General features: G+C 31.5%; 1 protein-coding gene across 2 annotated transcripts; it reads right to left on the reverse strand.

The window, feature by feature from the left end:
* Nucleotides 1–4878: 4878 nt before the first annotated feature.
* On the reverse strand, nucleotides 4879–96768 carry LOC129231276 (gamma-aminobutyric acid receptor alpha-like). Of its 2 annotated transcripts, none has more exons than XM_054865561.1 (10): nucleotides 96610–96768; nucleotides 67533–67550; nucleotides 33848–34011; nucleotides 27192–27259; nucleotides 20893–21113; nucleotides 19484–19566; nucleotides 16642–16776; nucleotides 13248–13400; nucleotides 8102–8355; nucleotides 4879–5437 (listed from the first exon to the last, which is right to left on the reverse strand). In XM_054865561.1, the coding sequence occupies exons 1-10, from the start codon at nucleotides 96702–96704 to the stop codon at nucleotides 5138–5140; spliced, it is 1491 nt and encodes a 496-aa protein (XP_054721536.1). In that variant the 5' UTR covers nucleotides 96705–96768; the 3' UTR covers nucleotides 4879–5137. The 2 variants fall into 2 exon arrangements, with proteins under 2 accessions (XP_054721536.1, XP_054721534.1); XM_054865559.1 differs by having other exon boundaries at nucleotides 8084–8355.
* Between the last annotated feature and the right edge of the window lie 47411 nt (nucleotides 96769–144179).

Below are 144179 nucleotides of genomic sequence, written 5' to 3' on the forward strand. Positions count from 1 at the left end.
CAATACATCTGCAGTAAGTTTCTTATCATTTTCTCATCTTCATTCCCAATCACAAAGAAGATTAATTTTTGGAAATGAGAGCTTACGACTTTCCATTAATTCGGGAGATGTCTTTTTCTGTTTTTATTTTTCTAGATCGAACAAATAACTGTTTTCTTTTTAAATGACTGATGGCTAAAACGCTTTCAAACATTACCAATAGTTGACTTAAAATGATGCAAACTACAGTCAACTCTCGATAACACGAAGTAACAAGCGACCGCATAAACCTTCGAGTAATCGGTAGTTCGAGTTATCGGAAGTTGTTTTCAGTGCCTTTTCTAGAATAATTTTTATTTTCTTTTTCAAGAATAGTGCATAATAGACAGGCCAGACCGCTAACAGTTTAGATAAAATTAATTATTAGTATAACATAATGTAATATCTTTATAGAGAACTAGCAGTACCCGCACAGCGATGCCCGTGCTAAAAATATAATGTAAGTCCGTTGAATAAAAAAAACTGACACCCCCTCCCCTTCTGATGTGAAATGATCGTTTTTCTTTGCATAAAATGCGTGCACACCTTTTCAAAAAAAAAAAACTATTTAAGTTTCTTTGGAATTTAAAATTTTTCGTCAAATCATTAAATTAGATTTACAGTTGCTTTAAAACACTATTTAGCGAGTGAAGCGGTTGTTACTGCAATTTAAAATATTTCGCCAAATAAACAAAAAAAAAAAAAAAAAAAAGACATCAAATAATATCTTTCAAAATAATTCCGCGGCTCTATTGTTTATCGCCAAACTTGCCCAGCAACAACGCTATCGTAATCCATACTTCTAAAAAAAAAAAAAAAACATCGGAAAAAAAAAACATTCCGTGGAACATTCAAAAATCGTCGTCAGAAAAAAAGAAGAAAATATCGTACATTTCACTCGGATAAAAACAAATCAAAAGTTTCTTTTTTTTCAAAACAAATCGCCAAAACAATGAATTACATTAACGATTGCCTTAAAACAATAATCCTAGACTGAACCTGCTCCGCGCCTAACGTGCCAAGCGACCACGCTACCGGAACCCAGCCCTTTTGCGAGTGAAGCGGATGTTTTTTCTTTGGCAATAATAAATGTTTCTTCAAACAAACAAAAAGGTATAAAATCACATTAACAGTAGCTTTCAAATCTTTACACATTAAGAGCTGCGTTGCCCGGCTTTGCCCGGTCTACCTTGAGAACAAAAATTGTGTCAAGTGAAATATATTCAAAAATTAATTAAAAGAATAACTTAATAACTTAAAGAATAAATTAAATAAAAGAAAAAAAACACCATGCAAAATTACCCTTTCAAACAATGACGACAGATATAAATAAAATGCGAAAGATGGATTTTAAAAGCGTAACCATGGAAACATGAAATAAAATAAGTTTAAGAATTGAAAGTGAGAAAGATGGAAATAAACAATGGATTCAAAAAGCGTAACCATGGAAACGCGAAAATAAAATGGTTGAAAACCTGAATCAAAATGACGTATTTCGAAATTGATTTAAAAACGCTTGTAACTTTTTTTCCTTTGAAGATAGAAGCTAATTTCTTCGACCAAAGGTCGAGAGAGATCTGGAGTAAAAAATCTCGCTTTTTCCAATGCTGTCAAAAAGAAAACTGTGCTACAATTCCTTCACTTTTTTATTGATATATTTAATGAAGAAAGTAGTGCCTAAATTTCAGCTAAGCCTAAAAAAGTTCGAGCTAAAAACGCAAATTACTCCCGCCTTAATTAAGTTAGAGCATCGAAATAAATTGTTTAGAACGCATAAAATTGTACCCTTTTTGACGATGTATAATAATAATATGTACAAGTACTTTTTCACCCTTTTAATAGCCAATAATAGGCAATTTACGTGAAATTTGGGCCTAAATTTGAATAAAAAAAGAAGTTTTTATCGTATTTTTTCGAATTATAGCCTATGTTACTCAGTAAGAAAGCACCTTTCATATAGTAAAAGATATTTTCAAATAGGTGCAGTGGTTCCGGAGATTACCTCGAACATATAAACACACAAAAATCCGCCCTCTCTCTGAAAAAGAAGTTATTTTTGAGTGTTTATGTTTTTATCGCATCTTAAAATGCCATTAAATTTGTAACTATACAATTCGACTCTTCTTCGTTTTCGGGATTTTACGTACTGCAGTAAAATATTTCCAAAATCTGAGACTTGCTGATTTGTTGGGCATGATAAAGAATCTTCATCATTATCTTCATCAGAAACTGCTCTTCATCAAACTCTTTCCTTAATACTCAAGTAATCTTTCATTTCAGTCCAATCCACGTTAACAAAGATTTCAAAATTATCCCATTCACCAGTCACTGCAGCTTCGTAATCATTGCTGTTTTTGAAACCAGAGTTTTTACAGCAGCTTTTAATGCTGTTTCTGTTGTAGACCCAATTTCATCTCTTAATTTCAGTTCGCATTGATTTCAAATATCGTTTTGCCCTAAAAGCGAGATTATTTAAGTCATTTAGAAAATAAAGCTTCTTTTTTTTGCTAAAACTTTAAGTCTCACAAAAATTAATCAGCAATAAAATTTTAGGTCGTCAGCCACGGCAAAAAGTATCAAACTTGTCTACTTTTCACGTAATCTTGCAACACTGTTCCCATTAAGAAGCACTATTGTTAAATAAATTATTCCACTTGTACATGCTGACAAGCAAAACAAACTTTTTTTCCCTTATTTTAACTACATTTCTATACCTAAAATGAAACTTTCATAAAAACTTCGATTTAAAAGGAGTACCTTCCAGATATAGAGACAAATTTGTATTGAAAACAGTAAATTATTTCGAGTTCGAATGAAAAGTTCGAGAAAAATTAATATTCGAGTTATAAGGCTTCGACTTATCGATAGTCGACTGTATATCGAAATTTTCAATTGCTTGGACCATCACTAATGTTTTTGTGATCAATTTCTTCTTTAGCATTGAAATTTGAGTTTGATGAGGCGTGTTCTATGGCAACGAATGACGACAGTAAAAAAAAAAACTTTAGATACCTATCACATTTGAATCGTTTAATTTATTTCCTATTTCATTTTTATGTTGAACCACAGTTGAAGCTAGAAATATAGTTGTTGAACCTGAAAATTTACTGCATGAGATTGACTCATAGTTTACCATCATAAAACAGGCTCAGTAAGTATGAAAATGCTCATATTTCATTTAGAGTTAAAAATTAATCGTCTGAACTTTTCTTCTTGCTCCTCTAGATACTAATTTGTTTTTTTTTAATTATTACAACTTAGTACATATGAGGTAGTGAGAAGCACAGGGATGTAAATGGTAAAATTAAAAATTTAGAGATAACCAGTACAAATGGTAGGTGAAGCCCTCCTCTGTCTTGGGGCAAGTGATAGTACTAGTAGTCCTGGTAGGTGCTGCTGTATAGCATGATTTAAAAAAAAATCATTGAAAGCCTACCTAGAACGTAATCTTTATACGCGTTTTACACGAAACTTGAAAATGTCCACTTACATCCCTTTGCTTCTCACTGCCGCATATGGCATTTTTTGTTTTTAAGATTGCTAGTTTATTGTAGGTTACAACCAGTCAAACCCAGATTTTTACCAAACTATCTTTACTCATTTTTAATGCAAAGTGTCACCGCACGTAGAGTGTTTTTGCGTTTTGACACATTTTACAATAACAATCCACAATACTTTCTCGATTCACGCTTTTATTAGAATTAACAGTATTAAAGAAGCTTGTCATCGAAATGAACAAACATAAATTTTCCTGGTGACATAAATTAAGCTTATAGTCACCCAGAAAACTCCAAACTTGGTCGCGTTATTAAAATGCATAAAGGGAGATACAGAGTACGGGGTCGTATAGGCAACAGCCCGTAAAATTTGTCCTTTGGTATTGGCAGCGGTAGTTTTTGAAAGTAATTCTTTTTTTTATCGAAATGAAGCCAGCTGAAGGCAAAAATGGCCAAATGCAAAGGATGAGCGAATGATTTTGAGCCAGATCTAGACTTCTACAAATGCTCTCTATTTAACATTCTGCAGTTTCTTCTATACACCCTTGGTACTATCACTTAAATAACTACGGGGATACGTTCACAGCAGCCTTTAAGACGTTGCCCTCTATGTTGAAGGAGTCATCTGACGTGGAGTTAAAGCTGAGCATCACTGCTGCCAAACAAGCTGCAAATTGTAGACTTTAACGATGAATCGTGCATGATTTTGGACTAGATGGACATCATATGTCCATGGAGGGAGTAGGAAGAAAGTTCTGAATTGTTCTCATTTTTACAAAGGCATAAGTGCCTATTTCAAAGGGCAAGCAACTTACAAACTCATGTATACTACTTTGCAACTCAAGGATTGAGAGTGTGAGTTGCTCTCTTTTATGACAACTGGTTGCCTCAATTACTTTTGCGTACAGCCGTTACTATTATTGTGAGCAAATCCTGCAGCCTTAAATTTAATGGTACATCATCCAGGTGCCTGTTTCCAACATTTTACCTGGTCTCTTAAGGCTTGCATAGCTCTGGACTGTGTTTGCATTGTGATGTTCCTAGACAAGCTAAGTCACCTGACCTATCAAAAATCATATTTGTCTAGGGCTCGATAAACAGCCAGATTTGGGAATTCCGTAATATCACAAATCAGGAACAGAATTAATAAATTCCTTTTGTTCTGATAGCAGGATGATTGTCTTAGATCTGTTTATCACTCCTAACTTAAGAATATTTGTACAGTGACTTTGAATTTTGATTTATTTCATTGTGTGAATTAGTTCTCCCCACATTTTAATTCAATATTAAAACTAAAAACGTCACTTTCTTTATTTTTTTCCTCGCAAAAGCGAGTATATTTTTTTATTGTTTGAATTAAAATCCAAACGTGTTTCGAGCATGGTATGTTTTCTGTAAACACTTAGGAGGAAAAGTTTTAAATCAGAATAAATTTAACAATCTTATTCTTCTTACTTAAAAAGCGACTACAAATTATCACTACACAGCTTACAACCTTTAATGATAACATGCGACGTTAAAATACATGTTAACGCATGTACCGAAAAAAGCTTTATAAATTGCAGTAGATATGTTGATTTCTATTTTGAATCAATTGTAGAAGTAGGAAAATGTCCTTGGAGTCACATATTTTCCCATGTTGAAGACTGGTGTTTGGACCCATAGATGAACCAGTAGAAGAAGTTCAAAGCCAAAAAGCAGCAAGGGAATAAAATTCTGGAAATTTCATCAATTTTGCTAACGCTATTGACTGCGTCTGTTCTTCCAGCAACTCTACGCCGCATGGCAGCCTTGTATTTTTCACTGGCAAGAAAGCAGTTCCAAAACTGAATGCAACAGATTCTTAAATCCCGACAGTTTGGAATGTGAGTAGTTGACCTTTTCCTCCTGCAAGCTCTTGGAATTGGACTCGGATAGAGAACCTAAAGAAACATTAAATGACTAATGGTGCACTGAGTATTTGCAATAATATTAAGGAAAATCTTTAATTCGTTCAACTCACATACATACACATTTTAAAATATTTAGGTATAATAAATTAATTAATATTATTTTCGGCAAAATGCATTGATCATTATATGTTGTGCATTTCGCTTTCAGTTTTTATACAATAAGTTTGAGACAGCTAATCTTACAAGAAATTGAAATTTTGAAACCCGGACTACATTTTCATTCTTGAAAAGTGTTTCAGAGGAAGGGGAAAACCGGGTCTATTCCCGGGCATAAAAACTGGGCTCTTTGGGAAGAAGTATTTTTCAAGCATTGAAAGAAACGTAAATTTTACTTGTAATTTTAACTATCACGATTTCAATTTTTTGCCATTTTTGCTGCTGTAAATGTAAATTACTTAACTTTTTACTTCCTTTTACAAAAAAAGTATTGTATTCGCGAAAAAATTTTCACTCAAAAATCGACCTTAATTTCTATTTTACTATCTATTTTTCCTATTGAATCACATTAAAATTGACAGTAATGAGGAAATGACATTAAATTGGAGTAAAAGGAAGTCACGTGATGACATCAGTTCGTTTCCTTTTAGCTTTCTCATGAAATAAAATATGACAAACATAATGGCTTCGCTTGCAGTTACAATTAAATTGCAAAAATAGAAAACTTTTATTGGTTTGCGATTAAGTATTTAAATGGTAAATTTGAATAGTTTATATTTAAGTTACAGTACTAATCCAAGTCATAGCATTCATAGCAAAACACCTGATATGAGCAAGTATTCGTTAAGCACTTCATTTCAAGCAACAACGACAATTTTATTCTTCTTTGTTTTGATTAAAAAAAAGTGGTGGCTGTGGGGGTTATAAGCATAAGTCCTGCCTTTATTCAATTTCACTTAAGCAGCAGCTTGTAGTTGAGATCATTCAAGAATTTGTAACAAAAATATAAGAAAAATCTTGCATAATCATTTTTCAAACATAATGTGAAGGTTAAACATCAGCGAGTTCTTTTACTCTGTAAATTCCCAATGTTTCCCTAAGTATTACCGTGCAAATTCCCCGGGTTTTTTTTCCCGTTGCTCAAAATCTGTATGGGTTTTGCATCTCTATTCGTGCCACATCAGTCGGGGTATCATGTGAAAGTGTCATTGATGTATTGTCAGAAATATTTAAGTAAAATAGATAGCAATATCTGGTTCTATAAACATTAAAATAATATTTCTCTCAGAAATTTCACATGGAGTGAGTGGAACTTCCTTTACACACCTTTTAAACATATTTTGATAGCATTATTTTGGAATATACTACTGAATGAATCAGATTTCAAATTTATTGATGCAACTGATTTTGTTATTTGAAAATATTTTACTCTGTTACTTTTACTTGTTACATTCAATGAAGAACGTCAGTATATTTTAGCCAAGTGTTACTGTACGTACCATGTATTTTAAAAATATCCTTAGTACTATGCATTTCCAAAATATGATCGCGAAATGCTTAGCCTCGGAAAAAGAAAAAACAAAAACTGTATCAAGTAATTCTTTATTTTAAACCACAATTTGCCCCAAACCGTAGAATAGTGTCGATCCAATCTGCGCAGTTATGTATTTTTGCTTAGAAATTATTTTGATTGAGCAAGATTACATTATTCGCCACCACTTTATACAACTAACCCAGACTTTCTCAGTGTTGGGCTTGTACTTAAATACACAGAACCGATGACAGATTTGCACATATATCAATGCATTGATTTTAAAACACTTGCACATATAAATAACTACTGATTAAAAAATGCTCTTACTTTGCTTGAAACTTTCCTGACGTTTAAAAAACGCACAAAGTTGTAAAATTGTGTTTAAATGAAACTCATACCAGATTTTTTTAAAAGCATTTTGTCCATTATTTATTGCAACGTATGTTCAAATTTACTCTTTCTCCGACACATGACGTGTAAAATACGGACTCTAAATAATATTTATTTTAATGCATATTTTCTTAGATTAACTTTCAGCTGAAAACGTAAGCAAGACAATTATAATAATAATGGTAAAAAAGAATAAAAACTGCGTGACACTAATATCAGGCGTTGTAAAATTTAAAAGACTTTTCGTTTTAATTCTTGAGTGAACTTCTCTACTACAAATCAGTTATTGATGAGATATTGTAAAGGGGAATGAATATTACATGAGCATGTACTTTACTTATTATTTGTACACAATGGGAATGGATTTGTTCATTAAAAAAAATTTTTTAGTGGAAAGCATTCAGCATAAAACTTTTTTTTATTTAAATGGATATTAAAATTTCATGTGAGTAATTTCTACGTATCTAAGCAACACAATAATTTACCTAATCAAGGAAGGCGTGAGTTGCAATATTAATGAATAATGGTTACGTAAGTTTTTATCAAAAAAAAAAAAGGATAATTCCAGGAAAGCACGTCTTTACTTATCAAAACGGGCTTTCTTAGATAAAAGTTTTGTGCTTTAGCAATTTTTTCTAGCTTTGATTACATATCAGCTTAAAAAAGTTGTAAATATGTAGGAAATTGGAAGTGAGAAATACTAGAAAAGTTTTTCTGTTTCCAACAAAATATTCATGTTTATCATTATAACTTACAATGTCTCTCCCACTTACGGTCGTGGGACCCAAATGCCTGGTACTTGAAAATCCATCATCAGTATCGGATTCATCACCAGACTGGATGCAAGGATATTCCCCACTGCCGATCTTCGTAAAATAATGGACACCTGCGAACTCCAGTAGAGTCGCAATGACAAAGGTAAAGCACATGATAACGAACCAGTCCAAAGCTGTTGGATAAGAGACTTTTGGCAGATCGGTTTTTGTATCCAGACCAAAAGTTGACAAAGTGAGAACAGTAGTAATTCCTGCAAAAAACACATCCGAGAGAAAAAAATTTCAATTTCGAATTTCATAGTGACAACAAATAGATATTTCTGTAAGATTTGTATTTTTTAATGTGTCTTTAAAATGTAACTTCACTTTTAGTAACACTTAATATGCATGACTCATTGCAGTAAAATTATACATTTTCAGCCATATACAAATAAGCACGTATTTACTAAACGTAACGTAAGGTGGTGTTTCCAAGTTTGGAGCAGTAAAAGTCTTAAATTTCAAAAACAATCTTTTTTAAAAGTAAAATTGTATAGACGCCACATAGTTTGTATGTCGATTTGTCATACAAACATTGTCATACAAACAATGTCGTATGTCAAAAAATTTTTGAATTGACCTTTTAAGGTCAATTCAAAAATTTTTCTTCAACAGCCGCAATCATAAAATTTCCAATCTTAATAACATATTCCATAATCAAAAATCTTTATAAAGAAAATAAAAATACAACGTTAGAAGAAAAAAAAGATGTTGGAAATAACAGTGAAAAATACAATAATTACCTTTTTTACTGATTTAAGGAGTGATATGTTTATAACTTTGCCTACTAAATACTTGTACCAGGTAAATTATTAAAATTGCACTCTCGTTAATATATTAAAATATTATAGTTACATTTTTTATTGGACTTCAAAAGCATAATTATTTAATTCAGACTAATATATGCACTAAAATAAACAAAATGAAGCACCCAATTCAATAACATTTAAACATTTATTTTTCAATTTTGTTATAACAAAACGTCTATAAATCTTTAAAAAAATTACAAACACAAAGTGTAATTGGAATATGCCGCATTCAACGGTCATCGTTAATAAAATATCGAAAAAAAGTTTTCATGCTAGATGAATTAACTATATGAAAAGGATAACTAGCCTAGCAGATGGCGCTACTTTTAATTGCTTAACCAAATAAAGAAAATCCACACGAAAAATTATTTTAGAAAATTTCATAACTTTTTCATATAAAGTTAATTAAGAATAACGTAATAAAATTGATTCCGTTATGCTTTGCGTATTGCAAAAGTTTTACAGTTTATTTTTTCATAATAAGTGTAAAGCTGTACAGGTAGTTATCAAAATAACGGAAACACCCGAGAATAAAAGTGACATTTTTTAATGCGCTTTGTAAGTCTTAAAGAATAAAATTAAATATTTTTTTTTAAAATAAATAGCAATGTACATATTCTGGTACTATTTGGTGATTTAACGGAAGTTCTGGAAGTCTTGGATTTTTTTTCAAGCACGTGAAATGTCGGACCTTTCAAATTTTTAAAGAGGCCAAATTGTTGGAGCGCTTCTAGCTGAAGCAAGTGTAACTGAAACACTTCAACTTTTTGGCGCATCTAAAAGTACAGTATCTAAAGTCACGACAGCATACACACAGCGCGGTAAGACAAGCTCGGCAAAGCAAAATAGTGGGCGGAAAGAGAAGCTCAGTGAAATAAACCGACGTGTATTGAAGTAGAATGTAATGTCTAAAAAGCGAACAACAGCAGCAAAAGTGACCACAGAACTCAATCACCGTATAGAGTCACCAGTGTGAGCGATTAAAGTTAAAAGGGCATCTTTATAAACAGAACATTTACGGCAGAGTAGCGATTTCCAAAATTTTTTTCAAGTGTTTTCATTATTTTGATAACTACCTGTATATGTTAAAAGCTAAATTGAAATACAAATTCAAAACAAAAAAATAAATAAATAAATAAATGAATAGAATTCAAAAATGTTTTTATTAACTTAGCTTGGCGCTGGTATAAATGAAACTATGACTTATTGTAACGTTGAAGCTTAAAAAATAAACGAGTAGGATAAAAAAACACAATAGGGAGGGGGAGATTAAGATTTTATACGCAGCACCACATTTAACTGATGTATTCTACAATAATAAAGCATACGATAAATGTACGACGTTTTGTTTATTGGTTGGTTTTTATGTGCTAAATTAATAGCGCATAGTTATTTTATTTAATTTTTTTTAACTGCGAAATTTTGGATGCGTAACTTTTAAATATATCGCTACTTCTCGCATCTTATCACGCATAAGTTAGTATGAATTTGCTTTGTGCAAATATTGTATCTGCGCTGTATTCAGATTTTACACCAATAATTGATACATCTTTTCAAGTTTTTAAGGTGGGCCAACATACTCGCCGGACTGCTTTGGGCACTGGTTAGCATTAAAAAATAAATTACATCGTATGTTAGAATTAGTACTTCTAATACTATACTGATCCTTTAGAGATATAATAGATCGACAGTTCTAACACATTTGTTTAACAATTTCTATTGCGGTGTCAAAATTTTAAATTAATTTTTGCTTCATTTTCTTCAAAGATACATTTAGCGGAGGGAGAATACTAAGCACACTTTTAACCCAACTACTAAACGATTTCCATATTTCTAGAGCTTTATTATAAATAACTTATGTTGCAATATAAAAAAAATTATTTGTTTTTTGCAGAGCTTAGTCCACACTTAAGTCATTTCTATTTTCTTTAATTTTTTCGTTGGTAATATGCTTTACTAAAACCATACCAATTTTAACGATTGTAATTGCAATCTCTTAACTTGACTCCAAGTCTTAACTTGATTTAACTGAACTTAGTTCACAACTTCATCATTACTTTTTCCAGTTTTGGAGACTGATCTCAGAGCTATTTCTAAAACTCAAGTACCGCTTTTTTAACCTTAACGTTATAGGTGTAGTGTTCCAACATTATATTTTCTGCCCACTACACACAACTAACCAAATTATAGAAGGAACATTTCTAATGATTTTTGTGTTCTTTACTTAAAGTACAGCTGAAACAGTACCGTATAAAGTCATATATATATAAGCGTTACGAAACGTTTCAATACAAAAGTCAAAGTTTCCTGAAGTATAACTCACCCCACCTCTTGAGTTTAGGGAGAATTTTTTTTTTTTTTTTTTTTTGAAGTCTTTGTTTAAAAATTTGTTAAAAAAATTACAATTATCAGCAAAAATAAATTTTGTTGTCTCTGCTATTGTTTATTACCTAACGAATCTACATTAAATTGGGTGCTTTTATGGTTCTAGAACTCAAAAGTGCCCTTTACCCCCACATATCTAGTTAAATAGTGTAATCGTAAGTCTTGTCCCTACTCTCATTTTTTTTATAAGTATCTTTTTATTTATAACTCTTACAAAAATGCTCAAACAACATAGAAATGTCATTGAAAAACATTTAACATTACATCATTTTTTCAGAAGTAACAACGTAAAGTTAATTTGCATAACATTTCTGCAGGGTTCACCAAGAGGTGTTATTTTTCATTCTTCCCCAAGCTATTAAGGAAGACGGACATTATTCACTAAGAGGATCTGGAAACAAGGCCACTTTTGCTGTCTTCTTGAGATAGAGCTTTGCTCAAATATTATATTACTGGTAATTACTTTCTAGAAGGTTTTGTAGGTGTACAGCTTTACATACTCCAGAACATGGAGGAAAAATATATTACTCTTTACTAACTGCTTGCATTTTGGCCACTTAATCTTATAAATGCTTTGGTAGTGCGATTGCGATGTACGCAAGATATAAGTTGTTACCATACAAATATTAGTCATGGTAGAATGTTTTTGGTTTCTAAATAATCTAAACTGTTAGCTTAACAAACTAAACCACGTTGTTTTACATTTTAGTGTATTTTCTAAAGTAATTTAAAGTGTCAGAAAATGATCAACATTTCATCTTTTTATACCTTACATAATTTTTCAGATACATGTTCAGTAAAAATTTCATGAAAAATATTTCTTAGTTATTGAGTTATTATGCGTGTAATATCAAAAGCACACATTTTGCGATAAAAAGCTCATAGTTTTCTTAATAACAGAAACTTTTCAATGTGGTTTGTTTTAAATTTTTCAGGAAATACTGGTGAACAATATATATGTTTTTCAAAATCTCAAAAAAATTCGAGATTAAGAGTCGTATGTCCCTTTAAGACATGTTTTGAAAATTTCACTCAATTTAAACGCGCAATGATTTATTTAGTAGTGTGGACGTACTAATTGCATCATTGCGCTTTTGTATGTACGAAGTACTGTGTGTCGTTACATGAGAAACGATAACATACCTACTCATATTTGCAATACAAGGAACATATTATTGTTTTAAAAGTACCAGGTTTGTCAAAGTTGTTGACCCTTTTATAACAGGGGTTAGATTGTGCCAAATCATATTTTGAATGTCTTGGTCTAACTGTCAGCGGTAGGAGGCTGTTTTAAGGGGTTGGTTTGAAACGTGCTGCACGGCTGCCTTATCTTTCGTGAGAGTAAATTCACCCTCTTCTTATTAGTATAGTTCTTAATTATCTGTGATGGTAAAGCTGAAAAATTTCATGAATTGAATTTAACTTTTATTTCTGCTCAGGAAATGATGTAATATTATCTAAACCAGGTAATTAAATTTTACCATTTATATCAACTTAGCTTTCATATACTGTTTACTTGTGTCATTTAGAATCTACAACAACAAGTACTGTTAAGCATAACTTGATGACATCCTGTTCCAGGCCATATAGTCATACGTAAACGTTTAAACTTCAGCTGAATACTGTTTAAACGATTTTTGTACACATTAATTGTAGCTACCTAACACTACTATAAACTTCTGTTTTTGTTTAATAATAGTTCATAAGAGTTTGTTAAAGACTTTCTCAGTGTTTATGGGTGCAGTTAGCAGAATAAAAGATGACAAAGCACTGATTTTCTCTTACTTATAAAGCACGTCTTTTCTTTATTGCCAGAATTTTTTATGTCAAGATAGATAAACCTGAGATATTTTTTTTTCTTTCGTTACATAAACAAATATTAGAAAACTTTCTGCTTGAAGAACACTTACCTAGACCAACTCGATCAGCTGTGGCTTCTCGATTGATCCAAAATGAAACCCAAGACAATACAACTATGAGAATGCATGGAACATACACTTGAATTAAAAAATAACCCATGTGTCGTCTCAAGTTGAAGTTGATTTGAAGTACCGAAAACATCCCTAAGTAAAAAAAAAAGGACAATACAATATCAATCATGAAAAGTTTTTTCCTCTTCTTCAAAAAAGGGAATAAAATTTTACTTCTTCATAAACTAGAGTAAGACTTCATCAAAAAATGTTCGTTTGCAAAATTTTAACAAATGTTTAGGAATTATAATATTCTTGAGTTTCTATTTTTTTAAGCAATGTAATAAGGCTAGTTTAAAAAAAATCCAGTTAAGTCGATACTGCCCAACAAGGTTGCATGCCGAGAAACGTATTGGCATTAAGGCTTCTGCTGGGAAATCGGCAAATAACTGCGTTGTTGTTTTGATTAAAAATAAATTTCATGGATGAAGTGGACAACATTCAGAAAAATTAAATTAAAGTGACTTGTTTTTCCTAAAAATATTTCTTGCCCAAGTTAATTCCCGCCAAAGATTCAATTTCGGGTGACATTTCTCAATTGCGATTTTTGGAAGAAAAAAAAAAAAAAAGAAACTGCGAGATCTCAAAAACAAAACGCGAAGTTTTGATGCGGTTCTTTATGTAAAAATATTAATTTTTATCTAAAAGTGCATGCACCATTTGGAAATACGAATTTCTTTTCTTTTTTTCCTACAGCTTTAAAAAAAAATAATTAGTAAGTTTTGATTTTTTTTCGAAAATGACAATTTTAACGTAAGGAATCGTTGACAATTTTGTAATGCTTGGCTGCAATCGTTCAGTCTGAATCGTGATAAATATTGATTTATAAATTATCTCCTAAGATTAACCGCGCTTCCAAGAATCATTTAAAATGCAGCAGATTAGGGTAGACCGACCAGTGAGGGAACACCACCCAGTGAATGAACAGCGCGTCATTAAAAAAAATAATAATAAATAAGCTTCTAAAATTTTTTTTCTGAATAAATTCACTACAAAAGCGTTCTTTATTGATATTCTGAGCTATCTGACACCTGATTGTTTACTTTTGGATACGTATTTTTTTCCTGAAAAAAATTGGAAATTTTTACTGCCGTGAATCGTTCTTTCTCTCTTTCAAAATCATAAGGCTGGTTTCGTGCTAGCAAATATTTTGATACATATTATTTTTAGCGATAAATTTTATTTTTTAACTCTACGAAAGAAAAATTAAGTATACATATTTAGGCTATGGATTTAAATTGTTTCAGTCAATGCAGAATGCGTAGATTTTCAGGTAGAGGGATGTTCAGTCACTGGGTACGAAAAATTGCAAAAACCCAGTGAATGAACAATGGCAAAATTTCTTTTGATTTAAAAAGAAATTTGAAGTTTCTTTGAAATATTTTCATTTTCGTACTTTTTTGTAATGCATATAGTTTTATATGCTTATTTATTTATGTATTTCATTATATAGTCTAGAATTTCTTTATTTTTGTCTTTGCAAACAATGCACTTTTTACTGAGTTTTTATATTTTATCTATCTATATCTCTATCTGTATATTAACCTACCTACACCTATCTTTCTATATCTTTATCTCTCTTGATAGATAGACAGGTAGATTGAGTGATAGAGAAATAGAAATATATATGCAAAGAGAGAGAATAGATTGGTAGATATGTATGGTATGTTTGTATGTAGATAGATAGATAAATATATAGAGGAAGATATATAGATAGATATATAAAAAATAAGAGGTAAATAGATATATAGGTAGATAAATATAGAGATAGAATAGATAGGTAGATAGAGACTAATATAGAGATAGATAGTTAGGTAGAGAGACTGATATAGAGATAGATAGGTAGATAGACAGGTAAAAAAGCAGGTAGATAGATAAATAAATTGATTAGGATAATAGATTGGTAGATATCTAGATGTACAGACAGATAAATAGGTTGATAGTTAGGTAGATAGAGAGATAGATAGATAGCTAAGTATAGAGATAAATAGATAAGTAGATATATATATATATATATATATATATATAGATAAGTAGATAGATAAGTAGATAAGAGTAAATAAGTAGATAGGTATATAGATTAGTAGATAGATAGATAGATAGATTGATGTATAGATGGATAGATAAGTGGATAGATTGGTAGATAAGTAGATAGATAGATAGAAAAATAGATAAGTACATTGATAAATAGGTAAATAGACTTAGAGATAGATAGATAGATAAGATATATAAATAGACATGGAGATAGATAGATATATAAGTAGATAGACAGCTAGATAAGATATATAAATAAATATATAGATAGATAGATAGATATAGATAGTTATATAAATAGATAGATGAATAGATATAGATAGTTATATAGATAGATAGATAGATCTCAAAGAAACTTAATTTCTTTTTGAATCAAAATTTATCATGTTAATTCACTGGACCAATTTGTGTTCATTTACTGGTTCGAGGTGTTCATTCACTGGGTCGTTGTGCCATTTTTTCTTTAAACACCTAAAATAGTCGGAAGCAGTACCATTTAAGTTCCCGCGATTTTTTAGAGATATTTACATAGATCAATTAAAATGTTTTAACTATCACGATCTGTATAGTATAGAATTTAAAATTACTAGGATTTTTAAAAAATGAAATTGTGCTTAACTGTTCATTCACTGGTCGGTCTACCCTATATCGTCTGTATCTTTCTAAAGTGTTAAGATGTTGAACTGTTTTTTTTTAAATGAGTTAACACGCCTACTTGTGTTTTAAATAATTATGAAGTATAACTTTCTATCGTTCGCGCATGCACAGTAACAAAAATTTGCTTTAAACGTTAATATTTCATCAAATTTGAAAAGTTTACCTTTCACATTTTAGTAATATAATTATCTTGTATGCCGTCAAATTTTCTGAAAGTTGGGAATTAGTGAAGGTAATCTCTGCATGATTATGGGCCGCAAACTGTCAATAAACTTAGTATTTTTGAAAAAATAAATGCTTATATCTTCGTGAATATAAATGATACTTGCACGAAAATATAAAAAGTAGGTGTACATAGTATGTAATTTAATTTCTGAAAACTATAGTTTATTACCAGATATTTACAACTAAGGATACAACCCCTGTACTCATTGTAAAAAGTTAAAAAATGGAAAAGTTTGAAATGCAAAATAGATTTACTGGAGAATTGCCTTTGTATACAACAGTAAGAATAAAAACAATAATACCTAATTATTTTAAATGAGAGTTATTCCTATTGAAATGATAAAAATCAATTCATTTAATAGGTACTAGAATCAATCGGGCTTTTGATTTTACTAATGATTTCATACATTGGTGTTACCTGTCTTTGCTGTCACTGTTCCATTTTGTATTGGAAAATCAATCAAATCATACTGAGAAAGAACAAGACCTTCATTTAGGCTAACAGCTCCTTTTGGATCCCATTGATACCTTAAATGATCCACAGTGTACCCATCTAAAAATATTAATTATAGAAAAAACACTAAAAACATGAAAGAAAATGACAAAATTACCAATTTAAATAATCTAAACTCGCAATTTATATTTTATTTAATTATTTTTTAAATTTTCGAAAGTGTAAAGAAGCTTAAATGAAGCATTTAAAATAAAAACCAGTTGTATATATTTTTTAACTTTTACCAGAGAGACAAACAACACAATTAACGTTCTGTCTACTTTTTTTCCCGAATTTTTTTTTTTCACTTGTAAAACATTCAGTGCATAACTTTATTTTTGTCTCTTTTTTATAAATATGCAGTGTTCTCTAATTATTTACAAACAAAAATGTTTTGAAATGAGCTGGATTTAAAGTAAATTAGTAATTTTTAACTGTTTCACACTTTTACATTCAATGTCGAAATCTATTTATAAAATTTCCGACTTTTGTGCCATATAGAGGAACATGGGGCAAGGAAAAATAGCAGATCCAAGTAAAATGGCATATTTTCAGTTTTCAGAGTCAACTATCTAACAATATTTTACACAATTTCTAAAACAATGTTAATTTCATTCAAAAAAGAAATTGGTCTAATGATAAAGGTATACAGTTATTCCAGTCATTTTCAAAACTCTCTCTTGATACCTGTACTGTAGTACTATGTGGTTTTTGAAAAAAAACTTTTATTTTTATATAATGGTAAAAAGATTGTATCTAACATTTTTAGTATTATTTGAAATACACTGATGTCCAGAAAAGCATTAATTTAGCATTAGTCGTGTTTAGATTTTAATTATTTACTACAACTTTTTCATCATTTATTTATAATGAAAAACAAGGTGAAAAACTGGTTTCTACCAATTTAAGAACAATGACGTAATAAAAGTGACCAAAACGGGACCGTAATGATAGTTACGTAGTCGAGAAACGTAACTGGCAAGTCACCCACATAATGTCACATGTTAAAGAGAAAAAAAAATCGCTTTGACGTCCCGTAATGATATTTCGCTGACTGTCCATACTCAAGTTGTACATGTAACAGTAAAACGTTTTGAAATGGTTGTCACAAGGTTGACAAATATTTTTAAACGTTTTCAGTACGAAGCGTGCTACCTGGGTTGTGACAAAACGGGAGTTCTGGGCACTACCCATGACATTTTGTGAGTTTTGTAACTTCTGAGTTTGTAACTTCTATGAGTTTTGTAACTGACATTTTATGAGTTAACCACATTTTATGAGTTTTGTAACTTCACGACATAGGGTCATTTATCTTTGGAGGAAGTTTGAAACATACGTATTTGTGGAGCCTAAATTTTGGAAATTTTTAACTCCTTAAACATTCCGGACTTTTTCGCAGCAATGTCCATTGATATGAAAGTGTGCGCATTTAGTGATGATTATGTGAATTGTCAAAGCAGTCATTGCACCCTGTCCCTGCAGTTGTACATTTTAAGTTACTGCATGTGCATAGGCTTATGTATAATGATAAGCAAAAATGCTCTTTTAAAATGCTCAGCAATAATGAAGACAAAAAGTGATGTATCACGAATGAAAGACTTCAAGAATGTTTCTGTGAAATCAGGTGAAACTCAAAAATATGTAACTTATACGAGGTATCACGTTTTCGTCACTTTGACAGGAACCATTGTGAAACGCAATGCAGTAATTTTCTGCATATTTCACTCCGTCCACACAATGCTTACAAGTCATTCTCAAGTCCTCACGTGAAGTTACCACGGGATGACATTATACGAGTCTTAGTTACTCTTTTAGGACGTCTCAGTTACGTAAAGGAGATCGTAAATAAAACGGTCACAAAAGAGTCACATATTAATCACTGTGCTTTGGGAAAAGCTTTGATAGTGACAAAGTACCATGTTCATTGGTTTTAGTAAAAAGCAAATAAATAATCTATGTCAAACCACATTACTGTCAAAATCTAACCTTTTTACGCTAAAAAATGAGTTATTCCAAATAAGTAAAATGTGCGCCACATAACGTTTTTGAATGATAATGATACAATCACTTTGTGACTAGTACCATTACGACTCGCGGTGAAATCACTATGACTTTGCTTTAAAACGCAGTACTATAAGGGTAATTAAAGCCCTTAATCGTAGCTTAAGTAGCGACACGTCCACCATCTTGGGGCTAAATGCCACTTCCTTCCCATCCATGTCTGCTAAAATGAAATAGCGTGTTTTGCTTATTAACTGTGGTGTGTCTTGATTATGGATGAACATAAAGTTTTTAAGAAACCACAATCAAGAAGCAAAACACGCTACTTTACAATAACAGATATCGGAAGAAAGCATCGTTTAGCCTCAAGATGGAGGACGTGTCGCAACTTCATTCTACGATTCAGGGCATTCAATTAAGAAGTTTTCACTTCTACTAATGACTTCAACATATTTCATATAGTTCAACATTTTAAGCATTTATAATGTTTCGTTTCTGCTTTTACCACTGATAGCACTGTCGAATACTGTTACATTTGTAGGTGTTTAAAGTTAAATATATAAGGGATGACTTTGAAAAAAATACACATTATACATAATTCTACACATTATTCAAACTACAAATAGATATGCATACATTTCATATAGCTCTTCTAATTTATTATACGTAAAATCTTATGCAGTTATATGTGATATAAAAGAGAAACATTTTCTACAGAAAATTAAATTTCTATGTAATTCACTGCAGTAAAATATAGGTAACTTACAACTTCCGAAGACAAGTGGACAAGATTGCTTATCCATCGGGAAATTTTGTAACAGCATGGGGCAGGTAGCTTTAATGGTTAGCCTAAAAAGATTTTAAAACATGTGTTTAAAATCCCTACCATTTTTGTTTCATGTATATTACCTGATAATTTATCAAATAAATACATGTTAGAAAAAATTAAATGACATACTTTTCGCGCAGAAGCTTTGCGTAGTGGATTAATTTAATGCTTGCATTTACATTGCAGTTTATCCTAATGAATTGATCCAAATCTTTGAAGCATTTTACTGAGAATGATATTACCAATTTTACACACTATACTTACTGCGAGTAACTTAAATAGCACATTTAGTTCTGCTGTTTTCATTTCAGTATCATAACTAATAACAAATTCTAAATTAAAAAGGTTTTATCCTCAAAAACATTACTAGTGACAACTACAATTTTAATTCTCCAAATCTATAAGGATTAAAATATTAAATTCACAAAATTGAAATTGAATTTCTATCCGACCCATTTCAAAACAATTACTACTCAAAAACATTACTAGTGACAACTACAATTTTAATTCTCCAAATCTATAAGGATTAAAATATTAAATTCACAAAATTGAAATTGAATTTCTATCCGACCCATTTCTATTGTAGTTTGTGTTCTTTGGAAATTTATAAATGCATCTTAGTCAAAAGTACTTTTATCAGTGCTCTATATCTTTTCAACAATACATGTAAAACATTTTCCGTGAAACATGAAGTACGTTGCATAATGGGATCTGCAGTAGTTTTTAATTGTTGATATACATAGCGGTTAGTTTTATTGTCTTAGATATGACGTACGTAAATTGTATACAGTTGTACATATTGTATTTTTTATTTATGATCTTGAAGATGGAGATTACCATTTGAGCGGAGAATTAATTTGAACTTACAAGAAAATATATACATTCCTTAAAAATGTAAATAAACATATTTCATTGTTGTTTCTTCTCTCTGTCAAAGCAGATGATAAAGATCCTCTTAGATAATATTTCAGTTAATTAAATATCGCAGTCAATAACACCGCAGAAATCAAAAATGGCATTCATCCACAGCAAGGAACTAAACCCTCTGCTTTAGTCGGTACTCAGATCCATGCCAACGATACCACCGAAGCCTCACACTAATATTTTAATTGATCACGCATTTTCTTTTGCAATAGCTTAACCGCTTCAGTCCTGGCGTCCGTTATACCAGACCTGAACTTTAAACAGCTGCTAATTATTAAATAATTGATTAGATCATTTGTTTTTTGTCTTTTGTAGTTAACTCTTTATAATTTTAACAATATTTGGTAAAGTATTTCATAGTTCCGACTTGAGGGGTAAAAATACATACAGAAAGATCGTGCTTTAGAGGCAACGTAATTTACCTCATCGAATATAGAACTTCTCCATTTTGAAATATTCGCAACAGCTTATTCGGTAAGGTTATTGTATGCAGATACGAGCCTTTGCCATTATGAAAATAAGTGTCTGGCTTCCAAAGGCCTTCCAACATTTTTATACTTAAACTAAGGTTTTTAATTGGTCCTCCAAACATCAAGCGCCGATCTGTCCATTTCTGTCGAAAATAGCAATCCATAGAATATTCCTGAAAAATCAAATTTGTATATCAATAATGATTTTGTCTAAACAACATTTTTCTTTTAGTGAAAAACTCCGAAGTAGAAGTATTATTTTGTAAATACATTTCTTTCCAATAAAACGTTGTACAGTGATCTGAGGCTATTTAAGAAAGGAGGGATGGGGGGTAACCAGCTGTGTTATTTCAAATGTGTTGCAGATGACAGTTGAAAAAAAAACAGCTCTCTTTTATAAGGCCTTTATGTATTTATCTGGCATACATGCAAAGAATAGGTCACGCTTTTGGACAGATTGCATAAGTGTTTTACGGGTGACTGACAGCTATGTGAAATTATGTACAATCACCTGATCCTCAGTTTAATCAAATTTATAATATTTTAAATGTTCAGCAAATAATGTTGTGAGTTAATAAAGTTTTACATTTTACTTCCTTTCACATAATAAAGGAAGTATTGTATTCACGAAAAAGAATTCCCTCAAATTTCGGCCTAATTTTAAATTTTACTTATCCCCGAATAAATGTTGAGTAGTTTTTGCGACCCTTACGCACGTGCACATATGCCTAAGAACGTATGGGCTCCCGAAATACCCGTTTCGACCATCCCCGAGTAAATTACCACGAGTTTTCTTGTGACTTCTGTATGTGCATATGCATGTACGTATGTACGAATATCGCCAAAAGTTGAAATTTGGTATTTAAACTCTTAGTGGTGTCTAGTTGTGCGCCTCCTCTTTTGGTTGTATTCGGATGTTCCAAAAGGGGTCTTTTACACCTTTCTTGGGGAAAAGCAGTGTTAATATCAATGCAAACGCAAGAGATGTTATAGTTTGGGGAACATTCGGTTTATATCGCCAAAGATTTGGTCGCCAAGTTGGCAACAAGTTTGGCAAAAAAAGTTATTTTCAAATTTGGTTACAATTTGGGGCTATTGGCGATATTTGGAGAGTTATCCATTGACTCACGTTAAAATTGTCGATATTGGGGAAATAATCTCTGTAGAACGGTTTTTTTTGTATCGGTTTGTGACGAAAAACTGGTAAAAATATTTTAAATCTTTTCTTGCTACACCAAGGAACTTTAATATGGTGTGAAAGGAAGTCATGTGATACATCAGCTCATTTTCTATACGTTATCGCAGAGCATCTACGCTCTGAGCATAAACGGAGGGCCTTCATGTATGTATTTTTCATTTTTATATCAATTTTACCTTTTGTTTCTAATAATGGCATCTTGGCATCTTTATGTGCTCAATTTTTAAAGAAAACATTAATTACGTTTCTTATTTTTATGAAAAAAATATCAGTAATCAAACCAGTATTGTTGAAAAGCTTTAATGTAATCTTTATTTCTACTATCACATGCATAAGCGTATTTGTTCTTTGAAGTATGTTCCAAAGAAATAGTTCTCCATTTTTCAGACTATTTTCACTGTAATCAGAACTAAGAGACATTTTATTAGTACGCTACTATGTTTCAAGGATTTCATTTACCTTGTGCTTTTACTGGAAAAATGTTGAAGCAGCACCATTGAAGGACATGCCAGTAGAGCATTAAAATGTTACTCACATTACCTACAAAGGTAACTGTTCAATTATATTATAATACTGTTTATGTCTTACACGTGGAGTACTGACTGGTGTGAAAGTACTCCAAACGAAATTCGTCGTCAAATTGTCCAAAGTAAAGATACTGTGCCAAGAATGGGCACTGGACTAAAAAATTGTGTTACAAGATAAATGAAAAATTTTCTTTTGAAATTACGTGATTTTATTTTGATGCTTTAACTTTGTGGGTAGGTATACATATTTCAAAACTTTCGGCAAAATATGCGATTTTCAATCATGCACATTATATATTTTAACTTGTGCTGCCCTTGTTAACTGATAAATATTAGTTTTATTTTTTGGCGCACTTCTTCTCAGGTATGTAGTACTTCTGCACTACTTGTACACATTTGTTTTCGTTTAACTAATTCAGTTTAAATTATTTATTCATAAATTTGTTTACAAGGAATATTGAGTAGTTAAATTAGATAACTTCATTGAGAAAAATATTAGTTAGGTTGAAAAAAAAAACGAATATTCTGATAGTAATGAATGTGCCATACTACTACTGGAGATAATATTTGTCAAAGGTAAAAACATATTGAAACTTGTCAATGGACAAAGTAATTTTTGCCAACGTATTTCCTTGCGTAAGTAAATGTGTGTTCTAAGGACAAAAATAAGTCAGAAAGTATGGATGACACCAATTTATTTGTTGTTAATATCAAGCATAAGAATGGAACAAGATACAAGTGTGGAACATAGAGAGCTAAGACTTATCTGCATGAGGAATATTTTGGCTCACCTGATGCTTTTATACTTCCAAAAGCGGACGCGAACGCGGAAAAAATTACATTGAAAAAAATTAAGAAGGCTCGAGAGACAATCATTATTTTCAAGGACTAGTTATAGTGATAGTTCTAGGGCAAGATCTGTGAAAGTATACAACATTGTATTGCATTTAACTAATGACATGTTTTCCTGTTGTTAATTGAACTTCTTTAAAATGATAATAGGTGTCCCAAATTATTTCCTACTGCTGCACACGTGAAACGAAAATCAAAAAGTTAGGTGTTCCGAGTTTGGGAAATGGATCTCTAACTTAGAACAACACATATGTTTTTGCAATATATATATATCCATGTCTTTTCTGAAGTAAAGTAAAAAGGCTTTTCCATTAAAACATAACATTTTGTTATTTTGTTCAACTTAAATGCATGCGAATAATATGGTACTAAATGGTTGTAATGTATGGCAATATATGGTAAAAAATTCAAAACTGTTCAAAGTAAGGGTACTTGACTATCTTTTTTTAGACAGTCAAATTGTTAATGCATGCAACACCTTCCTTTACAACCAAAATCTAGAAATACTGATTGAAAAATTTGAATAAGTTATTTTCACAGCCCCTTAAAGAAGAATGTATTCGATTTGCTGATTGACCAGTGAAAATAAGAGAAATGTTTTAAAAGTTAGCAAAAAATACAACTTAATGTTCTTACCCTCGGTTAAGCGTCATATAATACGAAGTACTAAGCTAAGTTTAATGAAAAATAATCTATTTCTAAATATATGTGTTCAAACAATAGCGAAACCCTTTTTTTTTCCATTTACGGTGAAAAATGTCAGTTTATAAACTCTAATAGGAGAATTTGAATAGCGAATTGACATATTTTGTAGCTGACGCAATGAAAAATGTAAACTCACAAGGTAGCTTGAGATCTACGAAAACGTTACAATTGCCTTCATAGAAAAATATCACGAATCTACACATTCTCGATAGAAATGTCGATGCGGAAAATCTTTTATTATTTTCTTTCAATGTTGAATTCTCTCCCAGATAAAATATTTTGCAACTAGCGTTAATAGCTTCTATAAATCAATAAAGCTATTTCTTTTGATCTTCTTCCCCTTTTATTTTTAAATTATCTCACACCTTTTTACTGCTCAGAGAGGAGAATTTGAGACTTGTTTTAGTTTATATGTATTTTTAACTTGAACTTTACTTAAACAGAATGGAAATTGGGCGCAGTAAACTGCTTAATCTGGGAAAATATCTAATTTACATGTTTACAGGTACTTTCTGCTTAGTTAAAAATGAAACAAATAGAGATTTCTTCACCTAAACAACATAATTGAGAAATTCACCATTTGAGTTTAAATATTTTTAACAGGTTATTAAACTTTAGTGAACTGAATGTTAACTTTAGTAATTCACCCATAAAGATATTTTAATCCATCTGATCCAATTAGTCAAAATTTAATACATATATGCATGCAATGCATTTCGTATTTTGAGACAATGTTCCTGTAGTATGAATTAGGAAAAATGAAATGTTTCGGAGGGAAAAAGAAAGATTATGATAAAATATGTGCAAAGTTGGAATCATATACATCGATTATATTATATCGAAAGTATCTGAAAACTTCGGTGCAAGAAAGGGACGACTCCCCTTTTTGAATAGTTTCGGGAATCACAAATGCTCTTTTAAAAACTCATGGCTAAAGGTTTTGCCTTTATATTGAATATATTTGCTAGAATTGAATCGCCCTAAAACCTATTTCATTAAATATATTGTTACCTACATGAGGTCTATATAAGTGTTGCGTATTGTAGCTGTCCCATTCTTACGCCAAATGCATATAAAAATCAAAATAAATTTGATTTTTAATTCATTTGGAGTAAAAAAAAAAATCTTTAAAATCAAAATTTATTTGGATGTTTAAAAAATGTTATTGATAATAATTTAAATATTAGCTTTTTCTAATGAAAAAACACTGCATGAGTTGTGATAAAAAGTATTTACGATTCAGAATAACACGACAAAAGGTACTGTTTTTCTTCACTTTTTCCCTGTCATGTTTTGTCTTATAACTCCTTTTTTTCATATCGTATGAAATATTGTTAAAGATTTTCCGTTCTTCTGCATAGTCAAAGACTCTTTACACATTCCGATAGAAATCACAAAAACCGACAAAGAGTGGAGAAGACCCCTTATTGCCTCAAGGTCTTCAATTTTACTATTTGAAAATCTAATAATAATATAATTTTCAAGACGACTTTAATGCCTTCAAAACAACCATATACATGTGGTAGTTTTTAATACGTAAAGCTTCCATTTCATCATGTGATTAATATATTCCCATCTACATTGAGTAAGGTTTGAACTATATAATATCTAATAGGAAAAAAGTACGCCCTCCCTCTTTGTAAAACATAATTATGAAATTTAACCCTTTAAACGCCGCTCTATGATCCAAACATAAAAAAGAAGTTACTTTATAAAAATAAGATTGTTAGGCATCCCTACAAACAATGAAAGAAGAAATTTTCGAAAAATAATTTTTTTATCTTATTTTTCGTGCATGTTCCCATTTGGGAACATTGGCGTGTTGCATGAAGTTCTTTTTACTAAGGTAACTAATGGATTACGCTTAACGGTTTTAGTCCAAATTTTGTATTCACGCAAAATAGTTGATATAATTTAATCTATTGGTTTAATTCATGTGAATTTGACATGAAAAATAGTTAAAAATAAATATAAACACGAAAAAATTAAAATATTTATCAATTTATTCAACACAAACTATATGAAATCTCAAATAACTAAGAGTTAACTGGGGTTCCACATTGAAAAATTTCTTAATACAAACAATAGCTGTATAGTACCATGTATAATAGTTGTATAAAAAGCAAATTATCTTACTAAACATGTTATTTTCTTCTTCTAGTACTTATATATTTACCTCAATATGTGTGGTACGAAAGGGGACCATTCATGTAAACAACTTTAACTTTCAAAACAGATTGTCCCGTGTTGTTTCAAGGAACTGGGAGAGAAATTTATTACTAACAGATTGTATCCCCATGTAGGTATTAGCGAAGAGTTAAGTACTAAGTGGGTTTTCCTAAATCACTTTCATCTTAAAACTAGAGACGGGGATGGAGCGAGGGAGGGGCAAAAAAAAGGCACTGTTGATATCATCAACTTGTTTTTACATGCTTCAATATGGTTTATAGCAATTATGAGCCTCTTTCTTTTCACATAACAGAACTACAGTAAAAAATTTTCGATTTTTTATACTGAAACATGCCAATGTTCCTGATCGGGAACATAGAAGTTTGATTGCTTATAAACAGCACATTTGAGATTCAAATTTTTTCTGTCATGTTTGTTAATCAAATGCTCCTTATTTATTATTACTCTGAAATTTCGTAAACATTCGGCACTTAAAAATTTTTTTATGATTTTTTAAATTAATCTCCATAAAAATCGACAAAAACAGAATATTTCGCGAATTTTTGTAGGCCATAAATATTTTAAGAGGGTAATAATTTTTCTTTCAAAAAATCAAATATGCTTTTAATAGTATAGATAGACTTTTCTTTAATCCTCAAGAGCGAAAACTTTTTCTAAACATTTTTTTCAAAATTGATGTTCCCATTTGGGATTATTGGCGCTTAAAGGGTTAAGCAAATTGTTGCTTTGAGGAAGAATAATTCGTATAAAGATAAAACTTATTCTTATATGAAACATACCATATCTAGTTCCGAAATAGGCCCCATACTTCTGATTAAAAAATTTGTAGTTACAACTGTTGGTGAACCTAAAAAAAATTAATAATCTTAATTGAATGCACTGATTCAGAAACATGATTACATAAAATTCCTAAAAAAAAAAAAAAAAAAAAAAAAAAAAAAAAAAAACTTCAAACAGGTTAAGGATACAAAATCAGCCTCTTTATTTTCTGTTTCTTTTATTAATTTTTTACTTAATACTTTTTACAATAAATTATGATACTTCTGACGCAAATGGTTGTATACAAATACTTTAGATGACAGTTTTTCTGTAGATTTAATGGAATCAGGAAAATAAGAAAAGTATACAGTAGGGTGGGTCGATTTTGACTTTTTTTTTGAAATCGAAAACGCGTGTGGTGGAAAAAGTTGTGTATAGGCATAAAATGCTCGCATAAAAATTTTTTTGGAAATCAAAATATATTTAAATCCCCCGCCAGCCCCTTAAAGTTTGGCCAAATATGTAAAAATGGACATTTTTAAATTTTTTTTTAAATATTATGTATAATATTTTTAATCGCCTGTGATGGGAAACGATGTGTATTGACATCTAATGTTCATTTTTAAAAATTTTTTTGGTAATTAAAATATATTTATACCTTTTGCCAGGTCCCTGAAGTTTCGCTAAATATGTAAAAATTGACTTTTTTTAAAACTTTTTTTTCATTTTTTATGTTTTTTTAAAATCATCTGTGGTGTAAATAGTAAATAGTAAGACCCTTTGTTTGTGAACAAAATAATTATCCGTATCATATTACATATACCACCCCTGCCGGGAACCTGAAAATTGCGCATTTTGCCTTTTTTCTTCACTTCTTCTGCTTAGTTTTAACTGTCAAAGAGACAGATGGTGTGATTCCTCCAAATGTTTATTTTTCTTCTTCTCTATGATATAATAAAACTATTTAAATCACCCACTCCCAGTCTGACAAATCGGCCTGTTCTTGGCACTTAGCCAAGCATATATGAACCAAATAGAAATCGTAACGAAAAACTCAGAGCAGAAGAATTGGTACAGCGAATGAAGTGTTATCAAGCATATTAGACGATTTAAAAACAACCCAAGTATCTACTGTGGATTTAATTGCGGTAGGATCAGCAGTCAATACTAGTGTGAAAGGTGGTGTAATAAGACTGTTTGAGCTGCATTTAAAAAGACCGTTGCAGTGGCTCATATGTCAATTGCACGCCAATGAGCTACCTTTATGCTATCTGTTACGGCATCTTGATGGAAGCACTACAGGTCCTTTTACATATAATGGTCCTATAGGGAAGCTTCTTGGCACATGTAAGCAGCTACCAATTGTCAACTTTAAAAAAATCGCTTTTGATTTGTCAACAGTTGATACAGACGGACTTGGCACTGACCAAAAATACTGGTATCAAATATGTCAAGCAATATGTTCAGGAAATTGTTCAACATTACTGTCCACCAAATCACCAGGAAAGCTATTTCATGTTAGGTGGCTTACAACAGCAAACAGAGTACTTCGTTTGTATGTTGGTACAAAAGAGTCATCGCTGGAAATAGGGACTATATATGGAATACATTATAAAAGTGTATGCAAAAGTTTGGTTTTTGATAAAAACTGAGCCTTCATGCACAGCCGGTGCACAGCATCTTTGGGAAGTTATCCACTACTCAAGATATCTTAGCGATGATCTGAAATCAGTAGTTGACCCTGTTATATAAAGAAATGGTTTTTTTGGTCATCCAGAAAACTTGCTGATAGCCATGATCAACAGTACGCGATCCTCAGTAAGGAAATTAGGCTACAGAACAATCCTGAAGGCCCGAATTCTTACTAATGAAACTGTTCGTGATTTTGTCATTCCACCTCTAAATTTTCAAGCAAAAGACCATACAGAATTGATAAATTGGCAAAAATTGTGTCCTTAAAAACCCTCCACTCACCAAACATATACCCAATGCGGAACTTGAGAAAGTAGCTGAAACGGGTGACGTTATTGAAAGTGAGTTGTGGAGTTGACCATGTCATACACAAGCGGTAGAAAGAACAGTCAGGTTGGTGACAGAAGCATCTTTATCTGTTTGTGGAGCAACACACCATGATGGCTTTATACGTACAACATTGGCTTCCCGAAAATTGATGCCAAAATTTGAGAATAAAGCAATGTATAAGGTGTAAAACTTCTTTATTGCAAAAAACTCCGAGGTGAATTCTTAGTCATTTTCCCCTAATACTTCGGGAAAATGAGCGAAGAGCTGCTGTAAAACTGCGACGACGAATTCTGGTACTTTAATCTTTTATACCTATGTTTTAATGCTAAAGAATTCTATAGTGTTATTATAGAAAAATAAAGTATAAAAAAATGCTTAAATTTTTTTAAAAAAGTGTTGAATAAAATATTTGCTTTAAAACTTCAAAATTTTAAAAATTATGAAAATATTCCAAATTTCACCGGTTGAGCGGAGCTTGAATATTATTATTATTATTACTTATGAGTGAAGAATCGTACTAGGCAATCATTTCACAACGGGTGATTAAAAAAATCAAACATGAGAAATTTAAAAAATAACAAATAAATGTCAATTTTTCCATATTTGGTGAAATTTCAAGGGACTGGTGAGGGATCTAAATATATTTTGATTACCAAAAAAAAAATTTATGTGAGCATTAGATGTCAGTAAGCAACTTTTCCCACCACAGGCGATTAAAAATATTATACATAAGATTTTTGAAAAAAAAAAAAAAAAATTAAAAAATGTCAATTTTTGCATATTTGGCCAAACTTTAAGGGGCTGGCGGGGGATCTAAATATATTTTGATTTCCAAAAATTTTTTTATGCGAGCATTTGATGCCAATACACAACTTTTCCCACCACAGGCGTTTTTGATTTCGAAAAAAAAAGTCAAAATCGACCCACCCTAGTATACAGCACTGCTTTGAAGGAACACATGCTCAAAACATAAACACTTGCACATTAAAAGTGGGTTCGTCTACTTTGTTTTTTAGATATTCAAGAAATTTGTTGATAAGAATGGAATACTGCCATTTCTTTTTGATTCCCCGGGGTATATTTGCGGTTTACTGATTCTAACAAAAGAAGCGTAGAAAGGAAGCATTATTACATTTTTCTAAAATGGCCGTAAAGAGGCAGGTTCCTTTGATATAAAAGTTTATGAGAAATTTATAAATAGAATTTATTGACGCTCTAAGGGAATTATCGACAACACATGTCCACTAGAAACCTACATAATCATTATTTTATTATGATATGTAGCTAGTTCTACATTCTACGATACGTAGTATATGGCTAGTTCTACATGCATACTTTTTTCAAAACAAGATTCTGAGTTAAAATATTACAACTTTTAAGAGAAAAAAAAAACGTGAAATCATACGAGCTCTAAATTTTTAAATTTTTATTTGGTCTTAAACTCTTCACATTAAAATCACAAGCATACAAAACAATAGAAGCAAAAAATTTTCAAGACAGTTGCGTTCAAAGTTCAAGAAAAATTTTCAGTTCAAAACTGTGAGAAGATGCGCTGAAAATGAGATGGAAGCATATCAAATTATTAGAAGAGCATCGATAACGGCAAATACTAAAGCAAAAAGCAAACACAGTTGACTCTCGATAGCTTGAAGTCTTATGTCTCTAAGTTTTCTTTATATCGAATATTTTATTCGGTCCAAAAAAAAAAAAATAGTGTTTCCAATACAAAATTGTATCGTTATCTCGAATATATATTCCTCTTAACTAAAGTTTGTACGAAAATTTCGTTTTCATTTTGTGAGCAAGTTTGAGACATAAAAAAAAAAGGAACAAGTTTATTTTTTCTTCAACACATTGCTTTGCTTATGAGCTTGTATAAATATATAAGGTATCTTCTTTCCAATAGTGTTTCTCAATTCGCACAAACGTTTCAAGATTGCTTGAAAACTAGCCAGTTGGGCTACTTTTTGCCGTGGTTGACGACCTTAAATTTCATTGAGTAACAGCTAGCTAATCTTTAAAAATATTAAAATTTTACCAAAAATTGAAAAAAAAAAAATAGCTTTTATTTTCTTAAACAGTCAAATAATGGAGCTTTTAGGACAAAAATGTTAAATTCCACGAAAAATTCATCCTTTTGTCTCGAACGTAATGGTTCATATATTTCATTAAACATTAAAGGGTGAAGACGAAGTGTATTGCATAAGAAATCACACATAAGTTCTAAATTTGTTAATCAGACATTTTTCTCTCTCTAATATTTTAAACTATTACTTTGAATAAAATACATGAGGCGTCACGTGCGGGAAAAAATGACCGTTTTCTATGGAATTTCCCAAAGACGTTTAAAAGCAATGCGAACTGAAGTTAAGAAATCGGACCTTTGACAGAAGCAATAGCTAAAAAATGTTTTATGTATGAGCTGTGGTTTCATAAATATCAATGATAATGAAGCTAAAGTGACCAGCGAAAGGAATTATTTTGAAATCTTTGTAGATGTGAACTTGCGAAAATTAAATATTTCTTGAATATAGAGGAAAATGTTACTACGTGTTCACGAAGCGTTACATGTTACTTTGTTCTGCTAAGCGATTGCGCGAGTAATTTGTAGAGAGTCTACTTGTGCATATTGTCAAAAAGAATCTTAATCGCCTCGAACTAATCAGCAAGTATCAGGTTTTGCAAATATTTTACTTTGGTGCCGGAAACATCTAAAACTCTGGATACGTTGAATTTTGTTTATGAACTTTTTAAGATACCATAAAAATGTAAGCAATCGAAAGCCTTCTTTTCCCAAGTATCTTAAAAAATGTATTTTCTGTAAAAATATTTTTTTGTAGTATTTTTGATTAATTTTATCCAAACAATGTCTTATAGTCAATCTATTATGCACTATTTCTGAAAAAGTTTAGTCTGGGGAAAGCTTATAGTGGAACTTCTGATAACTCGAACTGCCGATTACTTGAAGGTTTTAATTGATTCCTCGAGACTTCGAGTCATTGAGAGATGACTGTATAGATTTATCCTTTTCATTGCTTTTAAAAAATAAAAGAAAGAGTTAGACTAAAATAATAATATAAAAAAAAGTGCAACAAAATCTTATACAACTAGGGAACAAAATGTATTCAGCCGATATACACGTATGGTCCCTGAAAATCTAAATGAGCGCGGGTATAAAATGGTTTATGTCATAAAGCGCCGTGTTTCATGTCTCGGAAACTATTAGTCGTACTAATGTGATTTTTTGCGTTCAAATCGCTTTGTATACTTGTGAATCCTATTTAAAAAAATACTACGATATGACGATCATTTAAAAATTTAATTTCGCTTTCTTTCAACAAACATTTTTTTTTTCAATCAAAATTTTGATATCGTAATTTTACATTTTATTTCGACCATTTTTGCATTTTAGAAGTATGCATCTGAAACTAATTGGTGAATGAGAAAAAGGTCATGCAGGTTAACTACGGACGTGCTGTATACGATACATGCATGTATACGATATTCTTTGGAACTCTCAGCACGAGCTTCAGCAAGCGGATACTGCTAATTAAATAATTTTCAGCCTGAGCTAACTAAGGTAGAAATTTATCTGTTCTTCAAATATCGAAGTTTGCTGTGAGGGACGAAATGAAGTTTCTGTTAGAAAATATCTGAAAGGTGTTATATTAAAGAAGAAAAAAAAAAAACCACGATAATTTTTCCGGCAAAAGACATGCTAGCCATAAGCATGCCATTACAAGAGTAGCCTCAAAAAATGTAAGCCCTACTTGAATGGCTCTAATGCAAACAATTGTTAAGTACATTACAGAAAACTTTACAGTACAAAAACAAAGTGAAATTATGTAGGAAACAGCTATTTAGTGAAATTGTTCAAAATGCAGGCTATTGTGGTTAAGGCACAGCTGATGACGCTGACCAATGAAATAAAAGTCCTTTATAATCACCGTAATTTGTATGTGGGCACTTGATGCTTTCCATTTACTGACTGTAGCAAGTTATGTGCTGTAAGTATTCAAGTCCAAGCACTGTAGGGGTGGAATATGGGAAGTGATCATTCTTTGCAAATTTTGCACAGTACTAGTCAGACATTTTAATTTTCTATTCATAATCATCGTCATTAAGATTGTGTACAAATCTAGGGATAAAACTTTTGGGCGTTTCTCGTGTGGGGTTGATCGTATTCAGCCGAAATGGTTCACATCGACATTCTTAAGTTCCTTCTTCCTTAAACATGTTTAGCAAACAAATAATTGTGAGTTTCAGAAGGGCATCTTGTAGAAACTCTTTTCTTAAATATTTTTGTACTTAACTCATGTACTTCCAATAGCACTTAAGAGCGGAGTTTCATTATCAAAGTTATGTCTAACTTTTAAGCCATCAAACTTGAAAGACGAACACAAATTGTAGTCGTTATAAACATTCAAAAAGTGTATACACTTTTCTAGGACATTGTCACTCTTTAGTATTTTACCTTATTAAAAAATATATACGTATTTGAGTTACACTACGAATTGCTTAATTTGAAGGATTAAATAAACTAAGAGTGGTGCGGTTTTTTGAAAATAATTCATTGAAACTAAAGAGCTGGAGCAATGCATTAAAAAAAAAACCTCATCTTTTTTTTTTCTAAAGAAACATTATGAAAGTTTACCTCCGTGGTCTGGTCTTTGTCGATTGTCATAGTTCATCAGCAACTCTTCCAGAACCGTGCTAATGTTTCGGCTTAGATCTGAAGTTGCAGACGAATTTCTTGGCTTCACTGTTGGCTGAAAATTAGCTTCATACTTTCCTTGAAACTTTATCCTAGATATTGTGCTGTAAAATTGAATATTTTCGCAGCTAAACACATACTATTTAGGGTTAAATGTTTTTTGGACATACAAAATCTGACATAATATTTTAAGGCTAAGTTTTCATTCAGGACTGTTTTTACAGTGAATTAAATTTCAGACTTTGAGACAAGGAACGTTGTAGATTTCAAAACTGCAGGATTTGCTGCTTGTCAAATTACTACAAAACTGAATTGATCGATAACTTTAAGTTATGGTTTTAAATACGGACGACAAAGACTTAGAGAGATTCTATCTTATGTTGCTGTGAGTGGGGAACTAAAGATAATTTCATCAAGCTTTTCCAAAAGGCAAACATCGACAGAAATTTAACATGCGTTCAACTAACGGTAAGGTGTTTGAACTGTTATACAAAAAGAAAGGGGAAAAAAAGGTTCGTTACAGCAAATGAATAACACGACTGTCTCTCTTAAAAAAATCAAAAGATACTGATGGAGGAGCTTACTAAATAACGTATTACTGTGAGTAAAAGTGGATATGCTACATTTTTAGTGAGCAAAATTTCATTTGTGTGAGCCAGATGGTTTTCGCTGCTTCTGGAATGAACTTCTTCAAGAAAAAGGAATTTCCTCAAAGGGTAGGGGAATCTGTATTTGCGGTCATCATTTAGCTAGAACCCCAATTTATTGATCTCTAAATTTCATAATTCACTTGGGTGAGTAAAAACACTTATTGCTATTTTTGTAGCTATTAAAAATCCTGGAGGAGAAACGTTTGGAATTGTAGAAGAGAAAACTGTACAATACAGTGTGAAGAACACCTTTTGCTGAATATCTTTTCTATTTTTGCGCGAGTCAAAAACGTCTCCTTTAACTTTAGTGCACAGTTTTTTTCAGAATTTAAGACGAGAAAGTCCCCTCCCCCCCCCCCATTTTTTTATAAGTGTCCCCTTAATGCTAATTTTTCAGTGGAAGATATTTAATATGAAATCATCTAGTGTTGTACTTGGGAAAACGTAGTTACATTATGTTTCGATCATTTTTATTATGTCGTTCTTTTGTTGAAAATGTTGTCATAAAGTTAGCAAAATGCCAACGTACAGAGCTGAATTTTGTAATTAGTTCTTACATTATAAATATGAATAACTGATAAAGATATGTAAAAAACAAATGCTGTTTGCTGATATTGTTATTTTTTTTAAAAAATCATATATGGTTATCTCCCTATTCATTCCGGTTTGAAACCTAATTTTTATACTTAATTGTTTTTTCTTAATTTTTAATTTGAGAAAATCTGCTATTTTCGGTATTAATACGGATAATCAATGAAGTCATGGCTAATGTAGTACCGTAGGAATACTTTTTTTACTTTCAAATGATTCAGTTGCTATGTTTTTTGCAGTGAAAATAAAGGGACCCTAGGAACAAACGTCACCCCTACATTTGGACGTGTCTCAGTGATTGTCGTATAGCTCACAACGGACGAAACTACTCTAATAGCTCTTGTGTGAGACGAAATGAGTTCTAAGAGTAATATTGATGCTCTGGGCAATAATATTTTAACCGAACCATCGTTAATTATGAGTGGGAATAGTTTTTTTCCAGCAGGATAACGTCTCAGTACACGTCTCTCAAACTTCGAAGACTGGGACATGACTAGCGGGAAAACTCCCGTGCTAAATACAATGGAAAATGTAGTGTAGTCTGGCACACGAAGTATACAAAAACAGTATTCAATTTCAAAACAAGCACATCTAAACAAAAAATAAGTTCCTATTTTTTTCTGAGGGAACTATCAATCTCCATGATGCCCCCACACTGTTAAATGTTGTTCAGAAATTGAAAAATATTAAATATTAGCTTGTTTCAGGCTAAAATATCCAGCATAATTATAATTGTATATGGTTTTTAGTATCATCTTTTCTCATTCATTATGGAATCCTTTTTATATTCATCATTCATTATGTTTAAAAAAAGTTTGCTTTCTGCAATGAGTTCTTATTCAGAAAGGATTTTATTCATACACTGCTCGACACTGAAAATGCAACACCAAGAAGGAGCGTTCAGAAATTTATCCAAATTTTAGAGTAGACGTATATCACTGAGTTATGTAACTGATGTGAAATGCGCAGCTCTCCGACGCACGTGAAGTAAGATATAAGGGAAGGAACTTGTAGAATGGGCAATATTTGTGTCGTTATTTCTGACTGGAGAATTATCGAAGAAATTTTGTTTTTGTCTTTGGAGGATACGTGTAACACGAGAGAATGCCGGGCCGCCGTCAACGAAGGCACTTCTAGCAGATAGACGATTTTACAAAGGGATATGTTGATCGGACTGAGAAGGGGAGGTTGGTCCGTATGTCAAATCGCAGCTGATACCCACATGGATGCGAGCAGGGTGCATTGGCTGTGCCGAAGATGGTTGGACCAACGAAATGTGGCAAGATTGAGGGGTGCAGGGGCAGCCAGAGTGACGTCAGAACGCGTGGATCGACGCATCCACCGACAAGCTGTAGCAGGCCCACATGTCACTTGTTCCTCAGTTCTGCAGCAGGTGCAAGAAATCCTGAATGTTCCCGTGTCAACCAGAACCATTTCCCGTCGTTTGGTCGCACGTGGTCTGTAATCACGGCTTCCGCTAAAAAGACTGCCATTGACCGCACAACATAGACAGCAACGTTTAGTACGGTGCCGGACTAGAGCGACGTGGATGACAGAATGGCGAAATGTCGTGTTCTCAGATGAATCCAGCTTCTGTTTATTCAGTGATAGTCGCCGCATACGTGTGTGGCGTCGACGTGGTAACAGATCTAATCCGGCAGTAACTGTGGAACGTCCCACCGCACGACAACGTGGCATAATGATTTGCAGCGCAGCTACGTGCAATTCCATATCACCTCTAGCTTGTATTCAGGGCACTATGACGACCCAACGATACTTCGATAATGTGCTGCGGCCAGTCGCAATCCCTTACTTACAAGGGTTAATTAATGCAATTTTTCAGCAGGATAACGTCCGACCACACAGTGCTCGCATTGCCTACATGCTCTCCAGGGCACACAGACGCTTCCCTGGCCACCATACTCTCCTGACCTGTCACCAATCGAACATGTGTGGGATGTTATTGGACGCCGTTTGCAGACTCTGTCCCTGCGTCGTTCAGAAGACGAACTGTGGCAAATGGTTGAAAGGGAATGGAGAGCCATCCCTCCGGACACCATCCGCACTCTTATTGACTTTATGCCTAGACGTGTTTCTTCGTGTATCGCTGTCCGCGGTGGTCCTTCAGCCTACTGAGCTGACGCCGTTCTCGCTCTGTAGTCTGCCTATCATTTTGAAATTAAGATCATTTAATTTTCCTTGCTGTTTCTGTCTTTTTTCCAAATTTTATCACTTTCTGACCACTCCTTCTTGGTGTTGCATTTTCAATGTCGAGCAGTGTACATTTCCCTCACTTGCTAAAACTGTTTTTGTGAAATTTTCAGCTGTTCTTAGATTTTTAACATTTGATGTATTATGTACCAAAATTATACTTATATGATTAAAATATATTGTTGGAATATATTGTTGGGATACATACAAATTTATGAAACAACCACAGTATTAGCAATAGTGCCATTTTAATTTTTCACCAACCTATTCGGCAACTTTTTACATCAAGTTATTTTTAACTTAACTGAATGGTTTAGTGAAATAAGCATTTTAATAAGGATTGCATTTTCGAGTCATTGTCGATAAAACCAACTTCACTTAACCTGGCATACTAGGCTCTAAACAAATTCGTTTTTAACTTTTGAAATGGTTGAATATATTTGTTCAGTAATACATGTGCTTGACATAACAGCTGGTTTTTGAGCTATTAATTTATTTAAACGAATGCGTGGTTGTTTGTTTAAATTTTGATTTTAAAGTCAAGTTTGAAGCTCTTCTATTTTTTTTTTTTTTTTGGAAGAACACTAAAAATGTAATAAAGAACAGCTAAAATATCAAGATATATAGATAAGCCAAAATCTACGTCAGAACGATAATAGTATTCGTTATTAAATATTAAAAAAGTGATCACACTAAGATTTATTTTTAAAACCATTCTTAGATAAACTTGGTTTATATTTTTAAAGTCCAGATTACCCCATACTCTTATGTTTTTTTTTTTTTCCTTTTTTTTAAATTTTAATCGAGGAAAATTGCTTTTAATTTTACATTGGGAAATATAGTTTGCTTCCCTAATCTTCTCAGCGTTTAAAACAGCTTTCAGAGGAGAAAAAAAATCACTTATAAGCTTTATTTCAAAATACAATTTCATGGAAGTGTCACTTTCAACAACTGGATGATCGTCAACATGAGCTGAGACGGGTGTCAATTCAGGCCGATTGACACTCAAATATGAAACCTTCGCTTGCAACGCCACAGTGTGACATTCTTTAGTGTTTTTCGGTACCGACATTTTATTAAAAATTTCAACGAAATATTATATCAAACGAAAAATAGAAACCGAGATTAATGGGTATGTATAAAAAGTAATTACAGATAAAAAAAAAATTGAAGATCATTTTCTTTGATGTTTTGAGGATTTTTGACTCACTTCTTTGATATAACATGGTATAAAACGTTTTAAACAATGCTATTTTCACCTAGAATTACCTTACAACTTGTTTCCTGATGCCAAAACCTCTACTTGTATACAAGATTCAACGATAAATGCTAAAAAAAATTATTTTTGTTGCGTTTTAAAGTTTTTCTTAAAATGTATGTTATTAATTTACTGACACATTTTTTATTTCAAATTAAAAAGTATTACATATGTTGCAGTGAGAAGCAAAGGGATGTAAGTTGACTTTATTAAGTTTGAAAAAAAAAAAGCATTTGAAGATTCTAGGCAGGCTTTCATTGATTTGTTTTTTTCAAAATGATGCTGTATAGCAGAACCTGCCAGAGCTACTGCCTCTAACACTTTTACCAACGCCCAGGGGAGAGGTTTTCCTACCATTTGTACAGGTTATCTCTTTCTTTTTTAATTTTTTTGGAGGGGGGGGGGGGCACTTACATCCCTTTTGGTACTTATACTTCCTACTGACTTATATAATCAAGTGATAAAGCTTTTCTTCCTTGATTTGTGTGTGTGTGTGTGTGTGTGTGGTTTTTTTTTTTTTTTTTTTTTTGCATTTAACATCCCCATCTTTCAAATCTCGAACTCTTTTGTATTTAAAATATTTTTATTGTGATTTTCTACATAAAAATTTAATTCGATCATAATTTTTTGACACACACTCAAATTTTAACCTTAAATGCCGCTGTTAAATTTTTTAACTGATAAAGTGTTAAATGATACTTGAAATACTAAATTCCCAGAGAAGTAGACTAAAATGTAAAACACTTCCAGTGACCTCAAATAAATCAAAAGGTGGACTGAGTAATCCTGGTGCACCCCCCATATAGCGCTTCATGCGGACTTAGCTGCTTTTATTTTTTTTTTTATTTTTTAACTTCATTTAAATAAATTTTGCGGGGGGGATGTAGGATTTTTAATTACTAGAACGTCGCCCGTCAAGGTTTGACGGTGAAAATTGCGTCTACATTTGAAGGAAGCAGTTGCCTGCTTGGTGATATTTTGATAGTTGACATTTTAATCCCAACTCCAGTTCATTAACTTTAAACTCCAGTAAAGGGCTGTTATTTTTAACCATTTTTTCGGTTCTTTATTCTCCTAAAACGAGAGTCTTACCAATAAAACAGTTAAGTTACCGGATCAAGCCTCGTCAAAAGAACGCATTTCCCTCCACGTCAAACATTAACAAAAAAATATTATCAAATTATCATGACGTGGCGCGAAATTCATTGTTGGTGACGTCAGTTCCGTTACTCGATCAGTGCATTCGCTTTTTTATATATGAGGATAAGGTTTGACAAATCCCACTATTTGACACTGTCATGAATACGTAATAGAGTTTTTTTTTTTCAATTCAGAACTTAATCGGTCTGTCTTAAGCATGTCCTTTACGTATCATTTGTTGTATGATGGAAGACAAATGCGCCCATATGGGGGGGGGCAAGTTGGGGCTCAAGCCCCCCCCCCTTGAAATGAGAATTTCCTTGCTTTTAGTAGTTTTTTCCCTGCAAACATGTAAAAACATTTCTTCTCCAGCCATTAATGAATAACTTATTAAAAATGTCAAATTTTTATAACTCTAATCTGTAAACCGGTTTCTATGGGGAAAAGATCCTGCTAAACCATGGGGAAAATATCTGAGCCCCCCTTAAAATTTTGCATATGGGTGCCATTGACGGAAGAATCACCATTTACATCACCAGCCTCGGTTAGCTTGCTTTGTTTTTCCAGATGAATAATACGAAATGATGTTGCATTGGGAACTAACCGCTCTTTATTTATTCATTTATTTATTTTATGTTTTGATAAATCAGCAAAAGGAAAGCATATTTCACTTACTTTTAAATTGAAACAAAACACATACAAGAAGCAATCCTCTACCACAAATACATTGTATTGCGTTTTGAAACTTGAAAACTAAAACGTTAATTTATTGGTTAATTTCTGTAATCTTTACTAATAATAAAGCTGAAAGTCTCTCTGTCCGGAGTATGTCTGTAGGACGTCTGTGACGCGCATAGCGCCTAGACCGTTCGGCCGATTTTCATGAAATTTGGCAGAAAGTTAGTTTGTAGCATGGGGGTGTGCACCTCGAAGCGATTTTTTGAAAATTCGATGTGGTTCTTTTTCTATTCCAATTTTAAGAAAAAAATATCATAAATTACGAAATTATCGTAACGTGGAACCGTAACATGGGCACATGCCAATTGGCGAGATACAAAATTATCATAAAGTGGAACTGTACCGTGGGTACAAGCCAATTGGCGAGAAAATTCCCCATACATTATTTGTAAATATACAGGCGAACCAAACGACCTTTTAATTTTTCTATTACGAGCAAAGCCGTGCGGATGCCACTAGTTTGTACTAAAACAAACGACAGAGAGGGAAATTTAGATTAGTTGGAAGCAAATCTTTGAACTAAAACTGCAAATTAAAGTTTGCTTGTTATATGCAGCATATGTTTTTTGTGCAATAGTGTTTGTGCTGAAAAACACTGGATGTGATTACGAAATATATTTCAGTGACATTTAACTTTGCATAGCACGGATGCTATGTTTTATCGATCAATACTGACAAAAAAAAAAAAAAGAAAGCAAAACATAAAAATGTTTTAAAATTTTGCAGGACATTTTTAAATAGGTACAATTTTTCTTTCTTTTACATTATACGTAATTTATGGCCGCAAACAACTCATTACTTGAAACGTATAACAGAAACAACGTTGAGATAGAATGAGATAGAAATAAGCTTAGGATTTTTTTTTTTTTTTTCATTTTCGAAACAAATGCTTTTTAGAGCATGACATGTTATTAAAAAAATGTATTTGTGTTAATTGTGCAGCATTTGTGTTTTTATTCCGTGAAAAGTATCTTAATTAGAACTGAAACTGGCCCAATCATAATTTAAGGATATTAAAAAATAGCGGAGAAAAAATATGTATGCACAATGAACGAAAAATTAATATAGACGTTTAAATAACGTAACGTAAACGTTGCGTTCGTGTACCTGTCTTTAAATAATATTTTCGGATACAAACTTCGCTAATTTCTTCTAAAATATACACATACATAGATTTTTGTAGAAATTTTGATCCCTATGTTTGATTCAGCTGCAGGAACTGACGCTTTAAGGGCTAAAATTTGAGAAAATCAACAGAGACGAATAAATGTGTATATTAAAAATTTTTCACTGGAACTTCCCATGTAAAAATGAAAGAACCAGGGCCTTGATTTTATTTGTGCTTTTAAAAATCAATTCTTCAACTTTTGAAACTTATTTTCCAGGAATAAAGACACATTTCTTCACAACCTTTTGTGAGGAAAAGCAAAATATATTCCAGCCGAAAAACTTCCGGTTACAGGAAATTTGTCCTTAGTTTGTTTGCTTATATAATCAGGTTAAGGGAACAATGGGTTCAGCACACTGTAGTAGAAGAAATATTTCGCCTTTTCAACTGGATAACTGAATAGATGGCAAAAATTTTCTCTAAAAAAGAGAGGAAAAAAGCTTAACATGTGGACATAACAAGACCAAGCACTAAACGTAATTTAATAAAAACAAACTCGGATAATTGGCCATGTGTAAAAAAATGAAAGCTGCATATTATTTTAATTTTAGCACCGGTGTCAAAAATATTTCTACCACTCTTTAGTTGCAGATATAACGCATGAGAATGTATCGTTCTTTACAAGTAAGTATTGCTTAAAACTTTCTCCATGGAGAGTTATGTAGACAAAAAAAAAAAAAAAATATTTTATTGGTAGATTGCATTCAAGTTCCATGGTAGAAAAATATGTGTATGGTTCAAAACTAGTGCTAATTGGACTTCCAATTTTTCTATATATTTCGACTTTATTTTATAGCATGGCGCCGTTTAACTTGCAAGGCCTCTACTTTTGCAACTGTTAGTCCCAAATACTAAGTTCAATTTGGAAAAAAATGATCAGAATAAGATGTTTAGTTAATATAATTAATGTTTAAACGAAAATAAATACGAAATTTAACTTGTTATATGGTGCCCTTCTCCTTAACGTTATAGTTTGGGAAATCACAAATACAAAAAATAATTCGACCCCAAAAATTTGACATTAATGTGACCAATATATCAGAATCGCAACGTTTTGTGATTAATACCACATTACATTCGGGGTTTTAAGGGGCTATATAGCGACTTAATAAACTTGATTCCCCCCCCCCCCCAGATTGAAGGAGCTGTTGTATTGCATTTTTAAGCATCATAGTACAACATTTTCTTTTATTTTTCAATAGATGTGTTATAATTGGATAGATAATAGAAAATTGTGTACTTTTATGCTTCAATTATTACCATTTTTGTTGTTTTTCTGGAAGGGCAATATGTTCCTATCTCATTCTCAGCCCGATGTCTTATAATTTTGAACTCGAATAATTATGAGTTTTTATTGCAAAGGTTTAACATTTTTTTTGTTGGTATTACTTTCAATGGTGAATATTTCCCTCTCCTTGAATTTCGGTCGCCAATCTTTTGTGTTAGTATTGTTCTTTTATGCTTGTTTTTCCTCCAAATATAACTTTGGAGACCTTGGGGCCATCTAAAATGTTATACTTCGCATTTTCAGTTTCTTTTTTCACTTCCAAACTCTAATATCTTAACTTTGCATCTTATTTTGACAACTTTTGAAAATTGAAGCATATGTAATGACTAACGGTTGCAAAAATATAGGTGTTGCAGGTTAATGGGAGACGCGCTTTGTACTAAATTGGAATACAAAAATGAAATACATATAAAAAATATAAAACAAAAAATAAACCATGACAAAAATAATGATGAGTCTTCTTAAATTACGTAACGCAATTACTAAGATTTGATCGATCCTAAAGTGATGTTTGGTTTCATTTATTTATTTTATAATTTTAGCTTTGCTTTGCTTCCAACTATGCAAATTAAAATGTTTTGACTTGCACCAAAATTTAAATTAAAAAAGTTTAAAAATTAATTCCTACACGTTTCTATGTTTCTTTAGTTTGTTTGAAAATGCCTTCATTTTTCTACATATGGTTAAGAGGACTTTTTGTTACCTTATTTTGGAACTGCAGTCCTAATTTCAGTGGTGCTTTTTAAGGATTGTTGACGCTATTTCAGACCCATTGCTAACAATCGAATGATACTTTTAGGGAGTGTGGTCCTTTTAAAAGGATATTTAAAAAATATATATTTCCGTATTCAGTTACGACAAAATGTTGGGTCGGTAACTTAACTTCGTATATAACCTCACTTCTTTTCTTCCCCAGCAAATGACACAAAATTCAAATTGGCTGTTGCTTATACAGTTAGTATGTATAATTTTTTTTCGAAATGTCTTCCTATTATTTGTTTTTTACATTCTAATGATCCAGCCGTTATACTATAAAAAATGTGTTACACGTAAAAAAGGTGCTTAAAAATATCTGCCTTGCGAGTAGATATGTCGCTTCAAACAAGATTTTCAGGGAGTGAAAGAGTCAAAGCAGGCCATTACAGGAATGTCCTTCAGATCCTTAATTTAAGCCCTTTTAACTTTGTTAAATGTCTCAAAATTATGTTTTTTTAGCTTTCATGTAGTGGAATAAGAGTAAGTCGAGAAAAGACTTTTGGCCTGGAGAGTAGTCAGGAATATGTTGACACCTTTAAATATAGACCAAGAGGCTTCACGCAATCTTCACACCTGTGCGAAAAAAAACCTTTTTTAAAAATCTTTTTGATCCCATTCTTCCTTATTCGTATGTAAAACGACCGCATTAATCCAAATCTGACCTAGTTTTCTCCTAGTACTCACCACTTTTTGGTGATAGGGTTCTGCCATTATTTTCAACAATTTTATAGAATTATTCTTTTCTGGAGAACAAGGAAGCATTATAATTACTATGAGCATTATTATAAGAACTAAAAAAGGGGAAACTTCAAAAACAAGAAAATTTGTATCACTTATGGGGGTATTCCGTACCAAAATTTTAAACAACATCATAAAAAAACTATAATTGTTACGATTTCTTTTCTTTTATTTTCATTCTATTTCGGGGTAAAACTAGACACTCACCGAAGTCCCATGTCCAAAAACATTTAAATGTGGTAAAATATGTTTAAAAAAAACTTGAATGAATTGAATGTTGCATGCAATTTGCCTAGCAGATGTTCTGTAAAAACCTTTCCAACGGAAAACTAATACAATGAATGTTAAAAGATAGCTGCTTGAAACTTCGAGATAAGCGGAGTAAACTTCGAGGTAACGAAAGAAATACATTATACGGCATTTACAGCTGTTCGCGACTATTGAAATATTCTTCACAAGCAAAGCATCAAGTTAAAAAGAGTTGTGATTTCGAGATTAGACTGTACTCAAATTTAGAAACGTGAAGTTTTAAACAGTTTTTAAGGAACTAAAAAAAAGGGCATTTCTATCAAAGCCGACATTTTTACATCATAAAATAAAATGTTTATTTAATGATTCATTTAATGATACATTTATTCCATGAATAGAAGAATCAACAGTCGGGACCCATTCAAATTTTACGGGGTTCCTTGGTTAGTCAAAAAGGAATGGGCCCCGACTGTTGATCCTTTATTCTGCTTTTGAATTTATGAGTTCTCTTATGTGTGTATCGATTACAAAACTATTTCAATGGTGTAGTTATTCAGTAGTACTAAATAACATTCTAAGCTATTGGGATTTTATTATTTTTTTTCCTTTTAGTTTTTTTGGTTTTCGCACAGTCGGGTTTTTTGTTTTTATTTAATGATTATTTTTTATTTATTTTCAATATTTTTTTTTCTTCATTTTTCAGATATTTTGCTGTAGTAGAGTTTTGGGGAACTATCATTTCGTTAAAATGAGATTTTCTACCGTTATCTAGCGTCAAACAAAACGGGACTGAATATTTTGTTATAACGGATATTTCGTTGTATTGGTGTTTCCTTTAATGAGACTTAACTCCATTCCATATAAGAAAACTACAAAAACAATTCGCAAGCAAATGTCTTCACTCCTAGTTATCTTTTTTTCGGTTGATTTATATTGGCTGGCAATGCCAATCCAGCATTAAAAGGAAATAAAAAAGAAAACAAGACTACAAAGTACTACAAATATAGTGTCGTAACAAAAAGCCTTTTCGGATAGTCGGTAATATTGAAGCAACTATTGAGGTGGGAAATGACCGCGAACGAAATGATCTCTAAAGTGTGCGTTTGTTGGAAGTATTGACTCTCCAGCTGTTGTGTCAATAAGGTATGGGCAAGTACGTCTTCTCCAGCTCTGGCTGGACTCTGCTAGAGTAACTGCTAGCTAAGCAGCCAACGCTAGAGTGACCCTTGCTGATACTTCGCCAAATATTTGAACGTTTCTCTGCGGACGGCGAGTTTTAATCTTTGGCACTTTAAGTTGGAATTGATTTGGGGACCGTTCCACAATTGGGTTTTTAGAATTCATCATTTGTTACAATCAGGTAAAGATTTTTTTTTTTTTTAAATAAAAATGAATTATGGTGCCAAATTATTTTAAACTACATTTGTATCCTATAGTTATTAAATAGTACATTTTCTCTTAATAGCTTCAGATATTACAAGTTTCTTCATTTATAGTATTTCAGGAATGGCAGCTTAATGTTAATTTATCGTAAGTATGTCAAACTTATTATTTAATTATGAAATATTCTTACCTTTTAAAAAAGGTTCACGCATTGTAGATAGGACTTGATAAAATTGAAAAAATAAAATAAATATCCTTAAAATATTGAAATTATAGAATAAAATATGTATGCCAATATATGTAACGCAAGGGTTACGATGCATTAGCTCAATATACATACAAAAATAAAATGACTGAAGTTTTAGTAAAAAGAATATTTTCTAGATGGTAGGAAATAATAACCTACACTAAAACTTATATGATTAATGCCGTACTTTACTACCAGTTGACATCTCATTTATATTAATAAAATGTTACATTAGCATTACTTTCACTAATGAAAATAATGAAGATAAAAATCTTTCGTCATGCTTTTTACTTCTTCACAACTTAAATTAAAACAAGAAAAATAAAAAAATAAAAAACACTGAAAAAATCTGGCGCATAATCTTATTATTATTTGTGATATGCATATTATGATGAGTAATTTAACGAAGAACGTTACCAAGAAGGAGAAAAACTGTTACATTAAAAAACAACTGCGAAGAATATTTCGCATATAATTAAGAAAACAACATGAAAAATGTTTCTGAAGACTTTTCCTTTAACAGCCGGTGTCAAAAAAGATATAAAAAGTGTACATATTAATTATGTATTGATGGTAAGGGCCTCATTAAATTGTATGTGGTGAAAGCATTCCTTTGTATTTTTTTCGCACGAAAGTCTTCTTTTTTTCGTCCAAAACTTACCTTTATGGAACGGGAATCTTTGAAATTGTCGTAAAAAATGTCTGATAAAAAGAATCCTCCACGTGTAAAATTAGAAAGGAATATTTTAAGGCCTTGTAATAGTTCTTATTAGGACAAAAGTATCGAATGTTTTCTAAGATATTCTTGAATTTTTTCCTGCTAGTTCTTAATAAAGTATCGAGTGGATTTCCAGTTTTGGTATTGCTTGCCTTTGTTAAAGTATCCTGGAATCAAGTGTATAGTCAGTGAATTCAAAGAAATGCATCAATATTGTACTCTCTATTTCTTTAACAAAAGCGTAAGAAGTCTTCTTTAATTTTTTGGATTCTTGCTAAACACATTACCACAATATATATATGTATTATGGGGCGGACAAAAACTTGCAAAAAGGTGGAATAGTGTGCAAATCATGTTTTTAATGAGTATGCTACATGCAATGATGATATTGTTTCTATAAAATACAGTTCTAGGTTTAAGCGCAATTGCATGTTGTTAGCGTTAATAAATTACTTGCTCTAAATTTTATCGAAGAATGAAAAAATATAAAAAATACAATAATATTACGAAACATGGAACAAATCCGGAATTCTGTAGATAATGTGAATTTTGCATAACTGGTAATCATATTGGTTAGGCGAAGAGTGGGTACAATGAGACACGAAAATTCGATTGTATTTTTTATCATTAAAAACAGAAAAATTAAATTATTTCAAATGGAACAATATCTGTCCCTGTAATGAGTATTATAAAAGTGGATCTAGAAAAAACTACGAATTCACAAAACAAGAAAAAAAAAATGTAAACGAAATGCAATTTTGTATCACTGTTTCCCTGGTAACTGTTAACAGTGATTCACACATTTTTTGAACTAGCAAACTTCGAAAAATTCCACTTTTACTAGTAATGATTGCTGTCATTTGGTTTTGGTATGAGCTATTGCCTTTGATAAGATAAATTTCATTTCCAGTAAGGACATCTACTACGTATTTGTTTGGTACTGAGATAAAATGATTTAGATGATTTTGGTTTATTTAATGACCTAAAGTGTCATCTTGTGATGTAGCAGTAGGTAAGGATGGAATACTTTCGCTGTAGCCTTTGCCAATTACTAGTACAGCAGCTTCTTTACTGTCTGTTTCAGAAAATCTCCAAAATTGATTAACTGACTTCCTTTTTTCTAGGCATGTTGGAACTTTGAAATGTGGAAAATCTAATTACATTCAGCATACTTAAATGAAAAAATAAAAAAACAAAATAAGTACGAAATGAAAATATTTATTCGATATTATATAGCTGTAAAAATCGTAACTTCGTTCACGCATCCTTATTTTGTTGATGCAGAGCTTTCAAACTTATTTTATTGATTACGATACTTTATTCAGAACTAGCAGGAAAAGATCCAAGAATATCTTAGAAAACATTCGTTATTTTTGTCCTAAGAAGAACTATTTACTTCAAAAGGAAAGTTGTAGTTAAATTAAATTCAATGTACAATTTCTCCTCTATTAATATACAAGTGTCATGAGAGCAGTAATCATCGAATTAAGGGTGTCTCACTGTTCTTGTCTCGCTGTCCCGTCATTGAAAAAAAAAAGACTCAATGGCTGCCATTTTCAGACAAAGAAAAAAAAAATAACATCGAGTGCTAAAACGAACGTTAGTGCATAAGCTAATTCAAGATTAATAACACCAGTCTGTAAAGTTTATTCAACAGTTTAGAAGCAATACAACGAACAATGAAAGTATCTTACTTCGATGGGTTCAAACTATGATGACATAGGTATTTTTCGCACCTGATACTTGAAAGCGAACTTTTTTCTATACAAGTGTTCACATTGCTGTTGTTTACTGTTCTTCCTGTCTTACTGTCCTCTTCCCCTACACTCTGATGTGTTTGCACCCGCAAAGAAAATATCAATGTTTAGTAGATTATCCACGAGCTTTGCTTTATCCCGTGTGGAATATTTAAACTTCTGAATGTAATGCTTACTCCAAGCTATTTCTGAAAACTAGAACTTAATAATACTTCATAGAGTTTTATCTTAGCAGCATACTTCTTAGCAGCAGTTTGGATCCATTATATGCCAAAAGGCTTCAATTCAGGGTTGATCTCAGTTCAACCCAAAAATTTAATATTCTTGTTTTTCATTATGTGTTTTGTTGTGGAGATGAAAACTTGTAAAGACAGATTATTAGCGAGTCAGTTGGATTGTACTTACCAACTTCGCTGTATGATATAGGGCAATTTCAGGAGGCTATCCTCCATCCGATATTCCGTTAAAACATGCAACTTCGCACACCTTTCAAATGATTCAAAATCTCTGGTTTTTAAACAATGTAAATGAACTAAAGAATTTAAACATCTATTGCATTATTCCATGTTTTCTTATTTTTTTATTTTTTAAATCTTTTTTAATTTTTAGAAATAATGAAGAGGAAATAATTTACTAATTCATGCGAAATTTAACTGATATATTTTATCGAATCCCCTACATCATTGCATAAGACATATACAGTTGATTCTCTCTATTCTGAACAATCATGGGATCGAACACAAGTGTTCAGATGATGGAGGCGTTTACTATAGAGGGAGACTGGATAATGCATCTGTACTCATTGGTACCAGCAAAATGTGTTCAAAATATCGGGGGGTTCACATTTTGGAGTTCGGATAGAGAGAGTGAACTGCATATGGATAACATTTTTTGTACTTTTTAAACTTTGTTGCTGTTTTATTGTCTGACGCGTATATTTTATATATATTTATATATATATATGTGTTTGTGTGTGTTGGTATACATTTATATATGGTTAATCATCATAAAAAAACTAAATGTTCCGTTTAGGGTTTGGTATTCCAAAAAAAAGTTATTAAAATTTGAAGGCTCTTTCTACCATGCTTCTTATCAGAACCAATATATACATAAAAGAAAAAATGTTATGTTTTCTTACAGATATCGAAAAAGAAACTTCATACTACGATATTTTTTTGGCTACATTCAAAAACCCCTTGCACCTGCAATCAATTTGGAATTTCGCTAATCAGCTTTGTAAATGCTGAAAACCGTCATTTTTTCAATTGTTCCAAAGTGCGTACTCAGCGAGAAATTCGAAAGAGGGAATGCTCATTCGGAAACTAGCGATGCTAAGATTTTTGACCTTAAAAAACGCACAGAATGTTCAATTTTGTGATGATAAAGAAAACATTGCAGTTGTATTTCATTGTTGAAAAAAAATCATTTTCTAGTTAGGTTTTACATATATTAATAATAAAGATAAATATTTAGTTGCTTTTGTTTTCTGAAAGATACAAAATCTAAAAAGTTAAATCTAAAAAGTTAAATACATTTAAAGGCTGGAATGGTATTGGTGGATATTAGTCTATAGTAAATGTAGGTTTTATAAAAAACATGCGTAAGTTTTAACATTTAGATCAGAATTTGTGTATAACAATAGGTTTTTTTTTTCTTTTTTAAAAAATCTCTGAACTAACTTTCGTCAAAAGCTTATTGTTACTACATTTTAAGTAATTTTAAATGCCTTGCACCTCAGTCAGTCTACATTTATGATGAGTTTACTAAAACAAAGTTTAAGTAGTGTTATAAAAATAAAACTAGTGTTATGTGGCTATCACGAATTTTTCCGTATGTTTCTTATGAATTCCCGATTCTTACATAACAATCTCTAACTCTTAAACTTTGCTATTCGCAACAGCCGAATCAAGAGCAAAAACTTTAATTCATTTTAAAATCTTTCTTCAAATTGATTACAAACACGCTATTTGTTAACAAATACAAGCTGGCAAAATATAACAATTTAATATGATTGCACTTTTTACAATGTTTTGCCTGTAATTAAATCACGTGAACATTTTTTAAAGGCAAACTTAAGTTAAAAAATTTAAATGTAATTCATATTTCACATTACTGGTTACGACTCACGTAAAGAATGACAAAAAAAAAAAAAAAAAAAAAACTCGTTTGAGCGATTGGCACAAAAATTGAAATGAAACACCAGTTCTTGTATAGGTTCACTTTGTTTCCTAATTTTGTTATAATTGTAGCATTACTTCTTCAAATATAAGCAGTTAGTAATTAACGGGAACGAATGGTCGATTGCACTACCCGTCTTAAAGATATTGGTGCGAAAATCGAATCAGCATGTTTACTCGCAAAGGTCTTTCTAGGGGCAAATTTTTGTCTAAGTATTTTTTTTATATTTTGAGATATAGCAGTCACTAATAACAAGAAAAACATTTAACCGTTCCACCCTGTTTTGAGCTGTTGCCGCCAAAAACTAATTAGCTCCCATAGCCCTTATTTCAACCTATCGACCAATTTTTGTCTCAATCTTCCCGTTATTTCAAAAACCATGTCAAATACAATTTAAATAAAAAATTGTAAAAGCGATCTTTCTTCATTGATTTTAAGGTACCAAATTCCCTCAACCGTTTGAGGCAGGGACTATAAAATTACCTGAGTAAGCAGGTGTATTCTGCTTTAGTCCCTGTGTTAGTCATCTTAAGTTTAAAAAAAAGCACTCAACTGGGTGGGGTTTGCGGTACTATGCCTTAAAGGGTTAATGTATAAATACAACTCGATCGCAAAAATCTGTTGCATTTAAAAAAAAAAAAAAACGTCAAATGGAAGATTTTAATTTTTCTGTAATTGAGAAAGTCACTTACAAAATAAGGTTTATGTTCTATCGGCAGCTTGCGTAAGATTTCAGCTAAATTATAAACCCGGTAGTAAGCTCTGTCTTTTAGGGGGTTCAGGAGGGGGACAACGTAAGTGGATGCACGTTTGATTGTGGTTCGATATAATTTGCATTGAGTATACACCCTTTGACATTCCACCTGGAAAACGTCGTAATGACGGGCTTGCCAGTCGTCTCAAACATTTCGTTTTCCACAAAGTTTTTTGTCAATTTTTGGATGTCCAGAACACCATAAAGTGCTGTTTTCAGGCGAATAATTACATTGGGGTATGTCTTTGAAAATTTCAAACCGAACTACAACATTGAAAAACATTTGTCATTTTAGGGAAACAAGATAAGTGACAATGCTAAAGGCCAAAAGAGCTCCTATAATATCTCTTCTTGCAAATGTGTAGCCTTTTTAAGCAATGCAAATGTTTTTTTTTCTATTTTTGGTACAACAAAAATAAATCTGAAAAACCTGGAGTAGGTTTAAATAGCAATATCCTTATTTTACAAGTTGCAGAATTATTATTATAGGGCAAATGCACGGGTAACTGACTGACATTCACAGAGCAAAACGATAAGTATTTTAAAACATAAACCACAAAATATTAACTTTTAAAAAGATATTTTCTCCTCGATTATTGTTCTTTTTAAGCTGAATTTTATGGTACAATTGAATTTCCAAAATACGTATTGGGTGATTTTAGAAAAAATGTTAAAAGCTTGGTGACTGACTGACATGAATTCAACCTATGTGAAAAAAATACAGGTTCAATAAGAGATTTTTTTGAAAGTAAAAGGAATTTTTATTAAATTCAAATTAAAATCAAAGAACAATGAATAAACTTTCGGTTTATGGCATTTGAGTTGGAAAATATTGCTACAATAAAGAATTACAGTAATTAAAACTGCTTGGTTGGACTGACGTTTCTGAAATTTCCTAAATATACTAATGCAAATGTTTAAAATTAAGCAGCAAAACAAATAAATAAGTTTGCATAAAATACAAGCAATAAAAATACATTTGTTAGATTTGATACAGTGAACTCCGGTCTATTTCCTCTACATCATCTTAGCCACTCATATGATTGAACAAGTCCTCTTATCAAGAATTTCACCTTAGCCTTTCCCCTATTACCATCTATCAGTCTTGCTACAAAATATTGTAGATCACAAGAAACTCCATAGAAATGTTCTTTACTAGCAGTCACTTCCCATATTTCTGAATTTTATTCCTCCTTGTGAAAGTTGTGATATTGTAACATTGTCATATAGCTGTACTGACTGTAAAATGCTTTCCTTTTTTGTTTTGAATCGATATATTTTTCGAATATTCGGCAATTATTTTTGAAATGTATTCTTAAGCATTACTAAATTATATAAGAATGAATAAAATCAATAAAATATGTTATCATTCTTTGAAAAAATAAGAGAGTTGGGTTGTTTGATATCACTTAAAGGGCTAAAAATATAATAGTTTTATTTTCAGGAGTACTAAATTAAATGCATTTTAAAGTTAAACAGAATGTCAATCGTTACCGTATCAAGTGTGTCAGTCAGTTACCAAGGAATTATTGGTGTTCCGGGTGTAAACTTCTAATTCTACTTATTCAGCATTTAAATACTTCTGATGTAGGCAGAAAATATGAATTTTGGAACATTTCCACCAATAATTTTCATGCTGAGGGGAAAAAGTTGATTTTTTATGGTAACTGACTGACATTTGTTGATTTTAAGATTGTTTCTAAATGAAACACTATACAGATATTTATTGGTTTTCCAGTATAAAACTGCATTATGAGTACAACAAAATACACTAAGGAAAGATTTTTTTGTAGAAAAAAAAAATGGATTACTACATGTCAAATGTTCCCCAAAAAATCAGGAAAAGTTATAGGCATTTGTTACGACTTATTAAATTAATACGAAAAATTATAAATTAAAATTTAGTTTAGTACACTTTAAAAATATATATTTCAAGCTTTTAAATAATATACAATACTTATAGTTTTATTAATACTGAAATTTTTATGCTCAGGTTGACATTTTCGTGGAATTGCCCTATAAGAACATTTCAGATAAATACAAAATGTCCACATTATTTTTATCAATAAAACTTATTATATATTTCATTGCGTGATAGATTTATACCCCCGTTCTAGAATAAACATGAATGTCCAAAAAACATATCTATCTAAATGTTGATTTCGAGAATAAAACTTGTCAAATACCTCCAAAACAATTTTAACTCTGTCTATTTCTTCTCATATTGTTACAATTTATAACAGGGTACTTGCTTTATGATGTATGTTGCATTACATCAACTGTAAAATGCTTTAGATATGCCAAAGGTACTTACAATGAGTAACTGCAGCATAAAATCTTTTTTTTTTTTAATAATATATGTGCTTAGCTTTATTCCTTAAGGTTTGAAATCTAAAGACGAATTTTATAACTTTCTTTAGAGAGATACTTTCACTTTCTTAAATCTTTTAAATGCACGTTACTCGGTATACTTAACATGACATTTTCTTCTGTAAAATATTGATTTTATCTATTTCTAATCATTTGTTCTTATCAGTTCAGGGTTTGAAAAGTTTAACTATTGTTAATATTTCTCTTATAACGATCAAGTATTTAAACAGTAATTACTAAGCTTTTCCTGCAATTAAATTTAGAAAGATTGGTTTCTCTACGTAATATTGTTTCCAGTTTTAATACAGTAAACTTGCAGGTTCCTTGTTTTTGATAAATGGATGGAATACCTTGCAGGTGGGATGGCATAATTGTAAGAGTATTTAATATTTTGGTACATTTGAAGTAATGGTATTTATTAGCTACAGCACGTAAATGTGGCAAGAACTATCTTTTGCTTTGTCAAGCAAATATTTTTCAATATTAAAGACGAGAAAAAGTATGTTTATGCTCTGTTCTCACGTTTCTCCGTGTAGGTATGCGATATTTGGTAGGGTATATATGAGTCAGTAATAAGCAAAGGGATTTAAGTGGACACTTTCAGGTTTTGAGTAAAACGCTTTTAAAGTTTCGGTCGTAGGTAGGACCTCATTGCATTTTTTTTTTCTAAATCATGCTGTAGAGCAAAACTACCTGGGTTATTAGTACTATCTCTTGCCCCAAGACAAAGGGAAAGTTCACCTGCCATTTGTATACAGGTTATCTCAAAATTTTTAAATTTTGATCTTACATTCCTTTGCTTCACACTGCCTCATATGATAGTCTAAATGTTTTTTGTTTTTTTTTCAGTTTCTAATCCCTTTTCGAAATTAAGACCAATCGCTTCAACATAAGAAGGAAGGGCATTTATGTGAAAAAAAAATCTGGTCCATTACCACTTCATTAACCTTGGTTTTTTTTAAATATTTAATATTCTATTACTATAAAAGACACTTTATACTCGTTTCAAACATTAATAAACCACTTTTAGAAAAATGTGTTCCGTGGTTGAAAATAAATCATTTCTTTTTAATTAAAATAAGTATTTGTATTTAAAATAAGTGAATAGATTAATTTCATTTTAAGTACTTACTGCATTTTTGGTTGATGTATATTGTATTTAGATTTTTTTTCCCCATTTCAAAATCAGTTTTCCTCAAAAAATCGCTTTATCGTAAAATATTTAAAACTTCCCCATTCTTAAGCATATCTGTTGAGACCTCTTTTTAATCATTTTTTATGACAACGTGTGCTTAAGTAGCGATTTAAAGATAAGTAGAAATCACCACGGAACTATTTCTAACACTCTTCAATATTTTTTTTTTGCTGTTACCCTTCTTTCACACACCTTTGATTTCATAGGTTTTGTTATTTTTCGCAATGAAAATTTCTCAATGCCAAAGTGGATTTTGTTTAGTGCCTTAGCAAAAACTACTGTACTTAATTCAAATAATTATGTTTTTAAAGTTAAAAACTGCTCCATTATCTGAGAGAAAACTATTTAAATCAATCGAAGCAGTTCTTTTAAAGCTATTTTTCTTTTCGGATTTATTTAGATGATATTTTTGTTAAGCAATGGTACTTTTAGAATGGCACTTTTCCGTTTATATCAGTTTGTTGTGCACGGAAACATTCAGTTTTCTGCTTGCTTCAGAATATTTTACTAATGCTTATACAAAAAGCTTTTTGTTGAATCAAGCTGTTAGAGATTAATAATCACATATACCGAAAAAAATGGAAATCCGAACCTTCCTTGGTTATAAGATTTTACTGTAAGAAAACTGATGTAATAATTCTCTTGTTTTGATAAATTGTCAATATACTTATGATATTTATAATGAAACCGCTTTCGTCAGTAAATTCCTACATGAACGCCTGGAACACGCTTTCCCTAAGAAAAAAAAAATATTCAGTGGAAACGCGAGAATAGCACTCCTAAACTTCTCACGTGACCATGAAATATATATTCCCTTCTGTGGGCAGGCTATAATTTCCTTACTATTTCATCAAAATTTTGAAGTAAGACATTATTTTAAAACATTTTTCACCGCTATCAGCAAAAAATAAGCAAACAAGCCCCGTTTTTTTCTTCTGTGCTTCAACTTAACATTATTACTTTAAAAACCGGATTTTTGAATTCCATCCGTAAAGCGCGAACTCTTCGCACGGAACAGCTAGTTATGACTAATATTGATATAAAATCCCTAATCAAAAAAAAAAAAAAAAAAAACTGCCATTTTTTTTTCCCAGTACTCAAAAAATAAATAAATAAATAAATTAATTAAAAATAAATAAATAAACACATCGGTTCAAAGGTCTTTTTGAAATAATAGTTAAATTATTACATTAATTGCCACAACTCTTGGATTTTAGACATATGTATCCTGATACTAGCTGCCCCCTTCTGAATGAATATTCCTAGGATTTAATCTCGTCCAGTACACCCCAGCCATCTTGCTTTTCTCTGATGGGATAATTTATAGCTAGCGTATGATCTGTACTGCGTACACAAGAAAAACAGACTAGATGCAAACAAACAGATGCTACATTTGAAGTCGTCAATCGCGTATCTGGCTTGCATAAGAACAAGTTAGTGGCATGCAGACAGCAAAAGCAAATACAATTCGTTTATTTATTTTTTTTATTCCGGAAAAAATTCCCCAAGAATGGAACAGTAGCAAATTTTCTGGCAATCTGTTTCTTTACTTTCGGTACATCTTTTCAGAAAAAGAAGTATAGATGCATCACACGTCGAAATTGCTGAACAATTCGACTTTGATTTGATATAATGTAAATTTATTAATGGCGTAACTTTTAGAAAAACTATGTTCGGGACATATAATAATTAACTAGATTTTTCTTTTGAATATCGTTTATTGTAGATAGAGCAAGCCTAGTTGATAAAATTCGCATTGTTAATCAAATTAGGTGGTAACTTTACCACCAACGAAGGTAACTAATTCTTTTCCCTATAAAACAAGATAGAAGGATCACAACTCTCTTTATTAGTGCTTCAATTTGAAGGAACAAGAACCTTAACTAAAATGTAGACGATTTAACATCATAAATGCTAATGGTATCTCTAACGTCGCTTTAGAATAATAATACAAAAGGAGCAACAGAATATTTATACCCAGTTGCTAAACATTCCACAAATATGGCAACCTTAAACAGGGGTCTTCACTTTTATTATACAAAGTTGCGCTTTCTGAAAAATGTTTTTTGTGCGTTTATATAATTTTTCATTATAATTATTATTGCGATTATAACTAGATTAGCAAACACTAAGAAAAACTAATATAAAGACCTTAAAAAAAATGTTTTTTTTCTTTTCTTTTTTTAAATTCTAATCTTTTAAACTGCATACGATTAAACCTGTTCAAGAATACTTAAAATAACATTTTATGAGGACATTTCAAAATAAATTTTGGCAAAATAAACAGATTATGGAAATAAACCTGTGAACGCTTCTGAGAATATTCGAGTAACGGTAAAATTTATGACATAAAAAACGTACACAATACGGCTGGCGTGCTTTTAAAACTTGAAGTTGGTTTAGGTGTCACATGATCCCATCAGTGTTACATAGAGTGGATAGGTATGCATTCACATTTCAGTTTTAGGATCACATTGTTTCTCCTAAAACTGTGTCACGACAACTCGAGAGAAAACGCGTTTTGCAATAACAATCGTTATCCCTGTTTCAACATTTCGATGAAATTGTGAGTTATCAATTGACGTCTTGTCATTTTGCAAGGGTAGAGAGCCTTCAGCATTTACGCTTACTACTTATACTTGATTGGACTGTGAAATTGTCTCACGTTTCTCTCGCATTCCCTCGTTCATCTCGAACCACTTGTTAAGGTTCTAAGTCAGGTAGTGATTATAAACTTGCACATTCAGACCTGACGTAATAGAATCCGAAAATAATGTTATAAACCTTGCTTTAAGTCTTCATGAGCAGTTTTCTTAGGGCTTACGACAAGGTTTGGAGCATTTTTTTAAACCTCATTATGAAACAAGATTAATGTTTTTTCAGAAACAGTAGGTTTTAAAATATGTATTTATGTTTAAAAGAAATCATAAAATCATTCATTTTTTTAAAAAAAATGGGTGATTTTTTTCGGTTAGAAGATTGAAAATCACAAGTTAGGAAAACGCTATAATAACACACACACACACACACACACAAAAAAAAAAAAAAAAAACAACTAGTTACAAACATTTTTCTTAGATTATTTCACATATATACATTTTACAAAATGTTGTAGGGTATATTTTACGTAGTGATTCTAGGTTGAAATATATTTCAAGAATTTATGACAAATTTATGTCAAATAAGATTTGTGACAAATTAAGTTAATTTATTCAGAAATTTCTCACAGGTATATAAATAACATGCATACTAAATTTCATGTTTCAATTTTGAATAGAACTTGCAAGATCAGTGGTTGAAAAACTACATTTTTTTGTAGTAAACTACAACTACAATTACTTTGTTACAAATGTAATTAACTACATCTACAACTGCTTTTTTAAAAATGTAGCAACTACAAACTACTTTTCAAAAAATAATAAAAAGCATACACACTACATTGTTCCGCAAAAAAATAAAGTTGATTTTTCAAGTGGCATACCCTCTTATATTTTTCCTCTTCTGTCGAAATAATTGTGAAAAAAAATTTCATATTCTTTGAACAATGGCAACCCCTGCCGTCCGAAAGTGTAAACCAGCACTTGTATGCTGAGACAAATAAATAAAAAAAAAAAATAAAAATAAAAAACTTTTTTTAGAAACTCGAAATTTCTGTTAATAAAACAATGCCCCTATACCCCCACATGTAACACACAAAAAAAAAAAAAAAAAAAAAAAATATCAAATTGAAATATATTTAAATATCCCACACTTGGATTGAAATTTATAATTGTCTACAAAAAAACTGATTTCTAAATAAATTTAAAAATATATAAATTATAAAGTTCAAAAATTATAAGCGAACACATTTTCAGATCAACATAAGCAAATAAATAATAAAAAAATAATATATTTAAAAGGAAAAATTTTAACATAACCCTGAAAAAATCCATATCTTTGAGTACTATGTGGGAGACTTAAAAATTGAAGGAGAGCAAAAATTTATATTTAAAGCAAATTACCTATTTTATTATTTATAATTTTCAGCTTGATAATTTTGCAAAATTTGCCTTCTATTTTTCAAAATATTTATCGAAAAAAAGCAATATTTTGAACAAAATTATAAATTTTAAGCCAAGTGTGGGATACATAAATGTTTTTAATTTTGAATAAATTTTTCGTGGTGGTGCATGTGGGGCATAGGGGCAACGTTTTATCAACAGAAATTTCGAGTATCTAAGAATTTTTTTTTTTTTTTTTTTTTTGAGCAATCCCAATTGCTAATTGTTTTCACTCTCCTTGATGTTTGGTTCCTTTTTCAACCACACCGTTCTCTGCAGGCGCGGCTCCTCTGGTCCTGAGCATTGTCTTCCTGAATCCGCTTCTTCTGGTCGGTGGCGTCCATGTCCTACACACACGGAAGCTCATGCACACACACAATCGCCCCTTTACACAAATACACACACGCCAACGTGCATACACACATGTCTATGCACACACTCAAAAGCCTACACATATAAATACACAAATATACACATGTAACCGCCCAAGACGAGGGGCAGGCTTGGAGGGACAATTTTCTAGAAAAAATAACTCCAATGAGTCGGGTTCTATCACAACTCGTGATTGCAAAAACATAATTGGGCAATTCCACGAAAATGTCAACCTGAGCATCAAAATTTCAATATTAACAAAACTATAAGTATTGCATATCATTTAAAAGCACGTAATATGTATTTTTAAAGTGTACCAAACTAAATTTTAATTTATAATTTTTCGTATTGAAAAAAAGCCGTAACAGGTACATATATCTTTCCCGGAGTTTTTGGGGAAAATTTGACCTGTAGTAATCAATTCATTTTTCTAAAACAAATTCTAACTAAAAGGAAAGAAGGTTAGTGTATTTTGTTGTACTCATAACACAGTTTTATACTGGCAGCTAATATCAATCAATATCTTTATAGTGTTTCGTTCAGAAACAATCTTAAAATCAGTTTATAAATGTCAGTCAGTTACCATAAAATATCAACATTTTTCCCTCAGCATGAAAATTATCGGTGGAAATTTTCCAAAATTCATATTCTCTGCCTACATCAGTAGTATTTAAATGCTGACTAAGTGGAATTGGAAGTTTATCTCCGGAACACCGAAAATTCCTTGGCATCTGACTGACAAACTTGATACGGTAGCTGGCTGATATTCTGTTTAACATTAAAATGGCTGCAATGTATTTAATTTAATGCTCCTGAAAACAGAGTTATTTTATTTTTAGCCCTTTAAGTGATAGCAAACAACCCAACTCTTAATTTTTAAGAATGATAACATATTTTATTGATTTTATTCATTCCTACATAATTTAGTAATGCTTGAGCCTAAATTACAAAAATAATTGCCTAATATTCGAAAAATACATCAATTTAAAACAAAAGAGGAAAACATTTTATAGTCAGTACAGCCAAATGATAAATTTACAATATCACAAGTTTCACGGGAAGAATAAAATTCAGAAATATGTGAAGTGACTGCTAGTAAAGAACATTTCTATGGAGTTTCTTGTGATCTACAATATTTTGTAGCAAGAGTGATAGATGGTAATAGGGGAAAGGCTAACGTTAAATTCTTGATAAAAGGACTTGTTCAATCACATGAGGGGCTAAGATGATGTAGAGGAAATAGAAATAGTTTACTTTTTATAGCTCAATAGTTTTACAAGGATGTGTCAGTCAGTTAGCTTACGAAGCTATTCTAATTACTCTAATTTTGTTATTTTAGTAATATTTTTAAAATCAAATGCTGTATGCCAGAAGGTTATTCCTTTTTCTTTGATCCCAAATGAAATTTGTGAATAATTTCTTTTGCTTTCAGAGGAGAATATTTTATTGAATCTATATTACTTTTTCCGCAGGTTGTATTCATGTCAGTCAGTTACCATGCTTTCAACATTTTCTTGATCATCTAAAATGCATTTAAAATTCAATTATACCATTAAACTCAGTTTAAGAAAAATCAATACACTACGATAAAAAGTTTTTTTTTTTTTTTAATAGATATTTTGTGTTGCATGTTGTGTATCAGCCAGTTTCCAGTCTGTCAGTGAATTACCAACTTGTCGTTAATACTGAAAATCTTTATTTTAGCAATACACTAGTCGCCGAGTATATGAATCCCATTTTTTCTAAACAGTTTTGATTCCATAAAGCGGCTGATTTAATAAAGCGGCTAATTCAATACAGCTGGATTTTGTTCAGTTTTTGGCAATTTGATTCATTAAAGTGGTTGATTCAATTTTCCACTGATTCAATTAACCGGAGTTCAATGTATCAAGTCTAACAAATGTATTTTTATTGCTTGAATTTATGAAAACTTATTTATATGTTTTGCTGCTTAATTTTAAACATTTGCATTAGTATATTTAGAAAATTTCAGAAATAAGAGTCAGTAACCGGGATGTCAGTCAGTTACCAAGCAGTTCTAATTACTGTAATTCTTTATTGTAGCAATATTTTCTAACTCAAATGCAGTAGGCCGAAAGTTTATTCATTGTTCTTTGATCTTAATTTGAGTTTAATAAAATTTCCTATTACTTTCAGAAAAATCTCTTATTCAATCAGTATTACTTTTCACATAGGTTGCATTCCTGTCAGTCAGTTACCAAGCTTTTAACATTTTTTCTGAAATCACCTATTATGTATTTTGAAAATTCAATTACGCCATAAAATTCAGCTTAAAAAGTACAATAAGCGAGGAGAAAATATATTTTTATTAGTCAATATTTTGTGGTTTATGTTTCAAAATACTTATCGTTTTGCTGTGTGAATGTCAGTCAGTTACCTGTGACTGACATTCACGCTTACCAAGCGCCCAATTTGAATTCAAAATTTCAGAATTCAAATTAATTTTACTGATTTTGCTTTGTTATTATTATTATTTTTTTCATTTGTTCTTGCATTACACGTGCTGGTTCAAACTTTCAGATGGAAGTCGGCACACTGGTTGCCGTTGTTCAAACTATACGAAATTTCTTGACGTTTTTTATGTTTAAGAAAAAATATAAGAGGGTGTGCGACTTGAAATATCAACTTTCGATTTTTTTAGGACACCCTTATACACACACGCACATCGTAAGAGGATTGAACGAAAAAGGGTTTAGATTGATAAATTAGCTCATCTGAACTTGGAATATTACTAAGAACTATCCATTATTTCTTTTTTTTTTCTTCAAGAATTTCGGTTCTCATACCCTTCAGTTGAATGCTCGTATTTATTGTAAGCTGGCAAGGAAAATTCAATATCATTTCTTCTGTAACATTTGCAGTAGCTTCTTTATTTGAATACTGTAAACGCACTTATTTTTGCGTGTCCGTCGTAATCACAAAAATTTAAGCCTCGTAATTTTTTTTTGTTTTTTTAACTTTCGGTTTGTTAAAATAAATTCACGAAATTTTTAACTCGCGAAATCACCGATATGCGCTTACAATATTGGAACAATAATCTCTAAAATCTAAAATGTTCATCCACATTCTCGGCAGCCAGAAAAAACAAAGGAGTTACTAAATTGGCGGTTATCGCTAATTCAAACACTATTTAATACAACTATTGGCGAAATATGAAAATTACGATGGCAAACAAACCTAATAGCGTCAAACAAAAAGAACGTATGGCGTCAAAATTATATGCCTGAGGGCAGCATATATTTTTATGAGTCTTATTTCTCATTGCATCCGCTGATGTATTTGCGAAAAATTTGCGCCAGTCAACTTCGTTTGAACCTTGATTCCTTATTATTATTATTTTTTAAAGCTTATTTAAAAGTAGCTTCCAGAAATCGCAACAAACTACACTTTTTGTACAAAACTACTCAATGAACTATTTTATTTAAAAAGTAGTGCGTTACTTCCAACAACTGCGCGAGATCATGATTTTCAAAGCAAGTTTTTTGCAAAAATTGCAATTCTTTAAAAACATAAATAAATGTTATACCTAAGGTGCTATACTTCAGACACTTAGTTTTCATGTTCAGCATGTACAGAATCTTTGCAATTACCAAGAAATTTACGAGGGACTTGTTTGAAGGCAACTCAAGCATCTTTCACTTTTGCTGTCATGGTAGTTTCAAATACTTTGTCTTTAAAATACTTGCCGATGTTTGGACTAACAGAGATTCCCTCTTTAACTTGGCATTATATAGCAAAGGAACTGCTTGCGTGGGTATTTGCAGAAGTCCCAATCTTTTGATATAGCCTTGAAAAACTGCTTCATTAAGCCTAGTTTTATATGCAGTGGTGGTAACAGAACGTTTTCTGGCTCAACTAAGCTTTACCGAATCACATTCTCGTTGTCTAGTTCCAGTTTCTGTCTTTTCGGAAATCTTTTTTCATACAATGTTTAGCCTTATCGTCGCTTTCCCATTCACAAATGAAGCATGCAAATAACCTTCAAATCACCGCAAATGGTCTAGCTGTGTGTGATCAGCATACTTGGTTTTGTTTAGAAAGAGTTCATCAAAGTTTTCATAGCATTCTTTTAAAATGTACGGAGTGTCCAACAGGTAGAATAAGGGGGTAGGGGAGGGATCGGGGAGTGCTTCAGAAAGTTATACTGTTGGTCGTGGATGTCACCATGGTAGAAAATGGTCTGGGAAAGAGAGAAGAAATTCAAATCCAAAAAAGTAAACTATCATGAAAAATGTTCAGCACCTAAAAATACACAGCTATTACTCATCTTGTATTTTTTTCACCGCTGGCCTGTGAATTAGTAAATTTATTGGTGAATTAGTAAATTTATTTGTAACTTAGATATGCATATGGAAGTAAAAACCTAAGTCAGTAGCATTAATGATTGCGTGACATAGTCAAATTTATTTAAAAAAAAAGACGACTTATATGGGAAAAACTTATTAGTTTTTATCACCGTGGTATAAGTTTTTTTAGAATAACTTTGGAGTAAGTTTGGAAAATAATTAACTGCAATATCGGAAAACTTAACACCTGCGATAATTCCGCAACTACTAGCTGATGCGACAAATTAATTTTAGTAAGAAGTTAAAATCTATATTGAATTATTCGTCAATAATGTATAGCATTAATATCAAAACACTGACTACGATGGGCAAAAAACAATCCAATACATCTTTTCTGCTAGTAAAAAGGTTAAAAATAATAATTATTTATAAAGTGTAAATTAACCTTATATGCGTATAAATTAACCCTCAAAAGTCATCACTCCTTTTCATCAATGCTGAATAAGGTAGAGTTGTAAATAAGCAATCTTCTTTTAGTTAAAAAAAAGACGTAGATAAATTTTTGCCATGATTGCTTTTTTAATAAGAAAATTAAAACTAAATGTTTTTTTTTTTTAACTTTTTATTAAGAGTGCTTTGCTATTAATTGAATGTACTAAACAAAAATTACTAAGAAAAAACAAAGATAGTGTATATTTTCTAGAGAAACTTTCTTTCGTAATACGACGATTAGGAAAACGCAATAAATGATAAATGAGTACTTGGATGGGAAATGCAGAAGCTCTGATTGGATACCAGATCTTGAGCTTCCTGCTTTCTTATTGCAGCTTTACGTTTCCAAGTTAGATTTATACTCCTCTTACAACAGATGTTATTGTCTTTATTGTTCTTTAAAAAAATCTATCAAAATTTCAGAAGAAACATTGCTCTGATTCTCAGAACATTTTTTTATTTTTTATATATGAATAGTAAACATATTAAAACATTTCTATTTGTCTCAACTTAAAAGGGTTACATTATTTTGTTCTGATTTGAAAGACTAACAACCGTAATTATATTTACTTACATTTACAGTTAATACAGAATATTTAAAAATATTAGGCGACTATACCTGTATTGAAAAAAAAACCGTAGAAAAACCCGTAGTATTCTGAGAGTGTACAAATGATGAATTTCACTTCAAAAAATTCATATCAAAATTTATTTCACATCATCATGTATATAATGGGCACTTCACTCACCGAGTAACAATCTGACGTCATCGACCATGAAACTCGTGCCACGGCATGATAATTTGATTTTATTTTTTGGTAATGTTTGACATGCAGCAAAATGTTCTATTTTGACTGAGCTGGATCTGGTAACGTTTTACTGGTAAGACTATAATTTTAGGAAAACGAAGAAACGAAAAAGTGGTCGACAATTAACGCTATCTACTGGAGTTTACGTTTAATCCACAGGAGTTTGGGTAAAGTTTGGAGGTTGAAAGTAGGAGTTTGGGTTGGTTGAGAACAGGCAATTGCTTTGTTCAAATGTAGACCGGCAATTAATTGACCAGTAATTTTCTAGCATTACACTGATACCTGAGTTAGAAGACATGTAACATGTTTCAATTTTCAGTTACAAATGTTTAATGTGTCAGCCTTTTAATACGTGACAAATAACTATATTGTGCGTGGAAGCCTCTGAGCTAAACCAAATTGTTCTAAACGTAATGTGAAAGATTTTTTATTTTGGATTACATCAAATACAGCCAATTCTAGATAGCTCGAAATCCAATAACTCTAATATTACTATAACTCGAGGTTTTAATCAAGTCTTGACCTATTTGTCTTTAATACCATGCTAATTATTCTCAATATCTTAAAGTTAACTTCCTTTAACTCGCAATTTTTTCAAAGATGACTCGAAATTTATTTAGAAAAAACGAAAAAAAAAAAAAAAAAGAAAAGAAAAGAAATAAACTAGTGACTATGAGAGAAAAATCAATTCACCTTCACTTGCAATTCCTACACACTAGACCTCTAGAGCAAAACGAGCAACTGTTGAGCCAATGTGCGATAAAGCAGTTAATCGTGTGGAAATGAGTAAGTTTGTTTTCTTTTGTTGTAATGTACTGTTTACACTTGGGCATGTTGCTGGACTACAAATTTGCTTTTAAGCTGTCAAGTTTTATACCGATTGTACCTTTCTTCAAAGGCTGACCTAAATTAAGATGCGTTCCTCTTCATCCTTACTTCAATCATTTGCTGATAAGTTCCTGAGAGAGATAGAGTGAGTTTTCTTTACTATTAAAGATGTGTAAACATGTACTCTGTCAGTTTATGATGTTTAATGATATTAAAAGAAAAAGAGAAACTTCTAAAGCGATAGAAGCAATTAATCCGAATTTGAAATGAATGAAGACGTGCACCTTTCATGAAGTAGAACCAGCTTTATTCAAGTGGCTCCAGCAGTATCGAAATCAAAACCATGCTTTTGATTTTTTTTCTCTAAATAGTTTTGATTAAACTGTGCATAGTGTGCTTAAAAACATTTAAGTTCTGTAATTTTGTCCATTATACGTACATTTTGAATAACATATTCCAATGGTTTTTAATATTGAAATGTCGAAAACCGACACTAGAGGTAAATCGAGCTTCCAATAAGTCGAAGTTTTTCGTCGGTCCCTTTAGATTCGAGTTATCGCAAATTGACTGTATATTGTTTTTTTACCCCTAACGAGTGAAAACAGCATCAGATTTAAACGGGTGCATTTGTGAAGCATTACGAACCGTTGATATAGTGATCTCAGAAATATCGAACATTTTTTATTGAAAAGAACATGGTATATTTCTCTTTATATTCGGTGGATTTACCAATCATGCATGTAAAATGAACATTTTATCAAAAAAAAGTCAAATCGCTTTTTTTAAGTTCTTCCAAAAGAAAATTCATTACAACTTCATCTTTCATTCCAATACCATAGTTATTTGAAAAAGTTCCAATACTTCTGTATATGTTTTACTGAGCATACGTTTTCAAACATGCACCTAATTGTTCACTCAGTTGTTTCTTAATTAGCAATAATAGTTAAAATAATTAATATATTTAACTACAATTAACTTTTAGTAATACATAGTTTTTATATAAATTTCATTACTTAATACTTACCAAAATATAGGCAACAATTTAACATTATAATAAACAAAATATCATGTTATAAGAAAAGCTATGCTCCCATTTATCAGAACAAGCATGGCACTGATGTAAATAATTTCACTTAAATTACCTAGTTTCTACAGTAACTTCATCACTTACAGCTTTTTTTTTCTTTTTGGCCGTTATATATCCTACATTTTATGATATTAAAATAGCCAAGAGTTGTATGTATAGAACACAGCAAAACAGAAGTACTAGCAACAATAACACATTATTTTGAACTTTTTGAGAAATACATGTTTTAGAAAAAAATATTATCTAAAATATGTGCATAAATTTTTTTCATAACATTGAAAATTGAAAAATTTGAACTCACTTTTTGCGTTTCTCCATGCTGAAAAGCAAAAAAAATAACTATTTTTGATTTCTGCTGGTAAAAACACAAAATGAAATATAATGCAGTGCTACTATTTATTAAAAAATAACAGCTACAACATGTTAGTTTCATAGACTACTTTTAGGTTGAAGTGAAATGCATTCTTAGACAGCTACAGAAACATTTGTGAGTTTCCTTTTAAAAGGATGCTTGGAAGAAATGAGTTAATGTTTACTTGTTTCTGCAAATTCTAATCTCATTAACATAAACTAATATTACAATATTATGGTAATAATGCAATAAGAAATATTTAGCGGTGAAAATAAAAATATAATACTGTGGCATCAAAAAAGTGGTTCTTAAATACTAAATATGTAGTAAAATACCTAGTATTTGTAGTTTTAAACAGTTATAGCTGTTTTTCAGACAAAATAGAGAGTTTTTACAACGTTCAGAAGTTGCTGTAATAATTGAATGAGTCCCTAGAATAAGGGCATGTAACAAATAAAAAAAAATATTATTTGTAATATGTGCCCATTCTCTAGGTCAGGAAGGTCTACATATTAAAGAAGAACAAGTGTAATATATGCCCTTCCTCTAGGGATTCATTCCATTAAAATTTTATTTTATTATTTGTAACATATGCCCTTTTTCTGGGACAGAAAATACTAAATATTAAAGAAGATCATGGGTAATGCATGCTCTTCTTTTAGAGAACCATTCCAGTATTTCAAATTTAATTTCGTCACATAAAGAGATAACACGTTGCACAAATAAAGATTTAACAAATTATTACCATACAACATTAGTAGAAGATAATTCAAATAGCTCTAAATAAAACAAAACCCGATTATGAGACGTTAAAAAAAGCTGGTAACTCGAGATTTTTGCGGCTCAGACGCTTGATATATATTATTACTTTCTGCTTAGTAAATATTTTGCTGGTGACTACTTGAAAATATGTTGGTTAACCTTTTGATGCTATCTTAGGCCAACTAGGCTTTGCTTTTCTTTCTACCAACTGACTCAGCGGCTTTTTAATAATTCATTGAAAAAAACTGAACGCTATGTGGTTCTAAACGTAACCACTGTAAATTAAAGAGTTAAGAGTTCAGTGTTGCTTTCCTTGTATCGTGTACATAATCTCCAACAAAAATTGTGAATTAATTGAAATCATGAAAAGCTATGGAAGGTTTCCAGTAACTTACTGTTTTTTCTCAGTTGCATGTTTTTTAGTTTTACGAGATTTACAAAAATACGGAACAATCTTGCAAATCTTTCATTTTATTTACAAGGTATTTTGAAGGATCCATCTCTTAATTATTAGTATGTGATACTAATCACTGGCTAGTCGATGATTTAGGGATACCTAGAACTACACTTTGACAGCTATTCTGAAAAGATTGGAAATTGCATTTTTTCAAGATTTGTTTTAATATTTTGTAAATAAATTTAACATTTTTTTCATATTCTAAACACTAAATCGGCCTAAAAAAATCTTCACTATTTTTATGATTCTTAAAGTACGTTATACACATGTTATCTGTAATTAATAATTCGTAATATTAAGTTTAAACTAAAGAAAATGCATTTTCTGGAACTGCCGATCATTATCTAAGCATTTTTATAATGCAAATATATTTAACCATGAGCATACTTTTGTACATAAATGCATACGTATTGCGATGTTTCTTACGTTACTTCTTCTTACAATATTTACAAATGTACTCAACTTGATCACTGTATTTAGTTAAGATCCGCAAACAGCAATTTTGAAATCAGAGCAAATAGTCGAAGCTTTATTCTGTCATTGTTTAATTTGATATTGTTTTTGCTTTCTTCCTGGGGTACAGAAGGACTTGTCTGGAGTGAAATTGTGTAGAAGAGGTGACTCGGAAGGTCACACATCTTGTTTAAGAAATTGAAAACATAAATTGAATATTCAATCGCCATAACATTATTGTTTTGTGAAATGTCTAAGCTATTGTAGCGGCTGTTTTGTGAATATGGGAAAAAATGATTGGCTAATGTCGAGACGCGTATTTAGTTGTATATTTTCTTGTAATGCAACCACTTTGCGTGCACTTGGTATCGGCACGTCTCCTAACACATTATGCGTCTGCAGTCATCTGTAGAAAGGTTTTCCGATAGAATTGTTTTCCACAATATTCCATATTTCGCTTTTTCCTTATTTTTTTCGTTTTCTTTAAAAAATCATGTTTTTGACCGCCCCTCCCCCCTTTTTATTTTACCCCCTTATTTCTCACCTTTTATTGGTTCCAAAATTGAGGCATCAGAGATTATTTTTTTTTTTTTTTTTTGAATTTTGAATCTAAAAAATTATTTTGAGCAGATATCGGTTCTCAAAATGAACGCGTTCATCCGATAAAAGATAGCCTTCATCAATGTACACCTCTTGAGACAAGTCAGAATCTATATTTGATGAAGAATTGGTATCATATGAATCCTGCAACTTTTGTCGAAATTACGTTGTGGTAAGTTATCGTTTTCGTTGTTCTCTACTTTACGAGGAGAACCATGAATCTTAACAGAGCAATAGAACCAAAGAAATAAATTAACTATACTTGAAATCAAACCCTTTCTTTTTGTGCACAAAAGAATTCCATTCAAAATTTGGAACATCACTTGTTTTGAGTACCTTTTGAGAAGAAAAAGAAGTTTTCCAGTCCAGTATAGATGTCTTTCACGAAAAAAAAGGAAGTACATGCTCAAGATGTTTATCATATCCCTCGTTACTTTAAAAAGAACTGCATGCTATCTGCATATGCTTTTCAAACATTGTCCTTGAAGAATGTTGTTATACTCGGAGAACTACGAACAGTGCTTAGTGTTAGCGGCCGCAGACTCGATTGGGCACGGTCGACTTCAGGGTCGAAGAAATAAATATCAGGTCTGCTTGGGAACCAAACCCTACTAGTTCCGCACCAAACTGTGATATCTGTCTTGCACTCCTGAGCCTTCTGTCATTAAAACTGAGATAGAACAGGGCCTTGGCCCATACGCTGTTGCACCACAGAGTTTGATTTTTACTCAGACAACTAACAATAATCCTTCGAGTACACATCTGTGAACATAATAAGAAATAAAACGGAAGCATACATAAAAGTTCGTTGAGTTGTCAAAATGATCTTTGTGTAGGCACATTATGCTTATTAAACTTCGACGAAATGGAATAAATTTTCTACTGTACTGTCCATATAAATATTAGTTCAGAAAAAGTGAATAAAGAAAAAAAAAGTTTCAAAAATAAACGCGGAAAATATGCGAGTCTGAAAATCGTTTTCGTTATAACTCATATTATCCACCTTTCTAGCGTTAGTATTAAATTGGTAATCAGTTCTACGTATGAACATTCTACGTTTTGTTGCTTAAACGTATGAAAATACAGTATGCATGCATCTGTTAGAGCATATATTATAATTTGTTATGAAATTGTGAACATAAATAATGTTGAAATCTAGAAAATTAAATATGAACTTCGATCCATTTTTATTTAAACTTACTGCAAAATATTTTCACCACTCGGCGTGCATGACATATTTCATAGCAAAATTTTCCATGGTTACCGTTGAAGATTTCAAGTTTCGTAAAAGTTTAATACTAAATTTTAAACTGTTTTGAGAAATGATATTTAAAAGATGGAACGAGATACCAAAGTAGTAAAATAAGCAATTAAAGCAATCTTACAATTGACCACAAGGTCAAATATAATGATTGTATTCAGATCCTTTTACTCAAACGTTAAGGTAATAATAGTTGAAATTATACGCTCTTCAATTTGTACAAACACACACATCTCCAATAGCTTCTGAAGAAAATAAAAATTTAAAAAAATGAAAAATAATATTAAAGGAAACAATATATTTTCCCCAAGATACATGCATTTCTGCCTTTTTTTACGACATACATAATCAAGTTACTTTATTGTCATTTCACTTTTATTGTTGCTGAAATGCATTAACATTAATTTGAACGTATCATAAAGTTTCAACTCTGGAATTTCATTACTTTTAATATAATGACTGAAGCACAAATGCCAGAAAATAAATATATTTATTTATTTATTTGCTGCTTAAAACTGAAAGATCAGGAAGAATAACTATGAGTGGGAGGATACCACAAAAAAGATTATATCTGACGAAAATGACCAGTTAAAATTAAATTGTTTATGTAGCAGGTCGCAATTAGGCAAATACAGCTTTTCCTTGTATACCAGTAATGTATTTTCTATATTACATTAGGTAGCTTTCGATTTTTACACGAGTCTTATTCCATTTAAACTTTTAAAATTTATTTCAAGCTCTTAATCCGCTATCTGATGGTTTATAATCCAACGTACTAAAAGCTAGTCAAATACACTTAATGCTCTCAAAAGTACTTCAATGCTTTCACAAAAAATTGCAAAATAAAATAATATTGATCCAAATTTCTAAAAAAAAAAAAAAAAATAGTGCATGTATAATCAAAATTGTATCGTATAGTAGTACGTACGTATAACAGCTTACTTAAAATAACTTTACTAGAAAAATTGATATTTTTTCCCTCTAGAAGGAATATTGAAATTTAAACTGCAAATGTGTTATGCATTGATAAACAGTTTCAAAATACATGCTTAAAACATTAGTACGTCGGTAACTATGAGCATTTTAGATGTTTTTTTTTGGCAATATATATATATATATATATATATATATATATATATATATATATATATATATATATATATATATATATATATATATATATATATGCAGATTTTCATATAAATTTATCATTTCAACCGTGTAGAGTAAAAGCATCCGTAGTCAGTCACTTAAGAGCTCGATAACGTATATTGACTATTTATGTTTGCAAAAAGACTGAATGAAAGAGTTGATAGAATTCATGACCGATCAAGTGCGAATTAATGACCGATATGGGTGACACTTTACTAGCCCATATTCATCAGAACGAAACTTCAACAAACGGAATATAAAACTGAAATTGTAATTTTGGAAATAATTTCATCTCAAATCAATTCAAGTAAAAATCCCCTTAAAAAGCACTAACTGGATTCGCAATCAAAGTCACATCGAAAACAAAGTCTATCAGTAAAATTAAAGGTAGGTACTTTTTTCGGAAAAGAATTAGAGTTATGGTGAATTATGTAGGTAAATTCAAATTTGGAAATGGAGATAGTATGAACAAGAATATTAGTAAACAATGAATGCACTTATAAATAAACAAAAATGGAATTTGTAGCTACGTAATAGTTTTTAAACAAATGCAGCATAATTTGAAAGAAATAAATTTTGATTTCCTTGTGAAGAAAGCGCAAGGAGTTAAACATTTGTAGTAAGAAGCATTAATTAGAGGTGGTACAAAGAGTTGAAATAACTAGTCAAAATATAATTCAGGCTTCTTCATTCTTTGATGAAGCAAAATGTTTAGCATAATAGACAATCGAAAGAATAACCACAGGTTAAACAATCATTAAAATATTTTGAGCTGACGTAACTATTGGAGTACTACATATCAATTAATTATAGTTGGAATGTTTATTAATTGCTGAATAAATACGAATTGAAATTAAAGCGGTTGTTTCACCAAGTTCATCAACGTAAGATGGTTTGATAATAAGAACCGTAAATTATCATTTGGAAATAGCAAGTTCAGTATTAGAACGTATATTCTAAACGCTCTGACGGACTAAACTTTCTTTCGAGAATCCTAAATGAAAATCAATATTAAAAGAATGTGGAAATGACTCTTTTGGTGTCAAAAAAAGATAAAGTTCAAAATATAAACATAGGGTAGACCGGGTTACGCTTACGCGGATTTTTTTCAATGAATTTTCTAATTTTTATGTTTTAACCTTGGAAATTTTAAACGTTGTAATTTTATGAAGCAGTTAATGAAGTCAAAATTTGTATATTCAGTTGTTGCTCAGCTTGTGTTTTTAACCGTAAAAATTCTTTTTTGAGTTCAAGTTGGTTGCGTAAACTTGCCCCGAACACGGGGCAAGTTTGCGCATCGAGTGGGGCACGTTCAAGCATGTTGAAAATGATACCAAGGAGTAAGTGAAATAGATAATGAACCAAATTTAAATGTTTTATTTCTCTTAAAACAATTTAAAAATAAGAAAATCACACATAATTAAATAAAGAACATTTTATAGACTAAAAGTAAAATCATAGTTCTTATTTTAAATTAAAAACAGAAACTATGCAGTCATCTACTTCATCATTGTTAGATTTTACTAACAAAAATAAAGTATTTATTTTTGCATACTTTTAATGGGACTGCGTTTTGACATCTAGGGCATTGAACCCTGTCTTGTCTATTTTTCGATTGATAGTGTGCTTTCAAACAATAGATGAAAGTACAATTTTCCACTTCGTAAACATAATTGTTTTTTAATTTCCTTTTTACAGAGCGTACTAACTTTTTCCCTGTCGCAGGTTTTGGTTTCGTACTTTTTTCTTCGATGTCTTATGTTTCTGCTTCAATAGAGACTTGTAAATTTTAAAGTAATTTCTGCTTTTTGTGTTTTTCAGCCCTTTTGGTTTTTTTTTCTTTGGAGCTTCTAACTGCTTTTGTCTGAGGGTTTCTTTAATCGAAGTATCAGTTAGGATTGTGAGCATCCTCTTTTTTTCCTTTCCTGGTTTCTAAGGTTTGGTCCTACTCTTCCAAATGCTCTCAGTTGGGGTACTCCATATGTGACGATGTTGAAGGTCTACTTGGAGAAATACTTGGACCATCGATAAGCCTTTTCATTACTTTGACATCCAACGTTTTTCTGTTAGTGTTTTGAACGTAATGTCTTACTATCTCTAAAATAAAGAAAATGTATTACAGGCTGTACGGCAGTGTGTAAAGTTAAAGCTGAACAGGCATGAAGACAACACTATCTGATTGTAAGCTATAAGATACTAATCCGTTAATTAATTAAAAATGATTGGTGAGTTTCCAAACTAAATAACTTGAAAATACTAAAGGTTTGAGACAGTACAGAGCGAAAAATGCATCCGGGGCCAGTTTAGAAGTGAGACAGAGTATTAAGACACAGTAAGAACGTGCGTAAATGTGCCCCGATGAAAATGCGTAAACGTGCCTCATCGGCAACTTAGGATTTATTTTTAACGTGCAACAAAATGTAATAACTTTTCTGTCAGTACAAATACAATTCTCAAAAAAGGATAAAATTCTGATATTTTTTATATATTTTTTTGCTTTTAACTAAGTGTTATTTATTCACAATAAGCTTCAAAACGTTCAATACAAAATGTACTCAACTCGGTAGAAAACATATTTTCCTAGCCACATGCTAAACCGAAGATCGACTGATGGGACACTAACAAAGTGTCCCGGTAACTTTATCCTTATCATTTCATTACCAATATGTTATTTTCATTGATGGTGAATTGTACTTCATTACTCGAAAATCTAGATCAAGTCTTACAAAAAATACAATTAAGGGTTACTAAGTGACACTGAAAAGGAAGGGAGGAAGTAAGGATGTTATGCTGTCAGAAAAAAAAAACCTTCCTTGAAAACACAAAAATTTTCGGTTATTGAATAATAAAAATCGCCATTCTTTTTTATCACGTGATTTGTATTTACGAGTGTTTATCTCTTGTGTTTTTGATAATTTTTGTTTTACTGATTGCATTACTTAGACATACGATAAATATTTTAACCGTTTTAAGTAGCTTAATGCAGCTAAATAAACTCTTCAAAACTTCATTGTATTATTTAAAAGCAATATCCATTCCCTTCTAAAATTTGTGGATTTCGATAAAACATTTAAATTACATCATGACAGTTTGGACTAGAAATTTGTTCTTAGGGTCCAAGTAAGCAGACTGGAAAAAGTAGCCACGTGGTCTTTGTTTAGTTAGTTGGTATATTAGTACATGAGAAAGAAATCCGACCACATTTTCTCATTAGAAGCTGAATTGTCTTAACGTCAATGTGATGTGAAGTACTTTTGGGAAAAAAAAGGAAGTTGAGTCCCTTTTTGGGGCATGGTTTTTTTAGTATTGTAATTATCTTTTATGAAGTATTTTTATGTTAAAAATTGGCAATTAATTCCTTCCGAAGAGCAGTTCAGACATGTCTCGTTAATGGAATAATGTAAAAATCTCTTAGTTTTTACTTTGCGAATATTTCAGTGTTTTTTAATTTTTGTATTTATTTTTTTTTTCCAAAAGATAGTTTTCAAACATACATCTAATATCTTAGTTAATTTTTTCTCCTGAATTTCTGTTCAAAATCTGATTCTACACCATTCTTTGTATGTATGTTTTTTTTATTAAAAGATTTAAACATAAACGATAGTGTTAAGTTTAGCGTTTTTTGCTTAGCAGTTTTTATTTGCAAAACTATGGACCTTCAGTTGCAGAAAATGTCTTTACAGAAAAAGAAGCATGAATTGAAGCACATGCAATTGCATATGAAATGTTTGAATTTCTTTTTTTTTAATGGTTTTTAATTATTTTACTCGTAGCACCGAAAGATTATTTGGATAAAGCAAAAATAAAAAAAGTGATATGGTTTCAAAGTGGCCTTAGTTCTTTATTTATTTGTCCTCTTTAATTTTTTTAATGTACTATTGAATTTTTTACATCAAAGCTTTCCTGCTTTATCATTTAAGTTGCTTAATTATTATGTATATTTATGTTCTTTTTACGTTTGGGCTTAATTCATCATGTAAAATGCTTTTATTTTCCACTTTTGCATGTTTTATGCACATAACATAAATTGCAAAAGTGATGCTATTTAATTCACATTTTACTTTCAGTCTGATAACGCTAATGCAAGTTAAAATAAAAGTGGAGTAGAAGGAAATGACTTACTGAAACTGAAATGGTTCATATGCTTGGGATTAAAAAATTAATCCTGAACAAAATGAGTTTCAGATGTCACAAAGTTGTCATTTCATTAATTACATTAATATTTGAAAGCATAGCTATTAAAATATTTACGAAATGTTTGCTCTATTAAATGACACACGCCGTCCTTAATATAGTTCTGTTTAAATTATTCAAATTCATTTTGAGCTTTGGACGGAGATGATACTTATATGTGTGTTATGCAAGCATAGGAGCGACATAATTATCTAAAAGTAGTACTATTTGCACACATTTTAGTTTCCACACATTGTACATTTTTTCTGGTTTTTAAAATTTATTCTGAATTTAATCCCCTTTTTACACTTTATTTTTTAACTAAAGATTAAAGAAGCTTTATTCCGCATGCTAATGGAGTTATTTTCTTTAAATGCAATAATAACACAAGGTAGTATAATATAACATAAGGTAGTACTCATGCATAACATTTGAGCAAAGTGCCAGTATTTAAAAAAATTATGCAGTTTATTTTTTTCGCTTTATTTTTTTAAATGAATCATATTCAAATTATTACTATCAATTGAGTGTTAAGATATAAAATATCTCCAACGGAATTTATGTTTTGTTTAGTTACAAGTATGCATTGTAAAATACCGGTAATAAATTTCACATAAATTCACATTTATGTAAAAACGAGTGAGAATCATATTGGTTTCGCGTCATTTTGCCTGTACACTCTTAAAATGTATGTACAGTTACTGAAGTCTCTCGAAATTAGAGGGCTAAAATATGGTAAACATTCTTAAAGCAAATATTTTTTTAACTGTCTCATTTATATATTTAGTTACCTGAAATTCACTTGGAGGGATAAACAGTGGACATTGATCTCGGATCTCACGGTTGTTGAAGTTGCTTTGACGGGTTAACAGGTAGTTGTATATTATTGATTTTGAAAAATGAATCATGATGTGCCACTAAAAAAGTGTGCCCCTCTTTTTAGTTAAAAATTGATAAAGTATTAGCCACTAACGTAATTTTGGGATAGATAACGTACACAAACTGACACAGATACTCATTCATAGTCTTAACACTCATCCATTTAAGCTAATGAGCTTATCGATGAAAAGTCATGGGACAAAAACTTTTGTCGGATATCTTTTCATCCATAAGCTCATTTCTCTGCATTGAAAAAGGCATTTCTTGTAACTTTGAAATACGTGTCTGCAGTATTCTGCTTTTTTTTTTTTTTTTGAAGTGGTCCAAATACGGGCCATGGTCTAAGTACGGCCACCCGCTGAAAATGAGGGAAGGGGGTTGTGCGCAGTCGCGAAAATGGTACCGAATAAATCAACAGGAAGAGGCAAAAGCGTAGTGAAGCAAATGACCTTGATAGCTAAAGTACGCGCTTTGTCATAAACTGTTTTATAAGAAACACTCGCTTTTGAAGAACTCAAATCTTTTCGAAACTTGTACAAGTTAATTTATATCTTTCTAATTTATACAGTGAAGTAAGTGGTTTTTATCTTAAACCAAAGTAGATTATATGGGCTTTCTTTCAATGTACTTAATTTGAAATATTTGTTTGTTTAGTAATGGTTTAGTACACCATAAACTTTAAGTACTGCGTGGTCTAAAAACGGGCTACCGATGGTGGTCCAAAAACGGGCTATCCTGTTTTTGGACCACCATTAGTAGCCCGTTTTTAGATCACGTTGTTTCGGATACTTGAAAGTTTTGACTTAATATAATAACGTTTATGGGTCCGTTGAAGGCTCAATACATTGAGGAAATAAGAAAAATGAAAGGAGATGGTTAAAACATTCTTACCATCCTGTGACACCTACTGATATGATAGAGCTCTTTGAAAAAGCCTACTTGAAAGTAGGAGAAGAAAAACTGAAGAGATTGCTGTTAATGGCTTTATAATAACGAATGTATACCCACTTGAAAAACATTTTTCAGATAGCGATTTTTTTTTGCTGCGGAACAGGAAGCTGATAAAACTTGCATCTCAGCACTTTTGCAGCATCCTCTGTCAACTTAACTGGTTCTCCACCCAAAACGGATCAACCCTCGACTTCGGCAAGTAAACATCCAGATTTCAGCATCCCGAATCAAGTACCAAGTAGTCAAACTTCAACATCTAAACACGTCAGTCCATATGAAATATCTCCAACCCCCACTATTGCAAAGAAAAAGAACAATCGTGGCCGCAAGAGTCCCAAGATTTGCATCATCACTGGATCACCTGACAAACACGAACTGGCGAAAAGTGTGGAGCGGGCATTGAACAATAGCCGAAAATTGTGAGCATGGAATCAGTTGCCCGTGAAAAGAGAAAACATCCAAAATCTTTAAGTCAAGCGAACAAGTCAAAGAGGAAATCCCACGAGGTCCGTTAAGGATGACGAGTTGGTGGTTCTTGTTTTTGATAAATCTGATGATAGCAATGTAGTATGCATATTTTACGACAGATTCTTTTCAGTTGTCATTGCAGGAAAAGTGTGGGATTCTCTGCTGCAAGGCTAGACATCCGAGTATGTAAAAAAAAAATACTACATTTGTAACTTCTGCAACTAAAAAAAAATATACAAATGATTTTTATCTTTAATAAAATTATCTAAGATGATATTTAATAACAGTTTTGAATTAAAATTTCATGCTTTTTATTTATTTTTTAAGAGATAAAATGGTTTTTCCTCAAGTGGCCCGTTTTTGGACCACCTCTTGAAAAACATGATTTTGCCTTTTTTCATAATCATGAAGTTTTAAAACACTTAAAACTGGTGTAATGGTTTTTGAACGCTAAGATTACCTTCATGAATGTTTTTAACAGTTATTTGCGCTAAAATTATCTCTTTAGCGTGAACAGGTAAATTATTAGGAAGAAAATGAAAGTGTTGGCCCGTTTTCAAACTACTTCCTCTAATACAAAATGTTTTATTGGGTTTCTCTCGAACGATGCCAACTTAGAATGGATATTGAATTTAGTAAGAACAAAATAGCACTGCGTTTAACTATTCTTTCGGTGCTACGCTGAAGGGGAAATGCAGCGAATCGGCTGGAGGCCGCTTTCTTGTTTTCATAAAAAATAAAATTTCTGGATAAAGTAGAGACTCAAAATGAAAATTTAGCTATATAACTTAATTAAAAGTGTTCTCTGGTCACTTGCGATTTTTTATTTCTTTTTCTTTTTTTTTTTTTGAATTTTCAGGTATGCCATTACGTGAAGAGTTCCTTAAAAACCCCCATTATTTTGAAATACCTCTAAAATCTGTCAAACGAAAAAGTAGAAGCTCTCTTTTTCAGGGAACGTAGTGCTCAGTGGTACTAATAAACTGTTTAAAAAAATGAAAATTTTTAAAACTGACATATTTAAAAAAATAATAATAATAACTTTTTTTTTCCAAAAGACTGTGGAAAAAAAAATAAAGCACATATTTCAAAATGTTGCATATGTTTTTAAACAAGAAGTAATATCCTTTTAAATAAAACAAACCACAACAAAATATGTTCTACCGTTCCTGAGATAATTTACTTTAAAAATTTTGACGAAAATCGCAAGTGAGAAACATGACAGGACCGCCATCTTTGGCGACCTGTATCTCGGCCAAGAAATTTTTTTGAGCAAAAAAAAAAAAAAAAAAACACGTATATCTAATTTTTTTATGAATTTTAACGTATGTTAAATTCAAAAAAATCCGAGACTATCACGTTACAGCCCTTGTTTAATTGACATGGATTTTACCAAAAAGTTTCTGACAATTAAAGGAAATGTAAAGATTTTCAATATGCTTGAGGAATCTAAGAAGTGCGTGGAATATAATTACTGTATCTACTGTACAGTAGTGTAGTGCTGCAGTTTAATTTTTCTGCATGTTGTATGTACCGTACTGTTTTATTTGATGCTCCCATTGATTTTATACATCGTAACAGTATTGTTTGTTGAATACTTTTTTTGAAATAATATAGTTTTTTTATGTAAAAAGAAAAAACGGTAAAACAAAATTTAGAAAAAAAAGAGCCTATATCCTTTTTGCACAACGCGAAATTACGACTTACTCGAGGGGTCTTGCAACGAATTCTTCGCGTAAGTTGAGACTCGACTGTATTTCCAAACTAAGGAGCCTAAATCTCCCTATTGCATTTTTTTTCTTATGGGGATTTAGTTATTATTCCATAAATTACTTTAATAAAATATTTTCTTAAAAATGTTAGCGAAACAATGTTTTTGTTTCCAATGCTACAAATTACTGCTTTGATGGGTCTATAATGAATCCTTTAGTTGCTCAATCTTCACTCTTTCTATATGTTTAACCTCCAGCAAGCAATACTGTGAGTTTCCAGTTTATTTCCGGTTGGGTGATTCAATTGGAACTTGTACACGCTTCATTCAAGCAGTCTAGAGACTTATTTAGACTATTGAAGGTAGGTTATACTTAGCATGTTTGTTCTCAGTACACTCATGTCTAATATTACTCGCATTATACGTAGCATCATGACAGATAATTATAAAGGAAGAAAGTTAAGAGCACTGCATCTGATAAAATTTTACAGTATGAAACAATAAAAGGACTTAAAAATAAGACAAATATAGCTCAAAAAAAAAAAAAAAAAAAACCCTAAAATCTCTGCAGGGCTTGGATATTTAGAAATTTTAGTGGAATATAATCCTCATTGGCTTGTGCACACATATCACGACATGTTTTTATGAATATATCAAATGCTTTCCGAAGTAAGACAGCAACAAGAAATATGGGATATGTTAAACTGTTGCGATACAGTTAGTCTACGTGATAGAAAACATTCTAAAACGATATAACTGCTGTAAGAAGACCTGGGAAAAGTTGTAAAGGAATGGCTATTGCTTTTTAAAATTAATCAGCCAATAAGTGCCTGTTGTAATAGGAAGTCTACCACCTCCTGTCAATTTAGAGATTGTAGCCGTAATCATAGAAACTTCTGTAGTGTGGAAAACGATTAACAGGAAGCTGAATAAGACTATCCTTTATACTACGAAAATGGTTGTGTTTAACCGTTTTCAGAAAAACAAGAGAGATCACCATTGACAGTAGAAAGAACCTCATTACTGAAGCGGACACCGATGAAAAATTATCTTTACTGGTGAATCCAGATTTAATTTTTGCATGTGAATTTAACCGGAGAACTTCTGGAGAACTTTTCAAGTTTTCACTAGTGCATCTGGGATCGGTCAAAAATACTGAGATAAGGTCTAAGGTCCATTCGCAAGGCTTTTCAGAGGAGCATGTGGATCTGAATCTTCTTATGAACGATGATGATGCTCCACATTAAAAATAAAGAAGTTGACGATTTCCTTGAAAGACAATACAGAGAGCAAGTACTATGTCTAGCAAATATTTAACCCTACAGAAGACTTATGCGACTTCGTTGGAAGAACAACTGTTCAAAATTATCTTTTTCTAGAGATGTAAACTCGTAAATGTGGAATTGATATAAGAACTTATCTCAATAGCAAAATTAGTGGTCAACAGCGTTATGGTAATTTTTTCCGAGTTTTCCCTTTTTTTCTGAGCTCTGTCACAGTTTTTATAATTATGTTTTTTCATGCTACAATTTTATATCGCACACTGTGCCTTTTTGACTTTTTTATGTGTTTTTGTGAACAAGAACCTGAAAAACTCTAAAATTTATATTTAACTGTGTCTAACTATTCCGTCAACATACGCATGTAGTTATAATTTTCGACATGGGCCTCTCTTGATTTAAGGATAACCATAGATCCTAGTTAACTTCGTGCGATAATTTTTTAAAATGAAGATACAAAGTCATTAACAAATCTCCATTAGCTAAATATAATCCACGCAAGAAGTTATAACAATTTAAAATACAACAGAATTTTAAAAATAGTGATATTTAAAGGCACAGTGTATTATAAAGTAAAGCCATTATAAAGTATGGAAAGACCCCTTAAATACATAAGATCTCTGTCGCTAAGTGTGAAACAAAGCAAAAATCAAAAATGGGCTATCATACCAAATTTATTAGGAGCTGATTTTGGTACACACATTTTCTCTAAACATGAAACTATATTTTTAAAGTATTCTTAATGTATTTACAACAGTTCAAATAAGAAATATATGGTCATAAAATGACCAGTCATTTTCTTAAAGTTTTCCAACGTAGGAAAATATAGAAAAAAATATAGTTAAACTGCAACATGATTTTTTATTCTTTTTTTAGTTGATAGGATTCACATTTGTATTTTTCTTCGCTTTAGCCCCATTTCACATTCTAGATGTACCCGCTAAGGCATTTTATGCACTGAAAAATTTGATAATAAATCACATCACATTATATACAGATATATATATATATATATATATATATATATATATATATATATATATATATATATATATATATATATATATATATATATATATATATATATATATATACGAGGGGGGACCCAAAAGAAACCGGACTAATGGTGCGATGCCAATCCTAGATGTAGTGGAGTGTTCTCCAGATAGATGGCTCAAGTAGAGACCTTCACAAACCAGCTGTGCAAGTGGCTTCAGTTTAATTGATACCGTCTGATCGTAGGGTTGGTTTTCTCAGGTGCTGTTTCTTTCCGCCTGCAAACTCATTACATGGCAGATTTAAAAGAACAAACTAAACTTGAAATGTTGCTTCTCCTGCTTGAAAAGTCGGCAACGGATTAGCTTACCAAATGTTTCAACAAGCTTTCAAGACCGATGCTATGAGCCGTACATAAGTTTTCGAGTGGTTTGGGTGCTTTAAACGCGGTAGCATGAATTTTGAAGATCATGCTCGCTCTGAGCGCCCTTTAACGTCTCGAAATGATGAAAACGCTGAAAAAATCTGCCAAAAAATCAACAAGAGTGGTTGTTTTACGATTTACGGAAATTTAGAAGAAACAAGAGTGAGTTGGAGCTCGCTAGGGCGATTGGAAGGATGGTTCCTTCTTAATGATAACGCTCCCGTACACACAACCTTTACTATTAACCGCTAATTGGTCTCTCAGGGGTGGCCAGTCGTTCTTCGACCCCCGTATTCGCCAGTCCTAGACCCCTGTGATCTTTTTCTGCTCCCAAAGATGAAAAAAATCTGAAAATGAAGCGTTTTGATGATGTAGAGGCTGTAAAAACTACTTCGCAACGGGCACTGGACATGGTCAAAGTTAGAGAGTTCCAAGGGAGCTTCTAACAGTGGAAAAAAAGAATTAACAAGTGTATTGCATCTAAGGGTAAACACTTTAAAGGAGACAAAAGAAATTTTGTGAATAAACTAATATATAAATATTTTAAAACAAAAATCCGGTTATTTTTGGGTCCCTCCACGTATATATGAGTTGTAAAATATTAGTGCTAATACTTTCAAGTCTCCTTTTCGAGACATCGTGTACACAACCAGCTTTAGTCAATCCCTTATCACCATTCCAACAAGCAGCTAAGGCTTTTCAGTAATTTATCCTCCCACTAACCAATCTAATTTTTAACATCCTCTAAAATCAATGTCCATATACATTGGCACCGATTGTAATTTATAGATTGAGTCAAAAATTTACGTTAAAAAGCACGAATTGCACTCAAATTCAAAAGTAAGACATATGATATTAAAAACGAAAAATAAAAGGTTTTAGTTAAAATAGATGGAGATTACTTCAATTTTAAGTTCTTATAGCTTCTAGGCAATGTGTGTACTCGTGAAGCGTGACTGTCATGAACTAGTTTTAAGTGTGTTAAAAAAATTTTTAACTATGTATTTAGAACACAAAAACGTATTTTTTAACTTGAAAAGTAAAAACGTTTGTTTAATTTCATATTCTTAAATTGATCACAGATTCAATTTAGGAAACAATAACCGGTTTTATGAAGTAAAACACGAAAATTTTTATTTTTTTACTTAAATATTTTTGTAAACAAGCTTTATAATCTCGCATATTAATTCATTACTGTAATTTGTTTTGAATACACGAGCTACACAACGCGAAGAAAAGCGAAATTCTATCACAATATCCTGCACCCCCAAAACGTTTATTTTCTACCCTTAGAACGTAGCAGAGAACTGTATACTATTTTTATGCCTGATCTCCAATTTAGGCTGCGGCTTAACATAGGCAGTGTTAACTTAAATAGTGAACGCATAAACAATACTTTGTCACTAAGTAAAAATGGAAAATGATTTGGAAAATGTTTGCAATAGTGTTCAAAATATTTAAAAACAGTCTTGGAGTGCATAGGTATATTTAAGTTGACGCATACTTAGTAAAACGCTTTTGGGTTATTTTGTTGCAGAAGAATGCTGTCTCATGGTGGGTGTCATTGTTTTTTTGCAACCGCTCAGTTTGCCTGTGAAAATTTCTTACCTAAGGCTTAAACCAGTTTTCGTCTTTTCGCTGAAGTTCCTACCGGAACTTTTCTAGCCATGTGAGAGTCGAAGATGATTTTTTAGAATGTCCTAGATTTTTTTTTTTTTTTGCAATGACTCAAAAATCAATATTCGTAACATGTCATATAAAATATCCCTTGAGGAAAAAGATTGATTTGATTCCCTCAAGATCGCAAAACATCATAAGATAGCAAATGTGCAAAAAATTAATAAAAAAGACCCTGGAAATCGGATTGACGCTATCAACATTTTACTACTTACTGGATTTATGTATTTTCTCACCGTAAACACTATGCGCTTGAAAAAATTTAAAGTGGAATAAGCACACGTTTTAAAAAATGCATTTAATTTACACACTTAGCGATAAGCAACTAATATTGCGTGTTTATGTTTGTATTATGTTCGATATTATGGACAGATACTGCTCACTAGTGAAAATTTATCACTATATAAATTGCTTTTTATACCTCTAACTAAGTATTGGTAGTACGTTTTGATATTACAGTGATTTCAAAAGAGGAGCAGCTGTCAATTATCAACAGTTTTCCAAGTCCAGTAACGGATCTACCGTGTGACATTATGCAGTGCAAATCGATGGCCCAGTGAACAAAATCAACGGAAAGCCTAAGTAGAGTAGGAAATGCTATTAAGATAACTGCTACTTTTAATGTCTTTTTACAGGAAAAAAGTGCTTCTGGGGGGAAGACGGTATACCTTGATATTAATTTTGAAAACAGCATCCAAAATCATAATTACTTATCATATCTAATGTTTTTTGACAATAGCACCTTTTACTACTATAATTCACTCATGGGGGGGGGGGGGGCATTGCCTCCGAGAGGTTGGACTTCTGTCTGTTCGGACCACGATAATTTTATTTCCTTTCTACCATTTGTAGGAAGCCTATGGAAGGCACTCCCCTATCTGCTACCCGGGAACGCTCTCAGTGTGATCACTATGTTCTATTGTCCAGCTATATTCTCGGTCCTCTTCAGAATTGACATCAACTAGCCCAAGGACGTCGTTTTCTCTGATCATGCCGAAGAAGTGGCAGAAGCAATACTTCGCACCTTTACACCTTTAGACAGGTCGGCAACAAAAACAAATACTTTAGTTTTATTGCTTCACCATACCATACTTTCTCGAAACGAAATTCTGCTATTTTAAAAAGATGCAAAGTTATTATGAAAAGCTGTGTGAAGTGGTTGAAGGCGCACCACAACATCGTAGCTTTAATGACTGAGTAGTGCATTACATGCGATAACTGAAATTGGTTACATAGCAGATATTGAACAAAGTTATTACAGTAAAAATATTTTTTTATTGAACTTAATAGATGCTACTAGCAGGTGCAATGTTTCAAAAAAAAAAAAAAAAAAAAAAAAACATCTGACTATGCCTGCGTTCCCTCATTCATTCCCACTTTCAGTTTCACAAAAAGTCTGTAACGAGATAAAATTATTAAATCCTTTGCTAAACTGTTTGCAATTGTAAACGAATAACTCTACTTGTTTATTTAATTTGTACCAGTTTGGCTATGACTTAGTGAAAATTTCTGACCTTGCTGAAGTTTGATATTTACTAAAGTCCACATAGGAAAGCACTGCGCATTTTTATTCTTATTGCTCATTAAAAGTTGATAAAACCACTGCTGCACTGTAAAAAAATTCCGAAACGTTACTTCAAATGCTACTTTTATCCATTTTCTGAGAAAATCAAGTATCTTTGTTGAAAAGTTTCCTGAATTGCTGCACGTTGCACAAATGCAGACTTCTCACTGTTGTGAAAACTAGTTTTAGCTACCAGTACAAAGATTAAATGAGCGTATTTAACAAGCATATCGGCTTCAGCTCAATAACAGCCTTTCTAGATTGACTAAGCTCCAAATGATAGCGAATAAGTCTCTAGACTCCATAGCTTTGCAAGAATTCTTACGAGTTTGAATCATGGCACTTGCTTGCAATTCTGTCTTGGCTTTGGCCATGATTGCAATACTGCTTTCGGATCCTTCTTGGTAAATTGGAAATTTCCAAGCTATTATATTAAACCTTTCCAAACTCTCTTTGAAGGTTCAAGAGACACAATTGGCTTTAACCGGGAGACAACTGAATCATTCAGAACTATTCCAGGATAATTTCAGAAAGGTTACTGACTTTTTGCGGAAAACCTTTCCGTTTTATGCAAGATATGTAACTAGCAGAAATTGGGCCCATTAGCTGCCCATTATTTACCAGGAACGTTTCTGAATTGTTTTTACAGTCTAATAGCTTGTTGTAGGGGAGAGTGTTGTACCTTGGGACACTTTTCATATTTTAATTTTTAACGCCAATTATTTGAACTAAATTTAAGATCTAAAAGTCACATTAAAATACCCCAACGTACTTCTATGCAATGTATTTTTTTTTTTAATTCGGACAGTTTGAAAATAAAATATTGCCAGCCATTTAAAATAAAAGTTCCAAGCTGTCCCAAGGTACAACATCCTAATTGTACCTTGGAATACATCCTGATGTACTATGGGAAAGTCTTCATGATTCAGGAAACAGCAATATACTTGAACCAATTTTGCTTCAGGAAGCAAAAAAAAAAAAAAAATAAATAAATAAATAAAAAATAAAAAAAATCATGGTAGTGTATAATGAATAATGAATTATAAATTATATTATCAAACATTAAATTTGTTTAAAACACTGCTTAAGATAGGAACAGTTTTCCATGTTCCTAAACATATCTTAATTATTAAGAACCGTGCATATCTTGCACCTTGGCACGTGTTGTAAGGTACAAAACGTTTGGATGCGCCAAGGTTCAATCACCACGTGGTTTAAGAAAAACCAAAATAATGGTCAATCTAAATGCACTATCATTATATTATCATAAGCAAAATATTTAAAGTATTTATCTTTTATAACAAAATAAAATTCAGTTGATTAAATTTACAAATACAAAGACAAAAAATTGAAATAAAAATGAAGAAAATATTTACTTTGGAGTCATGAAATTTTCTTTCTCTCACAAAATTGTTAATTTTACTCATTTGATGCTGATTTTTACTATGGCACCATTTAGTGGTGAAGTTTACTATTAGAGATTACAAAAAAAAAAAGACTGCTAAAAATAAATTCTTAGAAATTAGCACTGTCCAAAGTACAAACCGTCCCAAGGTACAACACTCTTCCCTATAGCAGAACATCAATCAATTTTGCCTTTCGTTCAATAGTAAATAAATGCTCAAGTCATTTTCTTTTTCAGAGATAGAACACTAGAAATTAGCTGAAATGTTAGAAGCTTTTGTCTTTAAAAATTAATCTTATATTACTTTAGATAAAAAAATATGGATGTCAAGGCGTATTATAGTTTAAGAAAGTCAAATAGAAATTTTGTAAATTTCCATGATGTATTTCAGACTTATATACTTGTATCTTGTATTAGCTGAAAGTAAGCTACCTTTTGTTTGCCAGAGGTGCATCACATCCCACATATGAACAAGATGTGGTGTTATACGTAACTTTTTCAACTACAAACTCCATAATTTATTGATAAAGAAGTCTTGACTAACAATGAGACCTTACGGTCTCGGAAATTTAGATCGGGATGAAATTCAGCAGATTAGTAGTACCCCTTGAGAGTGTCCACACAGTAAAGTAATAAAGCGCACTAACCAGAATGTTCCGAGAAAACAGCCTCTAAAATTTTACGCGCAGCCTATATACTAGTAGAGATTACTCGCCAGCAACAGCTCGGTTGCTGTGTGGTCAGCGAGCTAGCTGCATTCTTGTGTTGTCGATCCGGGCTCGATACCTCTCGAAGAATTTTTTCATATAAAATTATAAAGAGACTGTTACAGCTTATTGAAATTTGAATTGGAGAAAATATTTTTTTTGAAGATAATAATGTAGTTTTAATCGAGAAAATAGAGATAAACTCAATCGATTATAAATTTTAATTTGAATTACCACGGCAATAAAATTAGGGTAGGACTTGTTAATTTATGTAAAAAATTTGTAAATATAGTTTTTATTCATCAATTATTTATTTATATACATACATCAGAATGATAATTATCATAAAAACACGGAAAACAGAAAAGGCTTTGCCATCTTGCACAATGTATAAAAAGAGATTGTTTACAGGAGCAACCTATTTGTAAAATATTCATAGGAAAACATACTTCATTAACATTCATGAAAATTTCTCTTTTGTCAGAAAGTTTGGAAGCATACCGAATCCTAATAAAAAATTGGCAATGACAGTTGATGATGGACTATTGATTGCATTTTCATAGTCTTCAAGGGTATTTATTTTTCTACAACGAGATACGCACAATTTTGTATACATTTTATTTGATTTTTTACCTGTCTATAAAAATAGACGTCGCAAGGTTGATCAAGTGAGGTACATTTGGTGAAAAAAATAATTCTTCTAGAGGTATTGAACCCGAGATGGGTTTTATGGGAATCCAGTACGCTGACCACATAGCCACCGAGCTGCTGCAGGCGAATAATCTCTATTAGTATACAGGGTACCTCTATTTTCGATACCGTTAGTCCTAGATGCATACTTCCAATTGCTAAAGTGTTCAAAACCAGTTGCAGAAGTCAGATATTGAAAATTGGAAGTGAAAATAAAAATGAGTAAAAAGATACAAATTTGAACTTTTTATACGGGCTTCAGGTCCCCTAACTTATCTTTAGGGAAATAATCTCCATTGAAAAACAATTTCAATACAAAAAGTTCCAAATTAGTACGACCAATATTCACCGAGATATGAAACGCAGCGTTTTGTGACTTACACCACTTTACACTCGCTGTCAATAACACTTTTTGAGGAAAAATATAGCAGTTAACAAGTGTTTAAAGTATTATATGTGTGCGAAGTATGGATTTTCAAATCGTTCGAGGTTTTGCAGTATGTTTTTGCGTTTACATAAATACCTTTTTTTCCTTCTTTTTTCACTTTGACAACCTGTCATTCTTCTGAAAGGGCGATAATTTCCAACCTTATCTTCTGTAAGGTCCCTTAAAACTTTGAACTGGAATATCTTCTTGAGCTTTGATCGCACAAATGTCAAGTTTTTTGTGTCAGTAATAGTTTTCATTGGAGATTTTTTCTCTCTAACTATAAGTTAGGGGACCTAGGGCCCACATAAAAAGTTAAATTTTGTACTTTTTGGCTCTTGTTTTTTATTTTTGCTTCAAACTTTCGACATCTTAACTCCGCATCTGATTTTGAACATTTTTGCAATTGGAAGTATACATCTAGGACTAACAGTTGCGAAAATAGAGGTTTTGCAGGTTAAAACAGAACACCCTGTATATAAGCTGCGCGTAAAACTTTAGAGGCTGTTTTCTCGGAATGTTTTGACCAGTGCGCTTTATTACTTTACTGTGTGGATACTCTCAAGGGGTACTACTAATCTACTGAATTTCATCCCTATCTGAATTTCGGAGACCGTAAGGCCTTTTTGTAAGTTCGTAAACATACTTTGAAATTTCGTTTGTATGCATCTTAAAGATGAAAAATTACTTCACAGAAGAATTTTTTGTCATTACAAAGTAAATGTAGTATCATTTGATGCCAAAAACCGAAATAAAACATATAACTACTTTTTCACTGTTGGGGCAATACAAAACACGATGGTTCAAGGTACACCACCTTGCCCTATCAACCTGAGTTATGTAGCTTAAGATATGTAAAAGTTGTATAAACGTTTAAAAACTACATCTTGAAAGCAAAAGAGAATTTTATGAACTGGAAAATACTTTTCTTAAAATTTAGGACGTATTTTTTTTTTTTTTTTTTGAAAAATTTATAAAAATATTTCTTGAGACGAAAAATATTGCATTTTAAACAAAACATCAGGCCTGCTTTCAATTCGAATGAAGATCAACTGCACCATTTTGCGAAATAAAACTCAAAAAAGTGAGGAATACGCACAGAGTTGCAAAACTCAAAATTTTCAATACAACTCCTTAATGCCACATTAAAGTGTAACTGAAAATCTAGCTCCAATAACAAATCTTCGTTTTTAATAAGATGACTTTCTGAGGGTTTGCTCTCGTTATTAAATAAAAGCAAATTACAAGCTTTTTTATAATTATCTTAGTAATACAAGCACATTCATTTATGTGCGTGCAACTTGTTCAAATATGGTCCAGTGTGCCTTGTATTGAACAATAATAGTAATTAGCAAATTTCCATTATTTTTGAAATAGTGTGAATAGAAGTGAAATGAAATTGTTAATTATATTACTGAATATAAAACTAGTTTTATGCTTATTTCAAATACCAAGCATAACTTAAGTAACTTTTTTTTTTCTTTTTTTGTAAGCGATGAAGGCATAGTTACAGGACTGTTGGAACAGAGTCGGCAAGTTTGAACATCTATCGATTGGAATTAATATGCAGGGTGGTCGTAGTTATGCAAACTTTACAAAATCACATCCCATTTAAAATTCATATTAAGAATGAAATATAATGTGAAACAAGTGGTGAAAATGAGCCTCATCATTCATAATGATAATTGACTCACTCACTCATGATAGATTCAGCATTTTTAACACAGGGTTACCCCTCCCCTAAGAGCAAAGGCGGAGCCCCCAAATTGCCAAATATTGCCCCCTCAATGCAAAAGCCCCCCCCCCAAAAACTACCCCTCAAAACACCCCCTAAAAATTTCAATGGCGCTGTCTGCACAATGTCCCCCCTCCTCCAGGTGGGCAAACCTGTTAAACCTACGCGTCATGAGCAATCATGATATGCTCTACGGCCCACCACTCCATACCTTCTGAAATGTCATTGTATACCAAGGTTTTGTCCCTCACTACCTCCGATAGCGGCTTTATACGAACGACTCTCAAAACTTCCGTTTTCCGTAAGTCCTCCTGTGTTATAAATTATTCTGCTTAGTTTTCAAGCGCTCTTTTTTGCGTTATGTCAGTTTGAAACTATATTGAGCATATGTAGAGCAGCAAAACATCATTCGTAAAAAAAAATATTACATTACAAAAATAAGTTGATACAGTACAAAAATAAATTTTCACAGTAGAAATTGAACGCTTCAAAGAGTTAAGATGCTCTGAATTTCACAACTGATCCTTCTTAGATTATTTTTTAAAACATATCATTTGATAGTAAAGTAAGAAATAACAACGCCAAAAAGCACAAATTGCATATTACTGTAGAGAAGTGTTTCAGCGTTACAAGGAACGCCCTTTTCAATGCAAAAAATGAGCTTATGGATAAAAATGCATCCGACAAAAGTTAATTACTTCATCTATAAGCTCATTACTTTTTGCATGAAAAAGGCGTTCCTTGTAATGCCGAAACACGTGTCTGCAGTAATCTTCCATTTGTGCTTTTTGACGTTGTTATTTCTTACTTTGCTTTTCAGCATAAAGGTATTTATTTTATATCATTTGATGTCTCAATTATGCTAGTTGTTTTTTTCTTTCTTTTTTTTAGTTTGAATCATGCCACTTAAATTTTTATTTTCGAATTTTTAAAATATAATTTTATTCTCAGACGGTTAAAAAAAGAAAGGAAATCCTAATGGTCAAAGTTTGAGACATTCTCTCCAGGGTCGATTTGCTGATGGGATGCAAATATGAAAATAAAATATAAGTAAAAAAGTAGCCTTTATTGAACATTTGTCTAATATTCCTGCATATATAAGTTTTGTTTGAGTATAAATACTGAAATGAAAATATTTATGTCAACGTTTACCTCCAAGAAGCATCGGAAAATGTTTTAACTATATAGAGAGCATGACAAATACTAATTATCGTAAATGCATGTGTCATGCTTTCAAGAAGAAATTTTTATGTATAGCCAATGCAACATGCAGCGTGGTTTAAACTTTGCTTACACGTTGAAAACTAAGGCATAGGCCAAGCCTTGCCTATTCTAGACATAAATAGTATTTATTAAAGATGCATGCTTCAATCAGTATGAGTGTCTCATTTTTTCATCAAAATATCAGGTATAAAAGAAAAAAGAAAGCCATTTTCAAAGTTTAACACGTAAAAGTGTCGACGTTGTTTTATGAAATATAAAGCATTACTTTTAACACAAACAATTGTGTTCAGAGCTGTTATATTTATGGTAAAAAATTGCTTAAAGGAAACATGATCAATTCAGCGTTGTGCTAAAGTTTGATTGAAGACACAAATATTAAAAAAATGCAATATGTGACTATTTCAGGAGAGAATGGAGCCTCTTCCGAAGTGAAAAAATGCTGACTATATGAGTCAGTGAAGAGCAAAGGGATGTAATTGGACGTTTTCAAGTTTCGAATAAAACGCGTTTAAAGATCAGATCCTAGTTAGGCTTTCGTTGAATTTGTTTTCCACATCATACTGTATAGCTGCACCTACCAAGGCTACTAGTACCATCTCTTGCCCTAAACAGAGGAAAGGTTCACCTACCCTTTGTACTGGTTATCTCGAAATTTATAGTTCTACCACTTACATCTCTGTCACTGTCTCACTTGACAAATGTCGTGAGAGATATAGCTATATGCTGTATTTTCATTTCAAAAATAAGAACAGCATGTTTATCTGTCAATTACGAATCCAAAAATACTTTTATGCGTAAAATTGAATAGATTTGTTATCAATTTCAAAAAACTACATTTTTTTAAAAAATATTCTACACAAAATCTGCCTTTTTAAATGCAGTGGAAAGATTCACATCACAAAATGTTTGCAATGACAGTTCCGGAAAGTAATCCCTCATAAGCAAAATTTCCGCGTGGGACTCAATTTCACATTTGAGGTAGTGAGAAGCAAAAGGATACAAGTGGCAAAATTAAAAATTTCGAGATAACCAGTACACATGGTTGGTGAACCCCTCCTCTGTCTTGAGGCAAGAGATAGTACTAGTAGCCCTGGTAGGTGCTTCTGTATAGCAGTATCTAGAAAAAAAATCAATGAAAGCCTACCTAAAACCTATCTTTACACGCGTTTTACTCAAAACTTGAAAATGTTCACTTACACCCCTTTGCTTCTCACTGCCTCATTTGATTTAAAAGTTTTTGAACCGTTAAAAATGCAACTACCTCCTATAGTTAAATTTCCAGTGTAAATGCTACATGAAATACGTTTGATTGTTTTTTTAATGTCAAATATTTTTAAAGTGAAATATGTGTGAAAAAATACATTTTAAAGTACATAAGGGGAATGATTCAAGAAACGATGATTTGTTTAAGAATATTAAGTTTTTTTTTAAACCTGTGTCAAATTTTATTGACATTTTTTTCCGGTTTATTGATTTGTTTATTGTTCCAATGTTGATAGTTAAAAATAATGATGCTAAAAATATAGTGACATTTTAAATATTTATTGAAATTTCAGTACCAGAAACTTTTCTATTCATAACGTATTTCAAATTATTTTTAAAGGAATATATCAAAGCTATATTTTTCTCCCCAAAAATATGCAATTTTATAACATATGGATATCTTCAAGCATAAAACTGAGATCAATGTTTATAAATAAGCTACTTATAAATGTAACAAGAAAACGATCATAAACTTGTAAACAACCTTTCTAAATTTGAATTATTATTTTTGAAAACGTTTGTATTGAACAAAGCGAAAACAATGTAAAAATTCAACATCTTATTTTTACCGTAACTATTTTTCTTCAAAAACTATTAAATTGTTCAATGACTTCACAGTTGAAGGATAGACATGATATTTAAGATAACATCTTTTAGGAATCTGGAACCTGTTATTTTTAACCGTCTCAACTATTTCTGTTTATACTATTCTTCAAAACTAAGAAGCACAAGCATTTCGAAATGCAATTCTAAACCGTATGTTTCAGTGGTCATTTTTAACCATAATTTCCATTTTTTAATTTCCTTAACCTATATATATATTTTACAACATTAAATTATTTTAAACGTAATAGCTACAAACACTTTCGAAAATTATTATCCTTCGAAATATTTTTTTTGTCAATTGTTAGCTTTTCCTAAAAAATTAAGCACGCTTTATGCGCTATGCGTTTGTGTGAAAAGCAGTTCATATAAATTTTAATCACCAAAATATATTCATTCAAGTACGTGACTAAGTAGATATAATGTGCATGTTTCAATAGTAATTTTTTACAATAAATAAAATCACGTGTTTCCTCTAAGAAATTCGAAGTAGGCATTATTATGGTTGCTTAATTATAATTTTTGAAGAATGAAAGCTTACTAGATTTACATTATCAAATAGCCAATAAAGTCCTTCAAAATTACTTTTATGTTTTAAAAGAAAAAAACTCGGCTTTCGTCTAATAGATATTTTTATAAATGGACTACAAGATAAGTTCAAACTTCTTAACTATGAAATATTTGATAAATCAAATATACGTGAAAAAATATCCAACTTTATTAAATTATGGGTAAAACATAATATCATAGGGAAAAGTTTTTACCTTGTGATTTTCAAAATGTCAACCCATTAACTAGAATTGTTATTTTTCTTTTATTAAATTTACAGTTGCTATTGCAGAAAAAAAAACTTCACAAAACATATGCACTGATGTCAATTAACCATACACTTTTCGTGCATACGTTATTTTCAAGAAAGTATTTCTAAAATTATTTTATCAAAACTGAATAACAGTTCCGTAAGAACTTTAACAAAATGAATATTTAACAAAGCCATAAAGTTTCTTTTAGAACGAATAGCCGTTGCTGCACAAATCCTTGAAAATTTTTCAATTTTTTCTTTTGAAATAAGACTAACCAATCGTCCACAATAAATGTAAAGATTTTGAGTTGCCTAGTTCATTAGGTAAATAATAAGTAAAACATGCTAACAAAATAACATTTGCTCAATGTAATTTGGTATTAAAAGCCTGTAAAGACAAACACATGACTAAGCACTTAGCGCAATTCCTCATACATAACTTTTCTAAAATATTCCTTTTTTTTCTTAATTTCATAACATATGTCATCACTAGTTGCAATTATTTAAAAGAAAAATTTTGAATTAAACGAAAAGGAAATTATGTTAGATCTAAAAACGTGTTGCGTTTATAAACTGAAAAAATCAATTTCTCGTTCGTAAAGCAAACTTAAAACTTGCAGAAAAATGTTATATTTGATGACACCAACTAGGAAATTATACAGAATATTTGTAGTCCATTTCGAAATGAACTGCTCCTTTTGCAGCGGCCTTGACTGTTTTTCAAAAACATTTGAGAAGAAGTAAAACAATGACATTAAAAACGAAATGCAATAAATTTATATACTTTGAAATGTTGTAGTAAAGGAAAACAGAAATGTTAGTGACGGCAGATATAACTGAAAACAATTTACGCTGCTGAAAATTAGTAATTTTTTTCCAGTTAAAACTACCGTTTAGTATACATTAGTGTAGAATATACTCAAGCAAAAGTATTAAATTACAGGTATGTATGAAAAAAGTAACTTTAAATTTTTAAACTAAATCAATTTCGTCTTTATTCAAAGGAAATTTATTCCTTTTTATTCGTAGCGGTATTTCATAATGTAACAAAAACATTTTACAAAAAATTATTGTTACGGAAGTTTTTACCCAACTTTCAAAAAAAGAGAAAAACGCAAATGTGCAAAATAACATTATGCTTTTTTTTTCAGTTTGCATGCTAATAGAAATGATATATGCTATTAGCGATAAAATCATAGGTAAAGGTGAAAAAAAATTAAGTTTTCAGACCTAGATAAAACTTAACTTATTTTATAAAAAAATGTATGCAAGTTTTTATTCTTAGCGGTAAAAACATAACATTTTATAACTTAGCATACAGTTTTTACATGCAAATGTTCTTACAAAAAAGTCTTTACCTACCTTCCAAAAGGGAGAAAAAAAGCAATTACGAAGACGAACATCATGCTTTTTTTCAGTTTACCTGATACCAGGAATAACAGCGCCGAGGATTTCATAATAATTAAGTGACGAAAGGATGAGCTATTTGACGCGAATGACCAAGATGTGCACACGAAAGAGGAAAGCGCCGAAAGGAACACGTTCCACACGTGTTCCAACTCATCCCCATACTTTTAGAAACCCCCACCCCCCCTCCTCTTACGTCATCGAAGCGAGGGAGACTGCGCAAGCTCCAATTGGGAGAAGTTCGCTCATCCGCGAGGAAATATGCGAAGTTAAATTGACGAATAGAGTTGAATTGATGGTAATTGTGCTTTGAAATGCAGTTTATATTGCTAAATTGTATTTTAATAAACGTAAGTAGAGTGAAAGAAGTTGAAATAACTTCTTTTAAATATTTACCTGAATTGACAGTCAGCGAGACATTTTCAGCAAAAGCAATTAAATATGATTCGCATTGGTAGGACGGAAAATAAAGGGAAACAAATTATGATAATTTCGCGTTATTATCTTTACATAGAAATGAAAAATTTTGTTTACTGTTTTTAGAATTTCAACTTTTAAAGATCAGGTTGAAGTATGAAAGCTTGAAGATAATAATAAAAAAAGATTAATCATTTAAATTGTGGTTTCATAATGGGGAAAAACACACACACACATTGGAAAAATAATATATTCGGAGTTAGATACGGAATTTATAATCGAATTCAGTATTATTTTAGAACTAACATTTTTAACTTTTCAGAAAGCGATACATATTTTTTGTGAAATAAAACCATTAAGTTGTATAAAAACTATGATAAAATGTTTCAAACTGTTAGGCAACGTTGTGTTGCTGAATTTTAAGCTGCAAAGGATTTCACAAACCTTAACAAGAATTTTCATTGCATTTTCCCTGTTAGATCAATGTATAATGGTTATCTTTTATCATTATTATTAGGAGTCAATATGTGTTTTAATTAACTGAAATTTTACGGAACATTTTATTATGATAATTTTAATTCATAAAAATCTTTACTGATTACTTCTTTTATAAACTAGTACTTTGACGATTTTTAAAAAAAAATTATGTTAACTACTGTTTTTGTAAAGACTGAAAATTGGGTATTGTTCTTTTTTTTTTGTGCAATTGATGTTAAAAATATCTATTCCATAGTAGCGGACTAGGTTGAAAAAAGTAGTAGTGTTTCGAAAAAAAACGCTCTTTTTGCGAGAACGTAATTAAACGACTGACAGGAAAGAAACCACGTTTGGGTATGTATCTTTTAAACATACACAAAGGTTTGTAATGTTTAAAAGATGATACATTATATGTTTAAATATCTATTGCTCTTTGCCAAGCATTTATAGTTAAAAACCTTTACAGGAAATGCTTAGAATTTCCATAGCAGTAATAAAGTTATTGTTTTATTTTTTTTTCCTGAAACATAAAAGATTAATGTATGTCACTGGGGAAGTCATTGTTTATCACTTCTTGATATATAATGATAATCAATAGGGTCGGTGAATCGTCATAAATATAAAAATACATTAATGCTATATTATAAGCGAAATTGATTTCATTTTTGATCGTAATAAAAAGTGCGAACGTAACTCGAATAATGTTTATAATATGGGAAGTTTATTTTATTGAAGATCTGCAATGCGACTCGTATGCAATATGCAATTTTTCCAAGATTGTTTTTGTACAACGTGAACATCTTTTCGGGCATTGCAGTGAGTCCTAGACTCTAGTTTTGCACTAAAAACTAAGTAGAAATTTTTTTAAAACAAACCATTATAAAAGACAGTTTTTGATGATTTTTTAAAAACATTTTCCGTAGGAGTATTCTCATGAGTCTCCCTACTCGCTACAAATGTCCATGATTTTGAAATTTTTGCCTCTCTAGCAACTCAGAGGAATGTTAATTGTTAATATAACTCTCCATTCCCTCCAAATAAAAATAATGGCTGGCGCAATTTAAAAAAGAAAAAAAAAGGAGGGCAGAGTAGGGAAACGGTGGTACTTAAATTCAGGTGCGAAAGATTGGTGTGAAAAGTATTTTGCAGTTTTTTTTTTTTTTTTTTTTTTTTGCCGCTCAGTGTTATTAGTGCACATATCCATAAAATGCTCGATCCATATGCACAGGTGCGTGGATCCGTGCATATGGATTACTGTGCATATAGTAATCATTTGTAGGCAAAGGTTTGCACTTAATTCCCGTAATTTTAAACTTTGGCTTTCAGTTGTGATATAGTTCAATATAAGGAACTAATATGTATCATAATATGAAGTATCAACTTTCTAAAAGAAAAATAACGTTTTCTGAGGGTGACATGAACTGCATTTTATGAGTTAGAGCAGAAAATTTTCATAATATTTTGCATTCTTCATTAAGAAGGTTTTAACGTTCAACGTTTAAACGCCATTTCTTTTTTCTATGTTTAGATTCTAAAATTGATAAATATATAAAAAATCAGTAAAAATCAATTTTCCGTCATTTATTGTTTTATTAAAAATAAATTATCTATACAGATCAAAATAGGAATAGTAAGTAGAGTTTGAGCTAAATTTTGTTAAATTTATTCCTTTTTTTGCAGTGCAAAACATAACAAATTTATTAGATTTATTTGTGTAAAAGTGAAAGAAAGTGAAGAAAAGAAAAGATTCATTTTTATTCATCAATTACAAACAGAACGCAAAATGTATTAAATATTAAACTACTAAAAATTTGTTTTTAAGTAAAGTTTTGGACGTTTAAAAAAAACGCATTTTCTCCTTTAAAAAAGCAAAATCGCCAGTACTTAATTGTAATTAGTATCCAAGATTATCAGCCTTAGTGATACATTCGAAAATCATGCATAATCTAAGATCGCTGAAAGTTGCTTCACTCTTTACCTATAGGATGAGGCACGGAGGTCACCTTTAGTTCTATTCTTAACTCTATAATGTCTGTCTGATTTAAATCGGTTGGTATTATGTACTTCTTATGCTCGAATTCTCGAGTGGTTTAACTAACAGCATCAATTGAGTTTATTGTACGTACGTATGATGCGGTTATCAATCCATGATCGAGACAAATGCATCGTAATTGTCTGTTGTGCTGCAAATAGAACTCCACCATCAGTGTAACAAAAATAAAACTTTTATCTTATAAAATAGGATAGAAATAGTCCTAAAAAGAACAGTTACAGGAAAAAAAAAAGTGCTCTAAGCATTTTTTTTTTTTCGATTCAAACCAATGATCTTGTTACAGAAACAAGCACAAAGCAAATGATTTAAAGTCCCCCCTCCCCCAACGAAAGATATTATGATAAAATATAAGTTTTCGAAACGGCGTAGAAAAAAAGGTTATAAATATGTTACTATTGGGGAATTTCAAATTAATGTTTCCTTTACAGTCATTTTACTTTCTACAATTGAGGCAGTGAGAAGCAAAGGGATGCGAGTGGACATTTTGAAGTTTTGAGTAAAATGCGCTTAAAGATCAGATCCTAAGTAGGCTTTCATTAAAAATGTTTTTTCTAAATCAAGCTGTATACCGGAACCTACCAGAGCTACTAGTACTACATCTTGCCCTAAGATAGAGAAGGGGTTCACCTACCCTTTTTATTGGTTATCTCCAAATTTTTAATTTTGCCTCTTGCATCCCATTGCTTCTCAATGCCTCATTTAATGTATGTATAAATATGTTTGCTCATACATTAATGCATATTTTTTGTTATAAATTAATCTATATTTTTAATTTATATTCAAAAGAATTTAAACTTTGAATTAGTTAAAATGCTGTTACGATTTTGATTGTGGTCTTGACTTGTCTGCCTTTTTGCATTTCGTAAGAAACGGTTTTCACCCATATTAATCAACTAGCTAATCTGCTACCAAAAACAAGTAACATTATTCTTCACAGTACAATCATCTTATTTTCCCCAAAATAATCAATCTGAAAGGATATCTAGACTATTTAGGCGCAATATATTGACGCCGCTCATGAGAGTTGGGTAATATGATAGTCTGTCCCGAAAATATTGAAATATTTTTTGTTAAAAAAAATTCTCATAGTTTAAGTCAATGAAGCATAATAGTTCATAAACACATGACTAAAAGCATTAATCTTTGATTTTGAAGGGGTTTTTTTTATAAACAAGCGTAACAGACGCACAATATGTGCTTAGCTGTTTAACAATTAAGCACATATTGTTGTATATTTAAGCACACATTTTGAAACATTATGTCAAATGGAAGAACGAAATACTTGTTAAAAATTTATTGTGAAAAAACAAACGGGATTAGTGCTGCAAAAGAAACAGCAGTTTCTTTTTATTTTTATTTTTTGCATTTCAATTGAAAAAAAGGAATAATCGCAACATAATCCGACGACGCTGAAAATAAAAAGATTTTCAACTCTTATACAGCTACTTAGTGTTGCTAAAATGTATTGGGTTACCTTGGTAATTATTACGATGGTATTCCAACTCAAATCTGCGCCAAATACACTTTTCTTTTTCAGTAAACTCTTTAAAAAGAGAAGTAAAGACTTTTCACAACATCAAGATTCATCTTATTAGTACCGATATAGGTTTTTTTAAAATCCTAAATTATGCTTCAACCGCTCCAAAATGTATCACCAAATACATTATAGTTCAACCGTGAAAAAAAAGGTTTACTATAAACAAGTAAGAAGTATCAAATTCAGAGTCAAAATTAGTGAGCGATGCCATTATTCTTAATAAAAGAGGAATAAGGGTAAAGGGATATAGAATGTATTCAAAGACTAATGATCGCTCAAACAAATGTGATATTATTGTATTGTAGAGTTCATTACGGGGGGACAAGAAAAAAATTATTTATAGTTCTTCTTGAACTGTACTGTATAGTTTGGCTCTGATAAATTTAACTCCGGTGCATGAGTTTTTCAAAATGACGATAAAGAATCCAACTTGCTTTATTATTATTATTGGCAAAAAAAAAAAAAAAAAAACTGTTTCCCTCTTTTTCTCCCTGAAAAATGGACAATCTCAAATAAGAGCCAAGCTATACATGTTAGTAGTTGTTGGGCATTTAAGCAAACTAAAATGATATTCCCGGTTGTTCACTATTTCCTAAATACTTTGAATATGCATAATGCATATATTATAGCTGTTTTATCTCGCTGTTATGATTTTAAGTTTATGGAAGTGCATTATAACTATCCCAAATGTCTTGCATAACAATATTTGGTCGAATGTTACGGATTCAATTTTAGTATGTTAGTGAAAATACTTCTTTTCTCAATTTTGAAAAACCTTTTATTGAGCCTCTTTTGTAATTAATATTTTCTTTTCGTAAATAGTTTCGATTTTTTGTACGCATTAGACATAAATGCTAGATATATAAAATATATGACAATTTATATCGGGCTGTTTTGCATTTATAATTATTAAAATAAAATATTTTCCATAGGCATCTTTCTTTTCTAGTTTCTATTGTCAAATGAAGTGTGCAACTACATTTCAGATAAATATTTAATGCAAACTCTAAGTCTGTTATGGTGGAAATGCCTTACTGTATTAACTATGGAAGTTGATAATATATTTTAGTCGAAAGTAGTGCTCCAATTACGAATGCTTAAAAAAAAACTGTAAATCTTTCAAATACAGTTTATAATATATATTTCAGTGAGAAATATTGAAAACAATTAGTAAAATGAGAAACACCCGAACAATTGATGAACTCTATTTTTTTTAAATTATCAATAGCTTTGAAAGCTGTTTCTTAAAACCAAAATTATAACCGTTAGCTTAGCTTACTTATTTTACAGAAGAATTTCAATTTCGTTTACTGAGTTTGATTTATTTGAGGTTGATTCTTTGATTGTACTTTGATGAAGTCAAAAATTCTTTTTCCTTTATATATATATATATGATTTTTTTTTTTGTAATAATATTCACCGATTGAAGATAATCAAGGTTATAAATCACTTCATTATCAAAAAATGTCATCAGCACTCATATCAGCAACCATTTATACTTTTTATGCACGTGTTTTGTAATTTCAATGGCATAACGCTTTTGTTGCGTCAAAATTAGTAGAAACAGGAATAGGTACTGCGCACCACAAAACTTACTAATTAACTGCTCTTTTTAAACTTCAATGAAGATACAAGTTTGTTTTTTTATGCAACAAATCTAAGAAATATTTGACATTAAAATACAAAGTTAGGAAATAAAGTTTTTCAAATAGTCTTTCTTGTTTTATGGTAGATTTCTGGTGTATTTTTCTAACATTTGCTTGGCATTTCTTGATGATTTACATAAATACTTCGAAGAGTCTCAAACAGAAGATTTATTACAATTTCATCTGCTGTCTGTATATTTGTTCCGCAAAATGTCATGGATCACATAAAAATATTTTCATAAGTAGTATTTCATAAAGTATAATAAAGAGTTTTAAGAACACACTAAAATAATACGGCAATTATATACAGGGTGTCTATAAATGATGGACCCGATTTTAAAAAATCATATTTTCAAAAGTTCTCGACGGAATAAAATAATTAATGCGTAAAATTAAGGAGAAAAGTACCAAGTTTTTTTAACCTTATAAATGTTCGATATGGGACCCTCTTGTCACACGGCATACGTCCATTCGATAATCTAGTTCATTCCACACATTTTTTAACATGTCTCTGTTAATGGTTTGTAATTTCTGCAAAAATGCGTTGTTGCAATTCTGGGAGCGTTTTCGGCATTGGCTGTACAAAAACATGGTCTTTCACGTAACCCCATAGAAAAAAAATCGTATGGGGTTAAGTCTGGAGATCTTGGTGGCCATGTGAATAACGTTAAATCACCGTCACCCGCACGGCCTATCCATCTGTGTGGAAGCACATTGTTTAAGTAACATTGAACCGTCAAAGACCAATGAGGAGATGCTCTATCTTTTTGGATAGATAAGATCGGGACTGTCCTCAAGCAGTTGCGGAAATAACCAAACGTATGCCGTGTGACAAGAGGGTCCCATATCGAACATTTATAAGGTAAAAAACTTGGTACTTTTCTCCTTAATTGTACGCATTAATTATTTTATTCCGTCGAGAACTTTTGAAAATACGATTTTTATAAATCGTGTCCATCATTTATAGACACCCTGTATAAATGATGAATAGTTTGATTAACATATGAGTATTAAAGTGCCCCCTTCCCCCCCCCCCCAAAAAAAAAACTACAGTCGATTTTTCAAGTCGCACACCCTCTTTTATTTTTTCTTTTTGGTCAAAACAATTGTAAAATAATTTTCACATAATTTGAACTACTGTAACTCGTGCCAACTTGCGCTTGAACCAACACTGTGTGAACTAGAAACTAGATCGAGTCGAAACTTTATGTTGATAAAACGTTGCCTCTATGCACCACAAAATTATTTATCCAAATCAAAAAATATTTAGGTGTCTAGCAAAGAGACCTTAAATTTGTAATTTTCTTCAAAAAATTAATTTTTGTCTATATATTTTTTACAAAATGTAAAGTAAAATTTAAGAAATTATCAAGCTAAAAACCAGAGTCGATAAGTAGCGTTAAATAGCGCGTAAAATAGCAGTTTTTGCTCTCTTGCAATATTTAAATCTCCCACATAGTACTCAAAATATGGATTTTTTCAAATATAAATTTTCGGCCTTCTGCTGGAAATCTAAATATTTTTTAATTTTGACAAATATTTTTGTAGCACATGTGGGGCTTAGAGGCAACGTTTTATTAACATAAAATTTCGAAATTCCAAAAAAATGCTTTTTTTTTTGGCCTAGTACACATGGGTTTTTTTTTTTTTTTTTGGCCTAGTATACAGGGTAATTATTCAGGCGCAAGTCGGCACGGATTGTCGTTGTTCAAAGCATATAAAACTTTTTTTTACAATTGTTTTGACCTAAAAGAAAAAAGAATAAGAGGGTTTGCGACTTAAAAAACCAACTTTCATTTTTTGGTACACCTTAATGTGTATGTATTATGTATGTATACATACGTTTGCAACGCAGTTCATTTTCTGCATTTGAAGATGTATTGTCTATGTATAAATGACTTGAAAACCCATAGCTTAGAACTGTTACGATGGTTTTTCAAGCTCTTATTGTTTTTCTTCTTTTTATTTTGTAATATTTTTCCACAACTGTGTTACTCATAGGAATTTATTTGTTTATTCCCTTTCACTATAATTGAAGTTTCTCTTAATACTGTTTTTTTTTTCTTGTGAATTTTCAAATTCATTCAGAGTATTTTACATACGCACTCACACCTTTAGACACACAATTACAGTTAAATATGATGAAAATATCGATAAGTAAAAAACACAAACCTAAACTTCGATTGCCATTCTGGTCCAGTCATGTAGCTCCTGCACACGAAACTTTTTAAAAATACGTTTTTAAAATAAAATACCAACATAGCAAAATAAACATTTAATAACGTAATGTTATAATGAGAAAGCATGGTTATTGCATTTTAAGCTCTTTGATTGTGTAATGACAAATATTGCTACAGCTGGGCTAAATTTTGAAAGATAGTGTTTAATTGCAGTAAAAAACAGAACTATTGGTTTAAAGCCCATCATAAATTTGCTGAGCATTGTTTGCTTAAATGCTTAAGTTTTGCTGCATTAAGTAAAGTTTTATTTATTTTTTGAAATTGTCCTCCCCTAAGTTATTTAAGTCGACTTCGAGAATTTAATGGCTGTAAAAACCATTAACTTCCGCTAAAAGCAATTAAAACTATGTTGTTTGCGATATTTAACATTTGTAAATTGTTTAAATTAGTGTGTGAATAATTGTTTAAAAAACATGCTATTCCTTCCTTACCATAATACTAAAAACTATTGGTGTTAATCATTTCGAGAAGAAAATATTTTTTCTCAACACAAGCCTTACGTACGTTGAAGAGCACACAAATGCATGTGTTCTTCAAAACACTAGGAATCAAATGTTTTTATTTAATCCTTTTTCTTGAATTTCTTCAGACTAAAGACAATTCTAAACGTTTGAGCATTGCAATAAAGGTCATTAGTTAATGTATTATACTCCAAATTTAAATGATAGTGATACAGAAGACATTGAATGATATCAATTATTGATTGTTTTTTAAAAATACTTCGTTCACTTACTTCGTTCACTAAAATACAGTCAGGCTCACTTATTAGAATATCGATTAAAAGAATAATGCATTTTCAATGCACCAAACCGTTGATGTCTGTTATTTTTCAATGAACTATCCTGCTCCATAGAATAGTTTTTCGTAGAAAATTGGCTATTCAATTAAGCGGGCTCGACTGTAGGTGGCATTAATTTCAGTTGAATGGTCAATTTTCAGGTTTTCCCAACTTTTAATTCATTGTGCCTTTTGTTTGATTACATAAACATATGATTTTTTTTTTTTTGAGATTAATAACAGACGAAGTTGGATGCGTTTTATTTTGTTGAAGTTGGCTTGTCAATTAGTGATCTTTATAAGACCGACCCGACAGAGCACCTCGGCAATTTGAATGTAGTTGTCTTCATAGAGGTCAGCGTGTGGAGCTACCTTCGGATGGTAGAGCAGGAAAGATGTGGTGTTGGATTTAGTTAAAACTCGGGACAGTTCCTACTGTTATGATACGCTCTTGTAAAAGTTCACTTTTCATTTTAGAAGAATTTCGTCAGAACTAAATCAATCCTAAAAAAAAATAACGATCTCGGAAAGTTATTAATTTTTCCTTATTCGCTGCGTACGTCCATAAATACCTTACTAAAATCGCTATGTAAAAATACGTGGCGTATCCGGAAAGTAAGTACCGTTTCGTTCTAATGCCGCTGCAGCGCTGCTGTCGGCGCTCAGTGCATGCGTACTTGTTTCCTCTGTTCATCAGCTACAAACTCGCGCCATTACGGTTGATTTGACTTGTGTTTTGCGTTTACTGTGGCCGTATATAATGTTTAAGAAAATCGATGATCCCGCCGACTGTGAAATTCGTTCTGTGATCCGGTTTTTGAATGTAAACGTAGTGGAATGCACAGTGAAGGAATTGTGTTGCTGCATGACAATGCTCGGCCCCATACTGCTCGTGACACTCAAAGACTAATTGAACAGTTTGGTTGGGAGCAGTTTAATCCCCCGCCGTACAGCCCAGACTTGGCACCGTCTGATTTCCACTTGTTCCTGCACGTGAAACGAGAACTTGGAGGTAGGCGCTTTGCTTGTGATGACGACGCAAAAAACGCTGTAAATTTATGGCTCTCTTCATTGGCGGCAAGTTTCTTTGAGGCAGGTATAAATAAGCTGGTGAGCCGCTACGACAAGTGCCTCAACAATGGTGGAAACTATGTTGAAAAATAATTTAAGGTATGATCTTTCATGTAAACATTAAATAATCTTAAAAAAAAAAAAAAAAAAAAAAAAAAGCTTTTTTTTCAAAACGGTACTTACTTTCCGGATACGCCTCGTACGATTGAATCAAATCACTAACACATTTAAAATCGATTACGTAAAAACAAATATTTTTGCAGTCATTGCACCATTTTTAAAAGTAATCAAGCGCTTTTTAGCATTTATGTGTACATTGAAGCATATTTATTGTTTTTGTAAATCATTTTATAAATGTGTAAATTTTTTAATGTACAATGATTAATTTTCTTACGCAATAAATATTGTATGCCACGTTTTCGTTCAATGTTGAACAAAGCTTCAACCAAATATATATTTTTTCTTTTAATCTGCATACACCAGTTTGTAGCAAAACAATTTTCAAAAAAAAAGTAACTTTCTCATCTTTAAAACATTGAATTCAGTAACTGAGTATGCGATGTGTTTCGGCTTTTGAAGATAAGAAAATGAATTTCATAATACACTTTAGCCGAAAAATGCATACACAAAACTCCCAACTATAATTAAATCCTCATAAAACATTAGTATATGAGATCCTAAGTACTCTGCCAATTCAAATAAAAAACAAATGATATTATTCTTTACAAAATGGCAATTGTTATTCATCAAATATTTTTATATAGTCATTAATTTAATTACTATGTATCATTGCATGTTACTGTTTTCCTGAATTCAATATTTATAATCATTCAATTACCCTAAAACGGGTTTTTACACTGTTAAAGTTTTTTTTTTTCTCTCTTTTTTTTTTGTCAACAAGAAATTGAAATAACAGAAACGTAATTCAGACCGTCAGTGCGAGGATGGGAGAACTACACCTCCCCTCCCCGGTCCAAGACTGCGCACATAAGTAAACAAAATTTCTTTCTCCAATAACAAGGGGACGAAACTTGATTCAGTATTTATATGTCATAGCCTTTAACGTCAATCAACTCGTTTAAATAGTATATGTCTTAAGCATAGATCTTAACCCTATTTTCAGTGAAAAGAAACAACTGATTTGATCCTATAAATTTTGTTAGTAGGTGTGAGTTGTGCTTGTGCACCAATACGCTTGACCACCCCTATTGACACTTGCTTCGAGTTTTATCTGAATAACAAATCATATTGTGTATCTTTTGGTATAGTTCATTATAATTTGCAACACTCTTATAAGTTGAGCTGGAATTCTATTTTTACTATTTTTTTCCGCACAGAATGTACTGTGATCCTGTTCTCATGCTACAAACTTCGTCTGGGAACACACACATTGTATGCCTATACAATTTGTGTGTGTTTGTTCGATTGTTTTACTACTTAAAGAATTTCGGCATTGCACAGGAATTTTATTACATGAGTATTGCTTTTAAAAACTGATTCACCACTGTCTATTCCCCATCTATCTTTATACCAAATAATGATTAGTAGATGTCTTACGCACTTACTTTAGTAATTAAAAGTGTCGGCTTTATTCAATCAAGTTTAAAAGCGTATCATCTTCTAAGAATCTTGCTTCCAGCAATAATCAAATAACTCTTTTTCACACGTGTAAGCAAGATCCGCTCCCTTCATTGAAATAGACGCACCAAATTTGTAGAGTTTGATCTTAAAAAAAAATAGTTTTACGTTTCATCTGTGCCTGAAGATGATGCGATAAATAATATCAGCGGTAGGGAAATGAAGAAGAATTACGCCAGGCGAGACTAAAGTAATTTTAAATTCCCCAGAATTGGCACGGCAACATTAAGCAATGTTTGCATTACTGACGAGGGATCTAACTTTCCAACGCATATCAAAGTCTGGATGTATCAGAGGGGGGAAGAGAGGATGGAGATAATGAGATACGATTTCGATGATGATTTTATTTCCGTCTTTTTTTTTCCTTCTTTTTTTTACATTCCCGGTCATGTTCAAGATGAAGTGCAAAATCGTCTGATGCCTGGGGGTTATAACTGAGAGATGAGAGCGATAGACGGCTAACTCTTCTTCCAGGCAAAGATACGAAGCGTTTTCGTGTTTAAAACGCCGTACCTAGGAATTTTCTGTTTTGACAAAGATTGCAAACGAAATTGTCTTATTTATTCTTTATACAAATCAGTATGTAGGAACTCATAAGTGATCCAAGCTTCTTGTTTTAATTTACTCTTTGGTTTGTAGTTTGGTTTTTTTACGCATATTATGCTCTAAAAATAAGAAGTAACTATTTGATTAGTAAGTGGGAAAAAAACAAAACAAAATCATTACAATTACAATATTATTTCTTTCCTCAAAATTAAATGAAACAAGAGGCAATCATTTGCATAAATGACAATGCAATGAACAGAAATAAATAAATACCATTGCACTGAGAAGGAACAGGGTAAAAACACGTTTAGTAGCACAAATGTACAGATTAGTTCAAGCACAGTGTTTCGCGCTTTCGATGAACTCCCTTTTTAACGCAAAAAAAAAAAAAAAGATTTTGGATGTAGAGACCAAAAGCTCACTATTTTGTATTGAAAAGGGGTTTCCTTAAAACCACGAAACACTATCTGCAGTAACCTGTATATTTGCGCGAGGAAAAGTTTTGATTTACTGCTAGTACACACTCTCAGAAATGGACTTTCATATTCGACGAAATTTTCTTCGTTTCTGACGAAATCGCTTCCAGGGATATGCTCCGAGCGAACATTTCGTCAAATTGAGGAAACTGCTTTCGTCTCTGGTTTGAAGATGCCAATTTCGTCAAATGTAACGAAATATTTCTTCATTCTAATTTCGTCAAATCGACAATCATTTTCGTAGTTTTGAGAGCATTAGTTTCGTCAAATTAATTTCGTCATATTTGAGCATGTTAATTTCGTAATTTTTTGAGTTTATTTCTTTTATTTTTTCTTTTTTGAGCTGATTAGTTTTCTTTCTTTCTTTCTTTTTTTTTTTTTTTGACGATACTGACGAACCTCGTTAATTCGAACACGCTTAAAAAGAATTACTTCTATAACGGACTTTTTTGTATTCTCTGTCCCATTGTTATTTGTTTTTCGGATAAGACGAATTCTGTTAAGAGTAATCGATTTTAATGATCCATTAAAGTTCGTTTTAACGAGGTTCGACTGTATCTTATAAGATTTAGTCAAATCTTTACTTCAGAATCTTACCACCATAATTTCCCACTTTGATGCGCATAGTTACACTCACAGGCCCGTCATTTACGGGGGGAGGTCATTTATGGGGGTTGACATTCCCCCCCCCCTTGATTTTTGAACTTTTATTCTTTACGTACGAAAGGCCGTGGTTTTAGTTGGTTCTCTATAAAAATTTTGAAGAGTGTACACCTTTTTCCACAATTGGAAAAAAAAAACGAAATGACTGGCCTGCACTCCCCCCCTCCGCCTAAAGCAAAAGGCAAGTATTTGTTGAAAAAAGAGACACATAAAAGATGTTAAAAAAAAATTTATTAATGTAAAAATACAAGCAGACAATTTCTTTAAAATGTAAAAATAATTATTGCAAATTCAAGTTAAAGAACAATGTGAAATGATATCTGGGAATTAGGGATTTACGATGCATCGATGCATCGTAAAATGCCGATGTACAGTACACCCTACATCATTACACCGATTTAGAATAAAAACCTCTAAAACGATAGATCGGTGTGCTCCAGAAGTTTGCTTACATCCAAGCAAAAAAAAAAAAAAAAAAAAAAAAAAACGGAAACCCGCATGTTAGTCCGGTCCCATAAACTCCCCATGGTATCTAACTAAAACCCCATAAGGGGGGATTTTCCTGCAAAAAATCTATTTTTTGCTGGATCTTTTCCATACTTGGCACAGAGGTTTATTCTTGATGCTCAGGAATACTCATTGAGCAGTTTCCTTCCCGCTATGGGGGGGGGGGGGGGGGGGGGGGGAACAACCCTCATAGGGGATCTCCTTATAAAAGCCAAGTTTTTATCTGATTTTTCCAAATTTGGCACAGAGGTCCTTTGATGCTCGGGATTGCACACACAATCGTTTTAGTCCCTCCATTGGGGGGGGGGGCAACGCCCATGGGGTTTCTCCTTACAAAAACCAAGTTCTGTCGGATTTCTTCTAAATTTGACACAGAGGTCGTTTGATGTTCGAGAATTCAAAAAGTAGTTATCGTCCCCCTATTGTGGGGGGGGAAGGAACCCCATTGGGGGTGTTTCTTATGAAAACCACGTTTTTGTCGAATCTTTTCCAAATTTTACACAGAGGTCTTTTAATGCTCGGGAATTCAAGCAGGATAATTTTCCTTCTTCTATGGGAGGGGGGGGGCAACCCCTCATTGGGGTTATTCTTATAAAAACCAATTTCTGTCGGATTTCTTCTAAATTTGGCACAGAGGTCGTTTGAAGCTCGGGAATTCAAGCAGATTAGTTTTCCTTCCTCTATGGGGGGGGGGGGCAACCCCATTGGGGTTCTCCTTATAAAAAGCAAGTTTTTGTGGGATCTTTTCTGAATTTGGCACAGAACTTCTTTGATGCTCAGGAATTCTCATTGGGGAGTTTTCGTCCAGCTATTGGGGTCTATTTTTTTTTTTTCAAAAACCAGTTTTTATAAGATCTTTTAACAATTTGGCACAGAATTCCTTTGATGCTCGAGAGTTCCCCCATTTTAGTCCCGCTATGCATGGGGAATCCCCCGCGTGGGTTTTTGTCGGATCTATTCCAAGTTTGGTACATTTGTCCTTTGATGTTTGTGAATTCCCATAGGGTAGTTTTCGTGCCAAATTTGGGAAAATTCTGACAAAAGCTTCGATTTTTGCAAGGAAAACTCCAATAATCGGGGGTTTGCCACCTATAGCGGGAAGAATAATTCAAACTGCTTCAACTACTCGCGATGTAAGTTTGGCGATGCATCACGATGTAAAAATTCCTACATCGTCCAGTCCTACTGGGAATATAGAAGTGCTACTTCCTCAGCAGACATTGGGTTCTGGAAGAATAAGACATAGGTTACTTTTATGCAGAGTTACATCAATATTTGCTCAAGAGAAAATTGCTGGGGATTTACTTCTTCATTGCATCGAATAAAAAAATTCCAGAAAAAAAAAAGATTTTTTTAAAACTAATACCATAAATTTTAAAGAAATAGTGCAATAAAATGTACAGCTTTAAGTTTGTATATCTTTGTTCGAAAATTAGATACAGAAAATGAAATTAGATAATCTTGAAAAAAAGCTTACCTTTTTCTTTTTTCAATCGATTATTTGTCTTATTAATTTTGCTTCTATGTAGAATGCTTGTTTGGCAAAATTTATGTTTAATACAGGAAGTGTATTATTGCATGCAGTACATACTTTATACTTTGAAGTACTTTGGTACATACTTCATATTTACCTGTCTGGAACTTCAAGGGAAATTAGGTACCTTTATATAACATAATTGATTAGAACTTTACTGATTTACTAAGATAGCTCCATAAGCATTAATGCAACCATGGCCAATGCTAAGACAGAATTGCAAGTAAGAGATTCAAAGGTATGTAATGAAAATAGTGACTAGCGTAGAAAAGTTTACTAGTTTTTATCATATACTTTTTATTTTCCTTTCAATTTTTCAATTGAAATTTTACATAGACATTTTACTTTGTCTGCAGCAAAAACCATTACTCTAACTTAAGTTTGGACTTACTAGTAGTTCATCTATGAAATGCTTCTGAAGAGAATTCCCTTTATTTTGCTGATAATTCCTTGAGGCAGCAAATATGGCAATAAAATTAATGCTGTATTTATTTCAGCTGTAGAAACTATGTATAATTGAAAAATTCATAATTATCAAAAATCAGGTAACACAAATTAACATAGAATTTAGCGTACTAAATGTGAAAATGAACAAAGAACGCTTTATAATTGTTATTATTTTCAAACATGCTGCTAACTTACCTTTTTTTTTTTTTAATCAAGGTTACCTTCAATAACTTATTTTAAATTTGGGAAAAATTGAAAAAATATTGAAAATATTTAGCTGCAAAGCACCAAGATATAGTTCTTTATAGAAATTAATATTTTCTTTGTAACTTAAAATGCAATTATTCATGTTTCATTTTGCAAGTAAAACCATTCAAAAGAAAAAAAGAAAGAAACAGACTCAACAAATAGTGAAGTATTGATACAACATAAACAAGAGACAGCTGCAGAAGGGGATGACATTACATAAACAACATGGGGTGCGACTTTAATAAGTCCGGTCAACGAGCCTAACAAAAAAAAAAGGGAGGGGGGTATCATTTCCGAACCGTAAGCTGATAGCCAGTTTGCATTTATTTTTAATTGCATTAATCGCTTTTTTTTCCTCGATTTTTGTGGGCTTGTTTAAAAGGTTGCTAAGCAATTATTAAAAAATATTTTTACGAACACTTTTGTGACATAAAGTTCTTAATACTTTCTGATTATTAATTTCTTCAAAATCATATTTCATTTTGCTATTAAAATATTTCATGTAGTTTTGTTAAGAATTAACTATAGAAGATCTATTGTTTACCCATTTCAAAATATTAATCTTACCTAATGGGTAGAGCAATATTTCATTGAAAATGATAAGTGTTACGTACACTTTTGTGAGAGAGCTACTGTATAAATTATTATTGTATTGACTAAAATATTACATGTAGATTAGAAGAAAAAATACCAATACTTAGAGAGGGGGTGGGGGAGGAATATTTGTTTAAGAAAATAAAAATGCAGAGTAAAACAATTTTGAATTATTAAACAAAAACACTTCGTCCACCAGAATTGTATTAGTCAAATTCATGAAGAAGAATGAAAACACATAACCATGAAACATATTCAACGTTGAAATTAAAAGCTTCAAAACTCTATGCTATTTATCAAGGCGCTGTATTTATTATCTGTGTTGCTGTAGCGACGGTGGAATTTTTTATTTAAGTTTAAATTCGTAAAAATGCTTTGATCATCTTTGTCAATTGTCTAACGGGGGGAAATAAAGGAAGTACGTTTTCGAAAACAAATTTCAACAAACACACATTTTCATTTGCAAATAAAAAATAACGCTAGTTAAGCCTAACGTGGAGGTGACTCAAAGTTAGTTTATACAGAATTCCAAACCAAATCGAACAGGTCGTTTTCAATTTTAATGTGTTTTAAATCCAACAATAAACACAACACTAAACAAAAATGTAACAATACATAAAAGAAGGCACATTGCACATACAAATTTTAATAAATACTAACCTTCTTTATGAATCCTTTAGAATAACTGCCGTAAAATATTTTAACGAGCAAGTACAAGACTGAAACGAAAACTCCCAGAATGCACTGCAATGTGACGAAATCGGGACGAAATTATTTCGTGAAAAATTTGAGATTTCTGGTTTCGTCAAATATCACGTGATTCGGTGACGAAAGGATCGTAGAAAATAACGAAATAGTGCTCGAGGATTGCCGAATCGTCAAAATTGAGCGTTTCATTTTTGACAGTGCAATGAACGTTTAAAATCACAAGAATGAAGTAAAATCAATGCAATATATTCACATTTTGTACTGTAATTGAACGAAAGCAAGAGGGAAATGTTTAGAAAAACACGTAAATTTCACCTAAATCCACTTACATCCCTTTTCTTTTCGCAGCCTAAGGTCAGATATATAGTCGCAAAAAAAAAAGTTTTGCTTATATTTTATTATTTTGCTATCCAGTTACATTGCCTCAGTAAAGAGCAGTTTAAAGCATCTAAATGGAATTTTAAACTGTTTAATATTTTGCTTAAATGCATATAACTGCTGTTGAAATGCAAGCAAAAAACAGTTAACTAGTTAACAGTTAGTTTAAAGCAACCAAATGGAGTTCTAAACTGTTTAATGTTTTGCTTAAATACATATAACTGCTGCTGAAATACAAGCAAAAAACAGTTAACTATACTATTCAAAATCTCTGAGGAATATAGCTTTATTCAAAACTGCAAAAACTTCCCCGGAAGATAAAATAAAAATATACAAAAATCTTTCATATAAAACATGACTCAAAGTAATGTCGCCTTAGAAACATATGCCAATAAATTTAAATCAATTCAATGACTCAAAATCTAGTTAAGATATATTTTTGTGTTCAAGAGCTACGTGATTCAAAATTACCCAAACGAAGAAATACCGCTTCAGTAAACTTTATGATTTGTTTGTTAAGCAGACTCTTATATGTTGAGCTATCCCTGTTTTATGGATTATAAATTAAATAGCAAATGGTTAACATAAACTAAAAGCGGAATAATGTTTTTTTTTTCAAAGATGTCATGTGTTTATTGAAAAAGTTTACGTTCAAAAATATTTTTTCTCACGTGCTCTTGTTATTAAAACATTTGATGGAAATGAATAATGAATAAAGACGTAAACACAATAAAGATTTATTAAAAACATTTCAGTCACAATGTCACCCCAAAAAATCAGTTTAGCATTAATATTTAATGTGTCAACATGCATACATCTTTGAACTGTGTCTTTTCTTCTATCACACTATGCGTAATCTCAACAAATGGATACTCATATAATTGAAGCTTCGCGATTTAAGGTTTAAGCAGAGAATATAATGAAGAAAATGTTTATAGAAAAATAGATATGGTAACATTTTTTTTGCATTGTTAAATTAATCTATTATTTCAGAAAGGGCAACAATCTTACGGAAATCCATTGGACTTACGCTTTTTCTCTTACTCTTCTCAGTAATAATATTTAAAGAAATTCTCTCTATCTATTATATATATATGTGTGTGTAAATATATATGTGTATATATATATATTTATAGTATATATATATGTGTGTTTATATATATATATATATATATATATATATATATATATATATATATATATATATATATATATATATATATATTAGGGTGGTCCTTATTTTTGAAGTTGTAGATATTTTACACGACGCCCCCTCAATTTGTTCCATTATACAAATAAATGATCCATGCAAAATTTTAAGTCAATCCATCAATATTAACACGTGCCCCTAGGGCCCCCTTTTTTGAGTTTCGAAGAAAAAATTGCGGATTTTCTCATTTTTATGTAAAAATATTCCTAGGTTTCATATTTAAAGTAATTTTGAACCTCAATAGATGTTGCTACTTCTAGACCAACCATTCTCTCACTTTCATTCTGTAAAATTTTACATATTGCATAGGGTACATGTACACCAATGGCCTTGGGACAGGCATGCCGCTATTCGCGCTCGTTTCAAACCAAGCGGCATGGGAACATTTCTTTCCACCAAGATAGACGCAAGGGATTCTAAAGGTAATTAATGAATAATTTTTGACTACAACAAAGTGCCTCCTCCAGGCTTTGGGAGTGTTGATTTAGAAAATGTAATGTTTTCTCTGTATGTAATAGGTGTGGCAAATAGGGTCACTAGGTTTCCATGCTATAAATATACTAAGTTATGACGATTATATTTTACTTCACTGTTCTTTAGTTATATACTTAAATGTTTATGCATTCTTATAATTTAAATTTTGAAAAATCCTTGATTACCCTACCATAAAAATAAGCTCTATTTTCCATATCTAAAATATAAATTTAAAAAAAATTCCAGATCGGAATAATGTAAAAATCTATACTTTAAACTGTTTTCTATTTCAGTACATAGTCCTTTATTATCATCAAATTTCTCTTGCAATTCACAAGATTTTGAAACCGAAATGGGTATCTATTCTAACCTGTTGAACCTTTTGTTCTATATGTGGTCTACCACAACGCAAAAAAGCTTGACAACTATTGATATCTGCTCGCATTTCATCAATGTTAGACAAATGCCATATCAGGGACAAAGATGCTGCTCATTTATTAACAACGTATGTAGATGCAGTAAATTTAAATCCAAATAACCTTAGGATCAATCGTACATCCCTTAAGAGAGCAAGAGAAAATCTTCGAGGGGTAAAATCAAATTTCATGAATTTAAATTTAGTTTTTTTTAGGTAATTCCCTGGGATACAAAGCTACATCCAGATGTAACTGAAAAAAAAAAAAAAAAAAACGCCGATAGGCTTACCATGATAGCTTAAGGTCCTAATGTTGAACAGCTACTCAGAATTTCTGAGATACTTCTTCAGTTGTATATGATATCTTAGATGATTGCTAACTGTTCAAGCTGTAGTGTTTTATACAGCGGCTTACAATACCGGCCGTATAAATTGTGCATGTAATTTTTAAGAGGAAAAGCTGAACGGTGATATATTGCATTTGTATTGCTATCATCATGCACCTGAAATTGTACTGCAGAGTGTCTTTGAAGAAGTTCTGCCTTTCTTAGTTCTAGACTCGATATTCCATTATTTAAGCGCTTCAACATTCAAAAAGTACACATACCACTTAAATTCTAAAAAAAGAATTTGATGACTTATTATTGTTCGTAGAAAACGGAATTAAGAAATATTACAGAGAATTCTCATAACGTGTAATAATATTTCTTGTTGAAGTCCTCCCTCCTACAGGGATATGTTTTCGGCAACGTAAAGCTTATTTGTGAGCCAGATGGGTGGCAAAAGGAATTTATTGTTTGAAAATTTATACATTTAGGAAACAATTTAAATTGACCTTACGTGAAGAGAATGACCGTAAATGCTGCTTTACAGTTAAATGTTGTATGAAGATATAGTTTTTCGCAGCAACCCATTCTAGGCTTTTTAAATTAATATAAAGTCTAGTGTCTAAAAAACCTGCAGCGTACAAAATGATGACAAACATGCAGTAGAAGCAATGATTGAAAAATTCATAAATCATTTATGGTACTTCGGGAATGAATGATAGGAAAAGACCTCTTCAAAAAAATGCTTGCTGAATAGGAAGACGTGCCTGATGACTGTATAAAAAATTTCAGATAACAGTAGATGATTTGGAATACTTTCTATGTAAAAATCTTCCTCTTTATAAAATCAATTACAAGTCAATAAAACTTTCTGATAAGTTACAAACACCAAAAGATGTTTTCCTATTTGATCCTGATTCATGGAAAAATGAAGGAAGTTATTAAAAGGGAAGAGATATCGTTAAAATGCTGAAAGTTGTGAATGATACAACTGAAAGAGGAGCACAATTAATCGAAGAATTTCACAATCAATTTACCAAATATGAGTCACAAAAACAATTTAGTATTTTACCAACAGTCCAAGACTATCGGGAAAAAAATGCACATGATTGAGATACATTGAGAAAAGCGTACGATTAAGGTAAAGTTTATAAAGCACTATTTCATTTTTATTCAATGTAAAATCTTTAGACGATATGAAGTAATTAAAAAGATTAATTTTAGTGCTACCTCGCTGTAAAAATATTTTGCAAACATAGGAGAAACGATGTACGGGGTATGAAGTAAAAACTCGAAGATTTGTGGGAAAATTATCAAAAGTGTTAAAGTTCAACGGCCTAGGGGCACGTGTTATTATTGACCGATCGAGTTCAAATTTTGCACACGTTACTTTTTATTATAGAGTCACAAAACTAGGGGGCGTCACTTGTTGAATTCCGAAAAAAAAATTTTCCCATATAAATAAGGACCACCCTAATATATATATATATATATATATATATATAATAAATACAATATAATACATACGTTTTCAAACTTACGAAAATACCAAACGCAAAGCTTAAAGATGCGCTAAAGAAGCTAACCGAATAAGCTAAGTAAATAGAGTTTTAAAGAAACAAACAATGTATACTGAACCAAAATTAAGGTAGCAATACAAAGTAAAAACAAAAGTAAAGTTAAAGTCAGTACTCATCAGCAGTGGAAACTAAAAGAGAAATGAATAGATACCGAAAATCCGTACACAGAATAGCACTGGGCAAACGAACCAACCACTGCACTTCATGCGAATAAACGGAAGCTTATACCTAAAATAAAAGCTGTGGGTTTCGTCTATGTTATTAGAAGTCAAAGGCTATCAATAATAACACTCCATTGGACCCAATCAGCATATGCATTATAAAGGTAAAATCCTACCTTACATTTCGAATAAACATTCCGAAGTCAACATATAGAGTTTCGATCCAGTCGTATTAAAAAAAAGCTATAATTATCTTTAAAAAAATCATAATCCGATAAAAACATAATGCTACAACAAGCCGGGTTGTCACTAAAAACAGCATCAAGTGCTGCATCCATAACCATAATCCATGTGCGTGGTTTCTCGCGGTTATACCATAGTCTTGAATAGTTAAACGGTTAGAGAAGCAAAATGTTCACTAATGGCAATTCTTGAAAAAAATATTTTTGACGAGATCAATTGGAAAACTATTTTTAACGATCTTATTTCTAAGCAAAAAAAAATCTTAGTTGAAGGGATTATATTGCAAATTATTTTAATTCTAACAGCCTGGGGGACAATAATACCAATAACAACCATTTTTCTTAGTCATGAGGACAGATCTCAAGGCAATGAAATTTAAATTGAAATTCGCGTCCATGTTCATAAATCATAGCATCACATAAGCTGCCAAGGGTATTGATAATATCAAAAAAATTAAAAGTGTTGAAGTTGAAACTGGTTTTTTTAAGTGTTAAGGAGTTGTAATAGATATTTTTACCGAGTTCAAAAAAATGGAAAAATTAATACATAATAAATCGTCAAAATATCTACTACAAATATGTGCAGATGTAGGATTATTAATGGAAAACTTTCTTTCACAGCATAATGGAAACAGTATTGCTAATGTAGAGCAAAAATTGGCACCATTAAATTGCATAAAACATAAAATAAACATACATATATATTGAGAGGTTAATTAAGTTCCGGCTGTTTTTTTTTTTTTTTTTTTTGTGAAAATTAGTGATTTATTTTTAAAAAAACATTAAAAACATATCACTGAACGTATTGCCCATTGATAGCCAGTACTTTTCTCCATATTAATGACAGCATTTGGATCCCACGTTAGAAAAAACTACTCGCCTTTTGAAGCTATCCAAAAGTTGACGTAAACTTTGATATCTTCATAAATATGGAAGTACTGCTCAGCCAGGCCACGTGTCATCGACTGGAACAAGTGGTAGTCAGACGTAGCAATGCCCGCTAAATACAACTGGTGGGGTAGGAGTTCCCACCTAAGTGCTTCCAAATATATTTTGACTGATATTGCAACATCTTGCCGAGTGTCAGCATGCTGCAAAATTACTTTGTCACGTCTCTGCTTTTAAAACGGCCGTTGGTTTTTTTCAATGCTCGGCTTAATAGTTCCAGTTGTAACTTGCAGCGATCTCCCGTGATGGTTTCATTTGGTTGAGCAGCTCATAAAGAACAATACCTAGCTGATTTCCCCAAATGCAAAGTAAAAGCTTGGAGCGATAGATATTCGGCTTTGTTGAGGATGTAAGAGAATAGCCCCACATGATTTTCCAAGCTTAGGACTATCGCAGTGTTTTCAATTTTCATCGCCAGTTAGGATACGATGCGAAATCCCTTTCCTTTTTTTTTTTTTTTTTGCCATTGAAGCAGTTGTTTAGACAAAAAATGCGAAACTTATTGCACATTTTCCTACTTTAATTCGCTGCATTTTGTGGAGTGCACAAGAATATAGTTTTAGGGAGACTTGAGATTTTGTAGAACCCGCACTTTGCTACTTACGTTTCAAAGCGTACGTTACAAAGCCTATAACAAGTTGTATTACGATTCTGAAACATCAAATAATGAAGATTCAACTAATAAAGAGCAATATTTTAAAGGTTCTTTTAATTGAATCTTGTTTAAACATAAATTTGTTAGGAAACTATACCAGAAGGAATAACAAAATAAATGTATAAATAACATATTATGTAGAAGAGTCTTGTATATGTGAATGGAAGACTTCATTTAAAAATGAAAACAAATAAAAAATGACACAGAAAAAATGTGAAAACAATAGTTTTTACATGATTGTTTTTGCATTTTTGCAATTTTTTCCCTTATTCTTTGACTTGATTTTATTTCTTGTTTTACCTTACACTTAAAGTTCTTTAATTTCTCCTTTTGTTCATTAACTTACACTGAACGTTTAGACACACTCATAAATGCATCTCTTGCGCTTTTTTTTTTTTTTTACACATGTCTCATTTTACAGCTCTTCAATACCGTTTGAGTTTGATGAAGCAACTCTTCGAGGCTAAACATGTTTTACAAACAAGTTCGCCTTATGAAGCATACCTCGTTTTGCTTCAAAGTTAAATCTGCGCAACTTGTCTTAAATCAATCTATTGTGATTAGTCTGATAGTTAATTTCATTTCTTGCCTGGTACACAACTATTCTGAAGTGAAAATAATAAAATTGTGCAGATGTATTAAACAATTCCTGAGAAGCCTCCCCCCCCCCTTACCTAAATTCTAAGAAATAAATATTTAATACTAACCATCACCAAAGTAAGAAAGACGGCTGTAAAGAAGATTAAATAACTGCGAGGAAACTTCTCAATCTTTCTCAACCTAATATATTTACTTTGGCTGACTTAAAATTTTCCATCATTAGGAGTCCATCATCGTCATGGGGGATTGTTAAAGCAAGAATCAAGTTGCTCGAAAGGTTTTAGGCTCTTGTTACCCAATCTGTTAAGGGTAATATCACGCGGCATCTGTTAACAGAAAAGTTTAAAAAATAACATCGACCTGCCGGTAAATAGGAAACTGATTGATGTTTATTTCCTTTTTCTTTCCTTGGGAGTGATACTTTTTTAATATTTTTTTTCTTGCTTTCCCTTTCTTTGAGAGATAAGTGTTTTTATTGTTTTCCGTGGCGTAAAAGTAATAAGAGTTTATTTTGTTCAACAGGACTATTTTTTCGAAACTTGGAGTCTTTTTGTTTCGGTTTTCCACATATATTGTGTTAAGCATATTTAAAAGATTTACGACTTTTAAGTTCTAATATGTGTTACATTCAGCTGAAGTACTTAATTGCGATGTAGTTTTGCGTTTATTTCGAAAAGATTCAATCCAGTGATACAATGTAATAAAAAAGAATTTATTAATTAATAAACACCCATAAAATTTACGGTTTTCATTTGGAAACTACGTTTGTTTTTTAAAACTGAAAGTTCCAAAGTCCATCACTAACTTCAACAGACTACGAAGAAAACTTCATCTCATATACGTAGTACGATCCAAAACTTTGGAGATGAGTTGTATAAAACCTTACCCTGAATAGTCTTCATCACCGAAGCACATTTACCTTCAAAATAGTCACCTTGAGAGTCTATGCACTTCTGCCAACGTTCGTATAACTGTTGGAAGCACTCTTGGAAGCCCCCCCCCTCCTTTTTTTTGCCAACTCCTGTAACGCCTTATGCGATGAAGACATTAACTTCATCGTGGTGTAGAAAGCGACTTCCATTTGAGGATGCATGCTTCTATTGGATATTTGGTGCTAACAAATACTACAATGTTTCGTCGGACTTAGCACCGTGTGACTTTCACCTATTCCCAGCAGTTAAAAAAGATTTGCATCGAAGCCGCTTTCTTTCGTCAGATGAAGTTAAAGCTGCATCGAAGGAGGCTTTACAGGAGGTTGCGAAAAAAAGGTTCCAGGGGTCCTTCCAAAAGTTATACGAACGTTAAAAGAAGTGCATACTCTCTCTCAAGGTGAATGTATGCTTTTTAAAGGTGGATGTGCTCCGGTGATGAAGACTATCCAGAGTAAGGTTTTATACAACTTGTCTTAAAACGTTTGGATCGTATGTAGTAAAATGCGTTGTGACTAAGGATTTACTTTTAAACCTTTCAGTTTTACACAGATAAACCTGCTATCAGGTTAAAATCGTAAATTGACCTATCAAAGTATTACAATGGAGATATTTAAAAATTACTTTTTGCGGAAAAAATGTATTAAGAGATACTTACTTTTGTAGCTACACGCTTCCTATACAAGGTGCCCGTTTAATCCGTTGTCATTCCAATAATTTCTGAATATAAATAGTTGTCGTCATAAACTTTGGGCCTAGATATAGAAACTCTGTCATGCGTTACACAATGAAGCAGCTCACAGCGTCAAATGGGGGTAAAGTTCAGAGTTCTTATCTCAGAAATGGTACGAGATATTGGAAAAAAGTCAAAGACAACGTTTTCAGCATCATCAAATTAAGGAGAAGTCATTTGCATTACAGTAAAAATAGTTTGCGTAAAATGCTTCTTAGCCACAAGTCGTTAAGTAAGGTGGTTTTGAAGAATGGCCTTCACGCTCACCTTATTTGAACCTCTACACCTTTTTTGAGAAAAAATATATCATACAGCGAATGTATACAACCTCTTCAACGACATTGCAAGCGCTTTGAGACCATAATACCGTAGCCCATACCAGCGTGCTATCTGGCAAGCTGTACAATGTGCAACGAGAAGAGTGGTCCCGATCCCAGATATGCAGTTGTGCTCAAATACAACATTTTCAGAAGTATAGATAGATGAGGTCATTTCCAAAGATGCATTTTACGCCTACTATTTTCAAAATTTATTCACGAAAGATGTATATTCTTACTAAACCGATGACGCTAAATGCCATTGTAATTGACTTTTTTTCCCGTATCTCGTACATTTTCCGATAAAAACACTTAACTCCGAGTTTTGTCACCACTTGGCATTGTAAGTGCCTTTATTGTGTTGCGTATGGCAACTTTACCATATTTAGGCCCCAATGTTTTGACGATAACTGTTGCCTTGCAGAAATTGTTAGTGTTGTAACGGACTTTTGTGAGCACCCTGTATACAATATAAATAAAAATAAAAATAGACGCCTATATAAACCTTTTCGAAAATGTTTTATTGATATTTTTTAGCATTCAAATTTTCCTATTACTATTTTTCAAATTTAAAAATGTTAAAGAATTTTTAAGCAACCAGTTTAATTTTCTTTCTGTTTTAAAATCTGCTTTTTATTTTCAAGAAACAAAAAAACTTTTCAATTGTAATTTTTAGCAATATTTGTCATGCTGTCGAATCCGCTTCAAAAAATTATCAGTAAAAAAGCTATCATTTCTTACCAAGTACATTTTAATGCACCAGACCAGCGCAATATGTTTCTCCCCTGAATTTCCTGGTAAGTGATCTATCATGTTCTGAAGTGCCCCGATTGAAGGAATGATTTTCGCCATCACTTTCCTCAAATCCATTCCAGTTTTCCTCTTGTTTTAAGATTTGTTTCGATAAAATACAATAATGAAAGTGAAGCAACTGAATCTCTTGCAAAATAACTTTATCAATCTCCAGAAAGTTTGTCAACTGTCACATTAAATGGATATTTCTTGGATTTAAAGGCAATGTGTTGCAACCTAACTTGTTGTTCACTTTTGCTACTCCTCTCGCATTACTCAGCCACTCATTTTACGTTTTTCTATTCAGAGAATGAACAATAAGCACCCCCTCTACTTCAGAGCTAAATAGACTGGGAGAAGGAAAAATGAAACATCAACCGGTTCTTTATCTTGGAGAAGGTGAGGGATTACTAGTTGTATAGTCAGTGTTTCTTAACCTTTTCTGCTCCGCGGATCGGTAGGATCTTATGAAAAAAAATTGCAGCCCGGCAATGTTTCCTTTTTTTTTTCTTTTACTTTCTTTTTTCTTCTTTTTGAAGTTATAGCCAGTAGTTCAACTTGAAAAGCTAAACATTCATTTCTCAGTCGACATTGAAACACAGATCTAGCAATTTCATCGTCATATGCAACACAAGACAATTCCACTCTTCCAACCAGCTTACTCCCATAAGTGAAGCAAATAGTTCTACCCCCATTTCTGAAAACCATAGTTTGAAATTTTATGCCGGATGATGGAATATACCGTCAAATGTGTTACAATCGTAAACTAGCTATTAAACTAATTGAACTTGAAACTTAAGCATTTGAACATTCATCAAAAAATCAAAGGTGAAGATTTTTAACTAAGCCCTAAGCCAACAAAAAAGTACAGAAATAAAAACATTTGTCTTGGAGGAGGTGAGGGATTACTAGATATATAACCAGTGTTTCTCAACCTTTTCTGCTCCGCGGATCGGTAAGAGTTTATGAAAAAAATTCGTGGACCGATAATGCTTTCTTCTTCATCTTTTTTTTTTCTTCTTTTTAAGTAATGGCTAGCAGTTTACCTTGAAAAACTGAACATTAATTTCTCAGCCGACATTGAAACACAGCTCTCGCAACTTATCCTTATATGCAACACAAGACAATCCCACTCTTCAAACCAACTTACTCCCATAAGTGGAGCAAATAGTTATGCATTGCTGAGAAGCATCATTTGAAATTTTATTCTGGATAATGGAAGATACCGCTTATTCAAACATATTTTCCAGTGCAAACTAGCTATTTAATTAAACGAACTTGATACTTAAGCATTTAAACCTTCACCAAAAAATCAAAGGTGAAGATTTTCAACTACGCTCTAAGCCAACAAGAAGTACAAAAATAAAAACCTATACAAACAATTTCATTCCATCTGCAAATAAATATCAAATTTTAAAATGCGCGTAAAAATCCTAATCCAAAAACAATTCTTGTATAATATACAATGTTCTATCACTATTTTAACTCATGTTTTCCCACCGTATGTCATGACACCACCATTTCAGAAAAGAAAACCCATCTTACTGATCTTTATTTTTGTAACAGCTATAATGTTTTATCCAATTTGATATCAACCCATTAAGCCTATGGCATTCTTACAGTGAATAAACCCACTTCAACACAAAGCTTTAACGCAAAGATATCAAATTAACTTTAAGAGTTAATCCCCAATTTTTCGTCTTTTTTTCTCTTTTCATACTGCGCCATCTGTTTCAAGCGAAATTGTCAAAGAAGAAAATGAGAACGTTAGTAATAAAAGATCTGTCAAAACCTGAAAGTTGCTAAAAATAGTACGTCTTAGGATCTGTGAGGAGCTTCGAAGAAATATAAAGAATGGAAGGGAGATTAAAAGGTTCTGAAACAAAATGCTGATTCTTCGGAAAACGATTTCATTCGATTTCGGGATCGAGTGAAACTACTGATTCTTCAGATTTGAGTGATTTGACCGAGCTCATCCACCAACAGTTGAATAATTCAAAATCCTATTTTCATCGTATTTGCTTCTTTTCTTTGCTTTTAAATGCGAACTTGAAAGTAAGCATTTTAAAGTTTATCTTTTATCTGTATATGAAATGAATTCTAATGAAAAATGCTTCGCTTAGTGCGTTTAGTTACATATCCATGCATAGGGCCGTATTGGCCATCTAACCGGGTTAAACAGATTTGAAGATAGGTACGGGGCACCGTATTGTGCAGTGTTCTGTATATTTTGTTATCCTATAGAGTAAAGAACGAAAAAACGTTCTTTTTTTCTGCAATGGTTTGTCATGGATGAACTTTCCCCTAAAAAATGATGCAAGTAAAATACTTATATATAATTTTTTTTGAATTTAAAAGATTACTTATGTAAGATTACAAAGACTTTTTTTTTCTTTTTTAGTTTATCGCCTTTATAGTTACGATTAGTAAAGTGTTTTGTTCAGTTCAGTATCTATTATTACACATGTTTGTCTTCTCTTAGAGAAATATTACATATTTTGCTTCAAGAATTACGAACTTTTGAGATTTTTGATATAAGGGGTCTAAGGACCTTTAAACTTTAAAATTTCTGACTTTCTGGTAAAAATATCTTATGCATAATTTCATTCTGAACAATTTGGCACCTTATTTATTACCATACGCAAAAAACTTTTCAAGTTATCGCGAAAGCGCGTCAACTTTCCCCACAACAGCTGTTAAGGTCTTTTTCTCAGGTGCCGGTTTCTTGTTTTGCGTGCGTGGTTTCTCAGAAAATTTCTTATATACTCCCGTAAAACTTTTCATGCATGTTTGTCTGGTTTATTTTTATGATCTGAACCTCAATTTTAACCCAAAATGAGAGTAAATATTAAAAAAAAGAATTTCGCCCAAAATTTTGAAAACATTTGATATTAACTTATAAAATTTCAAAAGAAAAAAAAAATCAAAAAATAAATAAATTTAAGTTTAGATCATAAAAATAAACGGGAAAAACATGCATAAAAAGCTTTATGGAAGTTATAAGAAACTTTCTGAGATATCACGCCCGCAAAGTGAGAAACCGGCACCTATGAAAAAGAGGGTTAAACAGCTGCTGTTATAAAAAATCTCTTTGGGGAAAGTTAACGCATTTTTACGATAATATGAAACTTTTTTTTGCGTATGGCAATAAATAAGGCATCAAATTGTTCAGAATTAAATTATGTACAACATATATTTTTCCAGAAATTCGAAAATTTTGAAGGTTAAAGAGGTGCTTAGACCCCATAAAAAACACATTGATGGATTTCTAAAAAATCAAAAAGGAAACTTAGCTACAGTGATGGGGTTTTTTTTTCTGAATTTATTTTATTATTTATTTTGTTTTCATTTATTCTGTTATTTTAATTTTATTTATTTATTTGTTTATTTTTCAATTTTATTTATTACTTTTTCAATTTATTATTTATTATTATTTTATTTTATTTATTTATTTATGTCAATAAAAGGCGTATTTTATTCTTTAGTATATATATCAATAAGACTAAACAACAGAAATTGGAATTAAGTTATAACTTGTTGAGAGGAGGAGGATGGATTTTGACTAATGTATGAGTAGAAAAATAATTCAAAAATTGGTGCACTGATGAACTAAGCTAATACTGTTTTTGTGACCTTCTTACAAATGTCGAATGCTCCATTTCTGCAGTAGATGACATAAGAAATGTTCTGGTGGGAAGTTTTACTGCCAATGTAGAATATTAGCTTTAATTCCTTTTTTACGTATCCTTTTAATTCCCTTTACTCATAGGCGGAGGCGTAAGATAATTATATTACAGTCATTGGACTGTCAAGAGCCTTTTGTCCAGAATTAATGTTCTAATTAGTTTGAAAGTTGGGTCGGGTTCTCTTTCAGTGAATATAACATAGAGCACTGATGCTAATATGACACCTTATTAAAACGGATGTGCTATATTTTAAAATATTTAACAATTAATCTGACGCAAAAAATCTAATTTTCTAGCTAAGAAAATTTAACGCTTAAACTTTACTTTCGGTTCTACGCCTAACCATAATATTCCTTTAATGGGCTGCCTTAGAACAAGTTAATAAATATATTTTTAAATGATATTTCAGTTATAATGCCTTGTTTATAAGAGACATCACTTAGTGCTTTAATTTAGGAACAACTAATGCGATCGTTATAAGTGATTGATTTGCACCCTTTCATGTATCCGTTGATTTTTTTTTTAATGTTTTGTAATGATAAAATAATGGTGAATGTAATACAGACCTGGTATATCGCGCTTGTTGGGAGGCAAAAAAAAAAAAAAAAAAAACTGAGAGCATGAAAAGTAACGATGTTCTTAACGTACAAATAAAGAATGTGTACACACAATCTTGCAATCAATACAAACTTGCAAAAAAGAAAAAAAAGAAAAAGAAAAAATGTATAGTTTTCTTAGGAAAGCTTTTTAAATACAACCAACAGTTAATAATTTTATCAATTTTTTATCTTAAAATAGAAAAAAAAAACAAAATAATTAAAAATATCTTAAGTATTGTTTTTATTTTCGTGTTCCTAGTTAAGAAACAATATGGGAAGATTAGTGCCATTGTCTTGAGAGGTTAGACTTATTTATTTTTCCGCAGATAAGACAACACAAGGAAGGGATAAAAATACCCAAGGCACCGATGGGAATTAAACCTACTACCTCCGGCTTATGAAGCAAAACTTCTACCCCAGAGCCACGGAGGTCACAACTTTTGAGTGATAGAATGAAACAAGCCTGGTAATATGTTTTAAAGCTAATAGTTATTCACAATTAGAGATGTAAAATTTCCGTAAATTTTGAAATGGTGGAAAAAAAAAACGTTTTTTTACCGGTTTTTTTTCAGGAAAAATTGGAAAAAATGGACAATTTGATTTTTTTATGAATAAAATTTGGGTTTCTTAACAGCTCTGTGTTTCTTGGAACATATAAAGGGTTAAACATTAAACAATATATGCTATCCACACATCTTCCTTTTCTGCTTGATAGAAATACACATAAAGGTAAGATTAATTATAAAAAAAAAAACTTCTTGTTTTATAACTGAGAGCTTTCATGGTCAAACACCAGAAATAAGTCAAGTCGTCATTCAACCAATAGTATTGGGTAATGTGTGTCTAATCATAACAATTATATTTTCTGTTTTAGATTGCCTTTGAAACTTGAAATATTAATTGAAATTTTCGACTTTCAAACATGATTGATTTTTTTTTGAAAGAAAAATAACACAGTGTAACTTTAATGTTTGAAAATGAAAGCTATTGAGTTATGATTTTTTCTAATCCAGTCTAAGTTCAAATCAAAACTAAATTGGTTTTTCTTAAGCTGAACCAAAACGTAAACTGGAGTTTAAGTTTGTTCATATGGCCCTGCTAAGCACAGTAGTAAAAGTAGTCATACCAGCACTTTTGAACAAAACTGAGTAATTATAACCAAGTTGTTCCCTGTTTCGTATTTTACATGATACATAAAATGTTTTAGGGTCATTTGATCAAGAACTATTTTTTGAAAAATTCCTATAAAAAAAAAAAAAAGACATCTGAATCAAATATATGGAAGAGCCAAACTTTAAAACACAGTATCTCAGCTTTAGCCCTACTGCAGATTCCACTTTTTTGCTTAGCACGGCAGTATACAGGGTGCGGCAAAAAAATGTCGGACAAAAATTGTATCATGGAATGGAAGAAAGGTAATTTCATTTTAATGAGTGCCTTATTTATTTTTGTTTCTCACTTTATTAGTAAATAATTTACAATATATTTCCTAGTTTATGCATTCGGTTTTCTTAAAATTTTAAGAAAAATCACCGCTATTGTAAATTGTTTAACCAAGTAGAACGACAGTTCGTTTGCTTGTTGTGCCTCGGCAAACAATAATTGAAACGGTATGCCGTTTCAAGTGGCTTGGAAATGAAAGTCGATGGCCGGAAAGTGCACAAAAACGAACAGGGAACATTTCAGTTAATAGTCGGGTTAATCAAAGGTGCGTTTAATGAAGTCCTTGGGTTTCCACGAGAGAAGTCGTTCGTAAGATGGGAATTTGTGCCCGATGTGCGGCTAAGCGAAAAAAACAGCTGAAACAGAAATTTTACAAGTTCCAAAAAGTTCAGGCATTTTTATGACTCCAAAGATGTCAGAAACGTTTGAGACGGGCTTCAAGTTCATGCTGGAAGATTATACCTTTTACTGATTTACCGTTGAACCAGCTCATATCCCCCCAAAACAATAACATTTCGTCTGTAGACACGCCAAGTACCTTAGAAAATGTTAAATATCGCCAAATCCGAAGTCAGGCTAGGCCTGTGATAGAATCAGCACAAGCGACAAAAAAAATCTCTAGTTTTTTGTGGATGAGGGCCACAAAGTAAAAAGTGAACCAGAAGGACATTTTAGAAATTATTGTACTTCTGTGGGAGAGCACTTCAGCAATGTAGACTGGACATTTTCCTTAAACTCCACACTGATTCATATGGCCAAGACAAGAGTGGTGTAAGACGCATTGTTTTTGACATGGTATCATCTTTTGAGTGGACGCTCTACTCGCTAGACTTCAATCCCATTTATTACACTGTATGACCTATTTTAGAGTCAAAGGTCTACCCTAAACTACACATAAGTTTGAACTCCCTAAACCGATTGCTTTATAGAGAATAAAATTGATTAAAGGACTTGCCGCTCTTGAATGAAAATTTTAATAAGCAGTTGTATCTCTATTACTGCAAAAGACTGCCAGTTTGAAAACAGTTAAGTTTATTGATTGCTAAAAGTCTTCTCATATTTTTTTCTTTTGTTAATTTATTAATTTTTAATAACGTTTAATGGAAGATTGCTTGCCGGTGTTTTTTTTTTCTTCCGCACCCTGTACATTTAGTTCACACACTCAGCAGAAACATAGTTTTGTGATTTAAGTTATGCTTGTTTCTTTTATGAAGAAGGAAAATAAATTCTTCACTAAGAACATTGGTTTAAGCTTTTTTGTCTTTCAGGGAAATCATTATTTAAAACGCCATTGTCACTTTTAAAACGTGTAAACCACATGTAAATTTAAGTGTGACTCATACAATTGTCACCAACAACATTTTAACCCAGTTTGAAAAAAAAATTATCTTATCATCTTCCTATTTTTCACGACGTAAGCACATATATTACAGTCAATAAAATACAAGTATTTTTTTTAACTCCTTAATCGATGAACATAAACTTTGCTTCGTTCGACAGAAGAAATATATTGTTTTCTAATGCTGGCAATGCCTGCTAGATTGAGTGACGTTTTCTATGGTTTAAATTAAAACTTCGATTGTTCTTAGATCACACTGCACATTTTCTACGGAAAGTGTGTGAACATTTACAGTGCGGCTCTAGTTAGTCGAGCTACAACCTTGACAATGTTTTCCTCTATCTTGGAAAATGTAGGCTACGTTTGTAATAATTTTTTAAAATGATTGCAACTCAATTCCGCTCCAAAACACGTGTTTTTACTTCCTTTTACAAAAAATAAAGGAAGTATTGTATTCGCGAAAAAAATTTCACTCAAAAATCGACCTTAATTTCCATTTTACTCACCCCCGAATGAGTATTGAGTTTTTTTTCCCACTCGGCCACACGTGGATAAGTGCCTAAGAACGTATAGACATGCGAAATATCCATAATGACGATTCCCGAGTTAATTACAACGAATTTTTTCGTGACGTCTGTATGTATTTATGTAAGTATGTGAGGATGCATGTCGCATAACTCAAGAACGGTATGTCCTAGAAAGTTGAAATTTGGAACGTAGATTCCCTAGTGGGGTCTAATTGTGCACCTCCCCTTTTGGTTGCATTCGGGTGTATCTAAAGGGATCTTCTGCCCCTTTTTTTTTCGGGGGGGGGGGAATCATTGTTAACTTCGATGTAAACTCAAGTGGTGTTATAATTTGGCTGACACTTGGCGATATATCGCCAGTCTTTTGGTCGCCAAATTTTGTTACTAACTTGGCGACAAATTTGGCAATTTTTTTCAATTTTCAATTTTTTTTTTTAGTTTGGTTTTAATTTGGCCACTGTTAGTGATATTTAGAGAGTAAACTATTGAATCACATTGAAATTGCCAGTAATGCTGAAATGACATTAAATTGGAGTAAAAGGAAGTCATGCGATGCACACATCAGCTCGTTTTTTACTGAGCTCCCCAAAAAGAGGTAAACCTTGTTAACGTCATAACTCAACTAACCATAGCCGGACTGTAGCACTTTATTCAACACACAGTTTAGACAACTTCAGCTATAATGCACTTTGTTTCAACATGAGTATGCACCTCCTTCAGTAAAAAAAAGTTTTATACTTTAGTAAAATGAATAAATACATAATAAGAGATGGTACTTTGTTTCAAATAAGCATTAAAAAACGCTGCATATGGATTTCACATTTTATGCAAAATCATTTAGAGGCGCTTTTATGGCTTTGTCAAATAAACTGTTCAGGAGCTTTAAAGCTTAGAGCATTAGAATTTTTTTGTTTGCAAACGTTTAAACCTTGAAATACGTAATAATAATAATAATAAATTAATAAATAAATATTCCCAATTCTGGTTTTTTTTTCTTAAAATGAACCATAGATAAGTCTGTATGTGTATCTAAAAGGTAACTTTTCAATGCAAAACGCTTTAACAAAGCTGAACGAATGTAAGAAAAAAATACGTATTTTAAAAGAACTTAAGAAACTTCAGGAACAAAGTGTTAAAAATATTCTCCTATAAATCGATTACTACGATGTAAATAAATTAGTAGGAACATATCAGAGTCAAACGATATCAACACGATTTTTCGATCACAAAAACAACGTGAGTGGGTTTCAGAATAATTACATTTCTATCAAATTGAAATTTCAGTCATACGTACTTAATCCGCACAAAATAATGTGGGAAGGAAATGAAACTTCTTTTAGTATATATACATACTGGAAATCAATACCAACCGACACCTTATTCTTTTCCTTCATTTAGTCAGCTAGTAGCTGCAATAAGTCTGAGCTACATATTAAGTACCTTGTTTGTGGGCAATTTTATTTTCTTGGCTTGCAAATTACTGTCTCTTCACGTCTTAATCAAATCTAAGCTCCCAAATGCGACATGCGTTGCGTGTTAAGTTGCAAAATGGACATCATTTCGTTAGTAAAGGCATCGTAGACTGTCAAATTATAAGTAATTTTAGATGACATATCTTAGCATTGTATCGGTTGGCGTGATTTTGTCGAACTTGTGAATTTTTGAACATTTCGGCGAGTTTATTTATTATTTTGTGAGAATTAACTAATTTTAAATTTCTAACGTTATTTCTGAAAACAAAATAACTTTAACTCAAACAATTACGCTGTTCTGTATTTTAAGTTTTTAAAGATAAAGTATTGGAAAAACTGAAATGCAGTTCATGTTTTATGTTATTCTACATATTATTTCTCAAATGTATCTTTTCTGTGAACATCATAACTTGTTTAATCTTTTATCAAACTTCATAGGCAAGGTTTTTGTTTAAAGATATTTTCACTGCCTTTGGCGAAACGTATTCTGGTCCAAATATTTATGAACTCAATCCATTGCAGGTTTCTGAACTACAGATATGGGTGATTCTCCAAAAACCTGACATTTAAAAATCACATTTTTAAAAAAATAATAAAAATGCTGAAAAAAATCTGAAAAAAAAAAAAAATACTAACTTTTTGTTAGGAAGTTATTAAGAGAAAAAGAGGGGGATCTCACTTCAACTATGTTACACCCTCAAAAGAGGGGGTCGAATTTTCATACAGCATGAGACTGACAAGCAGCACCTGGAGAGTTACAAAATGAATTTCTTTATGGGATGTAACTAAAGTAATAAAGAAATATTTGAAGCCTAAATCAAAAAGTATGGTTATTCAATGACAAAACAAAATTCGCTTAAAACTTCCCTTAACGGACAGCCCCAATTCGTTAGAGGAAAAGTCCCGCATAGGTTTTTCCATATTATTTACCCTGAATAGCTTACACTACTAACAGTCATTTCAACGAAAAAAAAATCGATTGCGACATTAAAACTTTCGTTAAGTTCTCCATACACAGTACGATAAAATTTACAAAAAGAAAAGTTACCTTCTCATAACCTACGAACTGTTCTATGGTTCAGAAAAAAACATGAAACAAAAAGGGAATCAGCAATAATAATTACACATATTTTACTTTTAATTTAAAGCAACAACGACAGCAACTTCACTAACCTATTCGAGCGACATTTAGATAAACAAATGTGTAACCAATAAATTTCTTTTGGAACGATTCATCTGAACAACAACAAAAAGATATTAAATAAATAGAATTATTTAACTGATACATTTTTGTAATTTATCCTTTGCCAAATTTAACTTTCTTTTTCAATTTTAATCCTTCGAAATAAATCCTTCTATTCTACGAGATGCATTACCAGTGCTTGAGAAATGATAAGAGAGTGGTTTTTTTTTAGAACAGGAGTATGACACTTTTTTAGGACTCTGTGACTGTATGACATTTTCCGTACGATTTGCCTGTTGCGTAAGCCCAGGATGATAATTAAGGTAACTAATGATTTTTTTTTTCGATTCTTATCTCTTAATTCAATTACACACTATGAGTAGAACTACTTTTCTTCTTTTATTTAATACAGATATGTTGTTTAGGAGAATGAAAGCAAAAATGTTTCATACCCATTTTTGAACTTTAAAGTTTTAGTAAGAACATCAGACAAACCATATGATTATAATACTCAAGGAATCTAACAAAATGGTTATGATAAACAGTGTTGTAGCACAGAAAATCCAAAATTCCATTTTTTAATCTATAATAATTGAACTCATTCTTAGGACAGGAGAATGACATAAAACCTGGGGACAAAGTTTAAAACGATGTACCTTGATGATTTAAATTACTTAATTTATTTAAAGAATGCTATTTTACACCTTTAAGTATGATTGATTTTGTATTAAAAATTGAATTTGTGGAATGTTGATATAAAATTTTAAAAACATTTAAGTCCATATGAGAAACGGATGGGGACGCGCCAAAAGTGCGACTTTCTGGTCATTTAAAAATTTTAGAGAAAAAAATGAGTTCTTGTTTTAATAAGAGTAAAATAGCATCAGATAAATTATTTTGAACTATTAAAAAAATGAAAACACTTTCCGAGTTAAACAATTTTTTTGTTATGATACTGGGATATAATATTGTTAGGATTTTGGAGAATCATCCACATATTGCTGTTAAAATCAGGAAACAAAAATATAATTTTAGCATTGTAAATCGAAGTAAATCTTAAAAACATGTTTAAATAAATTGGAGACAATATTTTGAATTTATTTCGTTACTTTACTACGCAGTGCTTTATTGTATAGCATTCCGAGATGAAGGCCCATTAGTTATTTTCATAAGAGCACCCTGCTAACGACGCAAAGGTTATGGGAGTGATTATCCCGTGCGCAAAAAAATGTAGCTTTTGTGTAATCCTGAACTGAATTCTGATCATAATTTCTATGAATAGATCGTTGCCTGAGAGCTATAGTAGGTAACTTGCAAATTTGGAAAAAAATAGAATGTTTAACTTAGAAAATGATTGAATGTTTTGTTAAAAAAAATTTACATAAACGAAGACATTAATAAGTACTTCTAATTGAATAAAGTTAAAGAAATCGAAGTTTAATAACATTTAAATCAAGACTTCACATTCCCCAAAAATCATGAAAACCATTACTTTCTTGAGTTTTTGTCTCAAAGCAGTATGACAAATTTGGATTGAAATCACTTACTTGTAGCACCCACCCAACAATATGAAATGAACTCATCAGATGCAGGGTTCCGTACTACGGCTGTGCTGTTGCCATCAAAATAAAAAAAATAATAAGCGTAAATTCACTAAAATATTTTTTTCGGCCGTAAATTTGTATACAGTAAAATCCCGATAGGCTGTGAGCGGATTATCCACAAGTCAATCAACAATCAGGAACATGTATTTTCGCAGCAAAAAACAAATACCTACACTGTAAAAAAAATCCGGAAACGTTTCTGAGTACATCGCGAATCTGTGGTTCATGAAAGTTTCAAAAACGTTTCTGAGTATTTCGGAATCCTCTTTCTGTAATGTCCAGAAACATGTCTGAGTATTTCGGAATCCTCTTTCTGTAATTTTCAGAAACGTTTCTGAGTATTTCGGAATCCTCTTTCCGTAATTTCCAGAAATGTTTCTGAGTATTATGTGCAGCTGTGGTTCATGAAAGTTTCGAAAACGTTTCCGAGTATTTCGGAATTCTCCAAACAATTTTCAAAAACGTTTCCGAGAATTTCGGAATCCTTTTTCCGTGATTTTTTTCTAAAATATAATTCTTTATTATAGTATTGCATACCATATCAGTTTCAATTCTTTCATATCTAAGAGCAATAATACAAGCAATTTTAGAATCATTCGTGGATTTTTTTTTTTGGAATTTCTAATGACAAATGCATGGTTAACAGCATAACATATGCACAGTTATAAATTTTTGAAAAATTATGAAATAATCTAGTAGTTTCATTCCTAATCCCAAAATCGTCTGGGAATTCGAGGGGGGGGGGTACCTTCTGAAAAGTGTGGATTGTTTGTTAAACAATCTTAAACTTCAGTTTTTCTCTCAATATTTTCAAGACAAAACTATCAACATATTGTATTTTTAATGCAGAACTTAAAAACATATCTTGTATCAAACTTGATAGCTTTTATCTATGAATAAAATTTGACAGGACATACCTACCCTTCGCGTTCCAGAATTCGTTCACCTCAAGTCAATTTCTCTGACGAACAAAGTGTACCGAAAAGTATCAACAGAGAAATTGATGAATTTAAATATGACACCAAGTCCCCCTGCTGGAACCATTCGGGTTGATTCTTCTGTTCTTGCCCTTTTCCAGCTCATCACAAATATAAATACTTATTCAAAATAGGTTACTGATTTTATTTTTACAGTGTGCGCAAAATGCAATATATATTTTATTTATTGAAACATTGAACTCTATTACATGATTATTACATTTCATATATACGAGAATCCCCCCCCCCCACCATAAGAGTGATGGTGCACCCATAAAATGCTATAAAGCGCCCCCCCCTTAAAAAAACAACCCCTAGAAAATGTCAATGGCACAGTATGCGTGTGAACGCCCCTCGTATTCTCCCCATATGTACATTGTATATTAATAACATAGTTTTTTAAAAATGATCACTTTTAAAACAATGACATGAAATAATATTACTTTTTATTTTGGCATGTAAATGCAGCTGTTCCATTTCTGCCACTGACTCATTCCTCCTGACTGTCCTACATTAAACTAGTATGCATGCAGTAGGTACTGTCCTGAGGAAGACAAATTATAGGGACTTGTTTCTTAATTTAGCCGAAGTAAAAAACCCCTACTTTTAATTTTAGGTTTAAGCTCTTGTTTATTGCATATAGTTTAGCATATGGTGCGTTTGGCCCAATGTAATGCATATATTAGAGCTTAAACACTCTCTATTTAGTAAGTAGTTTAATATCTTTTGGTCTTTTGACCATATTTATCTAATCTTCCACGGCTGATGAGCTCCGAATTCCACCTTTCAACTTTATTCTAATAATTGCTACTTTTAATTTTCTTTTTCTCATTGCTATTCATTGCTTGTGTATTTCATTTATATACAAAAATATATTATTGAGAAATAATTCTTGTTTGTTATATTTGCAGCTTTTAAGGGCAGGTACATTGCAACTAAAATAAATCGTACTAATGAAGCTCTGCTGAGATAAATAATATATTATGTATAATATAAATAATAAATCAAATTATCATATACATTATAAATCAAAGTATCATATAAATTATAAGTCAAATACTTTAATATGGTGTAAAAATACAAAATTATTTATTTTATTAAGTCTTTTTTTTTTTTTTTTTGCTTTTGGTAAAATTGAGGCTCGTAAAACGAAAAAAATGAAGACACTTTTAAATACATATATAAATCTATTTGTTAAAGAAATTAATACACATTTAACTAATTTAAAGCGTTTTGCTAATGTAAATGTTTAAAGAGATATCGTCATTTAGATAATACTGAAGCACTATGTTCCTAATTACAAGAGATAGTTTTTTTTTTTTTTTACTTCATACAATCTAGCTACACTGTTTACAAGAGAATGAAAACATGCAACCTTAAAGACGAACTATCAAACCTGACAATTTGCATATTATAACATTTAATTCATAATGCTTGATATTCAGCCAAATATTAACTGAGATTGACACATAAAAACAAAGTACACAGTAACACTTATTTAAAGTTTTTTATGATCTTCAATTCATAAATTTTACAAAATAAAACTAGACACACTTGCACTTTAAATATGTGTTCTATGTAATGTGAAATATTTTCAAATTGCAATAGTTCACAACGAAAAAATGATACTGAGGAAAATAGTTTTTTTAACGAGATTTATATGAACTAAATCACTTTAAAGTAATGGAGTTGCAAAGCGACTTATCTATTCGTCGGTGGTGGTCTTTTGCAGGCTTTGGTCACCCAAAAAGTGATTTTTATGACAGAATAAAATTCTGCCTGCAAAAATTACCCATTTGGTAGAAAGAAGAAAAGTATCCAAGAAAAAAGTAAATTACCTACACAAGTTATGCGACGCAACGAATTTACATGGCGTCCTCTCGGCAGTTATTTGGTTTTTAATTTCAGTTTGTATTCCTTCCGCGAGCATGCGTCGAGAAGTTGCACTTCGTACTTAAAAATAAGTGACATAGCTTCAAATTCAATATCATGACGATACATTAGCAAGAAAATATAAGACTTTAAAATTATCTTCAGTGAATTCATGCGAGGAACAGAACTTCTACTAATGGCCTTGATGAGTGTTACTTCGCACATGAGTCATCACTTCCTCTTACTTTTCTAGAGAGAAGAACAACTTATTGCTTTAGATCAGAAAAATGCATTTGACAGGAGGATTTTGTTTATTCCAAAGAATTTTTCTCTGAGACAAAAAAAAAAAAAAAAGATTTTTTTTTCTTGCGCAATAAGATTCTTTGTTTTCATTGCGTGCTTTCACGAGTTTCAGTTTGGATTTGGTGCTGAACTATAAAATTGCCGTGTGAGCTGCGCAGGCGTCGACTCTTACTTTCTTGTTAAACGGGAAAGATATTTGATAAGAGCAGAAAACTGCTGAGGACGTACGAATTTGTTTATTACGGAAAGCTTTTTTGTGTATTCAGAGAGCTTTCCGAGATTTTTTACACTGTATGGCTGTTTTTTTTTTTTTTTTTTTTTTTTTTTTTTTGTCGTAAACTTAAACTAATTTTTTATTGCGTTTTCTTCATCGGTTTCTTCACTTGTTCGTTATTGATGTGAAGTTGAGTTGTGCAAAAATGCGAAACATTTTTACTGTTCTGTGTATATATTTTCGCTGTTTGAAGAAAAAAATACGCATCAATATATAGCCAAGTTTTTTAAGGAAGAACAATTTTTACCTTATTAGTCCCTCATTTTAGTCTTTTTGTAGTTTATCTGCTATTATTTTTCATCCGCGGCACTTCCTCCACCCAATTCTGCGGATAATCAGAAGTTTACTTTCACTCCATAAAAAGGTGAATTTTCATTTTTTTTCGGTGGATAAAATGAAATATTTTTTACTCTGTTAATAATGATATTCTGATCAAATGAATGAGTAAATAAGGGAATAAATGAAATAACGCAAAAAATAAATAAATAAATAAAATAAAATTATATGTGAGAAAAAAATACAGTTGATTCTCTGTTTAACGACGCTCTATTTAACGACTTTCTCTATTTAAAGACGACTTTTCACGGTTCCGGATGCTTCACTGTAGTTTTAGAAGCATTCTATTTAAGGACGCATTCTACTTAATAACGATTTTTTGTATTCCTTTGAAAGTCGTTAAGTAGAGAGCCAGCTGTAAATAATAATAAAATAATACATGTGATTTAATAACGGAGTCAATGAGTAAATGAAATGAGTTATTTCACTTTGCTCCACACGTACAAAGCATTTAAAATACAAATAAGTGTAATATTAAACAAATAAGTACTGTACCGAATATTAGTAAGTCTAAATTGATATTTAAAACGTTAATAACAAGAACTTTATCCTCAACGACATATTACATTTTGAAGATCAATCTTTGAAAATTGGTTTTATTTACATATTCTTTGACTTTCAGAGGTAATTTTTTCTGACTAGAATAGGTTATATGTGTCACTGCATTGTTAAACTATTGCCAGGTATGTGGCGCTAAAAGCAAAGTGCATATTTCATCAATTCCCGTTGCCCCGAACCATCTACATTCTATTAAAAAATTTAAAAAAAAGTTGCACAAAAAAATAATATTAAACAAATAAATAAAGCGGCGCGAAGTAAACGGGAATGTCTCAAAATTATTTTACTTAATTTGAAACTCTCCCCCCCCCCCTTCTTTTTTCTTTTGTAGATCTTAATTTTTTTTATGCCTATATTTGCAAAAACAAATATCAGTATTAACAATATTAAAATATTATTTATCAGTTGCTTTTTTTTTTTTTTTTTTGTAGAAACGGTAGAACTCCCTCCATACTATCATACCGCATAAATAAGGCATCATTTCAAAGATTGTTTTCGCCGCTTTTGGCAAAAAATAAAGAAACATATTACGCGTAGCATCGCACATGTGGAGACACATTAACGAAGTTGGTTAGAGCGCCGTGCTAATGAAGCGAAGGTCATGAATTGGAATCCCTAATCCCCGTGGACGAAATATATATATATATATATATATATATATATATATATATATATATATATATATATATCCTGCCGTGTGCAGGTAAACGGCAGTATCTGCAGAAATGAGTTTTCGAGATATTTAAAGAAATGTGTGTTGGATTCAATACTGAGCATAGGGAAATGTTGGAACGAGACGTCTTTTTCGCGCCTTTTTTTCAGCGGAAACCAAATAAGCGCGCTTGTACAATAAAGATAACGCACACTAGATGACAAGAAAATGAAAAATGAAAAATTTGCAGTTACTGCCTTTTACCTTCACACGGCAGTGTGTGTGTGTGTGTGTGTGTGTTTATTCACTTATTATCTTCAGAAAAATGTAATAAAAACTGAATATGTAGTTTAAACGCATTGAAGGATTGATAGCAACAGTTATGTTGCGCTGTTAATTTCTGGGAACAAAACATTAATTTTAACCCGATAAATATCACTTTAGATATAAAAATGTTTTCAAAAAATACAGTGCTGGTAAAAAAAAAAAAAAAATGCATTACCCTCACATTTTCACAACAATGGGATTATGTGAGAAGTTTTGGTCGACCGATTAACGACGATTGTTTGTGAAATTCTGCAAAACTTACGAAATAAACATTTAACAGCAGGAATCCGATAATTGTTTACGTAGATCGGGGCTGTTTCCGGGCCAAGGCAAACTGCTGACCCCATGCTCATTTTTCCATTTCTGAACCTGCGTGTGTGTTTAGAGGAGAAAAAATTACTTAACCCCATGTCAATTTAAGTCTAATGCCAGGATAAAGGTTTTTAAATTGTTACTTACCAGTTTTGCCCAATGGCACGAAGCAGAATCATCCTGGAAAATGAGGTTTGGAACTGAAGTAAAGTAATCCTGGATAGTAGGAAGCAATTTCTCCTCCAAAATGCCAATATACACTTGGCGTTTACTGTTCCTTGCAAAAAGTGAAGTTCACCAACTCCTTAATCAGAAATACATCCCCAAATCATTTGGGATACCGGATGCTTGACCGTGTGTTTAATGCAGTCTGGATGATATTCCTCTCCTTTGCGGCGCCGCTGATGCAATTTTTTTTTACCACCACTGTAGATCCATAGATTTTAATAGCGCATAGATGGATAGCGCGAATGCTTTGCACAGGTAATCTAGTAAAAATATTAATTAAAATGAAATAAGAAAATGAAAAAAAAAAACGAATTTACCTTTTTTTTTCAAGTTCTAAACTATGTTATAACAATTATTTAAAAAATAATAACCACTAGAGTTAAGGCCGGAAAGTATTGTTTTTTCCCTAAAAATGTTAAAATTATTTTAGTCTGCAGTGAAGTTAACAGTAAAAATCTTTACTGTGAACTTCACTCTCATGTTATACTGATTTTTGTAACAATCGCGGCTTGTAAAAATATAACCATTGCATACATAGTGGTTCTAAAAGCAATAAAAATAAAATTGCATTCTTGCTCAGTGACAATGCAAACGCACAACGATGAAACGAGTCTCTTAATACAATGGCTATTGTAGAACATACCATTTTTACTTCTGATTTACGCCAAATATTTAAATTTTCAAACTCAAAACTGATACAAACTTACACTACTTATATTTCGTCAAAAATGTGTCTTTCAAATCAGAAAAGAAATTAAAAATAAAAACAATGTGATTTGTTTTGCATGTAATGCCTGGATGATATTTAAGACATTATTAAAAACTGATTTTGGTAACTAGTTTAACTTTGCATAAAATAATTTTTCACGTCTTTCATTTAAGTGTTATAATTGTTGTGTAAGTCTCTGAGACAATGTTTAATAAGACATTTAGAAAATTACTATAGTTCTGAGATAGAGAGTTTTATTTGCACAAATAACCAGGAAAATGTTTATTTCTTTTTGCGTTATTTGTACAATCAAACTCTACTTTCTTGGAGATATGCGGATTTTTTTTTTTTTTTTTTTTTTTTTTTTTAAATCTGGAATGTGCAGTTTATGCTGAGTGACAAATATTAGTTCATGTATTCTACACAACGTGAAAGGCCATCTTATGAATTAATTAATGTCTTAACTATGCAAAAATATGTACAAAAAGATTAGTAGTGAAAGACAAGCACTCTCGTTATGTAATTGAAATTAGGGTGCAGAGTGAAGCAGTTACTATAACCTGATTAAATTTGAACGTTGTTCTGTAAAGTATAGTATACTTGAAGAAAGAATAACGTATTTTCTAAGAAAAAACTTGCGTGGATTTTTTTTTACGGAAAATTATGCCTAATTATAAATAAATAAGTACTGTACTAGACATCAGTATATCTTAATTAATATTTAAAATGTTAATTTAAAATCATGCACAATACCAGACAATCTGGTTATAACATCCGGAAACTCCAGTTTCGTATTTATTAGACCTCCTCAGTTAGGAATAGGGAATAACCGTGCTGGCGGCAGATGTCATCTCAATTGAAGCTGAGGCCGCCAAAAAACTGGTAGATATTGTGAATTCATCTCACCAGCGAGTGTCCGAAACATGGCGCGGTTCAACTCGTTAGTTGAAGGCGGCAAAGCTTTGGGTAATTAGCACTAATTTCCGCCCCTAAGCCAGGGCTATGACCAGAACTACATGCTATATACCAGATGCAGCTGTCATCTGCCTCCAGCTCGGTTATTCACCATTTCTGACTGAGAAGTTCTAATAAGTACGAAACTGCAGTCTCATTAACCGGGCTGTCTGGTATAATGCATGTAGTTCTTTCTTAGCCCTGGCTTAGGGACGGTAACTTACTGCTCGAACTATCATTTTACAATAACAAGAGATATTTTTGATCAATCACTCACCAAATATTACAAAATGGGTAACAAATTTAAAAAAAAAGAAAAAAAAAAAAAAAAAAAACTTGCACATTCAAATTAGATGTTTGGAACGATTTGTTGTTTGACTGGAATCAACTGTATATACTCAAGAACATAGATCAAATATTGCTAGATCGGCGTCACTACTTAGTACGAAAATATTTTAAAATTTCTCTTAAAGCAAACGCATACGAACTAGATTTTCAGAAGCGAAAATACATTACTTTTAAGTGCTAATCAACAGGATAATTTGAGAGGGTTTTTGATCCCATTTTGGGGTACCTCTTTCTGGAGAAGTGAACCGTAGAATTTGAGGGAGTGTACCATCGATCTCGGGGCAGGATAAGCGCCAGTATAAGCAGACTAATTTAAGATAAATAGGGATTATTCTATAAAATTATAAACTTTAAAATTATAAAATCATAAACTATAACATATGGTGATTTTGATTTAGAGATACATAATTAGGGATTTCTTGCGTTACCTGCATAAAAAATATATTTAAATGTTGCTAATATAAGTACTGATATGTTTAATA

Source organism: Uloborus diversus, chromosome 10 (genome assembly GCF_026930045.1).
Source record: "Uloborus diversus isolate 005 chromosome 10, Udiv.v.3.1, whole genome shotgun sequence".
In the NCBI taxonomy this organism is placed as follows: domain Eukaryota; kingdom Metazoa; phylum Arthropoda; class Arachnida; order Araneae; family Uloboridae; genus Uloborus; species Uloborus diversus.

Bases quoted from the DNA above. Each gene is read 5' to 3' on its own strand.
- LOC129231276 (XM_054865559.1), bottom strand. From the start codon at position 96,704: ATGAAATCCTCGGCGCTGTTATTCCTGGTATCAGGTAAACTGAAAAAA. The intron at 21,114-27,191 runs GTATGTTTCATA...TTGATTTTTCAG, and splicing joins CTATTTCGGAACTAGATATG to GAATATTCTATGGATTGCTA. The intron at 5,438-8,083 runs GTAAGTTATAAT...ATGTTTCTTTAG, and splicing joins CCGTAAGTGGGAGAGACATT to GTTCTCTATCCGAGTCCAAT.